Raw genomic sequence first — 141728 nt, forward strand, 5'->3', positions numbered from 1 at the left:
GACGGCTGCCATAGGGCCACCTCCGGGCTCGGGAAACCCCTTCCTGACCCCTCGGGACACGGCAGAACGGAGGTTCACGGGAGGTAGTAAGAGCCGGCACGAGGGGTGGGTGCCGGGAAAGGTCAAGGAGAGGCCGTGACCACCACTTGCCGTGACCCCGACTCAGACAATCAGAGGCTCCACACCTCTGCCCCGTCCTTGGAATGTGGGTTTCCCCTGCTGTCCCCTCTCCCAGAGGTTGCTCCCAGGACGTGGCCATGAGACAGTGACGTGGCGTTGAGACCGTCTGGACGGTCTAGGTGACTGACCCCAGGTATGACGTCGGTACAAGCCTCTAAGAGGGGGCAGGCGGGTGGGGGGGTCTTCTCCTCTTGCTGCTGCCCAGGACAAGCCATGGACGGGAGTTCCCCTGCTTCTCAAACTGCCGCCCACCAATGTGCAGTGGCCTGTCCCTTTCCTTGGTCTCTCCCTGTCCTCAGAGCAGCATCCCGGTTCACATCACATCTGGGAGGTTCACATCACATCTGGGAAGTTCACATCACCTCTGGGAGGTTCACATCACATCTGGGAAGTTCACATCACCTCTGGGAGGTTCCCAAGGAGCTTGCTGACCATCAACCCCTGATTAGATCATTAACCATCGATCACAGATGCTACGTCCAGACTTTGACAAAAAGGGGACACATTAGACGCCACCAGAAAGTGACTAGAACTGACACAGGAATTCGGAAAAGCTGCAGGATACAAAATCAATATAGAGAAACCTGTTGCTTTCCTATAGACCAATAACAAAGGAGCAGAAGATGAAATTAAGAAACATCCATTGGGGTGCCTGGGTGGCTCAGTGGGTTAAGTCTCTGCCTTTGGCTCGGGTCACGATCTCAGGGTCCTGGGATCAAGGCTGCTTCCCCTCTCTCCCTGACTGCCTCTCTGCTTACCCGTGATCTCTGTCAAATAAATAAATAAAATCTTTAAAAGAAAAGAAACACCACCAATTGCTATAACACAAAAAGCAATAAAACATCCACAAATAAGTTTAACCAAAGAGATGAAAAACCTGTACTGTGAAAACCATAAAACACTGATGAAAGAAACTCAAGACAACACAATCAAGTAGAAAAACCTTCCAGGTTCATGAGTTAGAAGAAAAAATATTGTTAAAATGTCCTTCCTAGAAGTCTGTAACCTACAATGATAAAGAAAAAAAAATAGATTGGCAGCACACCTATCACGGTCAGCTGGTGGGCCAGAAAGGTCTGGCATGACATATTCAGGGCCCTAAACAAATAAAATGAGGAGCCAAGAACTTTACCCAGCTAGGCTGTCACTGAAAATAGAAGGAATGATAAAAAGTTTCCAGGGCAAAGAGAAACAAAAAGATTTTGATTACCAAGCATCCCTACAAGAAATATTGAAAAGGGTCCTATAAGCAAAGAGAGAGCCCAAAAGTAACACAGACCAGAAAGGAGCAGGGACAATATATAGGAACAGTCACCTTCCAGGCAATACAATGGCACTAAATTCATATCTTTCAAAAGTTACCCTGAATGTATATAGGCTAAATGCCCCAATCAAAAGACACAGCGTATCAGAATGGATAAAAAAAAAAAGACCCATTGATATGCTGTCTGCAAGAGACTCATTTGAGACCCAAGGCACCCCAGATTTAAAGTGATAAGTGGAAAATGATCTACCATGTTAAAAGACAGCAAAAGAAAGCTGGGGTGGCAATCCTTATATCAGACAAATTAGATTTTAAACCAAAGACTATCATAAGAGATGAGGAAGGACACTATACAATAATGAAAGGGTCTGTCCAACAAGAAGATCTAACAATTGTAAATAATTATACTCCTAACATGGGAGCAGCCAGTTGTAAAAGCCAGTTAATAATAATAAAAAAAATAAAGAAACACATCAATAATAATATAATAATTGTAGGGGACTTTAACTCCGCCCTCACCGAAATGGACAGATCATTTAAGCAAAGGATCAGCAAGGATATAAGGACTTTAAATGTCCCACTGGACCAGATGCACATCACAAATATATATAGAACATTCTATCCCAAAGCAACAGAATACACATTCTTCTCGAGTGCATATGGAACATTCTCCAGAATAGATCACATCCTGGGTCACAGATCACGCATCAACTGGTACCAAAAGATGGGATCATTCCCTGCATATTGTCAGACCACAATGAGGAACCCAATCACAAGAGGAAATTTGGAAAGAACCCAAATACATGGAGGCTAAAGAGCATCCTACTAAAGAATGAATGGGTCAACCAGGAAATTAAAGAAAAATTAACAAATTCGTGTAAACAAATGAAAATGAAAACACAACTGCTCAAAAGCTTTGGGACACAGCAAAGGTGGTCCTGAGAGGAAAATATATAGTGATACAAGCCTTTCTCAAGAACCAAGAAAGGTCTCAAGTACATAACCTAAGCCTACACCTAAAGGAGCTGGAGAAAGAACAGCAAAGAAAGCCTAAACCCATTAGGAGAAGATAAATAATTAAGATCAGAGCAGAAATCAATGAAATAGAAACCAACAGAGCAGTAGAACAGATCAACAAAACTAGGAACTGGTTCTTCAAAAGAATTAATAAGATTGATAAACCCCTGGCCAGACTTATCAAAAAGAAAAGAGAATGGATGCATTCCCAGAAACATAGAAATGACCAAAAGTGAACCAAGAAGAAGTAGAAAACCTGAGCAGACCCAAAACCAGTAAGGAGATTAAAGCTGTCATCAAAAATCTCCCAACAAACAAGAGCCCAGGGCCAGGCGGCTTGGATTCTACCAAACATTTAAAGAATTAACACCTATTCTCCTGAAAATTTTCCAAAAAATAGAAATTGAAGGAAAACTTCCAAAGTCATTTTATGAGGCCAGTTTTTATCCCCAAACCAGACAAAGACCCCATTAAAAGAATTACAGACCAATATCTCTGATGAACATGGATGCAAAAATTCTCACCAACATATTAGCCAACAGGATCCAACAGTACATTAAAAACATTATTCACCATGACCAAGTGGGATTTATTCCTGGGCTGCAAGGTTGGTTTAGCGTCTGCAAATGAGTCAATGTGATGCAATATATTAATAAAAGAAAGAACAAGAACCCTATGATACTCTAGATGCTGAAAAAGCATTTGACAAAGTACAGCATCCTTCCCTGATCAAAACTCTTCACAGTGTAGGGACAGAGGGTACATACCTCAATATCATCAAAGCCATCTATGAAAACCCCACAGCAAATATCATTCTCAATGGGGAAAAACTGAGAGCTTTCCCCTAAGGTCAGGAACACGGCAGGGCTGTCCACTGTCACCACTGCTATTCAACATAGTACTAGAAGTCCCAGCCTCAGTAACAGACAACAAAAAGAAATTAAAGGCATCTGAATCAGCAAAGAAGTCGTCAAACTCTCACTCTTTGCAGATGATATGATACTTTATGTGGAAAACCCAAAAGACTCCACTCCAAAACTGGTAGAACTCATACAGGAATTCAGTAAAGTGTCAGGATATAAAATCAATGCACAGGAATCAGTTGCATTTCTCTACACTAACAACAAGACAGAAGAAAGACAAATTAAGGAGTCAATTCCATTTACAATTGCACCCAAAACCATAAGATACCTGTGAATAAACCCAGCCAAAGAGGCAAAGAATCTGTACTCAGAAAACTATAAAGTACACATGAAAGACAGTGAGGAAGAAACAAAGAAATGGGAAAACATTCCATGCTCATGGATTGGAAGAACAAATATTGTGAAAATGTGCTACCTAGAGCAATTTACACATTCAGTGCAATCCCTACTTAATACCAATAATCTTTTTCACAGAACTGGAACAAATAATCCCAAAATTTGTATGGAATCAGAAAAGACCCCAAATAGCCAGAGGAGTGTTGAAAAAGAAAACCAAAGTCGGCAGCATCACAAGTCCAGACTTCAAGCTCTACTACAAAGCTGTCATCATCAAGACAGCATGGTCCTGGCACAAAAACAGACACATAGATCCATGGAACAGAATAGAGAGCCCAGAAATGGACCCTCCACTCTGTGGTCAACTAATCTCCGACAAAGCAAGAAAGAATATTCAATGGAAAAAGACAGTCTCTTCCACAAATGGTGCTGGGAAAATGGTGTTTGGACAGCCATGTGCAGAAGAATAAAACTGGACCATGTCCTTAACACCACACGCGAAAATAGACTCAAGATGCATGAAGAGACCACAATGTGAGACAGGAAGCTATCAAAATCCTAGAGGAGAACACAGGCAGTTCCCTCCTCTATACTGTGACAGCAAATTCTCTCAAGACACATCTCTAAAGGGGAGAGAAACAAAAGCAAAGATGAACTATTGGGACTTCATCAAAATAAAAAGCTTCTGCACAGAGAAAGAAACAGTCAGCAAAACTAGCAGACAACATACACAATTGGTGGGAAATTTGCAAATGACATATCCGATAAAAGCTTATTATCCAAAGTATACATTAAGAACTGATACAACTTAACACCCCAAAAAAGCAAATAATCCATTTAAAAAATGGGCGGAAGACACTTTTCCAGAGAAGACCTCCAGCTGGCCAACAGACACATGTGAAATTGCTCAACGTGGCTCACCATCAGGAAATGCAAATCAGAACCACAATGAGGTACCATCTCCCACCAGTCGGAAAGACTAAAATCAACAACACAGCAAACAACAGGTGTTGGCGAGGATGTGGAGATGGTACCTCATTGTGGAGAACCACAATGAGGTACCATCTCCCACCATTTAAAATGGCTAAAATCAACAACACAGCAAACAACAGGTGTTGGCGAGGATGTGGAGAAAGGGGACCCCACACACACTGCTGGTGGGAATGGCTGCACCAGCTTGCACTCTGGAAAACAGCGTGGAGGGTCTTCACAAAGGTGAAAATAGGGCACCTGGGTGGCTCAGCCGTTAAGCATCTGCCTTCAGCTCAGGTCATGATCCCAGGGTCCTCAGATCAAGTCCCTCCGACATCAGGAGGGACAGATCCCTCCCCGATCTGCCGGAAACCCACTTTTCTCTCTCCCACTCCCCCTGCTTGTGTTCCCTCTCTCGCTGTGTCTCTGTCAAATAAATAAATACAATATATATATTTTTTAAGCTGAACTTAGAGCTACCCTACGACCCAGCAAGGGCACTGCCGGGTATTGACCCAAAGATATGAATTGGTAACTTGAAGGGACACACGCAGCCCTGCTACAGCCGCGTTATCAGCAGCAGCCAGGACAGGGACGCGGCCCGCGCGCCCACAGACGGACGAGCGGACAGAGGCGCAGTGTGCACGAGCGACGGGACGTGCCAGCCCCAGAGACGAGGGCGTCTTGGCATCGGTGACGATGTGGATGGACCTAGAGGGTGTTGCGCGGAGTGAAGTCAGAGAAAGATGAACACCACAGGCCCTCCTGCGCCTGCGGAGCTGCAGGACAAACGCGAAGGAAGAAGAGAGACAACCAATAACAGACTCGGCCAGAGGGCCAGAGCGAAGGGGTGCTCAGCAGGGGTGGGGGGTGGGGAGGGAACCAGGGGATCAGGAGAGCACCTCCCCTGAGGAGCACGGGGCCGTGTGTGGAAGGGCTGAGTCCCAGCACTGCACGCCTGAAACGCACCACATTGTGGGGCGGCCACACTGGAATCCGATCCTAAAAAAGTGGATCAGGCACACCCCGGCAGCCACAAGAGCCAGGAGGACACAGACCATGGTCAGAGCGTTCCCAGCACCGAAACCCCACAGACCTCAGGGGGACACGCGTGCGTCTGTGCAGGTTTGGGCTTGGACCTGGGCAGATGGGGGGGGCACACGGGTCTGCTCCTTGCCCCGACCTCGCCTGACCGCCCCTGTTCCAGGCCCCGGGCTCCCCTGACCTGTGGGCCTCACGCCTGCCCGGCACTCACCCCGTCACCATCCCGGGAGCCCGGGTCTGTCTCCAGCCCCTCTGCCTTGTGTCCACCGTGGAGGGAACCCAGCCCTGAAGTTCCCCTGGAGGCAGCCCCGGCCACGGGCCAGTCCAGCCCAGGTGCACTCACTGTGCGCAAGGCCCGGGCTTCCGCCGCAAACAAGGCTCCAGGGGTTCTCTCCTGCCGCCGCCGAGGTCGCCGCCGGAGTCCGTCCTCGCGAGGCCTCCAGACCCGTCCACTCTGCCTGCAGGGGCAACCCACGCATTTGTGTGCGGGAACAGGCCGATGCCACCGACCCCCCCCAGGCCACTCTCACGAGGCGGCCCCCACCCCCGCCCCCCACCCGCACCAGATGCTGGGCTCCAGGCCCCGGGCTGCCCGAGCTCGCCCAGGGAGCCCCGCGCCAGCCCGCCGAGGGCCTGGGAGCCCGTGGGGATTCGGGGTCGCCGGGCTCACCCCAGCGGCCTCCGGGATAAAACGGGCACCCCCAGCCCTTGGTTGGGGGACAGCTCGCACCGGCGCAGTCTGCGCGCCTGCAACCGGCTGCCTGCCCGGAGGGCTCCGGGGCGACCTGGCGTCCAGGCTCCCAGGTGTCGCTGCTGGGACACACCCCGCCGGCCGCCCCCCGACCCCCGCCCCCGCCCCCGCCCCGGGGACCAGGGCAGACCCGGCTCCTCCAGCCTTACCTCCGGGGGACAAGCAGGCGCAGGACTGTTCGCCCGGGGCCGGGAATCAGCGGAGGCCCGGACCGGCGGCCGCTCGCCTCCCCCAGCTGCCCTGCGAGCTCGCCCTCTGCGGAGTCCCGGGCTCCTCACACCTGCGCGGTCACGCATGCGCGCTAGGCACGCGCCCACCTGTGCGGGGAAAGGGGCGTGTCGGCGCGTGGACCTCGGCCCTTCCAGACGCAGCCGCAGAGCCTCCCGGGCCCGAGACTGTCCCGGCTGGCGGCTGGCAGGCGGCGGCGCCCATCTCGGCTGGGCCTGTCCGCCCAGCGGGTCCCGGCTTCCCCGGCCTCCACCGCCCCCGGGGTCGTTCGCGGCGGGGTCACGGGCCGGCCAGCGGCCACTCATGCTGGAAAGTCAGAGCAGCTGCGTGCAGATGGGCCTTCAGGGGGCACAGGTGCCTCGTGTCATCGGGCTTGGATGGGGCTGATTGCAGGACCGCAGACGGCCTCCACCTGTAACCTATCTCACGAATTCTTTCTTGGCCTTCAGCGTCAAACCCTAATGTCTTTCCTACATCACCTGGGAATGGCATTTCATGTCCCTGTGAACAGGGTGGCAGCAGGCAAGGATCAGGGAGTTGGGGGACAAGACACCTGCTTTCCCACTGAAGGGTGTGGGCATAGCTGGCCGGCCTGGGGCTGGCCCAGTGATGCGGTTTTCCCTCTGGGTTCCGCCTTGTCGCTCAGAGCAGGGGCCTGGGACCCACAGCATGGGGCTGCTTAGAAATGCAGACATGCGGGCTCATGGGGTTCCCCTGCCTGCTGATTCCAAGGGCGCAGACGAGGCCTTTCCCACGGCTCCCTGGGGCTTCACCCCCTCCGGTCCTGTCCTGTGCTAAGCTGGGGAACAGGGGGCGCTGCTGCCAGGAGCTGGGGGCTAGGCTGTTCCAGCAACTATGTATCTGCTGTTCCAGGCACCAGGAGTCCCAGACACCTTCACGGTGTGGCCCTCAAGCTAGGACACTGACCAGCGCATCTGGGGCAAGACCTTGGGTCTGTCTTGTGCAGGGCTGTGCTTCTGGGCCATCTCAAGGGGGTGGGAGCCATGAGGGGTGGGACGGGGCTTGTAGGGGGCACTGTGGGTGGAAGGACCGTAGGCTTCCCAAAAGCATGTTCCCACCTCCTGCCCTCCCCCAGGTCTCTCTCCAAAAGGAGAGCCAAGGCAGCGGGACCTTTGAGTCTCTGAGGCTTGGACCCCTCCGCTAGCTGGGTCGGGGGATGCGGGCAGCCCCGGGCTTGTTGGGGGCTGGGGGTTGCGGGCATCTGAGCCTCACTCTCCATCTCCCCCCACTCCCCTGCCGGATGGAGAATTTACAGACCAGCCTGGCATTTGATGAGGAGACAGCCGAAACCCCTTTCATCAGAAGCCCCTGCTCGGATTGATTTCGAGTGACATTTTATTTCTTTGGTCCCAATCCGTACCTGGGACAGAGTCTGCACTGAGGAGTGTTTCTTGGCTATCGCTCCATGGGCAGGTCTTTGGTCTGGAGATTGGACTCGGAGTTCAATTTGCTACACTTAAAGATCGAAACCCTCTCCCTGCACTGCCGAAAGTGCCCATTCATTAGCCTTTTGGATGGCTACAGAGATTCTTAATTACACATTTATTTTCCTGGGTTTCTGGGAGCTAAGTTCTCTGCCCCTCGCTGTCAGACCTCAAGCTGCACCCATGGTCAGCGGGGGGAACAATAAGAAATCGGATTTCCTTTAAAGATCTAAGAGCTCGCGAGGAAACAACAGGCAGCTGGCAGTTCAGGCAGTCGGTGGCTTGGTGGAAGGATCGTGGTTTGGCTTCCCCGACATCCGCTTCCCTCCCCGCCGCAGCCTCCTGCTCAGAGGGGAGCGTGGGGGCTGCCTCGTCCTGAGATCGGCAGACCCACTAGACACCCTAGCCGAGCATCTCCTGCGTGTGGGTGCTGGAGGAGGAGCCCCCCAGGAAGGCAGCTGCTGTTCCCCCACAGGCCGAGAATGGAACACACTGGGACGACCGGGAAATACTGGGGGTGCGGTGGGGAGGGGAAGTCGGTGCCACGAAGGCCATGTGGCCGGGAACTCTGGTGGCACATGCAGGTGGGGGCTCTTTGCTGGGGCACAGGGCGGCCTGGGGGGTGGTACCTGACAGCAAAAGGGACAATGGGGGTCTGGAGGGAAACGACCCTGTACCAGGGACCATTGGGGTCCCTCTAGGGTGAAGCCGAGACCCTGAGGGACAGGGGCTGCTGTGGCAAGCATGCTGGACGTGGCCAGGCCACTGCTGGGAAAGGCTACAAGCCCACAAGGATGGCAGCCCGCCCAGGCTCCTCCGGACATTTTTAAAGTTGTCTGTCCCCACCTCGAGAAATAGCAGCCAGGTCTGATGCTGTCCTACTGTGCGCCGGCAGCCGCATGCTCCTTTGGTGGACTCCTGGGTGCAGACCCTGCTATCCCTGCCAAGGAACAGGTGTTTGGGGCAGGGAGCCTGGGCGAGCCATGAAGGGGGCTGCCTGGGGTGTCTGGCGCCTCCAAGGGGCCTGTGCCAAACCCTCTGTTCCTGAAATGTACACCCTGTGCCCCTGGGGCCCAATCTCCACAATCCGGAAACTTCCTGGGCCTTCCGGAAAGGCAGCAGGTGGGGCAACAATGGGGTGGCAGCAAGGGTTTGCCCCCCACCCCCTGCTCAGAACCACGGGGTGACCACGCTTTAGACTGGCTTACCGGCATCCATCCAGCCCTGTTTCCTTTTCTCTAATTAAGTCAACGAGCTTATCAGATTCCCTTCAGCTGGAGGTGGCCACATGAATCTAACCCAGGAGACAAAAGCAGAAGTCTCCTGAGGCCTTCTGGGAAATCCTGGGTCCTTCTGATCTAGGCCTCCACTCTCTTCTCCTTCCCCTTCCTCATTTCCATTGCCTAGAAAGTGCACGTGATGGCTGGAGCTGCAGCAGCCATCTTGAGATCACCAGGAGAGAGTCTGATCTCCTGGAAGCGCTGTAATGCTTCCCAAGGGACTTGGCAGTGAGAAAAAAAAGTAAATTGCAAAGCACCTATTTTGACCAGCTGAGTGTGATCCTTAACTGGTGCCCTCTCCCAGAGTGGGTCTCTGCCTTCCTGGGCAAAGACACTTCCATTCTTCCACAAATAAGACCAGATTCCTGAGTCACAAACAAACGACTGAGAGATAGGGTTTTGTACAAAAGGGATTTGTTAGAAAAGGACAGTCTGGTGCAGGAACGCAGATGCCAGAGGACCTGGCTTTTCGATCTTGCGTTTTCTTCCATCTGGGGCTGATGAGAACTCCCAGGTCCATTGGTGGAAACATGCCTGGTTTAGTTTCTTCAAACGGGGATAAAATACCAAGTGCCGTGAGCACATTAAACAACAGGAAACACAAGGCGCCATCTGACGGAGTGTTGTTTGCGGCAGATGGTAGGAAAAGAGAAAATATGTTCAGAATCCATCTCCGGGAGAAACTGTGTGTTTCGGGAGGAAATGCCTTGGTGGGTCCCTGGAGCCGGGCCTCCCCAGACGGGGACAAATCGAAGATGGTGGCAAAATTGCTCTGTGAAACGGGGAGGGGACGGGGTTCCGGGTGGACCCCGAGCTCCACGGGGCCATCCCCCGGGACCCCCTCATAGATGACCACACTGCATGTACCTGATCCCAGGGATGTCACCACAAGCCACCACAGTTGATGTCTCCAAAGATCAGGCCAAAGTCCAAAGTCAGGGTGTGGCCAGCCTGCACTGCCCCTGAGGCTCTGGGAGGGGGTCCTTCCTGCCTCTCAGTCCCTGGTGTGGCCGCAGCCTTGGTGTCCTTGGCATCCAGAGGATGCTCTTCTTTCTTGGCCAGGGGCAGGGGACAGACGTGCTATTTCTAGGGTGCAGCTCCTCTACCCACCCACCCCCACCCCGCTGCTGCCTGGCCCAGTGCCTATTTCCACATCCCGATTGGTTTGGGCTTTGAAAGCTTCAAAAGTGGGATGATCCCTTTGCCAGCCACGTGGACACACAGTTTCGACACCAGGCTTCCCGCGCTGGGCGAATCCTCACACGGGCACAGAAGGGTCTGTCTTGTGAGGGGCCAGGAGCCGAGGCCACGGTGACAGGTGGAGTGCAGACCCCGCGGCGGGCACAGGCCAGGCACGGGTGACCTGGAGAGGGGGCAGGTGTTGGCTTGATGAAAAAGCTGGGTGGCAGACACAACACGGGCAGGTCCCGCACTTGGTGGGGCCGCTTCAGAGGGTGACGCCAGACACAGCAGAGGGGGCAGGCCGTGTAGACAGAGCAGGTGCCAGAGGAAGACAGACCTCCTCCCCGCTGCCAGCCCCTGCCCCGCCCACCAGTCCGCCCCTTTCCCTAGTGGACCACTGCTCTGTTCACTGCCCACTGCTGGACCAAATACCCAGCTCTCCCCTGCCCACCAGGCTGTTGCCTCCATGAGCAAATTCCTCACAATAAGTTTCCTGTTATGCCTGTCACCCACCCAACTCTCCCTCCCTCCCTCCCCTCGGTTCTGCTTCTCTGGAGAACCCTGACCAATCCAACCTGGCCCGATAACGTAACTTCAGACAAGGTACAGCCGTGCTCTATGCCTCAGTTTCTCCACCTGTAAAGTGGGGCTTAATACCAGCCCCTTCCTCAGAGCGCCGTAGTGAGGGACAAGGGGAGGTTTCCGCACCCTCCGCTCTGGGCTGGCTCATTCCGCAGCAGCGCTGTGTAGATGCGGGCTCCCAGGGGCCACGGGATAACCTGAGGGCTCCACACAGGGTGCGCTGTGGTGGTCTGTGCTCTTCTAGGAGTGGGTCTGTTTAGCCGGTGTTGTCTCATTCCCGAGCAGAGCTGCCCATAGCGTCTGCACTCCACAGGGGCTGTGGCTTTTCCCTCCGGCATGCTCGGGAGGGGCGTCATATGGGCTTCCCTGGTCCCCTCCCAGGATGGGCTCTGGCTTGCATGTGGTCTCTTTGTCCCAGGGCAATGCCCCTAGACCTCAGTTCTCTCCTCTGCTGCTCGGGGTCTGCTCTCTGGCTGTCCTGGGCGGGTGCATGCTGGAGCGTACCACCCACAGTTTCTGTCCATCAGCCACAGGAGGGGTCCCCAGTGCCCTGTGCCCAGCGTGGGTGGCCTCCGATGTGGGGTCCTGCAGCAGGCATGGGTGCGTGATGTCCAGGACATTGTCCCAGTCCACAAGCTGAGCAGCGGGCCCTCACTCATGTCAGGGGACACCTCTGGCACATCTGTGGCTGGTTTTCCTGTCCGGTGACAACCGCCGTCCTTATGCAGTGTCGTTTCCTACGGCTTGTGGAAATCTGGCAGCTCCGTTCTGTTACTTCCTTTTAGGTGTTGAGAAACAATCTGTCATCAGTGTGCCTGCGTTGAGCTTTCCTCCTCATCAGAGGCGAAATTCTGGCCTGGCCGATCCCCGGCTGCTCTGTGGGGTTGTTGAGCCATGTTTTGTTTCTTCAACTCTGAAATCTGTAGTTTTCACCTCATTCTTAAGTCCTGCCTTCTAATCTCTAAGCCCTTCTTAAACGTGTAAAATAAATAATTTAAAAAAAAAAGTTTAAAACGTTGTCTTTTTACGTTCTTCCCAGGAGGAGCACTTTTGGGGATTTTCCTCTATTCTTAGGGTTATTCTCTCCCAGTCTGTCTTTGCATGCGTGTGCTGAGGACTGCTGGGCTGTTTCTTCTTATCTTGTGCAGGTGACTCCAGGTGGCTTCTGCCGTGGGACGGGTGTGAGTGAAGGCTTGTGTCCATCCTCTGAGCGGCATGGGGGGCGGTCTCTGCGGTGAGCCCCCCACTCTCCCTGCCGAGGACACGCAAGGGCAAGTCCACCAGGGAGGACTCGGCCCCACGCGATGGACACCACCGTGAAGGCGAGTTCTGAGGGTCTGAAGGACAAGGCTTGGGGCCCAGGCGACTGTTACTCTGGGGGAGAAATGAACGCAGGTTGAAAGGGGTCACTTCAAAGCCCCCCAGCAGCGCCGGGCCCACAGCGCCCGAGAGCCACGTCAGAGGGCCGCAGGCTACCCGCTGTCAATTAGTCCGGAAGAAAGATGGCCCTTTCGACGGGAATTAGTACCGATAAGCCGCTTTAATTTAATTTTAAGATGACTATCGGGTGCTTAAAAGAGCAGAAGAAACCACAAACAAGCCTCCTCATCCTACTGTCCCCGAGCCGTCACGGTGCAATTATCAAGGTTGTCAGCGTAATTAGCGTCGGCCACCGGCGCAGGGGCCGTTCGTCTCAGCAGGAGGAAGCAACACGGGCCCATGGGTCTAGCTCAGGCCATGGAAGCCTTGGGGGGGCCCTTGGCCGCCGGGCTGCCTGCTCTATGCGGCCCCTCATCACCTCGTCCCCCACCCCTGCTCTCAGACCCCGAGCTCTGCGCCTCCCCAGGGCACACCCGGGCATCCGTGCGCCAGAAGGGACTCCGCGGCTCGAAACCCCTGAATTTCTGAGGCCCCTTCCTCTGGCGGTGGAAACAGCCTGCGATGTCGGGGGCCTCCTTGTCACTCTTCCAGGCCTGAGTTCACGGCCTTGCGGGCGTGACGGACAAGACACTCCCCATCCTGGCTGTGCCGGACGGGACAGTCCCAGCACAGCTGCGCGTGGCCGGGCCCCGAGCCAGGAGTCACACCTTGACCTTCACTGACCTCTAGAGAAGAGTGGCACTTCCTCTCGCTGTGCAGACAAACACACAGTCCTCATTGTGGTCACCACACTCCGTGCAGTCCCTGCGAGGGCCCATCAGCGGACGCTGGGCCGTGGCTCCTGGCGACACGCAATGACGTTCCTGAGGGCCTCGGGTCACACTTCTGTTCGCGGACCAAAAGATGGCTTTGTGTGGTGTGTTTCTGTGGGAAGATGCCTTATTTAATCTACGCTGTCGACTCAGCACCATCGACCTCTGCCAACAGCTATAGCTCCCCCTGAACAAAGCACGGGAGACCCCCGCATTTCCCCCGCCGGCCCACAGCAGCCTTCTTGGGCTTAGGAGTGCACACTTCCCCTCCCCGCTGGGGGCCCCTTTCAACGGTGAGCGCGCCAACACAAGCCACAGAGATGTGAAAATGGGCACTCCACAGCCTGCGAGGACACGCTCACTGGCAACCCCGGGAGAGACGGCCATACCCACCCTGCTCAGCCTTGGCGGGAGGGGACCCGGCGCCCCGTGTGCCTGCAGGACGGCGGGAGCCCCGGCGACAAAGCAGGGTGGGCGTGGGTGCCGGCGCAGCACGGGGGGCCGGAGGAGGGACGGGCTTGGGTCTCGTCGGCAGCACCTGGATGGTGGTTTTTCAGGGTGCAGACCGCAGGTGCTCCCCGTCACTGCCGTCGCGGGAGGAGGCCAGGTGGTGGGCACTCAGTGCGACTCTGGCGTCGCGGGAGGCATCGCCCCCGCTCATGGGTCTCGACACTTGACGCACGAATGCCACACGTGTGTTTCCCTTGCGGGAGGTCGCAGCGTCTGGGAGGGGAGAAGCGCCGGGGGTACAAACGAAAGGTCAGCCCCGGGCAGACGGGTCCCCCCAGCACTGCAGCGCCTGCCGTGTCCCCGCGGCGCGGGAACACATCACCTCGCGCGTGTCTAAGGTGGGAACCCGCGCCGGGGCTGCCGTGCCAAAGGACCGCCGCCGGTGGCTGAAAGCAGCCTGTCTGTCTGGGGCCCGGAGGTCTGCGGTCAGGGTGTCGGTGGGCCGGTTCGGAGGCCATAGGGAGATGCCATTCCCGGTCTCCTCCAGCTCTGGGGCCGCCGATGTCCTGGCCGTTCCCGGGCTCGCGGCTGCGTCCCTCCCGTTCCCGCTTCCGTCTTTCCTGGGCTTCCTCCCTCCGCGTGTGTCTGCGTCCTCACCTCCCCCGGCAAGGACCCCAGTCATGGGTCAGGACCCACCTGACCCGCAGCCAATCTCATCTGAACTCCTTAAACCTGCGATGACCTACTCCTAACAAGGCCACCTGCTGAGGCTCCAAGTGGACACGGTCTTGGGGGCCCCACAGATCCTGGCACAGGGGGGGCCTCCTCACGGGCCTGTCTACGTCCACGGGAGGCACTGCTGAGCGAGTCGTCGCTGGGGCTCACTAGCCCTCTGCCCCTCGCCGGGTTCCATCTCCCCCGCGCTGGGGCAGCGCCTGTCACCTGCCGGCTCTGGGCGTCCTGGCAGGGTGCACTGTGGCTCTGTGCGGCCCTTCCCGCCGCAGAGAGGAGCCGCTTTGATGGTCTTCCAGCCATTTTCACAAGTGACCCCGGTCTTGTCCTCGCTCACTGGGACAGGCCATTCTCTGTGGGTTCAGGGGAGGAGCATGGGGTGGGCACTCAGGGGCAGGGGCGAGAGTGGGGAGCTTCTGGAAGTCTGCGTCCACCAGATTCTTTGGGCTCGGGCCTTGGAGGGAGAGGGTCAACCCAGTGTGGTTCAGGAGTAAGTCCTGCTTCCCAAGGACGGTTTCTGACTTTGGAGGTGAGCCTGACTCCAGCCTGTGGGAGGCCTCCAGGAAGAAAGGGGGCCGGCACCAGAGCCATCTTCACTCGTTTTGAGGGATGTCTCAGCACGTCCCCTGCAGTCTCACTCCATGCCCCCAGAGCGCCCACCGTGGGATGTCCACGTTCCTGGTGCCCAGATGGGCCGCGGTCTCCCTGACCTCTTAAGGACCTCAATGTCTGAGGGTCCTGGGACCAGCACTAAGCCCTAGGAGCTCTAGGAGCTCAGAGCCCTGGGCCAGTGGGACCGGGAGGGAGCGCAACACCATGCCACAAGGCCTGCCCTGTGCCTGATGTGTGGTCTGGAGTCCCTTCCTCTTTGGGACACCCGAGACTTTCTGGAAGCTGCTGAAAGCACCGCCCCGGGCTCTGAGGAGAGCCCTTCCCCATGTTGACCCGGAGCCCCGGGACGAGCCACGCCCCGAGGCAACGTGGGGACTCCGCAGCCTGAGGTCCCGGGGGCCTGAGAGAGGTCCCTCCTGTTTCGGTTCTCCGTGCTGAGCCACAGCAGGAGTCCCTGACTGCTGGCTCCCGTTCTGTGTGGCCACTCGGCCAGCTGTCCTGAGGCAGCACGGCCCCTGGGGCTCGGGGCACAGAGCAGTGACTTCTGAAACAAAGTTCGGATGGTCTGGGAGATGGGGGGACGTCCCTTTTCTGAGTCTCCGGGAGGCTCCAGGACCCGACCCAGGCAAACTTCACCAGCCCCGGGGGGGACGGCCACCGGCTGCCTGGAGTCACGTGAGAAAGCCACTCAGTGGGGCTCTCTTCCTTCCTTTTAGAGAACTGACCATCCAGGAAACAACAGCCCCATGGGGTAGATGCAGGGACCAGCCAGGCTCCCCCGGGGCCAGTCATGGTCGGAGCTGACCACTAGACCCTGCTCCTGCCAGGGCCGCCCAAGAGGCTTCAGGGCACTGGCCACTGCCTGAGATCCCGGCGCAGGTCCAGAGGGGCCTCAGGCTCCATGTCACAGGTCACAGGTCACGTTCAGGGCAACGTCGGATGGGCCAGCAATCTTGGGCGTACTCTGGGCTCGCGCTGGGGCGGCGGGCGGTGGGGGAGGCCCTGCCTGCTGGGGGGCTCCTGCCCCTTTCAGGACTGGCTGCTCCAGGCCGTGTGCTCAGACGTGCTTCCAGAGTCTGTGAGCAGGCCAGGGGAGCCCGCCCCAGCGACTGGCAGACTGGGCCTGCCATGCCCTGAAGGCCTAACTCTAGGTTGTGTTTTCAGGCTTCCATCCCCAGAGAACTGGCCCTCAAGCCATCCAGATTGGGGACCCCTGAGCCGCACCCCAGGACTCCGCCTGCGACCCAGGAGGAAACTGGGCGGTTGGGAGTTGCGCAGAACCCTCAAAGGGGAGACACCTGCACGCCCCACACCACGGAGGCCTCCCCCACCTCCAGCGCCACACCGGGCCGGAACTCGGAGGCTGATGGTCAGTCGGACCCCCTCCCTTGACTCTGCCCCCGGAAAGCTCCCCTGTGCGGCGGCCCTCACGGGAGCCGCGTGTCCCGGGCCGAGTTCCTGGATGACCGCGACACGCGCCGAGCCAGAAAGCGCTGTGAGCAGCGGACGTGAGCGCAGTCTGAATCGTCGCAAAACGCAGGCCAATTCTGGAGAGCTTTCTGCCTAAACTGGTATGGATTTGGGCAGGAAGCTCGCGAGAATTGGTCGGAAAACCCCCGTAAACTCCCTACTGGCCCTGTAAGCCTTCAGGGAGCAGCCTGGGCCGGACCCTGCGAGAACCACCCGAGAGCCAGGCGCACGCGTGGCCCAGCCCCCCTGTACTCAGCCCCTGGGGGCCGAGTTTCCCACTGGGTTTGGGAAGGGCTGTGGGGCCTGTGGGCAGGACCTACCCACAGGGCTCGGTCAGGTGAGGGGGTCTCAGCGCGCATTTATGCCAGCAGGGGTCCTTCCGGGTTTTGGAGCGGGTCTCTGCCCTAGAACCGGCCTGTCCAGCCCAGTGGTGCCCAGGGCTCAGCTCCCCCGGCCCCTGCCTCCCACCGCCCTGCCCCCCGGCATCCTTCTGGGGTTCAGCCCTGTTGTTCGCCAGTGCCCAGAGCGCGCTTCGGCAGGACCCACACATCCCGGGCCCCTCCCTGCGCCTGGAACTGGGTCAGGGACCCCAGCACTGCCTGGGCACCAGGGGGCCTGCAGAGGAGGCTGCAAAGCCCAGTGTGCCCGCCCCCCCCCACGCCCCTCCATCCCATTTCTTTGTCCTGAGGCCACTGCCGCGGGGGGTGGGGGAGCATCCAGGGCTCCAATCGTCTTCTTCATCCCAGTGAATCGAGGGTCTGGGGCCAGCCCCAGCCAGGCTCTCCCCTCCCCTCCCCCTGCCCCTCCCCTTCCCCACCCCCCCTACTCCTCCCGCTCCCCAGCACCCTCCCCTCCACTCCCTTGCCCTGCTGCATGCTCCCCCCAACCTGCTCCCCCGCCCACCCACTCCCCTGCCCTTCTCTTGGGGACCCCACCCTTGGGCCAGACCCCCGCTTCCCACGGAGTCCACGCGCTCCGTGGGTCTCAAACGTAAATGGAGATTCACGGGAGCCATGAGCATTTTCACGAGACACAATTAAGTTCTGATGCGCATTATCTGCATCAAGAGCAGGGAAACAGACAATGTCTGTGCTCTCCGGCCTCTCATCAGAAGCCGCTGCCCGTCCGCAGCCCGGCCCAAGCCCGCTGGTCATCAGGTCCAGTTACCAGCGAACCGTTCTAAACGAAAACATGGATTTTTCTGAACTCGTGGCAGAGCCCATTTGTAATTGCTTTAGCAGAAGAAGAGGACCTGCTATTAAGTATCATTAAGTTCTACTTGCTTGTATCTCTGCAGCTCGAACATGACTGTCGCTCAGAAAGGGAGAAAACGATGCTGGGCGGCCAGGCAGGGTGCAGGGGCACAGGTCTGGGATGCAGCGGAGCCGAGACGCACCCCTGGACCTCCCCGGGGAGAGGGCGGGCCTGCCGCCTGGCCAGCTCGGTCCTCCGAGCCTCTGCTTCCCCGCCTGTAAAACGGACACACGAGTTCTCAGCACTACTGAGGGTCATTTCAAGGAGGAAGTGGGATTGCAGGTTTAAACCTATTTCTCCCCTCTTTCCTTCCTCCTTCCCCCTCTTCCTCCGCCTTCTTCCCAGAGTGCTCACCGGCACCTTCCCAGGCAGGTTGGGAGAGGAGACTGTCTGGCCGGAGGCCTTCTCTGAGCCGCCTGTGTCATGCGGCAGGGAAGCGTCTGTGGGGCGGGGGCTGGGACGCCAACAGAGGGGTGCTGGTGGCTGTCCGGCAGCGGCTCTCCGCAACCCCGGCCTGGTGTGTGGTGCGGACTGCTCCCACTGAAGAGTGTTTCCACCGACGACCCTTGCTGGCCACCAGCCTGCCACCTGGGGCGCGCCCTCACCTGCGCCTTGGGACAGACGCAAATCACGGCAAGAGGGAAGTCAGTGATGAGTTTCGAGGGTTGCTTATTTTTGTTTTCAATGGAGTTTATTGAATGGTAGGTTCATATCATTTACTTTTGGTAATAGCTGCATTTCACAACCGGTTCACAAAACTCCTGAAAATGTAAAAATTGACTCTGCCAGGTGGGTCTGGTCCGGCTTGCAGACACCCCTAGAGGTGACAGGGAGGTCAGAGAGTTTGAGGGGCTGCGTTCACCTCAGGACAGCCCATGGACCATGGTGGTGGGGCCCCAGCGGCGTGCGTGTCACCGTGAGTTAGGACAGTGGGGACCTGCACCGATGGGGACGCCCACCTGCCACGGCCCCGCCACGCGGTGACCACAAAACCGGGCAGGGCCGTGTCCACAGTGCGACCTGGCGGAAGCTGCTTTGGCGGGACGGGACTCTGGATTGAGTTATGCCCCTGGATTCCCGGGTTGTTCTGGAAAAGGGCTGCTCCCAAGGCAGTCAGGGCTGGAGGAGCTCCGTGACACCGACCGTGCCTCGTGAAGAAGGCGGCTTTGTCCGTTGTGGCTGACAGAGCCCTCCCCTCCCCCACCCGCCCCCCAGGGACCCACGTCCCCAGAGCTGGGTACTGGCCAGGACCCGACAGCCACCAGGCTTCCAGAACGTGCTTGTCTCCCAGAAGGACGGGAGGTTTGTGGAGAGGCCCCCGTCTTCTGTGAGGCTGCAGGGCCGCAACCGGCAGCTTGGATGGGACTGTCCGTTTGCCTAACGTGAGTTTTATACTTTGAGCGGCGACATTGTCCTATTTTAAACCACGGGCAACCTGCTTCACATGCCAATGGCTGTGACGTGTCTCACCTTCACTTGGAAACTCCTGGATTGTTGTGTCCTCGGGTCTTTGGTGAGAGATGGACTCTGGCCAGCTGTTTGCCTCCATGTGAAACAGAGCAGGGCTTTTGGAGGACTTGGGTTGGAGCTGGGAGAGTTCTCTGGGGAGAAGCTGGGTCTGGTCAGGGCTTCCCCAGCAGCAGGAAGCAGGGGACCGGACCCCAGGAAGAAGCAGGGGAGGAGGGGCTGGTGAGGAAGGGTGCCCAGGGGGCAGGACGCAGGGGGAGGGGTCTGGGATGAGGGAGAGTGAGGTGCAGACTGTCTCTGTGAGGCCAGAGAACGGCGAATGCAAGACCCACACACCTCCCGACCCCAAGAGTAGGTCAGAGCCCGCACCTTCCCCAGAGACTCTGACCCTGAGCGAGGAAGGGCAGCTGCGGTCTCAGGCCTGAGACCCCCGGCACTGCCCCAGAATGCCCTCGTCTTCGGAAAGAGCCACGGTGTGGGTGACGGTTGTGATGTTTTCCCTTGGGGGGCAGCCGGGTGCCCTGCCCCCTCCAGAAGGTGGGCTGCCTGGCCCCAGCAGGACGACAAGAGGTGAGTCCCACGTGCCCTCGGCGTGAAGCCCTCTTGTCCAGTCACCCTGGCAGCTGGCTCCAGACGACTCGACAAGAATGGGGAGTCACAGATGAGGCCACAGGTTCTGCCCCTGGGTGACCCCTGAAGGGCATCGGGGACCCACACTGGGGGGGATTGGGCGGTTTGGTCTGCGGAAGCTTGGCATCTGTCTGGGTGAGCCAGGCCAGCCTGGAGGTCCTGCTGCTGGACAGCCCAGGACTTCCACCCAGAGTTAGGGAGCAGCGAGGTGCCACTGGCCTCGGGGTGCAGCCAGTAGGGGGTGCTGGTCCTATCAGGGAGCAGCTAGTGTCGACGCACACAGAGTCTGATGGGGGACGGAGACAGGTGCAGCTGTGTCCAGCTTCCCTCCCAGGGCCCTGCAGTGTTCACTGCAATCACGGAGCACGGTCCTGTCATCTTGGAGCCCCGGGACAGCCTCTGTGCTCCTGCCCTGGAGCAAGAAGGCTGTGCCTGCCAATGCATGAACACGTGTGTGTGGCTATGTGCCAATAAAACTTTATTTAGAAAAACAGGCGCAGGGCCGTGGGTCATCATTGGCTGAGCCCTGCCTCAGAGCAACGAGGGAAGGCTCCTGGCCCCGGGCGAGACACTGCAACAGGGGCCCCGACCCCGGATGACCCAGCAGCTGGGACTCCTGCGAAGGGGACGAGCTCTGTCCCATTAGCTCTGTGCTGCGCTGGATCGAAGCAGCACAGTCTCCTTGTCTCCCCAGCCGGGGGCATCGTGGGGACCACGGTGCCACGGCTCCCGGCTCCTGCTCCCCAGCCTCGGCGAGGGCACTGCTCTGCTCTCCTGGGTCTTGCCCTAGATGACCAGAAGAGGGAAGGGGCCACAGTTCTGCCTGGAGCGGACGGGAGCTCAGCCGGCCTCTGAGTTCACGGGGGTCACTTCCGTGAGGGGGGAATGGACAGGGGGCTTCAGCACATGCACAGTTGGCCGTCCCGGCGGCCTGGACAGGAATACTGTAGAAAAGGCACGTGATTTGGAGCTGGAGTTGGCTTCAGGGTCTGTGCTCCTGGAGGGGTGGCCAGTCCCTGGCCTCTGCCTCCGGAGTGCACAGGGAGGCCCCCGCTGTCCCAGGGTCATGGCCTGCGGGCAGCCGAGGCGAGGTCCCAGTCGGGGATGGGCAGGGCACGGCCGGGGCCCTTTGGGTTCCAGTGGCGCGGTAGGCGGGAGGGGCCTGAGTCCCAGCACCCGGCCCAGCCGGGGAGCCTGCCGCCTTCCCCAGGTGCTCAGGGTCTGCATCAGGGAGGGGTGTGGGGTGGGGGGCTGGGGGTCAGTGCCGCCCCTGCTTGATCCAGTTCCTGATGGTCCACTTCTGCCCCGAACACCTCTGCACCACCAGCCGCAGCCCAAAGTTGGCGTCCTTGGACATTTCCACCTCCAGGCACCTGCCGGTGTCCCGGCTCACGATGGGGCCGCTCTGCAGGGAAGTGCCCCAAGTCAGCATGGACGCCCAGGGCTCCCGTCCTGAGAGCATCTCAGGAGCGGGGGTGATGACAAGCCTCATGCAGGTCACTGCACGATCGTCATCCGAGACTCGGGGGATGGTCCCCATCCCTCTGCCCCCTTCCGGTTCTTCTGTTCCCCCTAGTTCCTCTGCCTCCTGGCCCTCAGTGCCCTCCTGGCCCTCAGTGCCCTCCTGGCCCTCTGTCCCCTCCTGGCCCTCTGTCCTCAGGCATCTCCATCCCATCACCCATGTCACCTGCCTTGTTCCTGGGGAGTGACTAACACAAGGGAGATGGGGCCCCTCAGATGGAGGGGTCCCCCAGGTGCTTCCCACCTCCTGTCATGTCCAATTTGCCCCCTGGTCACCCCTGCAGACCCCCTGGTCCCCCAGACTCTGGCCCAAGCCTGAGAACCCCAGGACGGTACACTATACATTCTCTATTCTTTTTCAAACAGGTCCTTCTCGCTGTCTCGACCCCAGCCGGGCCTCCTGGGGACCTCTGACCCTTACAGGCTGTGCCTGCATCCATGACAGCTCATTCCACAGCCTCTCCTGCAACCAGAAACCCCCAGACCCCAACGTGGAGGGCAGGGTCGCCCAACAGTGTTTATCTGTCATGAGTCTGCTTGGTGGGACCAATGGCAGAGAGCGCGTGGGGATGAAATTGGGGGACGGAGACAGACATGTCTCCCGGAAGACACCTGCTGCCCATGGCGGGGAAGGCAGGAGCTCAGGGCGTGGGCCGGATGGTCGGGGGAGACTGGAAGTGGCTCCCTAGGTCTCAGAGTCCCAAGAGCCTTGCAACAGAGTACCATAGGCGGAGAGTTCTAGACAAGCAGGTCAGACACACCAAGTCCACACCCCCAAACCGGCAATGTGACCTTAGGGTCTGAGCAGCCGTGACTGGACAATGAGGTCACACCGGAGCAGGTGGCCCTCCCCTCCTGTGGTTGTCCTCCCAGGGGAGAGATGTGGAGACAGGGAGGGGACACAGCAGGTGGCGGGAGGAGGGACGGGGCCTGGGGAGGCTAGAGAGGCAGAAAGTCAGACACCGGGTTTCACACGGAACTCCCGCTGCGTGAAGATGGCGAGAGCGTGCGTGTCTGTGGTCATTTGCTGCAGCAGCCCCATGAGACAACGGGGATTTCGGACCCAAGTGGGTTTTAGGGAGAGGGGTCGGGTGCTCCTCAGGGCTGGAGGGAGATGAGGGTTCCAGGCGAGGTCATGCGTCCTTGGCTGAACTGGGGGGTCACACGGGAGGCCATACCACGGAGCTTGAGCCGGTGGAGGCAAAGTCCGGTCACCCAGAGAAGGGTGTGTGGTACCGGGAGAGGCACAGTGCGGTGGGGGGGGGGGCTGAGGGAGGACAGAGGGCAGGAGGGGCTTTGGAGGGGGCCACCGGCAGGAAGGCCAGACGCACAGAAGGACAAGCAGGAGGCTGCCCAGCGGCTGCCCAGAGCCAGCGGGGCTGGGAGGCACTGGAGGCTCCCTCCCTGGGCGCGGGCGGCACCCTAGGGATCAGGGTGCGGTTCCCAGATGCCTGCCACAGAGGCCACTGGAGTCTTTGCTCTGGGGCTAGATCTGCTCACCCCTCGTGCCCACAGCCCCAGGGCCCGGCAGGGGCTGGTTCCAGCGGAGCTCAACCAGTAGCCGCTACGAGGCCGTCTGGGGGTCACCCATACCCTGTGCCTTCCATCTAAACCCCGTCCCCGGGGGCCGAGGAGGCAGGAGTGTGGGGCCACCCCAGCGCTGTGACTGGACCGGCGGGCCCCTCCCCACGGCTGGCCCTGCAGCCCTGCTGACCTGGGTGAAGTCCCACAGCCGCTGCGCGGGCCGGGCCACGTCCTCGCACTTCTTCAGGGCGGGAGCGCGGGTCCTGCCGTCGTCCACCAGGCACTTGGAGTCGGGCAGGAAGGCGGTGGAGCCCAGGGGGCCCAGCTGCAGCAGCCCCTCCGCGCTGTACCGCACCAGCTGGGAGAGGACATGGGCGGCCCAGGGTCAGGGAACTGGGTGGGTGGGCACACCCCGGCCGCCAGTCCGGGCTCCGGAGCTTCCTTGGGGAGGGCCAGACCCAGGGGGAGTGGGGAGGGCGCACAGGGAGCCCACCTGTGGACGCCCCCCAGACCGCCCTGCTCCCCCGGCCCCTGCCTTCTCCCAGGGTCCCCCAGCAGCACTGCCTTAACCTCCTTTCCAGAACTTTCCTCGGACCCCAGTTGCTGGAGAGAGAATTTCACACTCCCCTTAGGGTGCTCCCTCACACAACCACGAGGTGAGCACTTATTTCCACGAGGGGAGCAGCCCCAAGTCCACGCACGCCTGGGTCCTACTTCACGTTGTTCGCAAAACACCATGGAAAGAGCAAGCAAATGCTCAGGAGGAAAACCGGTCCTAGAGGTCCTGCCACGCCAGCTGCGCGGCCTGGGGCAAGCCATGTGACCCCTCCCTGTCTGGAAGCAGGCGGTCCCGAGGGCACCTGCCCAGGGGTGACGGTGGGGATCCAGGGCACACAACCCAGAGGGGCTCAAGAGTAGTGCGGGCTTGTCCACAAGCAGGTGTTGCCTCACCCCTGCCCCTCCTGTCCCTCCTCTTCCCTCCGTCCAAGCACGTGTGCACACACACGTGTGCACACACGCCCGTGCGGCCAGTGTGTGCACGGCGGCTCCCCACTGAAGGCTGGATATTCCCACATAAGCCGCCACGCTGCCTCCCACCCTGCACGCCCCGCAGGAAGGCTGGGGGTCCGCAGTCTCCCGGGATCTCTGCGGGGAGCGTGGCAGCAGCGAAGTGCGGCCGACTCCCGAGGCTGCGTGTCTGGCTCTCCCGGGGTGCACGCCCTCAGAACCGGGCGGCCTGCGCGGAGGCCACATGGGGAGGGTCTGAGGCCCCCCGAGCTGAGGGCCAGCGCGGCTCGCCGACCGGGGGAGCGCAGGTCGGGGCTGCTGGAGCCGAGGCTGCACACGCGTGAGCCCCGTGCAGAGGGGTCTCCCAGGGCATGTGGTGTGCGGCATCTCTCCTCGCGCTGCGGGACTCTGGGGGAACCTCCGTCTGCCGGGTCACCTCCTGCGACTGCTCGCTGGTGTGTTCAGAGGACCCGGTGGGACGGGGCCTCTCGCGTGGGCTGCGGCCCCGGAATCATCCATGGCCTCTGACAAGCCCGGCGGATTTCCTCCCAGTGGCCACGTTTGACTGCGATGGGTGATGGGTGATTCTGTCTTTGTCAATGTGGAAGCCGACCGGCGGGGGTCCTGGGACAAGGCGCGGGAGGTGGGGGCACACCCTCCGCCCAGCCCCACAGGCTAAGTGCTCATGCCCGAGATGCACCGCCAGGCGGGCAGTGTGGACGGGGCAGCTCCTCGATGCCCGGGCCTGGCACAGGTCCCCGCGGCTTTCCGCTGGAGGCACGTGCGTGAGTGAGGCTCAGACCTGCAGAGTGCTTGGGGTACAGTGAAGATCACTTGGGGAAAGCCCTCTGGGGCTTAATTGAAATGACACCAGCGCTCCTTCTGGAGAAGTGCTGTCTTTACCAGCCGGGATTCGCGGGGACCAGAGTCCTAACCTGCCCCTGGGCCATCTGGTTCTCCGGGAGGCCTGACGTCTGGACGTGGGTGTGGACCTTTTTAAAGCCCCCATCCCCCGGGAGGACCTCAGCACTAAGAACCAGGGCTGACCCTTCTTCTGGGCAGCGCTTCTGGTTCCATCCACAGGGTGGCAAATGTGTTCTTCCCACAGGACCCACTGTGACCTACACGATGACCCTGACGGGTTTTCACCCCAGCTGCTGGACTGGATAGAGGCAAGCAATGTGCCGTGCCTGCCCGAGGCCTGCTGGGCCCCGGAAGCCCTGGGGTCCCCACGGCACCCCGAGAGCCCACTCACAGCCACTCTAGCCTCTGCTAGGCACCGCGCCCCTACCTGGGAGGACATCCCGTGGCAGGGGTAGAGGATAGCGCGGTCATCGTCTTCCGCTCCCTGGTCCAGGCAGTAGCCGCTGGCTTTGCTGTTTCTCACCTACAGCCAGAAACCGAGGGAGAAACCCCATGGTGGGGGTTCCCCAAGGTCAGGGCAAGGCCACCTCGTCCCCATTCTGGGGCAGAGGGCCCAGCTGGGGGGCCAGCGCCTCAGGAAGGTGTGCGCTGTAGTCCCGGCCAGCCAGGACTGTCCACCCCGGGCACCCGTTCGCCCAGCCTCCCGCTGAGCGCTAGCCCAGGGCCGGCATGCTCGCATCGGGGCTGGGCTCCCCAGACAGCTGGAGCCCCGAGGGAAGGGAAGCCGCCCCCCCAACAGCACAGACCAGGGTGACAATGTGTGTGGGGGGCACAGCACCCTCTTGCCAGCTTCAAAGAGACCTGTGTGTGTAGTCGCACACGCGAGGGGGGCATGGCATGCTCGTGTCTGTGCGGCTGCTGTCTCCGCGTCCGCGTGTGCATGCTGTTTGCACTTACACACGCACTGTGCCTTCTGAACACAACGGTTTATGTGTGTCGGTGTGTCTGGTAAAGGAGCACATGCTCACGCGGCAGCCGGTCTGGACGAGGGTGTCTGCGCGTCTCCGTGGGCCCAGGCAGGTGGGCTTGTGCACGAATGAGCTCTCTCAGAAACCGTGCACACGCAGAGTTTCACGTGAACGTGCACTTGTACACATGTGTGTACAGACTCTAATGTATGTGTATGGATCCGCGTGCGCGCGTGTGAACATGGGCACACTCATGCATGGATTTGCGCACAACTGTGTGCGAATGCGCGTATGTATCTCTGCATCTACTAGCGTGTGCTTCTGTGTGCACAGGTGGGTCTGGGCTCGTCCTCTGCTAGGCACCAGCTGTGCATGAATGTGCCGCCCGTGCCCGCTGCCATCTATGCCCAGGAGCCCTCATGTGGGTGCGGCTGAGGGTGTGGGTCGTGGGGCCCTCCCGGCGGAGGCGGTACCTCTCCGTACGTGAGGGTGTCGTTGTAGGTCCTCATCTCTGGGTACACGTTCTCCAGGTACCACTTGAAGCTGCGGCATTTCAGCCGCTGGCGCAGGGCCAGCCGCTCAGACACGTCCCCGAAGTCCACCCCTGGGTTCTGTGAAGGGAAGCGAGGCAGGAAGAGAGCTGGTGTGGAGAAGTGCCCACGACCCAGGTCTCTGCTCAAGATGGGGAGCCCCAGGCCCTGGGAGCAGCCCCACCCCTCAGGGTGTGATTGGGGTGGCCTCCTGCCTCCTCGCCCCAGGGACCCTTGGAGGTCCGGGCAAGGGTGCTCCGGGTGCTCCGGGGGGGAAGGGCCTGCTTCTCCAGCCTGCCGGCCGTGCCCCAATCCGGACGGATTGTCCCTGGCTGTGGGCTGGCTCGTCCACAGCCTGCACACTCCAAACAAAAGACTTGCCCTTGGCCCACCCCAGGGCAGGGAAGGTGGTGACCTCCAAAGTCTTGGAACATCCCGCGTGGTTAGACTGTGGTTGTCTACCTGGGGTCTGGGTTAGAGAGTCCCGGCTGCAGGGTGATGTATGGGGGGGCTTTGGGCCCTGGTGGGCTCTCAGCTTGACTTCTTCAGGGGCTAGAGACTAAGGCCAGCCCTGTGGGAGGCTGGCCATGTGTGCATGGAGAAACAGAGGCTCGGTGGGCGTCCCTGGTAGGCGACATGCTGTGCACAGTGTCACACGGCATCACCATGAGTGGTAAGTGCTGTCTGTCCAACCCCCGGGGAGTGTCTATCCCTCACTCAAGAACCCGTAACCCTGAGCACAACAGCTTTGCTGAGTTCTGGGTCCTTCTAGCCCAATACTGAAACTGAGGTGGCCTTGGGGCCCCTGAGGAGGCGGCAGGCACCAAGTCCTTTGCGGGTATGAGTGGGCTTGAGCAAGTGCCTTCCCCTGGCCAGTGGGCCTGGGGCTCCCCTATCAGCTGTGGAAGGTGTACTGCCCTGGGGGGGTCCCTCTCCCTCATCTGTGTGGTGGGCGTGGCCCCTCCCAGCCTCCCCTCAAGTACTGGGTGAGCCGTGGGTGTGGAGGGCCCCCAGAGGGCCCTGAGAATGTGATGTGGGAGCGCGTCTGCTGGGTTCTGGCTCCGAGCCGGTGGCCCCTCCCCCACATGAGGCCTGCACCCGGGTTCCCTTTTGAGTAGTAATGGGCACATTTCGGAATCAGTCCCCTTGGTGGACAATGAGGCTTTACGAGAGATGGTGAGCCCTCCTACTGCGTCTGATACACGTGTGCGTGTTTCCATCCAGTCCTCATCGGCTAGAAACTGCCGCATGAGGGGCCTGTGCGGAAGGAGGTCAGGCTTGAGCAGCCGCTGGTCCCTCCTCAGGGGGATGGTGTGAGCCGGCGGCCCAGCCTGGCGCCCTGGCAGCCTCAGCCAAATGCTGGGCACGCCCCGCCGGACGTGTGGTGAGCCGGCTTAGGAGGTGCAGAGAGAAAAGCACAGAACAGGCATGAGGGCTGTTTCTGTGACTTCTGTACGTGTCTGAGGCTCTGCATGTCAACAGGTGAGCGCACGGGCACAGACACACAGGTGTGCGCAGGGTCTGACAAGGCGAGCTCTTACTGGGGCTGACCCAGAAGTCAGTTCCAGCACGGGCGCAGCGGGGTAGCTGGAGCCTGGCACCCACCCGTCCCTGGGAAGCAGCATGTGCGTGAGGGCTGGTGGTGGCGCGGGTTGGGGGGGCCACCCCACATAAGGGGCCGCCTCTCAGCACCTGCCCTCATTACTGTCACGGGGGCGGGGAGCCCATCTTTTAGGTTCCCAAGAAAAACCAGAATACGGGCTATCTTTGGGAAATCAGTTGATCACCAAGTAAAGCAAAAGCCCAAATAGCAACCCCTAACTAGGTGTGGCTCGAAACTGCATGGACCAAAACCAAAGGCACAGGGAGCACCCCTGGCGTCTGCGGCAGGTGGGGGGGTCCACCAACGGTGGCCATGCACACCCCGGAATGCGAGTGGGTCACAGAACGAAAGAAGTGAGGATGCACAGAGACCGACCCTGAGAACCGGGGGCTCAGCGAAGACGCCGGACACAATAGGGGCGACGCTGTAGGGATCCGTCTACGGGACGCGTCCAGAACGGGCACATCCAAAGACAGAGCAGGCTGCTGGCTGCTGAGGCCTGGGAGTGGGCGAACCGGGAGCTAGCCGCTCCTTGCACACAGCAGCTCTTTCTGGGGTGGTCTTTGGAACAAGGTAATGTCCATGGCTGTCCGGCACGCGCGTGCTCAGTGTTAGGGACCATGCGCTTTGAAAAGGCCCAAGTAGCAGACTTTCTTTCACATGTATTGGCCGCAAAACCCAAGGAGACCCCGCACCACGTGCGGGCTGACCGGCAGGCAGCTGGGGCTACGCGAGGCCCCAGGACCAGCTGCGTGGTAGGCGCGCTCCCTCACCCACACATTTGTGGGTGCGTTTCTAGGTGGGTGGGGTCAGCACCAAGTGCAGTGAGCTGGGAAGAGCCAACCCTCACTTCCAGCGATCGGCAGTGCCTTGTACCAGGGAAAACATTCACCAAAAATCAACACAAAAATGTGTTGTGATGGGGCACCTAACGGCTGGGCCCACAGTCCAGGAGCCCTGTCCTAGACCAGCCCCACTCGGGGCAGGGGCAGGAGGGACCCCAGGCTGCCTGCCATGCTCCTGCTCTCTGGCGGGCTCATCTGTGCCCAGGCCCCAACCCCTCCAGCTCTCCAAGCGGGCTCCCGCGCGCCTTGGCCCCGCCCTCTCCCCCTAGCCCCGCCCCTCTGCCCTAGGCCCCATCCTCTCTCCCCAGCCCCGCCCCTCTCCCCCTCTGCCCCACCCTCTCCTGCCAAGCGTACTGTCATAGGGATGTTCCAGGCCATGTACACGTGGGACTTGAAGCTGTCCATCCACACCTCGGCTGCCCGCAGGGCGTTGCGCTTGGCATAGTAGTCAATGTCATTGTTGTAGGGCTTCTTGGTGCGCTCGATGTGGGCCACGCGGGAGCAGGGCAGCACCTCCATACTCCCGCCACACTGCCACACCTGTAGGGGGAGACCAGGGCGGCTGGGTGGCCCTTGTCCCTGCTCACAGGCCCCAGGACACGGGTTCCAGAAGGCACCAGCTTTGGCTTGTTCCAAGGAAGACGGCCCAAGAGGAGCTGTCCAGGGCCTCAGGCTAAGCGCCCCAGAGCCTGGGCACAGGGCTGCCACCCCGCTGGGTTTCCTACCCAATTCCATCCCCCACACCAGCCCCAGGCCTGCTTGGTGCAGGGGGCCTGGTCCCAGGGGGCTTCCACACCAGCAGCTGCCCCCTGCCAAACAAACCGCAGTCTAGTTTGAAAAGAGCGCGTAACCTCGCCACCCACCTCGATGCAGCACGCACCACACAGAACCCTGCCTCAAGCACCCTTACAGCTGCTTCCTCGACTACAGAACCCCCTAAAGAGCCTCACCCATGATGCCCTTGACGCGTGCCCTCAGCGTGCTGCCCGACCTTCCTGATGCCTTTCCAGGCTGCCTCTCCTCACCACAGAGCCCTGTCCTTGTTCAGGCACAATGACAGCGGATCCCCGCCTCCTCCCTCGCCTGACGTCACCTTTGGGAAGTGGAGGAAGGAGGGGGAACCCCACAGCTGAGGACTGGGGCCCCTCCTGATGTTACCCACAGCCGGACTGCGTCACGTCTGGGCAGGTCGGATGCCCCACATGTCGGGGGCAGGCTATGGGATCCTCACGGTCTGGGCTCGCAAAGGCACGAATTCCAGCACGCAGTCACCACCATCTCTCCCTGCTGGGCTCCCAGCCTGCCCGCACCACCCCTCTGCAGCCCGTGCAGAGCCCAGGGCACAGCTCCTTCACGATGCTGGTGCAGACCCTGCCCCTGGGACAAGGGCGCGGGCTCAAGTTCACTTCTTTGTGTTGAGCGACGGGATGAGAGGCCGGTCGGAGGACCGTGGAGGGGGGCACTTCCACCACTTCTGCTCACAAGCCTCCGGCTGGACTGCCAGGATGCTGGGAACACAGGTGCACATGCGGTGAGCCAGGACTCTTCCAGAAGGCCAGCATGGAGGTGCAGGGACAGTGCCGTGCTTCCTGCACACTCCTACGGCGGCCGCCGCCTCCCTCCATCTCTGAAGGGACCGCCGCGCCCCAGCTGCTGTTCCTGCCTCTGGCCCTGTGCTCCCGGGGCTCCCGGGGCTCTCCAGCCTCACCGCTCTCTCTCCCTCCCCATGGCCCCAGGGCCTGTGCCCCTGCTCTGCCCTCTGCGGACATGCCCTCCCTTGATTTCTGCGCCAGGCTGCCCACAAGGCTTTGCTCAGATGCCGCCCTTCGTGGTGCCCTCCTCACCCTCCCATCTGAAGCTGCATCCCGCAGGGCTCCTGGCTCCCCTGGTCTGTCCTTCCCACTAATGTGTGAGCTGCAGGACCACCACCCCACCTGCCACTCTCAGAACACAACTTGTACCACGGCCGGGGCTCAGGGAATGGTTGCTCAATGAGTGAATGCATTCCCTCTTAGGAATTTGCTTGTAACTGCTAGCCCTGTGCTGCCCAACAGAATCCCACAGGACCTGGGCGGTCCGGTGTGGTAGCCACAGCCATACGTGGCCACTGCACCCTTCAAATGTGGCTGGCGTGGCTGGTGTGGCCGAGGAGCCGGTGTCTTTATTTTATCAGATGTTAATCAATCTGGAATTGATTTACGCAGCCGCGTGGCTGGAGCAGCCATGGGACGGGATGGCTGGATGGGCCTTGCCGCATCTGGCTCCGTGGCTTCAAGCTTTAGTCACGTGAGGACGGCTCGTGTGGGCTCTGTGGGGAGTTCAGGGCCCTTCCGCTCCCCACGACTTTGTTGGGTGAAACTGGCCTCGGAGGGAGGGAAGGGTGCCGTGGCAGGGCGCTGTGTGGCCCCCGAGCCAGGACACCGTGTGCAGGAAGTGAGCAAGCGAGCTCTGGCCGGGGGTTCTGGGCATGACCCCGCGGGCAACTTCTGGGGGGCAAGAGGTAGGGTAGGGTCGGTGGGGGCATTTCTATGTGGAGGTGCAGGATCATGGCTCTAGACCCTGACTCAAGCTGCATGTTCCTGTCCCCCCTGTGGCTAGAGGGGACCTGCCAGACCATTCTGGCCTTTGAGATGAGGCGGGGCTTTTAGGGAGGCTATGGTTTGTGGACGAGAGGTCCAGGGGGTGGCAGCCGTCTTGTGGCCATGAGGCAGCCCACACAAGGCTCACGGTCTATACACCAAGGATGGCCAATGGAAAGCTAGAGCCTATCAGCTGTGAGCTTTGTGAGAGGCCTGGATCCCCACCCCGCCCAGCCTCCCGCAGCGGGTTTTCTGTTCCTGCGTTCCCGACACAGGAAGCTGGATGAGGACGTGCTGCTGGGAGGTGCCGTGGGGGTTAACGTCGTTCTCATTACCGAGGTACTGTGCGGTCATGAGACGAGTCCAAGGTCACACGGCAGCTTCATGGGCGGAGGGAGGACAGGGAGCCAGAACTATTGCATGACCCCCTTCACCCAGAACGGAGGGGCAGAGTCACAGGGGCTGGATGTGACCGTCACACCCATCTCACGCCCCAACCACTAATTACCTCAATCAGCTTGCTTAATTGGCGCCCAAACAGAAACTGCAAACATGAGGGGAGGACCCGGTGTCAGGGCTGCCACAGCTGCTCGGGGGCGGGGGACGCCCTCGGCACCCCCAGATCACAGCTCCTCCGACGTCGAGCCCGCGTCTGATGGAGGGTTCCAGAGCTGTTCTCCACCCTTGCCCACGAGGACTTTTACTGCTTCAAAGCCCGGAAACTGGGACGGGTCAGCACAGATGCCAGGGAACAGGGCTCAGATGGGCCCCGCCTCCACCGCCGGGTGGTGTGAGCCCGCAGGGCTGGGACTGAGCCCCACAGGGGCCTGGCCGTCCTGGTGCCCATGCATCTGGACACAGGCAACACCTGAAGCGAGGTGCCCTGTCTCCTGCTTGGTTCTCTGTTCTCTCCGCGCCTGTATGATCAAAATGACACTTTTGTGGAGGGCCCTGCTATCTGAAGGCCAGGGCTTTCTGCGCCGGCGCGGAGAGGGCGGATGGGCACCGCGGCGTGGCTCTGCCCTGGCCTGTAGGGCGCCGGGAGGAGGCTGTGCCCGCCGTGAGACGTTTTCTGGACCCTGACTTCCTTTAATTTGCACGCAGCTGCCCCACAGCCAGGAGCATGGCACCCGCCACTCAGTGATCCTGCACTTCTCAGGGAGCCCTGCCCGTCCTCACCCGCCCTGAGCTGACCCGAGAAGGGACACCTCGACCCAAGCTCACAGAGCGGGGCGTCCGGAGAGCTGCTGTCGGCCAGCTGGGGACAGGAGCCCCAGATTCTTGCTAGCCATCAGAATCTGTGGGAGGAATTCAGTATGCTGTAGTCCAAGCCTCACCCCTGACCGACCACTCAGGCACACCCACACTCACACCCACACTCACACCCACACTCACACTCTCACACATGCACACTCACCCCTCCCGGCCCTTCCTGTGTCTGTCTCAGCCCCAGCGGGAGCAGCCCTCCTGCCCTGCAGAGTGGACACCCAGAAGGCCATCGGGGCCTCTGCATTCTCTGGGCAGCATGGGAGCCCTGGGCCCAGCTCACCGGCCTCTGGGAACAGAGGCCGCCCTACATCACAGCACGGTGGTGGCGGGGAGGCTGGAGCTAGGGGGTCGGGGCCTGCTTGGAGACTTGTGACTCTCGAGGCCTTCTGAGCTGGCCCTGTGCAGCATCGCTGTGGTCTCAATAGGCGGCGGGGCAGTAGGGGTCCTAACGCCCCCTCCCCTGACTCACAGTGGCCCCCACAGGCCTCACCACCTCTCCGGGAAGACCTGATTGGAAATGCTGGTCACAGGCAACCAGCTCTGGCCAAACTGAACTCCTAGGGGTACAGTGGCAGGGGGTCCAGGGAGGGGGTCCACGGGAAGGGGTCCACGGGACGGGGTCCACGGGAGGGGGGTTCCACGGGAAGGGGGGTCCACAGGAGGGGGTTCCACGGGAGGGGGGTCCAGGGGAAGAATAGTTGGTGTTGAAGCTTGGTCGGGGTGCAGAGCAGCTCCTGGATACTCAGAGCAGCCTGGGCCCAAGAGCAGCACCGTCAGTCAGGCCCCTGTGTCTCCCCCATCAGGATCTCCCCTGTGACCTTGCAGAAAGCAGTGGGAAGGGGTCCAGCCCATGGAGATTGCACTTGGGAGGAAATGCCACCCAAAGGCACTGGGGTTTGTAGACCCAGATGGGCCCGGCACCTTCCCAGCCACTGGGACAGAACGGAAGTCATCGGGCTTCATCCGTGACCTGCCCAAGATCCTCACCTCTTTCTCAGAGGATGTGCAGGTGAACAGAAGGGGCTTTCAGGGACAAAACCCGTCTCTTGCTCTGGGCTGCACCACAGTGTATGCAGATACACTCAGCGTCCAAGCCAAGGCTGGGCGGAGTGCGTCTCCGTGCGCCCTGATGTGAGCTCAGGTAGGAAGGACTTTCTGAGCCCTCACTCCCGGTGACACTGTTTCTTTGGTAGCTGCCCTGACTGAGAGCACGCCATAAATCCTCCTAGGGACATGTCGTTCCCCACGTCCTCCCCTACCTGCCCCTCCCCAACCATTCGTCACCCAGCCAGCTACCGGCCATCCGTCCACTTCCTGTCCTCCCATGGCACCCCATCTATCCGTCTACCCATCCGTCCACCCATCCACCTGTCCGTCCATCCGTCCACCATCTACCCTCCACTTACCACCCACCCGTCCATCTGCCTTGGTCCAAACAACCAGGCCGGATATCCGGGTACGGTGCATGGCTGTGCATGAAGACAGCACACGAGCAGAGAGGTAAGCAAGCCCTGCCTCCCAGCCCAGACCTCCAGGCCAAAGGCTGGAAGCGGGCAGGAGCAAGGCATCCGGCCCTCATGTGTGGTCTGGGGCTGGGCTGGGCGCCCCGACCGTGACCAGAAGCTGTTCCCCGGCTGCAGCCAGACCCGGTGAGACAGGAGGAAGCAGAGACGCACAGCCCTGGGAACCAGGAGACTCGTGCGAGAGCCGGCCGCGGCTATTGGGGTGAGAGCCAAGCCCCTCGGCTTCGCGCCGGGGCCTGGGGGGCCGGCACCAGTAATCTGAGACGGCCACGCAAGGACAGGCAAACACGAAGGTACAATGCCCGTGAGCGCCGGGATCTCAGATGTGCCGAACGCCCAAGGAAAGCCCAAGCCCAGAGGAGTCAGCCCCCAACCCCAGATGGGGTTCACGGAGGAGAGGGAACTGGCGGAGGGGGACGTGCGCAGACCGTGAGGCCTTCCAGAGAGGACGGAAGGGGGGGAACCAGCCATGGAGAGAGGAGAGCATGAGTCAAAACACACAGTCTACGAGTGGCCGCAGGTGACCATCAGGGACACACGTGCCGCACACAGGAAACACACCCTCAGTGCGACGGAAACGGGCCTGCACAGTCATCTGGACAGGGCTGGAGAGAGCCCTCGTTCACCGGACATGGGGCTGAGGCGATCACCCAGGACGCAGGGCCCAACAGGGTAGGGACGGCCCCCCAGCTATGCGACTGGACCCCTGGGCCATGAGGTCACGTGCCAGGAACCCCGGCATTCTCCGTATTTGTGAAAAGACATCAGCCATGGTCAACGGCGTCTACCAGGACCCGAGGAGAAGACGGGGCAAGGAATGCACAGGCGCGAGGGGGTCAGGGACCCAGACGGTCCCCTGGCCACTCCTGGTGGCGTGCCGACCGCCGGCAAGCTCACGGGGTGCACAGACAGAGCAGGAGAGGATCCGTGTTTCTGACGTCCCCGTGAAAGAGAGAACACAAGATCAGAGCCACGGAAACTCTATGGCGATGGCAGGGAAGGACATACTCGCCGGTACCGCCTGACCCACGATCCAGGAGCGAGGGGACAGGTGTGCGTGCCCCGATGGCACTGGGGTTGTGCAAAGGTGGCCCTGCCGGGCGGCGGGGAAGGGTGGCATGTTTGATGAGTGCGGTGAGATGCCCGGGGGCTGCTACTTTCAAACAACAGAAGGAAAGGTCACAGCCTTGCTTGGACAGAACATCCATCCTAAGGGGATTGAAGCCTTTACTGTGCAGGAGGGACGGCAGGTGTCAGAGGTGAGGGTGCGGCCGGGCGGCTGCTCAGACAGGCCTCTCCGAGAGGGACGGCGAAGGCGCTGAGGACGGGGGACACGCGTGCCGACAAGGTCTCTGTCTGCGAGAGGCCAAGGCACAAGGGTCGGACGGACAGCCCTGCATCACCCGGCACGGGGCCAGTGTCCCTAAAATCAACTGGAAACAAGGAACGCCGTCAGAACCCAATGGCCAAGGAAGAAACATACGTACGAAAAATGTCCGTGCTCACTAGCAAGTGAAAAATACAAATTAAGCCAACAAAGACGTTTCCTTTGTGCCTGCCATCTTGGTGGAAAAAGTAACAGTATTTATTTCATTAGAGCCGTGTCCTATTCAGGCCTGGAGACTCTCTCCCTCACGCGCCGTGGCTAAGATGTGTACAGAGACGGACACACAGACACAGGGCAGCTGGGACTGGACGGGGATTTGGGAGGAGCTATCAAATGCCCTGAAAACGGGCATTCCGTCCGGCAGCGATCCTGTCTCCAGATGTCCATCCTGGGGGAGCAGCTGAGCCGTGAAGCAGACACCGGGCACTGACTTCCGTGCGGTGCAAGGTAGCAGAGCCCATGGACGGTCTGGAGCGCGCGTGGGAAGCCCAGGAGCCCTGGGCAGTGAGCCCGGCGCTGTCCCAGGCCTGTGACTATGACGGCGTCCGGGGGCAGCCTTCCCGCATGTGCGCGCACATCCGCAGGCAACGCTCCCACATACATAAACCGTCTCCGAAAGGACGCCGCCTCTGGGCGCTGGCAGGAACTACCGTGACTTTCCTTCTGTCCTGGTTTGCTTACTTCAGGGTTTTTCTAACAAGAGCTGGTTTTCTGAAGGAGGGGGAACCGGTGCTCAGAAATGCACCGTGTGTCATCATTGTTACAGTCACTGTGAGCCCTCGTTCAGGTGCTGTGAGCTTCCGTTTCACCAAATCCCTGCCAGCCCTGGAGGGCGGTCCTACCACACCTGCCCGTGACAGATGGAGAAGCTCAGAGAGAGGGCGGCTGGCTGGCCAGCAGAGGGCTCTCTGAAGGGTTTTTCCACCGAGACGTCCAAGTGGACGGAGGTGCTCCCCTCCCCGAGGTCTGACCCTCTGCTCAGCGGGACCTGGCAGGCAGCAGGGAGTGGACCGTGGACCGTGTCCCGTGGGCTGTGGGGAGCAGGGAGGCACCCTCGCTGTGCTAGGCAGACCCACCGCTTGCAACTAGAGCAAGCCCTTCCTGAAAGCCGCTAGAGCAGGACTTCACCGTCAGCTCCCCACACTCCCCTGTGCCCGCTGCCCATGGAGGAGTATCCAGGACTGGCCCCAAGCGCTCCCTGCACCTCTCCGACGTCCGGCGGCAGTGTGGTCACACATCCCCTGAGCCCTCCTGGAGTGACCGCACCGCTCCGCCGCTCTGGCGAGACAGGAGCACATGTAACTCTGCTCTGAGATGACAAGGAAAGGCCTGCCACCCAGCCCCCAGGGGTTTGACACCCACGTCCCACTGAAAAGGCCAGGTCTGAAGGTGCGGTGACTCGCCCAGCACTGTGAAGGCTTTCCCGTAACACCACGGAGAAGCAGCGAGTCCAAGAGTCTCCAAATAGGCAACGATTTCCAGCTTGCCTTCTGCCATGGCTCTCCCAGCTGGGACACACACTGCTTGGTTTTGGCTTGAACTTTATTAGCCTAACGGAGGCTATGGATTCAGTTCCCCTAATGGCCTCATGGACCCTCGCATTAGGGGAGGAACTGCTGGCATTTCTACAGTCACAGAAGGGGAGCATGGCCCTAGGACCACAGAATTACTCCTCTGAGTGGGCCGTGCTCCATGGCCACCTTGCCAAGGACTGGCCAGAAACAGCGTGGCTGCAAGGTGCATCTGCGCCAGAAGGCAGGAGGAAGACCACGGGGTCATGGGGCTGCCTGCGGTCTCTGCCATGAGGGCCACATGCCTGCCAGGCACGCTCCTGCCTCGGGGCCTTTGCACATGCCGCCCTCCGTTGGGAATGCCTTCCCCTCAGCTGCCTGGCTTGCTTGCTCTCCTCCTTCACACCTGCTCAGATGTGGCGTTCCTGCCCGGACTATCCCATGTAAACCAACAACTGGCCGTCCCTCCCTGCCCGTGTTTTTCCACAGATGCCACAGATAGCATGCCCTGCACTGGATACACAGGCCTCGGGTCAGCAGAGACCCTGCGGAATCCTTAGCACCTGGGACTGTCTGGGAGACACCCATAAGAAATTGTTCCACAAAAGGACAGCTCGCTTTCCCTCGATGTGTCCCCACCCCAGGCTTTGGCGTCCAGCAGGTCACAGAGAGGCCCTCTCCCCCGCAGGTGATTCCTGTGTTCATTCACAAGGGCATGGGACCCGGACTTACAGGGTCACCCGCAGCAGCCAATAGGCAGTGAATGACACAGGCGCAGGCCTGGCCTTCCCGGACCTAGTCCTAGTCCAGCAGGGTGGGCAGGGGGAGGTGTCAGCGAGGGGCCACAGACAGAGCTATGTCATGGGAGGAACATGCTGTGGGGCCAAGAGCTGGGTTTGGAAGCAGCAGGGCTGGAAGGGAACCCACCAGAGAGGAGCCAGCCGGGCCTGGCTGCGGGAGGGGAGGCTGGGCGGCTAACTGGCACCGAGGTGGGCGGGTGTTGGGCGGGAGGCTGTGGATCCCAGTTTGGGCTTTGTTCTCAGGGCGTGGGGAGCCCTGGGGCTCTGAGGGCTTGTGTAGGGAGCAGATAAGGGGGACGGGGTGAGGCTTTCAGAGACACCCCCCCCAGCCGTCAGCATCTCTACGGGGACAGTGGCAGGTTCCTGCTCTGGGGACACAGAGGGAGCGTGCTGGTCACTCTGCCCTCGCCCCTCTGTGCCCGTTTTGGGCCCGTGGTGGGCGGGTTTTGGGGCAGACCTTGCTCTAAACCTCGGGACAGGGCTGGGGCCCCAGGCTGGTGGGGGGTGCAGGTGAGCCACTGTCCCGACACCACCACCAGCCAATGGCGTCCACCGTGTCCTGACGGTGGAGGTGCTGGGGCGGGCGTGACTCGGGACCCCTGCTGCACCCCGGTCCTCCCCACTGGCTTGCGTCATATGTATATAATTTACTTCGTAAATTATATAATCTATATAAATTATATAATCTATATCTAATCTATATAGTCTACCTCGTCCTGCTGGGATGTTCCTGTTACCCGGGAAGCCACCTTAAACCCCGCAGCAACAGAAGTAAAAAGGAACACGTATGAATGCACCCGTCCACGCGGTTTGCACGTGTAAAACTGCGTAACACAGGGGAAGCCGTGCTGTACGAGCGCACCCACGTCCAGCCTCGACGCTGGCGTCTGCTCGTGCGTCTACACTGTACTCGCATCCGTATCCGCTCCGCGTCCATGCCACGTCACCTCCCTCTGCGAACCGGCCCGAGGCCCCCCGGCAGCGGCCGCCCCAGAGCCCTCCCCACACCCTGCAGGACCTGCACAGCCCTGAGTCCAGAGTCCATCAGGCAAAGTGGACCCCGAGGTGGGGGATGTTCCGGTCCCACCCGTGGTCACAGCACTGGGGCCCGAGCACAGCTGGGCACTGGGGTCTCCTCATGCGACACCCCTCTTCAAAGGTCCCAGCGGGCTCCTGTCCATGCTAACACCCGCCTCCCGTGCCCCGTCGGCCACCCAGGGGAGAGCCACCCTTCCCCCACCTCCCAACGCCAAAACCAGCAGCGGCTGCTGGCTGTCACCTGCGGGCCGGGGGTGCTCTGCCCTTCTCTGTCACCCGCGTGTCCTTGCGTTTGCCACGCATCAACCCCACTTCTGGATGTCACAGTGCAGACGCCCCCTCCCTGAGGTCGCCACGTGTAGCCTCTGCTGGGCGCCCCCTTCCCAGCAGGGCGTCCCCGTGCCACGGTTCCCCAACACGCCGCACTCCGCCTGTCCTCCGGGAGAGCCTCCCTCATGGGACGCAGCTCCTCCCCCGTTCCCTGACCTGCCCGATTCTCAGGGACGACGTGCTGTCACGGTGACATCCAGGGACAGCTCCTCCCCGCCCTCCTGCCGGGCTCCGCTCAGCTCCGTCGGGCTCCCAGGGGTCACTATCCGTGCAGGACCTGGTTCCTGGCATCATGGAACCCTGGTCTTGGGAGAGCCACATCACACCGGTGTGGGGAGCTCAGCCTGCCCTCCCCGCTTCCTCTGGGGATGGGTTTGTCCAACCCTCAGCCCCTGTGTGTCCTCATGCCTGGACCTCTCTGCTCTGTTTCTCCCTCCCTGTCCTGTCCCCCAGGCCAGCTTCTGCCCGAACCCGCAGGCCCCTCGGAAGCCACAGTCCCTGCCGGTCCTCCTCCCACCGCAGGCTGACATTCCCCGCCTGGCCCGCTGGGCTGGCTTGACCCCCCTCTACCCCCGGGGAGGGCCCTGGAGGGGGCTCTGCTCTGAGCAGGGGGGTCCTCAGGGTCGCGCAGACCCTCCTGCCCTCAGCCCAGCTGGGCTTGCCTTGGAAGGGAGAGGGGAGCAGAAAGTACTAGGAGCGTCCCGCTGGCCCTGCACGGACACCTTGCTGTCCCTGCAACCCTAGCTGGATGGGGCCACCCCAGCACTGTCCCCCGCCCCACAGCTCCCCAGCTCCCACTCCCCCTACCCAGCTATAGCTGCAGGGGACAGCCGCAGCCCGGCTCCCTGGCCCCCTCGGAGTCTGCCGCACGTGCCGACGGCTCCTAGGACCCCCTGTGTGTGTGCACAGACCCATGGCAGCCTCCCCGGGACTCTCAGCCCGGAGCACGGCCCACACTGAGCTCACTCCCCACGCGAGGATGGGGATCGTTAGTGAAGGATCCGTGTTCGATGACCAGCACAGTCGAGAAAAGTCAGCGTACTAAAAAACCTGCCGGCGTAGCCTCCTGCTTCCGTTTCTAACAGGCATGATTGAAGGTTGACTCTAAATTTTCTATTTAAAATTAGTCTGTGTCAGAGAATTAAAGAGAAGGGCAAACATTTCTGAAATGCTTCGGAGAATCTGAGGGTTGGTAGACGTTCCAGGGATCAGATACACTAGAACTTTCTAAGCACCTGGGGTGAGGGGATTTCTGCTGTGATATCAGACCTTCAAAGGGCTCAAGCAGGAGAGTAAACAGATTATATCTGTAAGTGTCATTTTAAAAGATCCAAGGGAATTTAATTAACTCAAGGCAGAAATGGAGCTGATTGTTGTTTAACAGCATTTAATCTGTTCAACCCGAGTTAATCAAACATTAATCAGAAGGAAAGGGGAGGTGAGTGTTCTTACCGGATTAGATTTATAAATGTAATCATCGGGGTCCGAGGTTTAACTGAAGAGCTTAGAGCAAATAGGTTTAGAAACGTGTGACTGCTACAGACTGTGTGGCAAGTTTTCAAGCCCAGCCTTCGTCTCCGTGAGTAAAGACTCCAGAAGCAAAGGCCAACGACGCCCCCCAGAAGCCCACACCAGCCGGAGTGCAGCCCACCGAGCCCCAGCCAGGACCCCCAGCCTGGCTCTGCTCCTGGGCATTTGCGGGGTGCCGGCGCCCTGCCCCCCACTGGTTGTACCCCTTCGGTGTGGAGCCCGGGGGTCGGCGTTTTAAGGAAGCCTCTGGAGGCTGGAGGTGCACCCCGGGCCCCCGCCCCTGCCCACTGACAGCCGTCTGGTCCACCCCAAGTCAGAGTCGCAGACCCTCGAGGGCCTCCTGTCCTGGCTGGGCCCCAAGTGAAGTTTAGAGAAGCGTGGCCGCCGGGCTGTGGCTTCATGGCGCCAAGCACAGCAGGCCCCGAGGCGGACACTGTGGCCCCTGAGAGGGGATCCGGTTCCCAAGCCCCACGAGCAGAGCCATCCACAGTCCAGACCCGCGACTGAGTTAACCAGCAGCGCCCAGGAAGGGGTCTGCGCCCTGCTGGGGGAGAGCAGTGGGGTGGGAAGTGGGGGGCAGAGGCAGGGGAGGGGAGGCTGGGTCACTGAGGGCCCAGCCCGTCCCCAGAAGCCGCGCTGGTTTTCAGGAGTGACGGCCTGGGCGCTGCAGGTCCCACGACTGTGGAAAGCCAGCCACCCGGCCTCACTGGGGACACAGCCTTCGAGCGCGCTGTGCACTCCAAATTAAAACCTGATTCATTACTTTTCAGACTGAAACGCAGCACTGAACCATTTTTTTCTTGAGGCAGAGGAGAGTCAGAGCCCATGCCAGGCCCCGTGGTGGGGAGGGACCCGGCCTCTGCAAGCACTGGGCTCCGGGGACAGCCGGTGTCCACCGCCACAGGGACCTCTCCACCTGCCCAGCTGCTCAGGCCAACTACTAGCAAGGCAGCTCTGACCTCCCTGAGCGCCCACCTCACCCACAAGCAAACCCGGGGGGCGCTTCCTCAAGAATGCACCAGACCATGCAGGATCTCACCTCCCCAGTCCTCACCACCTCACCTCTCTGCATCGCTCCAGAAGCCCTCATTCCCTCCACCCTGGAATCCCAGGGGCCAGAGGGGCCCCAGAAACACAGAAACCAAGCCTGTGCTCAGAGCCACCAATGCCTCCTGGCTTCCTCAGAGCAGAAGCTGACCCTCTCCTCCTCCGCCCTTCCCCTCAGCTCCAGCTGTACACGTGTGTTTGCTTCCGGAGCGCATCAGCATGCTCCTGCCCCAGGGCCTTTGCACCAGCCATTCCATCTGCCGGGAACACTCTTCCCTTCCCCTGATCATCCAAGCTCCCTCATGGCACCTGGAGGTCTCTCTATAAATGTCCCTTCTTAGGGGGAGGCTTCCCTGACTGCCACCTCTAAAATTGCCCCCTCCTCTGAGCTCCTGCCCCTCACTGCCTCCTTTCTCCATTTGGTGCTTCTCACTAAATGACACACTTTCTCTTCTCACCTCCTCGCTGGAAGGTGAGCTGCAGGGAAACAGGATCTAGGCCATCTGTTCCCTCCGTAGCCGGAGGCGGGTGCACAGCCGGTGCTCACAGAGCTGGCAAGTGAGGCTCAGCTCCCTGCAGGCAACGTGGGCTCCGGGGAGAAGGGTCTCGCCCAGCGCTGGCAGGGAGCTGGCTCTCTGAGTGCTTCAGATCTCCAAAGCCGCCTGCTCAGATCTGTCAAGTGCTGGTTCTGAGGGCTGTCCGGGCCGCTGCCCCTGAAGGGGACCTGTGTTCCCACCACCGACATTCCCAAAGGCCTGAGCGACAAAGTGCCCTCCCTGGGGGCTAGGATGGACCTCAGCTTCGGGCACCCAAGAGAGAAGAGCTCTGCCACCCCAGAGACCCTGATTTGCAACCAAGATTCTTCCAGAACTTTCTATTAGTTCTCCAAGTTGCCAGGTGAGGAAGTTTGAAACCAGGAGGGGCTCCTAGGGTGCCGGGAAGAAGGTGGGAGGGGTGGGGGCCAGGGCTCATAGATCTCGGCTGGTGGCCTCCCTCGGAGGTGCCCCTGGCCATGCAGCCCCATGCTCTCCCCCGTGGGGCCCCAGGGGCCCAGTCCTGTCTGGGGCCTCTGCACGAGCTGCCTCCACGCCCACCAGGAGCAGCCATGGGGCCTCCGGTGCCCACGACCCACACCGGCACCCCTGCCTTACACGTCCAGCTGAGATGAACCCAGACCCCGTGCACAGCAGCTGGGACAGCTCGAGGGCAGTGGTCCCACGGCAGACACTCGGTTCCCTGAGCCGAAGGAGCAGCTTGGAATGTTTCCAACCTCCCTGCAGCGCCGTGCGCGCTCCAGAGCGAGTGGCGTTTGCAGTGGAGCAAACACAGTACGGTGCCCCACGCAGTGTGGCTCCTCACGCTGACTCCACAGGCTGCCCCTAACCGGTTTGCACACCCGTTCCCTGGACAGGTCTGGGGGCCCCGTGTGGCGCCACTTACCCTCATGCCCAGCTCGATGTTCTCACCGCCGTACACCTCCATGCCCGGGTCCAGCAGCCCGATGTCCGCGAAGTACTCCCGGTCCACCACGAATGAGCAGCCGATCATGGCGGGGGTCCTGGCGGGGGCAGAGACCGCTGTGAGCAGTGACAGGCATGCGGCCCTGAGCCCTGATCTGCTCCGGTGCTGGACACGGAGCAGGCCAGCAGCTGGACAGCCCGGGACTCAGGATAGCGGCTTCTCACCTCCCAGACCCAGACGGGCCCCCTTTGGGGTCATGCTTGTCCCCTTCAGAGCCCAGGAACGCTCCCAGCACAGGCCAAGTCCGAAGGCTAAGTGAAGAGCATCAGCGGACGATGAAAACCAGCACTCGACTCGGGCAAGGTAGCGTAGGGGATTTTACAGACACTAGTTGACTGAGCGAGTTGTTTGCCCTGAACATCATTTCCCAAGCCTGAGTCACTTGCTTTCTTCCTTCATTATTTTGTCCATTCTCTATGCCAGGACTCAGGGCAGCACTGGGCCGTGGCATAGGTTGTGCACTGCTCTGTGCTAAGGAACCTCACTGACATCAGGCTCTTTCTGAATGACACACCTTGAAGTTGTAGAATGCACAACCCGTGCAGCTGTAGACCACAGACTGCCATCTGTTCTATTATTTCTATAATTATCTACACCCACACATTTAAAAACTGTCAATCTTGCCTCGTCTGCAGAAATTCTATCTGTGGAATCAAGCATCTCTCTGTGCTACTTACATCTTCTCTAGTATGCCTCACAAATCTACCAGGGTTATGGGTCCTGGGGAAGTGGTCTTACAGAGCACCATGAGTAAAGCGGGGCACGGTGAGCCAGCATCACTGGGTCTGCAATCACTAATGGAGGAAACAGTGAGCATCCCCCAGGCAGTAAGGATAAAAAGAGAGTGCACAGCCTAGATGGCGCAAGGAAGCAGGACCTCTAGGCTTTGATGAAAGGTTTTTGCCTCAAAACACAGACGAGGCCCATCAGCTTGTAGGCTGAGGGGCTGGTGTCTTCCAGGCCCTGCGAGGAGGCAGCAAAGGCCTTCTGGTGTCTGCAAAGGCCTTCTGGTGTCTACAAAGGCCCTGGGGCCGCTCCAAAACCAAGCTGCTCCCTCCTCTTGCTGCTGCTCCTGCAGAGACGTCCCTCCTCCCTAAAAACAACAGGGAAGGAGGGTCTCCAGCACAACTCACGAGAAGCATTTCTGCTCAGCGAGTGGCAAGTTGGAAGTAAACACCCGTCAGTTTAACAGAGGTCAGTTAACAGAGGTGTTAAAAAACGAGTATCCTTTTATTTGTGCTAAGAGTCGATTTGCTCTGTCACTAGATTTTGGTCACAAATCTAACAGTAACGAAATTTTAATGCTGCTTTTGACTTATTTTTTAATTTTTAATTTTTTTTAAGATTTATTTATTTATTTTACAGAGAGAGAGAGAGATCACAAGCAGGCAGAGAGGCAGGCAGAGAGAGGGGGAAGTAGGCTCCCTGCTGAGCAGAGTCTCCGATGTGGGGCTCGTCCCAGGACCCCGAGATCATGACCTGAGCCGAAGGCAGCGGCTTAACCCACTGAACCACCCAGGCGCCCCTGACTTTTATTTATTTATTTTTTTAAGATTTTTTATTTATTTGTTTGACAGACAGAGATCACAAGTAGGCAGAGAGGCAGGCAGAGAGAGAGGGGGAAGCAGGTTCCCTGTGGAGCAGAGAGCCCGATGCGGGGCTCAATCCCAGGACTCCGGGATCCTGACCAGAGCCGAAGGCAGAGGCTTTAACCCTCTGAGCCACCCAGGCGCCCCAACTGCTTTTGACTTAATAGCAAGGGTTTGCCGGGTGAAGTTACAATGCACCGACGTATCACAGACACTTCTCTGGTTTTCTTCATGGCAATGAAAATCTCCGTATGGGCTCTAGTGAATTAGAGTGCCAGATTCCCTGCCGAGTCTGTCGTAGCTGGTAATGATTTTTTTATTATTGCTCAGAATTCCAAAATAAACAGAAAATAAACGCACGAGGTGACGGGAGCGAACCAGTGGCCACGGAGTTTGCCGGCGTGAGGAGATCGTGCGGTGATCACAGAACACAGCAAGCCTCGGGCTGCTTTGGCTGAGGGGTTTCTGGGTCCCGGAGGAGATGTCGTCGGGGGGGCACCCTTACATTGGGCTGTTGTGTGACACACACGGCCCACGGCTGGGGCCCCACTGAGGCTCCTGCCTCGTAACAGACACACAGACATGCACAGACGTGCAGACACACTCCCAAGCCACGGGACTCCGGAGCCCTATGCGGGGATGCTGATGGAACGAAGACCCCCAAACGTGCCCTTTGGCCTCCGGGAGACCAACAAGGGTAGGGGTGAGCCCGCTCAGGCATCGAGAGGCCACATGCTCAGTGAGCGAGCATGGGGACGGCACCCAGGGCAACGCACGCCATGCGGGCACACGGAGCATGAGGACCCAGTCTGCTCGCGCTCCATGCGGGTGTGTGCAGGAACGGGTGTGGATGGGTGGGCCCTCTCGGGAAAGTCTGAAGCAACGGCTGGAAGGCCAGAAGCACCCCATGTGCCCCGAGAGGTGTCGAGAGCCGGGGGGGACCCGGGGGCCCCTGAGCCCATGGGCCATGTGGCCTTCCCTGTGCTTGGCTCCTTCGCCCACACCCCGCGGGCCGGACGCCGCCTCCCTCCAGCCGCCCCACCCGCCAACACCGACAGTAGAAGGTGTCTGGAGCCCGGGAGCCTCGGCGAGGACTGCTGTCGCCCACCCCACCATGGGCGTCTGTCTTGGGCACTAAGCTGGCGTGGTCTGCGGAAAGCTGCAGCACGGAGGAGGTCAGCTTGGAGGCCATCCGCATGGATGCTGGCACGAACTCGGGGGACGGGACCAGCCACCCAGCCTGCGGCAGCAGGGATACCCAGCACCCCTGCAAGCACCTCTCAGAAGACAAGTGAGAAAGTCAGAGGGTAAACGGTCACTGTTCTTCCACGGGGATGGAGAAGTGTCCTGTGTGGGCCCAGGAGTGCATCTGTGTCTGTGCACGGGTGTGTGTCTGCATACGTGTGCGTGTGGTATGTGTGCACGTGTGTCGGTGTGTGCAAGCAACTTTACGTGCGCGTGTCTGTGTGTGGTTGGTGTGTGCAGCTGTGAGTGTGTCTATCAGTGTGCAGGGTATGTGTGTGTGTGTGAGATTCGGGCCCTCGCCCCGCACACACCTGGCTGTGGGAGGGGCCCGACAGCCGGACCCGGAGGTCTCCTTCCTGCAGGCCTGTCCTGGGGCCCCCCGGGCCTGCGGGAAGCCAGTTCATGCCCACAGGGCCCTCACCATCCCCTGCATGCATAGGTGGAACTCTGCCCTGGTCCTGGGGACGGGAGCTCCAGCCCTGGCCACGGGCTCATGGCCACGGGACGCACGTGGGTTCCAGCACGCGGCCCCACACCCCGCGCCCTGGGATGTGAGGCGGCAACCGGGCTGACGCGCTTCCCCCACGTCCACTCTCCCTCTTCCTTGAGCTTCAAGTACAATGAACAGCAAGAAAATTTCCTCCAGTAAATCTTCACATGCCTGCCTCTCGGGCCTGGCTCTGACGGGCAGACGTGTCCTCAGGAAGGCCAGCGGCTCTTCCCATCAGCGACGTAGGCGGCAGGGACAGTTCTCGGACCGCTTTCCAGAAGAGACCCGCGTGGACCCGCACGCACCCTCCGCTGGGCTCGGGGAAGTGATCCGTCCAGTTGGGGTGGGTCGTACGACCTCCAAGAGCGCCTTCTGCTGGGAGCCAGGCACAGCAGGGTCCTGCCCCATGGGCAGCGGTGGGGGGGTGGGGGGCCCGAGGGGATCCTCTCGTTGAGGACAAGGATGAGGGGCAAAGGGCTTCAAAGCTGCTCCCCGTCCTGGCTCAGCCGAGGGCTCAGTACTCCAGCGCGTGTCTCTAGCCACGCGAGAACTGGGGGAACAGCCCAGGGACCCACTAGCCCCCCTACCACAGGCCTGAGCAAAGCCCCCGTTCCCCGACATCTGCCAGGAGTCCCGCGGGACATGGGGTCTCCAGGAATTAAGTGCAGCTCAAAGCTGGCATGCAGCGCCCTGAAAGCCGGTCGTGTCTCCTTCCTGCGCCCCTCGCCGGCCCACTCAGACTGTCCTGAGTCTCACACCTGCTGTTACATGGACGACGGTTGGTCCCTTCGGCTCCACGACGGGCGCTGGCAGCCGGGCCCAGGCCGCTCAGCCTCCTGTTCACATCTGCTGGACATGTGCGGCGTTTCCAAGACTGGGAACGGTGCGGCCACGGTGAGTGTCCACGGGGGTCTCTGCGTGGACACAGACTTCCCGAGCTTCCAGGCTGACAGCCATAGGGATGGCGCGCCAAGCGGGACGTGGCTGCACCTTTAGGAGAAACCGCCAAACCTGTTGCCAGTCCTGCGGTGTTGCCAGTCCTGCCTCGGGGCTCGTGGGGGAGCTCAGCAGCGCCCAGTGCAGCCCTCCCGCCCCAGCACCTCCCTACGGTCCATCTGTGCGTCCCTCCTGGCGGAGGCCGGCATCTCCGTGGCCTGCGGGTCTCTCCATCTCCTTTGGTAGCGCGTCTGTCTAAAGGCTTCGCCTGTGTTTGATTTGGAGTTTGGGCCTCGGGGTTTTCAGAAGCTCTCAGGTAGGGCCACTGACGAGGGAAGTTTGAGACAAGAACCCGTCTGGCCAGAAAATCCTGCTTCCCGGGCGGCCCGGGGCGTCCAGAGTTTGTCAAAAATTTCAGGTGCTTCCCCTCGGGCTGTCTTCACAGAGTCCTACGACGGGAAACACTGGGCCCTGGTTTTGTGGACGAGGGATCGAGTGCATCTTGAATGAAGAAAAATTCCTTTCAAACTGCTGCTCCTTGCTCCGAGCGAGCCTGGGGACCCGGTGGCCCGCTTCTGGGCACGGGTGGCTCTGCGTCCCGCATCCCCTGCAGAGGCCCCAGAGCCCCAGTTCCTGCTCCTTCGGCTCTCGGGAGCATCGTGGCCGTCTCTGAGGATGCAGCCGCTGGGACAGGGCCAGGCCCCGGGGGGGCTGCTCTCAAGGTCCTGGGAATTACTGCTCCGGGCAGCTCTCTGTGTTGACACTATTTTTCTCAAAATCCACGAGATGCTGGGCTCTAGCCGAGCTGTTCATCCCCAGGGTCCACGGAACTCACAGTGGGATGTCCTGGGTGGCTCTCAGCCGGCAGCAGCTGCTGCTTAGAAACCCCTGGCAAGGCCCTCCTGGGGGAGAGGCTTTCAAAGGCCTCGGTGGCTGCCGGGTACAGTGGGCTGTTTCGGCGGGGTTTGGGCAGGGACATGCCAGTTTGAACAGAGTGGGGGGCGGGTGACTCCCAGCCCCGTAAGTCTCGAGCCCCTGTGGGGGGGTCCACGGAGGTCAGCGGGCGACCGGCACCCTCAGGACCGAGTTAGGGAGCCTGGATTCCCAGGGCTCCGGCAATGGGGGAGGGGCTGCCGAAGGCAGAGGGCGCTGCGGATGGACATGGCTCAGCAGGAGGCAGCGGCTCTGGGCTGACGGGGCAGTGGGGGCTGCAGCCGTTGGAGGCTGGAGCCTGCTCAGATGCGGCCCTGCTCAGCTCCGGCCCGTGGAGGCCTTGTGAGAGTGCGGCCTCCCACCTCCCAAAAAGTGTGGGATCTAGGTATTCTCAACATGGAAAACTCTCTGTTTTCATGTTTAGGAATCGATTTAAATAAAGACACGCGTTTGAGGACAGCTGTGGGGTCCCTGTCTGCAGCCCTGTTGGCCTGTCGCCCACGCCCGCTGCCCGCGCTCCATGCCTGCCTCTCCTAGTATCTCTGCCCGGCTCCCTCTCCCTCCCGCTCTGGGTTCCCTCTCTCCCTCCATCCGGTCCGCTTCTCTTTCACTGGTTCCTCCTTTCTGCTCCTCGCCTCTGTCTCCCTCCTGTTCCCGCCCTCCCCCCCCCCACCCACAGCAGCCCCCTGCGCCCCCCACCACCGCGCCCCCGCGGCAGCCCCCGCACACCCCCGCATGGCAGCTCCCCTTTCGGTCCCGGCTCCGGCACCCCTGCCCCCTCCCCCAGCAGCCCCTGTGGCCCCGCCGACAAGTCCCAGCTCCTGCCCCCCACCGCCCCCGTGGCAGCCTCGCCCCCACCCCCCCCCCCCCCCCCCCCCACCCCCCAACGTGGGCTCACCTGATGGGTGCGGCCTCGTCGCCGCGGTCCAGCCAGTCCTGGGGCGGGATGATGTACATGCACCAGAGACCCCAGTTGTAGCCGTGGGCCGCGCTGGCGTACTGCTGCACCTCAAACGTGTCGTACTTGATGTTGTCGATGGCCGGCAGGACGATGCGCCGCCGGTCCTCCTGGATGCGAGCGAGCGCCGGCTCCGCCCTGCAGGGAGGCGTGTGCCTGTGCGGGGGCCACGGCGCCGGGACCCCCAGCTTGCACCTGAAGACGGGTCCGCCACCCACAGGCAGGGGGACGTGGTCAGGCCCGCCCGCCCGCAAGACGGCAGCCCGCTGCGGGGCAAGGGCGTCGGCCCTGGGAGCCCAGGGGCGTCTGGCCGCAGACCTGCCTTGCCTGGGGCCTCGACCTCACCTTCCTGCCCTGACCCCACCAACACCTGTCTGACCCCAAGGACATGAAGGCCACCTGGGCTCCGGTCCGTGACACCCCCTGAAAGGCAGCCCGCAGACTCTGCCACTGGCCTGGTTCACGGCTCCAGATCCCGCTCCCTGATCCTTCTGCTCTGCTCCTGTGAGAGGTACACACACAAGCCCTAATCTGAGGACCGATTATGTGTCACACCCTGGTCTAACAAACTGGAATACATCCATGCCTCCGAGAGCTTATGGTCTGTTGCAAGGATGAGACAGGCTACTGGCCACTGTTGTGCAGTGTGCAACCGACACAACAGTACGCAGTGGTCCTGAGAGGGTAAGGGGCAGACATCAACATATAAGGGAAGGTACAAGAAGGTGACAGGTATTGTGTAGGAAAGAGAACAAGGTAAGGCTGATTTGGAGGTTACAGTTTAAAATGGGGGGGGGCACCTGGGTGGCTCAGTAGGTTAAGCCGCTGCCCTCGGCTCAGGTCATGATCTCAGGGTCCTGGGATCGAGTCCCGCATCGGGCTCTCTGCTCAGCAGGGAGCCTGCTTCCCTTCCTCTCTCTCTCTCTGCCTGCCTCTCTGCCTACTTGTGATATCTCTCTCTCTCTCTCTCTCTGTCAAATAAATAAATTAATTAAAAATAAATAAATAAAATAGGGAGTCAGTGTAGGTTGCCCTGGGCTAGGAGCGGGAGGGGCATGATGGGTGTCGGAGGGATGGGTGAGGGCACGGGCAGCACTGAGGCCCTGGGATGTGAGCCTGGAGTGGAGAAGTGGGGCAGCATATGCAGTAAAGCCAGAGCGCAGAGGGACCCGAGGACCTGGGCTCTGGGGTGACCTCTCTGGCCAGCAGCGTGAGTTGCAGACTGTGGGGAGTCCCTGGGGAAGCACGGACTTGGACGTGCCGCTTCTCCAGCAAGGACAAGCACGAGACAGCACCAGAAGCCAGGGCTCTGAGCTGGAGTTCAGCTGTGGCCATGGGCGGTCCGCTGCCTGGGGACCGGGACGGGAGTTGCAGGGAGGGCTGGAAGGGCCAGGGTGCCAGCCCCAGGTGGGGCCGCTTGTGGGGACAGGTCCTCTGGTCCCACCTGGCGACACCGGCCACACGGCCTGTCCTCTTTCCCATCCTGCTGAGCGACAGCCTGGTACTTACCTTTCTTCCAGCTTTGCGACGAGGATTAATTAATTAATTACTGTTAGCAAAGCGCCCAGAGATGAAGAACCCTCTGCAAATGCCACATCTGCTAACAAGGCAGCGTCTTTGTGGAGGCCACTCCGGGGGGAGGGGGGACTCTATTTGCAGATGGATAACTGGGTTTTCGGTTGTGAAAATTAAAGTCACACTGATTTGAAATTGCATTTGAAGTGACTGACTTATAGCTCTCGCAGATTGCTTCCAAATGCCCAAGGGAGCTCATGATATGGTAGAGGGAGAAACAGCTACCAAGTATGGTTGTGCAGTGTGCAACCTACACAACCCCGTGGAATGACCCTGGCGGGGGGCAGGCAGTGATCCGTAATGAACGATAGAAGGTGATACACAGGGGCGCCTGGGTGGCTCAGTGGGTTAAGCCGCTGCCTTCGGCTCAGGTCATGATCTCGGGGTCCTGGGATCGAGTCCTGCATCGGGCTCTCTGCTCCGCGGGGAGCCTGCTTCCCTCTCTCTCTCTCTGCCTGCCTCTCTGTCTACTTGTGATCTCTCTCTGTCAAATAAATAAATAAAATCTTAAAAATAAAAAAAAAGGGTGATACACATTGTGGGAGAAGGGCTGTCTCATGAGGGCAGCAGAGCGGAGAGAAAAAGGGCCCTCGGAGGGGAAGTCAAGCAGAAGAAACTCGCATCTCTGCCAAACATGCAGGAACAGAACCAACCCTCGTGACAAAAGCATGGTCCTGGGGCAGCTGAGACACTACAGGAGAGGGGAAGGAGAAGCCTCCACTGGCCTAGGAGATGCCAAGCCCCTGCTGGGGCCAGCGGCAGCTGGCGGGAAACCATGACCTTGGAGACCCTGGGACGCCAGACCCTCGCAGACCAGCTGGGGACACCGAGCCACGCACAGCACCAGTCCAGCCCAGCCGTGCAGACTCAGGACTGCACCCAGACTACGGGCCCCCAGTCAGCACGGCCACCACCGACCCCTCGTTTCCTGCGGCTGGTATCCCAGGGAATGTCTTAGGTTAGGCTTTGCAGTGTTTGAAAATATGCGTGGGGAGATTTGATACATAAATCGTGAGTTTTAGTTTCTACTGAAATAGGGCAAGCCGCCGCCCTGGGCCAACTTCTCCCTGCGGCTCAGCGGGTGGGCACCACGGGCAGCCCCTGTTCGCTGCTGACCCTGCAGGACCCCCACTGAAGGTTTAACCTTGATCACATCACCCTAAATCCAACAACAAGGACCTTCTTGAGAAGCAGAAGAGGAAAGTCATGGACACACGGGGAGAAGCCGTAGGAGGACAGAGGCCATGGGGCTGCGGCCACAGCCCAAGGACACCATGGACCCTGGAGGCTGCAGGAGACGAGGAAGGACCCCTCCTCCCCAGGCGCCTTGGCTGACCCCTGTGTCCTCTCAGTGGACTTCGGGCCCCAGAATGGAGAGTTTCTGTTGTTCAAAGCCTCCTGGTTTCTGTGGCTCCGACCCCAGGACACCGAGACGCATGGTCAAACCTCCCTCTGCCCGTGGGCCACTCCTGTGGACACATCCTGTGTCCAAAGCGTCCCCTCGGCTCCCAGGCCACCTCAAACCAGGCCGGCCCCTGGGGGCTGGTCTGCCATCCCAGAGAAGTTCTGATCTGACCCCGAGGCCCGGAGCCAGGCGCCCACGGGGGGCTCCTGGACGGCACTCACACAGTCTTGGCAACAGCCCCCAGCCCGGGCACACATCCAGCATCCCACCTGAACAGGGGAGACGGGCGCATCTCCCCCGCTCGCCCCCCGCCTCCCCTGCCCGTGCTGTGCTGACACGTCGTGCTGACACGCTGGACGTCCCACCGTGACTGTCCCCTACCTAGGGTGTCCCCGCGGGATCGCTGCCCCCACCCCCTCCCCCAGCCACAATAAAGCCCTCTCTCGTCTGCCCAGGGCACCCCCCCACATGTCGTCATCAGAGAGGCTAAGGGACCAGCTCGCTGTTGTCCAGAAAACTCCGAAGCACGTCCAGCTATTTGCTCAAGACGTCCTCAGACACCTGCTCTGCGGACATCAGCACACCCCCTGCCTGGGGACAGTGGGGTCTGGACAGGGCGGCAGGAGCAGCCCTGGGTCTGACACCCCCTGGGTGCGGGCCTCCCCCTGGACTGGGGATGACATGCTAGGCTGCAGACACTGTTTTTAAGGCTGCTGCAGAGCTGCACCAGGCTTCCGGGTGACCCATGCTACAGACCCGAGGCCCCACAGACCTGCGCTTCTGGCCTCCCCTCAGGGGTTGCTGGGGCTGCTGGCCGGGAGGTCTCACAGAGCACCAGGCCGGCAGGGCAAGCACAAGCCCAGGGAGAGCGCCCCAGCCTCCCTGCCCGGGTGTGGGGTCACACCTGCTCCTGACCCACCACACAGCCCCGCCACTCCCTGGCCATGTGCCCTTGCAGGTGTCCATTAGAGGCCCGCTTCCCACCTGCATGGTGCACAAGAGGACTCCTCAGGACAAGAAACTGCTTCCAACTGGTGCTCAGGGCTTGGGCTGCTGACAGGGTGCCGGGACCCCGCGGGCAGCGCGAGCACACAGCCATGTGTGCCCGTGCTCTCTGTGCGCAGTGACCCACCAGGTGCATGGCATCCTGCCGTTGGCGCCTCACGAGCGGCTTTCGGCCTGGGAGCTGGACCTGGATGCCCCGGCCCCCAGGCTCCTGTTCTGCCGGCCCCCCAGGGAGTGCCCTCAGCCAGCCCCTGGCCCTGCCCCCACACCCCGCTCTCACCAGCCCGTGCCGAACTCCACGTGGGCATCAAAGAAGCCCACCACGGGGGCCGTGGCCGCCTTCCAGCCCTGCAGCCGCGCCCGGATCAGGCCTTCCCGCCGGCTGTTGCGCACGATCTTCACCAGGCCCGGGTACCGCCTGTTGACGTACTGGTCCAGGCTGGCCTTGAGCTCCGCTGCAGGGGACACAGAATCGCCTCAGTAACCCATGCCCTGGGAGGGCCCTGAGGTCGCCCCAGGTCAGCGTGGGCAAGCGGGGGCGCCGTGTGCCCCAGGCCCGTACTCCAAGGCCGCTGAAGGGCTCCTGAGGCGGCCGGACGTGCTTCGGGGGCCGGGGATACCATGGGGCTCGCCCTCCCGTGCAGGCACAACAGGCAAAAACCAGCAAATGGACTGATTGGACTGAGGCGCGTGTCACGGGGACAGGAGCCCCCGGGGGCTGGGTGCCTCCCCCACAAAGAGGAAGGAAGGCCTCGCACGGACCGTGGGCGAGCACACAGGTTGGCCCACACTGGGCGGTGTTCAGCCGTGACGCCCACTACTATACTCATGCACCCTGAGGACGGACGCTGTGGGGCCCCAGTTCCCCGAGGCCCCAACAGGCACCTCCTCCGGAGAGATGGCCGAACCTGGCTCCTTTCACAGGGTCGGCTTGGGGCCGCACAGTGTAGACAAGTAGCCAGCCCTGGGTTGGACGCAGCACCTCCTGCCCTTGGAGGGCTCCAAAGGTGTCCCCCAAATTTCCTCCACTTCCCTCCCTCCAGAGGTGCAGAGAAGAGCCCCGCATGATGAGCCCACGGGACCTCGGTCTCGGGGCCACCCATGGTGGGTTCAGACTCCTGGCTTAGTTGGTGCCCATGCGTCTCTAGAGCCCCGGCAGGGCCTTTGAGCCCTCTGCGCCTGGCGGGCATGGGACACTTACGGGGTCCCCGCTGTGCGTGCTGGCCCAGCTTCCCCACCAGCAGACCCTCACTGGAGCCCACACCCCCCTCACAGGCAAGAGGCAGGAGGTATGATCAGTAGATAGGGAACTTAGCCTGCCTGGGCTCTTCTGGGCAACATCTGTAGGGCATGAATAGAGTCCCCACTTTAAGATCATCCACAGCCTCAGAACGGGACGAGTTTCAACGTAGGGTGTTTGTGGATGTAACTGGTTAAGGATCTTGAGGAGTAATCCTCCTGGACTTCCGGTGGGCCTCGTCCAGTGACAGGTATTGGTACAAGAGGAGACACACAGGGGGAGGCTGCGTGAAGATGAGGCAGAGGGGGAGGGATGCAGCTCCAGCGGGGGCATGAGGGACACCAGCCGTCCCCCAGAGCCAGGAGAGGCAGGGAGGACTCAGTCCTGGAGCCCGTGGTGTGTACAGCCTGGCCCACCCTGACTCCAGGCTTCCGGCCCCCAGCTCCAAGCTGCTTACGCTGTTGGGGTCCCCCACTCACCACTGTCGCTGTTGTCGTCCACCAGGATGACCTCCTTGAGGAGCCGCGAGGGCGTGCGGTTCACCACACTGTGCACGGAGCGCAGGATGACGGAGAGGGCCTCGTTGACAAAGATGAAGACCACAGAGATCTGGGGTAGGTCAGAGGCATGGGTCATCTGTCTGCACCTGCGGGAGACACGTCTGTGGTCAGCGGTCAGCGTGGGGCGTGCCTGCTCAGCTGCTTCTCACTCTGATACCCAATGGAAGAGCAACAAGGCTGTGGGAGAAGCCCCAGACTCAGTGATCACGTCCGTCCGAAGCCACGGGCTCCAGTGCTCTGAGCCTCAACCCGCTGTGTCCATGCTGAAAGTCAGGGAATGGCGGCCATGTCAAGTCGTGGCCCAGTGGTGGGCAGGGCCCAGCCCTGAGCCCAATGCCATCGACAACAACTGCAGGGGGTGTGCAGTGGGGGGTTGTGGGAGCAGCGTCCACAGTGAACCCTGCACCTTGAGTGTGGTGCGGAAAGTGGAACCCGGGTAGCCGGCGATGGGCTGAGTGGGGCCTGGCCAATGTCAGTGGAGGGCCACGGAAGTGGGCATGAAATCTGCAGGGACGGCCTCATCATCGGGGCTGAAGGTAACAGCCTCAGCCAAACCTAAGAACTGAGGGGCACAAGGGGGGGAACGTGTGGTTTTCCCAGGGGTCTTGATACAGGGGCTGGGCGCGGGGCGAGGGACATCTGGTTCCTCGATCTGATTAAATGATACACATTTGCTAAGGGGCCTACAGAAGGCAACGGGCTGTTGGGGTAATAACGTGGTGGAATGAATTCACCAGGGGCCAAGGGAGACAGACAGGAACTAACTTAGCAAACAGTCAAAAATAACGTGATGGAAAAAAGAGGAAACAAGAGCAAAGGAAACAGAAAGATACACGTGGAGGAGCCCAGTCATGTACATTTGCTGCCACAATAAATGTAAATGCACCAAATCTCTCCTTAAGATGGCAGAGGCCACTCAGCTAGACACAGGCACTCGCACACTCATGCACATTCTCACACTGACCACATTGACACATGTTCTCATGCTGACTCACACCTTCACATACTCACACGTTCTTATACTTACTCACACTCACACATGTTCTTACACTGACACATACGCTTTCAAACGGACTCGTGCTACATTCTCACACACTCGCACACGCTCTCACACTGACTCACACACCCTCACGCTGACTCACACTCACAATGCTCTCACATTGACTCATGCTCACACATATTCTCACGCTAACTTACACACACACATTTTCACATTGACACACACACATTCTCACACGTTTTCACATTGACTCACACTCACATTTATTCTCACACTGACTCATACTCACACACAACCCTGCTCAAAAGGGCCACCTTCCCTCCTATGGAGTGGGTACAGCCGGGGTTTGAACCTGAGCCAGCAGCTGTGCCCAAGGCCAGGGGGCACCCTAGCTCTGGCAGGAGAGCACCGGTGACCCCTCCTAGCCCACAGCACACTAGCATCTCTGCTCTTACCACAGCGCACAGACAAGAACAGTGGACATGGCAGCATGACTTTGCAGAGGAAGGGGCAGAGGCAGTGACCACACAGGGTCATGGGTGGGGACCCTGGGGCTGTCTCTAGACCAGGCAGCCAGGGAGGAGCCTTGAGTAGCTGGGCAGTGAGGTGAGCCCTGGCCTGCTCAGCTTGGCTGCAGAACAAACACCACAGACACGGCGGCCTAAGCCACACACGTGTGCTCACGGTCTGGAGTCCAGATCCAGGGCAGTGCGTCTGGCTCCTCCCGAGGCTTCCCCTCAGCAGGCAGACGCGGTCTTCCCACCTTCCCACCGTGTCTCAGCGGCTGTACCCTGTGTGTGTCTGCACCCTGCTCTGCTCTCCATGGGGACTCAGCCATAGAGGACAGGCCCACCTGGGAGACCCCACTTCACCTGTCAGCTCTGTAAGGCCCTGCCTCCACATGGTACATCCAGAGGTGCTGGGGGTCAGGGCTCCCAGGTATGAACTTGAGGGACACAGTTCAGCCAGTAATGGACCCCACAGGGAGGAACCAACACGTGTGGGGGGGAACGGGGAGGAACCAGCAAGTGGGGTGCACTGGGTGTGATGAGAAACGGGCTGCGCTGGCGAGGCGGGCTGTGGAGGGCAGCGAGCCCCTGACCCAGGGGACACTCAGTGCCCCTTTCCGCCCTCCAACTGTGCACACACACACTGCCGGCCTCCCCCGCAGCTCTGGCCATGAGTCCCAGAACTGATTACGGCGTGGCATCGGAGGAGGCAGCAGCAGGACACGGGGGCCCCTGTGAGGTGGCTGTTCTCACGACCTTCCATGGGGTGTAGACGCTCCTGCCGGCCACCTGCACTTCACCCTGGGGTCATGGCAGCCGCTCACCTTAGAACACGCCACCCTCACTGGATGCAAAACGCTGTCTGTGCAGGCTCACGCCCCTGGGGGTTCCTGACACAGACACTCCAGGGAGAGCACAAGACCCCCAGGAATGCAGGCCATAGAACCTTCCAGATACACTCTCCATCCTCTGCTCCATGGGTCCATCAGGCAGGAATAAGGCAAGGGCTGTGGGGGGGTCACTGGCTGGCCTCTAGGAGAAGTCCAGGCTGAGACTTTGGGCCGCTGGCCATGGGCTCAGAGGACGTGGGCAGGACCACAGGCTCTTCTCGCTCCACAACTTCGTCGGGCTGAGAGATGCTCTGGGGAGCACAGTCCAGTTCCCAGCACAGGTGGGAAAGCCCCCTCTGACTCCTTGGCTCTGATTGGGCGGCACGCAATGCCTTGGACCATCACCGTGGCGGAGGAGACAGGACGCTCTGATTAGCTTCATTTGGATTGTCACTTCTTGAGTCCCAACCATATGGAACTCACAGGAGAGGCAGGACCCAGGCTGGGAGTCTGCAGGGAGCTCACGTCGGGGCACCCCTCCCTAGGCCCAGATGACATGCCCTGAGTGTCTAACTGACACAGCAGGGTGGTGCTCCCCGCTCAGCTCTCCACCGCCTGGACACATGTCTCACTGGGGTAGGTTGGTTCCTGGAATCACGCAAGCCCAGTCTATTCCACGAATTTAGTTCTGAGAGCCTAGATTCCATGCTGGGCCCTCTGTGCCGTGGCGGTCCCCGGGTAACCTCCCCGCCTTTCCGTCTCTGCCTTAGAAGTCACGGCCAGGAAGGAATTCTTCACACGAAGTGATGTTCCTTCTTGAGGTGTTTCTCACTTAGTTCCTCCAACAAGAATGAGTCTAGAAAATCCACAGGGTCATGTCTATTATGGGTCCTGGTGCTGTCCAGACAGCCTTTGTAAGAACAGCGTGACTGTGGTCACGATGATTGCAAAGCATGGGACAGATTCCCTTGGAGCTTGGCAAACAGACACATGTAATCTAGAAGTGACAGAGTAAGCGGACTCCAATGCCGTGCCTGGGCTGTCCCCTCCCTGAGCCCAGTAACACTCAAGTGTGTCTGCATGCGGCTGTGGGGGCACAGTCTGGAGGGAGCACAGTGGGGAGACAGCCCAGGAGGGCACGGCTGTGGGGACACACTGGGGGAAGGGCCTGGGGGTCATGACTGAAGGACAGCCTGGGGGTCACAGGTATGATAATAACAAAGCAGATGCTGGTTTCTGTGTCGCCGCACTGTGGAGCTGGGATCTGGGGCAGCCGGAGGCTGGGATGCCGGCAGCCGGGCCCTTCTGCCTCGTCACTGTGCTGAGTGTGGGGTGGTCCCCAAGCCTGCATGCACCGGCAGCCCCAGTGCCATCGCAGGAAGCAGGGAAGGAGGGAAAGGTCCTGTCGTCCCCACCCGGCACTCGCTCCCCAAGTCCACATACGTCCCACTGACCACGGCTCGGCCCCCTGCGAGGTTTGCAGACATCAGCCTTCATATGGGCTTCGCCCAGCCACGTCTGGGGTTCCGTTAAGGAGGAAGAAAGGGAGAGAAGATGGGAGGGAGCCTGGGGCCAAAGGGGTGGGGCCACTGGCCAGGACAAGGCCCCGTGGGAACGGCGGGCTCCGTGCAGGGGAGTGCCAACCTTAGCATGGCTCGGGGCTCCTTCCCATCTCCACACTGGGGGGGCCGGGGTGGTCAGGGGTGCTCCCCACATGAGCCCCGCTCACAGTACAGAGCCCTAGGGATGCTGGGGTCCGTGGCACCTCACTCATCAACGAGGGTCTGCCTGCCCTCACCAGCCCCTCCCTGTGCTTGCCTGCCCCCCACAACACCCCCTCAAGGCAGTCCAGGCTGAGCCCCCGTCACATAGCAGAGACACTGGCCCCCCAACAACCACAGGCAGGACACCGTGGGCCTGACCGCTGTCCTGTCCAAGGGCTGGAGCAGGCTGTGGGGAGCGGGCGCACAGACAGTCCTGGGCTTTGGGCACCCCGGTCCACAGCCACGCAGTTCCACGGGCTGATCTCTGCAGGCATCGTACGGATGAGTGTGGCTGTCTGCCTGCTGTGGGACGCTTACATTAGTGCTTCTGAAAGCACGGGCCTTTCCCGGGCACACCTGCTGGGCAGGGAGAGGCCGTCCTTGCCCGTGGCATTCATCTGCCGTGACCAGTCACCCCACTGGGAGCGTGTGTACTTCTAAGTTGCTGGAATTAGAAATGGCACAATGCATATGGTCCATTTTGTCCCAGTGCAATACTGCACTAAAATAGCCTCTTTGGGGAGCCTCCTACACTGTTGGTGGGAATGCAAGCTGGGAAAACCACTCTGGAAAACAGCACAGAGATTCCTCAAAAAGTTGAAAATAGAGCTGCCCTATGACCCAGCAATCGCACTACTGGGTATTTACCCTAAAGATACAAATGTAGGGATCCGAAGGGGCACGTGTACCTGAATGTTCATAGCAGCAATGTCCACAATAGCCAAACTATGGAAAGAACCCAGATGTCCATCAGCAGATGAATGGATAAAGAAGATGTGGTATATATACACAATGGAATACTATGCAGCCATCAAAAGAAATGAAATCTTGCCGTTTGCAACAATGTGGATGGAACTAGAGGGTATTATGCTGAGTGAAATACGTCAATCAGAGAAAGACAATTATCATATGATCCCCCTGATAAGAAGAATCTGAGAGGCAGGGTGGGGAGTCATGAGGGAAGGGAGGGAAAAAATGAAACAAGATGGGATCAGGAGGGAGACAAACCATAAGAGACTCTTAATCTCGGGAAACAAACTAAGAGTTGCTGGAGGGGCGCGGGGGTAGGGATGGGGTGGCTGGTGACGGACACTGGGGACAGCACGTGGTAGGGTGAGTGCTGTGCATTGTGTAAGCCTGACGACTGGCAGCCCTGGACCCCTGAAGCAAATAACACGTCATATGTTAATAAGTTAGAAAAACAAACCCTCTTCTCATAATGCGATCCCTATCCCGTTAGAGAAAGTTTGTGCTCAACCCAGGCAGACGGAAAGGGCTGTTATAAGGGAAGGCTCGTGCCTAACAAAAAGAGAAGAACCAGGCCCCACAAAAGGCAGGTTTCCTCCCAGCCTGCCTGTGTCACCTCCCTTCTGCCTCCCCAGGGGACAGGCCATGGGTGCTGGGGCTTAGTGTGGCCATGCATCACCGGAGGTGGCGGCCCTCCCATCCGGCTCCCTCTGCCACGGGCTAAGTACCCACTGCTGCCGGGCTGCGGCTGCCCTCAGGACTGCGCGGCACAGGGACCCAGCCCCTGCACGTCCACCCTCCCCACGGTGGCCATCGTGGCCCCCCGAGACCCCTGCCCTGTCTCTCACTCCACCTGAAGCCAGTTTGAGATGATCTTCTGCCACGTGCGATGAGGGGGTCCTGACCCGGCGCCGGCCCTGGAGCGCCCATCCCCAGTTCCCTGTGCGGTGGGAGGGCTCTGCCTGGACATGCGGTGAGCTTCTCCCTCAGCAGATGGGACAGCTGGGACCAGCGGGCTCAACACGGTGCTCACAGCCACGCATCTGACTGCCGCCTCGTCTCACAGAGGTTCTGTCCATGGGAGCTGGGGTTCCCTCGGCAACAGGGCTGTGTCCTGACCCTGCCCTCTGCCAGGACAGGCAGTCCCAGCTTGGGGCCTCAGCTCTGTGGGTGCAGGGAGAGGGCCACCCGCCAACTTGTCCGCTGAATTCTCAGTCAGCCCCCAGGATCTGAGAGGCCAGAGAGCGAGCGGACCAAACAGCACAAGCTCCTGAGAAAAGCAGACTAGCACCCCTGCCTCTCACAGCTCACAGGCAGACAAGCAGACTGCCCAGGGCACACGAGGCAAGGTCTGCAGAGCCTTCCAGGAGAGGGTCCTCTGTTAGGGACACACAAGATGCAGACACATATTTTTCTAGCCCCTCAGGAGGGTGTGAGGATGTGACACTGGGAGCTGCAGCAGCCACGTTGTGACCATGAGGATGGGTGTGGCAGAGCAGAGAACTGGGGAGAGCCAGGGTCCTGACGCAGTCAGCCGCTGCCAGTTGAACACCTCTGGACCCTGACTGCAGTGGCTGGTTACGGGAGGTCAGGAATCACTTCCTTGTGTAGCCACTTCTAGCTGAGGTGTGGGATTTTCATGTGACATTATTGTCACTGACAGAGAACATGCACTCTCTCTGGGGGACCCCAGTCCTCCCTGGGGTGTCATCCAGACCTCAAACACTGTGATGCGCAGTCTCAAATAGGGGCGGTGGCCACTGTGCTTCCCAGAGGCCACAGCAGCAGGCCGCACCCCTGCATGCCTCCGCCAGGACCCTCCCACTGCAGCCAGCTCCCACCCACAGAGCGTGGTGAGGTAAAGCCACGTGTCTCTGGGCAGAGTAACCGAGAGCAGGATCCTTTGTTTCCGGGGCCCTAAGGCACCACAGAGGCAACCCGACCGCCATACAGGGGTTCCCCAGTGGACAGCTGGGGTAGGCATCCACGCGTGCGACCACCGCCGGAAGACGCCAGCCCTGTCACTGCCCCGCCACGGAGCTCACAGCCATGGAGGCCCCTGACATCACAGCCCCAGCTGAGTCCAGAAGGTCCCCACGCGACCCATCTGATTCCCGTCTCTGCATCTGTGACATCCGGTGTCCATGCAGCTGCGGCGGGGGGAGGGCTCAGCAGGCAGGCGCTGGCACACCGTGGGGGCTTCCCGCAGGTGCGCCCGGGGACGCGCGTGCGGCAGGTGCCGGCTGGCCGGGCAGCTGAGCTTGGTGCACGGCGACGCCAGCTTGGGCTCCGCGTCCCCCACCCACAGCCGGAGCCGCAGGCAATCCTCAACCGCAGGGACAGCTCTGAGGATTTATAAACCCACAGAGGAGCAGGGCTGGTTACGAGGCCCTGAAGAGCCTCTTCCAAGGTCTCGGTTAGAGCGCGTGGCAGGCACGTCCCTGCTGGCCTCTCAGGAAACAGGGCCACGGCAGTGACACTAATGGAAATTTATGGGGACGCCCTTTGTGCCGCTGGAGGAATGAGCGCAGGACAGAGAGGCAGCACCCCTCCCGGGGGAGCGGCGGGCTTCGCCTGCCGACAGCGGGACACACATCTATCTCCCGTCGGGGGCGCCGGCCCCGGGGGCTGCGCCTTCCAGAGCCATGACAGATGTTTCTGGGAACGGCTGCCGGCGGGTTCTCAGAAGCATGTCACCCGGGGAGCGTTTCTGCCTCCCTGTGGACGCCTTCCTGGGGCGGCCCCTGCCTGCTCTGGGGGACACGCTCCCACCCTCACAGGAGCGTGCACACAAACACGGAGACCTTGGCAGGCAAGGCCACACCTCTGCGAGGCCATCCCGCTGGCCAGGCGGCAGAGGGGGCCGAGGCAGGCCCCCACCACGAGCCGCGTGGGGCAGACCCGTGCAGCCAGCCTCCCGCGTCCCTCTGTCCATCCGGGCAGCTGGCTGCGAGACCTCCCAGAAACACGGGGCTGCACGCCCAGCCGTGCACACACGCACTTGCTGGCTCATGCATGGCGCACACGTACACACAACCACACACACACACAGCATCTCACCTAGAGACCCGGGGACACACCGCAGACACAGACGGCCCTGGAAGGACATCAACGGCTCGTACTTTCTCTTGTGCAGAGCTAAGGGAGCACACATACTGCAAAGCCACTGGCGTGCCCCCAGACCCAGATGTGCAGGCAAAGTAGCCGCAGCTGACCTGTCCCCACCCGTCCTCAGAGAGACAAGGCCATGGCCAAGACGCAGCCTGCATCCCCAGCTGTAGGGCCCAGACTCACCACGCCACAGGCTCACCGACACACAGGCCGGTGGCGCTCCATCCTCGGACCCCAGGAAGGCCTGTGGAGCCCAGCAGACCCACACACAAACCCCCACATGTCAGAAACAGGGCATGGGACCAAGCGGGACAGTCACAGGGGCTACGGGGTCACTGCCCCATGTGCTGACGGGCTGGGCAACCATCCTGCAGCCTGGACACCTCCATGCACCCTGTGGGGGGAGCAGGCTGCGGGAGTGCCCAAGGCTGCCATGAATCCCTGGGCCATCGGTGCGGTCCGTGACCTCCAGCCCTTCCAGGTTCCCCCTCAGACATCCCTGGGGTCACAGACCCACCGTGGGCCAGGGTCCAGCTCAGTATGGAGGACTTCTGTTGGCCATCAGCCCCCGCGGCCCCATGGGGCCTCTAAAGGTGGACACATCCCTCACCCCCTGACAAGCTCCAGAGCTTGGGGTGAAGTGGGCCCTGCCACCGTCCCAACAGATCCCCAGCTGCGAGGGAGCCCAGGACAGGCGGCCTCCCCACTTCCCATCTGGCTGCAGCGGGCTCCAGCCGCCCCTGCCCAGCCTCGCTCAGGACCCCTGCCCTCCCCACAGGCACTTCCCTCCTAGGCACAGACCCCAGTCTCCAGCGGGGGCAGAAGGGAAGCCTGTCACCTGCCTTAACTGACCACCCACCCAGTCAGGACACCCTGGGGCTGCAGTTCCGTGCTCCCTGGCCAGTAAGGGAACCAGGTGCCTTCCCCTACAGACAAGACCCACCTCATCCCACATACTCCCATGACTATTCCCCATCGGAGACACCTGCCTCCTCCGACCAACCCCAAACCCAGGAGCCTCAGGAGCTGGGACCCGGCACGAGGTACTGGATCCAGCTCCCCTCGCGGCCCAGGCACTCCACCGGACTCACCAGCGCTGGCAGCCGAGCTGTGCGCGGCGCAGACAGTTAACACGCACGGAGACTCTGCAAACAGGCAGCAGGGGGCCCGATACTGCACCTGATGGAGGACGGCTCGGGCTCGGCCGCTCGCGTTTTCGGTCCTGGTTAATTTGGATCTGCCAGTCTCCCTTTTATTATCCCGTGGGCCGGTCTTAATAATCAAGATCTATGTTATGTGCTTTGTGGCATAATTAAAGCTGCTGCTTAATTGGAAATGCTACCCACGCCAGACAAAGGGAACCAATAATTACCTAACACGAGAAAGCGAGTGAGAACCCTAGTTTGAGAGCGGACAGAACTGTCGGTCGGGGCCGGCCCGCACGCAGACACATGCACACACGCGTGCATGGGTGCACACGCATTAGCATGGGGGCCTCACACAGACATTAACACACGCATGCACGTACACGCCCACACCCCATGTGTGCTTCTAGTGGCGGCGCCGGCCAGCATCCAGCACGAGGCCATTTCTCACCAGATGGGTGGGCTCTGCGGAGGCTGAGGCTGTTTAGGGAGTCGAAATCTGAAAGCTAAAGGTGGGCAAAGACGAACTGGGATTTACGTGTCTGTTCAGTTGGTCGTGCAGAGATGTTTGCTGGGGGCCTCTTGAGCTCACAAGGGCTCCCACAAACAGCCACGAGCGTCACAAACCGAGAGGTCAGCATTCTGCAGTGGCCTGTCCTGGCCTTCCTCCCGCGGGCTCCTGTCACCGACAACGGCGTGACTACCTCCAGCCCAGACCCTCCTGGCCACAGCAACCGTGACCTGATTCCCCATCGCGGCTCCTGGAAGGTCTCCGCTGCAGGTCCTGGGCCAGCGACGGTGCGTGGCCGTCAGGTGGGCTGGATGGGGCCGCGGGGGTGGCAGCGGCTGGCCCCGCCGGCCGTGCCCTCCCTGTGTGCTCTTGGGCCTGTCCTTGGACGCTCTGAATGGGCACGTCTGGGCTTCCTCCCAATACGGCGGCTTCAGGACAGGCAGGCTGCTTCTGTGGCGGCTCACAGGCCAAGGCCAGGGCTGGGTTGGGCAGGGTGGAATCCGTGGAAGCCCCACGACTTCACCTCTGCCCTCCTCTATTGGACGACCAGCCACAAAGCCCATCCCATCTAGGGGAGGGACGTAGAGTCCCCGGCCCTTGAGGCAGGAGAGAGAGCAGATTCTGGAAGACAGTTTCCCTTCCATGCTTGGCTCATATGGAGCAAATGAAATTCTGGGGGGAAATGCACATGGGGTTCATGCAAACTATGGCCCATGGACCCAGTCCGGGTACTTGACTCTTCCTGCCTCAGTTTCCCCGTCTGCAAAATGTTGAGTGAGGCAGTGCCCGGTCTGAGGCAGGGTTGAGTGAGGCAGTGCCCGGTCTGTAGGCAGTGCTCTGCAGCACACTGGTCTTAAATAAGCCCCGGGGCAACGATCAGACACCCCACTCACTGAGCTGCACAGGGTGTGGGTCTCCCCCGGGATGGCCAGGGCCGTGTTCAAAACCAGGGTCACATGCGGGCTGTCACGGCATGACTGTACGCCAGGCCCAGGAGCCTGGCAGGAGAGCAAGGGTTCGGGAGGGCTTCTCTCCGGCTTCTAGTTTGTCATCCGCACGCGCACGGGGCAGGGGTCTGTGCGTGTCACCATTATCGAAGCCTCCCCATTTCTTTTTGGGAAAGCAATGGATATAAATAAACATGTAAGAAAATGGGACCCACATTCTCTGTTACAAGGAGGCAGAGAGCTGTACCCCTTCCCATTGGGGTCTGTAAATCAAATCTCTATCAATTAAGGCATATTATACATGACGGCGCTTTCAAAGTTTGCCTTGATGTCTTCTTCTGTAACACGAGGGTGAGAGGGAACTGGTCAATCCCATCTGGTTTTATTTCGGCAGATGGAGCCTTCCTGAAGAGGGAGCCTCTGCCACGGGAGAGAAGGAGGGTGGCCTCAGTCCTCAAAGGGAAAGCCAGAGGAACACCTGCCCCTCAGGCAAATGCCAGCACATGAGGTGCCAGAGGAAAGTGCTCTGAGGACTCAGGAGTGTGCAGGGTTGTGCTAGACTGAGCAGGGAGAGCCCGTTAAGAAGCAAGAAATAGGGCGCTGGGTGACTCAGTTGGTTAAGCGACTGCCTTTCTCTCAGGTCATGATCCTGGAGTCCCAGGATCAAGTCCCTTATCAGGATCCCAGCCCCATAGGAAGTCTGCTTCTCCCTCTGACCTTCTCCTCTCTCATGCTCTCTCTCTCTCAAATAGATAAAGAAAATCTTTTTTTTAAAAATGCAAAAAGTACAATCCAAATATTTGAGCAAAAGATTTAAAAATGTGTGTGTGTATGTGTGCTAATTTACTACAGAGCCTAGAGAAGTTTTCATTTATTTATAATTTATTGTGATCTCGGCTTCAGGAACAGCTTGATCTAGGTGCTCCAACTATGTCCCTGGAACCTGATTCCTCCCTAGCTCCCAGCTTGGCCACACTCTGCACTGGGTTTTTCCTTGAGTTCCATAAGTGGGTTGCAGGAACTCCAAGCTTTCTGCTCATAATAGTAACATGGTGCAGCTCCCCATGTTCCCATTTTTGCAGTTTTACTTTGACTGAAAAGCCTGATTTTTTTCCCCAGTGACCTCAGGTAATTCTAACATGCACTCTGATTGGACTGGCCCAGACCACATGACATCACTGAGCCGTAGATGTGGCTGGCGGACATAACGCTCTAATTGCCGTAATCCTGAGTCACGTGACCTGCCCTGTGGCTAGAGCGGAAGGTTTGCACAGGTTCCCCTGTGAGAATGAGGAGCTGGAGCCTAAGGAAAGAGAACCACATTTCAGGGCAGCCAACAATGGCATCCATGACATACACTCATATCTGCTCTGTGCTCTGATGGCTCAGGATGCAGCAGGACCACCAGCAGAGCCCTGCCCCAGCCCAGGGCTGGCGATGGCCGGACAGGGGAGGGCCAGTGCTCTAAACCATGTGAGATTACGGGAGGTGACTGCCACTCACTTGCTGAGTCAATACTACTGCGTGCACAGGAAGCGGTTCACACAGCAGACTGGCTCGCCTGTAAATACCCTCCCTGCGCGGCAGAAGTCTGGGACACTGTGCGTGACCAGAGCATCACTGCTTACGGGCATCCAGGTGACCAGCAGAATGCCATTGGTTACCACGTGGGGTGGTCTGTGCTGCAGAGCCGTCCATGCAGGGGCTCGAGCCACAGGGTCAGCCTGACCTCTGGGGGCTGGGGACCAAGGTCAGTCAGCCACCGAAACCCTGGACAGCAGGGCCATTGTCATACTTCACGGGGGCGTCACTCGCCAGGGCTGGGAGGGCTCCGCGCTGTCTCTGTGGCTGCCCTGGGAGGGGCAGCTGGAAAATGCCTCCTATACCCCCCACCCCTGCCCTCTGCACTCCTCTGCGTGATGTCGTTCTGTCCTTCCACCTGCAGGAGTAAAACGGCGCTGCCCAGGGCGGAGTCACGGAGCCTGGGTGGTCCTGGAGGGACTCTGGAGGCTGCTGTGCACCCAGAAGCCCAGAACCAAGCACTCAGCTCCAGTCACTGAGTGAGACTTACTCAGGCCACGCTCCAGAGGTCAGGGTGCCCTGGGGAGTGCTCAGAAAATGCCACACACAGTCACACACGTGCACACACCACACACGCCCACGCACACGTGCATACCACGCATGCTCACGCACGCGCACACACCACACACACACGTGCACACGTGCCATTAGAGCACAGACTGGGTACATCCGGAACCCGAGCCCCTCAAGCCCACGTCGGTGCCTTTGTCACATCCATTTCCCACTTACGTCACCTACATTTCCCACTTCGCATGTTTCTTCAAATTGGCCTGTTTCATGCAGAACCGCATTTTTTACCCAGAAAAGGAACCTGTACAACATCCCACGAAAGGAAAGCCAGCATGGCTTATGCTTTGATGGTACCCGTGACATAAAACCGCGTTCTCTCGTGTGGCGCGGGGCTGAGGCCACGGGGGCACGTATGCTCGGGGTCTGCCGGGACGAAGGGAACTCCTCTGGGATGACGTCCCACAGGAACAGGAGAGGTGGACGGTGACCTCTCATGTGCAGACGGTGCTGTTTAGGGAACAGGCCGCTCCTACTGTCTGTTCCCGAAGCACAGGGTGAAGGGAACCCCAGGGCCGGGCCGCTGGAGGCCCACGCCGTGACCCCAGGCTCACTTGGACCCCTGGCCCAGGACACCTCACTCCCTGGTCTGGGGAGTCTGCAGTGAGTTCCTGCAGCCCGGCCTGGGGGAGGGGCATTGCACCTGCAACTGTGCCCCACCTGTACTGCCCCCCACGATGCACCTGCTCAGGCTTCCTCCTCCCTGGGGCGGGTTGGGGGGGGCAGCACAGCCCTTCCACTCAGCTCCCCGGACCACTTCCCGAACACAGTCTCAAACACATTCTGAAAACACCCCCCAAGCCGCTGTGCTGGGGTTTGCTCCAGGGCTGGCCCCATCCCCCCCCCCACTAGGCCCTGCCCCCCCACTGCCAGCCCCCAGGGTCCCCCCTGCCCCAGGGCTTTCCACAGACAGAGCCACAGCGAGGAGCCCGGCCAAGCTCCCCTTTCCTTCCCAGGGCCCACGTGCCAGCCTGAGGGACTTTTTTCAAGTAATCATGTCCACTTAATATGGCATTTTGTTCAAACGTCATCCCCGCCAGGGTACCTAATGAGCTTTCAAACAGGAGGCCATGTCCTGAGAGGCCACGAGGCAAGGCCACAGACAGTGGCAGACTGGGGGACAGGAGGGCCAGGGGCTCGAGGGTGGAGAGCGCAGACAGCTTTAGGTGGGGGTGCCGTGTGAGCAAGTAAGCCCCGAGATCCCTGCGCTTCACCGGTGTCCTGGCGTGGAGTGGCGGCAAGTCTCCACTAGCTCCCAGGCCCGCGCACGTCTGCGTGGGCCGGGTGCCCGCGACCCACCGACAGCAGAGACCCCAGAGCGCAGAGCGCGGGCAGGGTGGACACGCTGCGCCCGGGGTGCCTGCCTGCGCGTCCGTGCACGGCCGTGTCCGTGCTCCGGTAGACCACAGTGCGCGGGGGCTGGGCCAGGGGGCGCCTGGGACGCGGCCACATACTCACTTTTTTGGCCTGTAGTCCGGGATGGTCCTGTCCAGGGAGATGCGGTCGCTGAGCTGCGCGTTGTACCCGTACTCCTCGTACTTGCTCTCTGTCTCCTGGCTGTCCTCGTGCAGCGAGGCCGCCATGCCGCCCTGGCCCAGGCCCCCCGGCCCCTCCACCAGGCCAATGGGCTTGGCGAGGCCTGGAGGGAAATGGGAAAGGAGGGCGGTCAAGCAGGTCCCCTGACCCTCCCGCGCCCCCCAGCCCATCCCCAGCCTTGGGCTGCCACTTTTCTCCCAGGCCCAACTCCAGGAATTCAAGGAAAGTCTATTAATTCAAAAAACATTTTTCAATAAAAATAAGTTAATTTTAAGAATGCAAAGCGGTTGCCCACCCGCTCCCGGACCCTTGACGCTGTTGGTCTTTCTGACGTCACAGCACGCATACAGTGGGGCTCGACCCTGTGTGCCCACGGTCCTCCGGGAGCCCCGGAATGCCCCACGCAGAGGACTTGGCACCGTGGGGCCCTGCCTCTGAGGGCAGAGAGGGACGGAGCTGGCCTGGGAGACCAGGCAGGAGAGGAGGCATGTGTGCACATGGGCTGCCTGGGAAGGTCAGGCCTGGGGCTTGTTGTTCCGGAACGTTCCCTAGAGTGGTCACATGTGCCAGAAAGGAGCAGGGCCAGAGTGCCTGCTGTGCATGGGGACGACACCCTGGCTTTCTGGGACAGGTGACTGGCACATGCTAGTTCCGGGAGTGAGGCCCCAGGGCACTGTCCTTTAGCGGGCAGAAAGGCAGGATGGGGCCGGCCGGCTGGTTGGTCCCTCACGTGCAGGCCCCCCGGTGCACGGGCAGCGGGCTCCTCTCTGTGCCAACCGCCCCCTTAGGTTTGTGACGTGACTGAAACAAGAAGGCCGCGCCTGTACCAGGCCGAGGCTGCCCGACAAACCCCACTGACCGGCGGCCCCTCCCCCAGCCAGCTGCCCGGCCTGGCAGAGCCTGTGTCCCCGCCGGGGAGCCGCACACACCTTCCCATTGGCCTGCACCGGGACCCCGCTGAGTCTGGGAGCAGAAGGGGAGCCCCGGCACCTGGACCTCAGTTTTCTGGAAGTCTTGAACCAGCAAACCTGTGTTGGTGTTTATGTAGGACCGAAGGACACACGTTGCATATAAAATTGAAAAACTGCATGACGCAGAAATCACTTTCTCTTATTTTAATATACCAAAAATACATATCTAATCATGCTACTTTTAAACGCCTGTGCTAGATTTTCCACTTTGGAAAGTCTGTAAATAGCCACCTCCCAAAGGCAGATGTGCCCTCAGACCTGAGGGGACAGCAGTGTCTGACGATCATGGCCGCGCTCCCCCACCCAGGCTCTGGGGCCCAGGGTGGGGACCTGGGGGGTGGAGCCCGGGGGTGGGGGGGACCCAGAGTAGGGTGTGACCTGCGGTGGGGGCCTGGGTGGGGGAGTCCTGGGGGTGGGTTCTGGGGGGTTGGGGGCCTGAGGGTGGGGGGCGGGAGGTGGGGGCGGGGGCCGAGTAAGGCTAAGGGGTCGGGGCACGGGGGGGGGGGGGGGGGGGGGATGGGAGGAGCCCTAGGGTGTGAGCTCCAGGGGATGGGGCCTGAGGATGGGGGCAGAGCAGGGAAGGGGAGGCTGGGGGACCCCCGGAGTGGGGTGGGTCCGTGGCTGGGGTTGGGGCGGGGCTGGGGGCGGGGCCTGTGGTGGGTTCCAGAAACCCTGGGGCCTGAGGGTTGGGGCTCCCTCCCCTGGGCGAGGTGGGCCGCAGCAGGTCGGACAGGGTGGGGCTGGAGCAGAGGGAGGACCTGCTTGAGCGGGGTCAGGCCCTAGAACTCACGGGGCTGCTTCCCGTCACTTTTTCGCTTGTCACAGTGAGACACGCACATGTGAGAATCTCCAACAGTGCGCAGAGCTACGAGAAGGAGGAGTTGGGGCATCCTGGGCAAGCACCTGCCTGCGAAAGATGGGGCTTCCCTGGTTGTCCCCACTCGCGGGGTGCTCCGGGCGAACAGCGCCCCTGCAGGGCCGCCCAGAGCCCGAGGCCCAGTCGCCAGCCCTCCTCCTCCCTCCACTCTTCCGCGCTGCGCCTTTAGCCTCCGTTATCCCCGGGGTGACTTGGTGACCTCCGAAGGAACGCTTTCGGCTCTATTTCTGGAAGTGTCACGTCAGACAGCGTCTGTCCACTTCCTCGTGGGCTAAAGGAAACATTAGCATTCCCCCGGGCCTTCCCCTCGACGGGGGTTGCCGTCATTTATAGATTGTTTCCGGCTGCGGAGCCGTCGGAACCTCCAGGGGTGAGCTAGAGGTCTGCCATAGGCGCGCCTAGTCAGCAGCACTTAAAATTCTGTCACGGAGGTAGATGGCACGGTAAGTGTTCTTACAATAATAAAAAATTTTAAAAATAAGCCGTTGAATTACCCCCAGAGAGACAGAAATAGCTTCGCCGTGGCTTCCACATTGTCAGCCTCTGGCAAAGTCACTTAGAACAGCTCATTTTGCTGCACCACCGCAGCCCAGCTCCCCATGGCTGGAGGTTGCTTCCAAGAGAGGAGCCCACCTTCACCACCCCGTGCCGGCTGCGGGTAGGCCTCCGGCGAGCGAGCCACGGAGGCCACGCGGCCCGGCCTGACCACCCACTCGCCCTCGGTGGAATGTTCCAGGCAGCCTCACTTGCCCTCCAGACATGACTCATCCCCCCAAATTATGTGCATCTTCGTTGGCGTTAGGCTTGGATCTTGACTTTCGGGGCACTTTTCAGGGAGGAGAGGTAAGGATGATTAGTAACAATATTCACACAGCTCGGGCTTCAGACACAGGGCTGTGGCCAGCAGCCACGCGCTGCCACGCCCCGGGCCCTGGACAAGAGCCGTGTGCTCGGAGGAGGCGGGCCAAGTCCAAGGGGAAGGGAGGTGGGAAGCCCGTGGCACAGGGCAGCCCATGACGCCAGTGTTCCAGAAAATCTGTGAAGCTTGCGCATGAGTGTTTCCTCGTTTTTGGTGCTTTTACAGAAAGTGAAAGATGGATGTCCCCGTCATGAGGGAGTTCCCCAAACACGGACATGGAGGCAGACACAGATGGCAAGGCCCTGGGAGCCGCAAATGTTCCCAGGGCGCCCTGGGTTGGGGACCCTCATAGCCAGAGGCTGAGGGCTGGACTGGCATCCGGTCTGGTTGGAGGCTCACAGCTGGTCCTGAGTGCCCGAGGCGGGTGGGGGGCTGCTGGGGCTCCTCATCAGCTCTGAGAGACATCCCAGATTCTCCTTGGTGGGATTATAAAGCCCCGAGCGTGGAACCTACAGACACCGAGCCGTTGCTCCCAGGGACACACGGGGTCGGGTTCCCCTGAGGCCCTGGTTGCCACATTTCCATCGACCCGCCAACAAGCCACCTGGTTTTAAGTGTGTTTCTGTAAACGTCCCCTCCCTGAATACGTTCCGTGACCTCGTTAGCCAGCGGCCTCTGGCTCACGTGGGAACCAAGCACTCGCGAGTTCTCAGCAAAGGCACAGCGTCTGTGCTCGCGGCCCCCCTGCCTCGAAACAGCGAAACACCAGCAAGAACACAACCAGGTGGGAAAGCGGCGCGGCAGACCTTGAACGGAGGCTGGCCCAGGTGGGAGCGCTGAGGCCCAAACATGCCTCCTCACCACGTCACCACGGGGCGGCCTCAGGCTTCCTGCCACTCCGAGAGGCTGTCCCCTAGGGCAGGGGGCGCCCCTGGGTTGCCTCCGCTCTTTTACAGCTCCGCCTAAAAACCCGTGGAGTCCCGCCCATCAGGCATTCCCCATGGGGCTCTGGGGACCCTCATCTTCCCTCCTTCCTGGGATGCCCTTCGTGGACTCCTGTCTCTTTCACAAAGACTTCCTTCTGAAGAGGTAGGACTGCCTGATCCCTGAGTGACGAGGACAGACAGAACCACAAGAAACTTGTAAAGACTGAAGGAGCCCCAGCTGTTACTGGGGGTACCCAGCCCGAGCACCGCCAAGGCCCCGGGGTCGACACCGACACCTACAGAACCGGCTTTTGTCCTCAGGTCCCAAAGTCCTGGCTTCCCCAGCTGGGCCTGGTGCCGGGTGGGGGAGCGGCACAAGGTCCCCTGTCCTGCTGCCGGCCCCAGGGGCTCATCTCTCATCCCATCCGTCAGGCCACCGGATGGGGCACAGGCAGGCTCTGCAGCCTGTGGGCTGAAGTGGCGAGCTCTGGTCCTGGCCTCAGGACCTGCGGAAATGGGGTCCCTGCGGAGGTCACCAGCTAAGACAGAGTCATCCTGAATTGGGGTGGGGTCCTTCTAGGAAGAGGGGATTTGGGACACAGATGCTGGCAAAGAGAAGATGGCCGCATGACAACCCCCGACAGAGACTGGTGGGCTGAGGCCACCAGCCAGGGAATGCAGTGGGCGGCCAGGAGCGCCAGGAGCTCGAGGAAGCGGGAGCCCCTCCCCCCGGGGCCCTGAACTCCTAGAGCTTCCAGGCTGTGGAACAATGAGTGGCTATGGTTTCAGCCATCCAGAGCTCCTGCTTTGTCTGGGCAGTCCTGGAGCCCCCAGGCTGACCTGCCGCCCCCAACAGTGACAGCTGGACACACGGACGCGAGCTGTTCAGTCATGTGGGGCGGCCCTCCATCCCTCTGGGGGCGGCGCAGGGACAGGCCAGATCACAAAGGCGCCCAGGGCCTCCGGAACGGGAGGGAGAGATGGCTTTTCTGGTTTGCAATGTTCCACTCCCTCCTGTGGGGGAGTCGGAGCCCCAGACTCTCTGTCCCCGTGAATGAGAAGGGATTTCGAGAACAATGGGAAATGCATGCGTCAGCGCGGCCTCTGGAACGTCCACCCGGCTGACTTCTCCGACAGTGAAGCAGAAACCACTCCTGCTTGTTATACTCGGATTTGGTGAGGGGGTTACAGGCTGGTCGCGACAGCTGGCAGTCATCACGCTGGTCCCCGGGGCCGTGGGACCCCCTCCCAGTGCTCTTATCCCCACATTTCACAGAAGGACACCCCCCCACCCCTGGCTCACCGAGGCCGCACAGCCTCCTATGCACACGCTTTCAACTTCAGATCACCTCAGTGAAGGATTTTAGAGGGAACCGGGAAAGGTCCCCAATTTCACATTTTGACATCAAGGACGTTAATTACAAGGCTTGTCACTTTCAGCACCATTTCACGCTGCGCTGAGGCAGAGGCAGGAAGGACACCCCCTTGCGGCGGAGCATTTTAATGGGTGTCCCTGGGCTAAAACCAAGACTTTCCAAGACAGACGACTCTGAATATGAGCAACTTGTTCACGTTTTTTTAAAAAATAGCATTCAGTTAACAGAGAGGGTCTCCATCTGCCAGCTCGGGGTGGCAGGCCACAGAAAGCTACAGGACAGCTCTCAAAGACACTCCGTAATCGGGGCTTTGCAGACGGGATCACCGTATGGACCCTGAGATGCAGAGCGTCTGGGGCCGTCCAGGAGAGACCTACATGCCATCAGGAGCCCTTAAAGCACAGAGTCTGTGGGAGGTTTGACAGACACGATCGAGGGGACCGTGAGATCTGAAGGCAGAGCCCGTATGGACAGGACGCTGGGCCCCCAAAGCTGGAGGGGCAGGAAGGATCCACCCCAGAGTGTCCAGAGAGCCCAGCCCTGCCCACACCATGGTTCCAGCCCAGGGACACCCATTTTGGGCTTCGGAGCTCCAGGATGGTAAGAGAATAACTCTGGGCTGCTCTAAGCCCGTTGGCATGCGATGATGGGTCCCGGCAGCCCCGGCACAGGGCAGAGCACCCAGGCAGAGTGCAGGCCATTGGTGCGGCCTCCCACGGGCATGCCCAGGCTGGGAGCAGGCTTCTAGAGTGGTGTGTAACCACTGTACCACCTGCCTTGGCCCCGGGTCTCCTGACAGCGGCACAGCGACCTCGTGGACACCCTGCAGTCCCCCAACGGCTTCCCCAGACCTGGATGCCAGCAGGAGGCAGGGAGGCAGCAGAGCCCTGTGCTCCCAGAGGCAGAGGACCCCAGGCAGGTGCAGGGGTGGTTCACAGTGACCACATTCAGGGCCAGGAGAAGAGATCCAGATTCGTCCGTGGACCCACGGAGTGGTCACCCCAACAGCTGTTCCTACAGATGGCCCGGACGTTTCAGAGAAGAGCAGCCGGATGTGGAGGGTCTGGGAGGGCCTTGAAGCTTAGAGCAAGTCTCCAGGCACAGCCCAATGAGAGAGATTTCAGGTGCAAGCCTGGGCTCCCAGCTCCTGTGGAAGGTTCCGGCTGCCCGACGGCACGCATGTGCTTGGGCATAGGGCCCTACACCAGCACAGGTGGTCAGCTCCCTGCCCCCAGGCTGTTTCTCACGGCTGCCTGGAGGCTGAAAGGTTGTGCCCCTGGTTTAGACGGATGGGGAGGTGGTGGTTCGGATAGAGGCCCCAGAAGCTGGAACCTGTGGGGTGGCCTTCCTGGGAAGAGGGTGTTTGCCGGTGTAACTAGAGTAAGGACTTTGGGATTCCGGTGGGTCGTAAATTCAAGGACATGTGTCCTGGTGTCGGGAGCCACGCTGGCAGAATAAGAACAAAATGGCACATGCGCTTTTGAGGAACTAGATGTGATTGGCTGACAGCTTATGTAAGAGGTGCATGAACACTGCGGGACCCTTAGGTGGTGGAAGGGAATGATCATGCGCGCGCTGCATGTAAGGGCTGCTCATTGGCTGTTACAAACCGTATATATATGCGTGAACTTCCGTGTAGGGGAGGAGCGCGGGGCCGCGGGAGTGGTGGACCAGCACGGGTTCCCGGCGCTGTGGCGCCGTGCGCACGGTGGAGAGCCCCGGGGCCCCGGACGGGGCTGCTTCGAGCGGGGCGTCCCAGGGACAGGGCTGCCCCCAGATCGCGGCGCAGGAGAGCGCAATAAAGAAGCTTGCCACCCTGTGTGCCCCCGGGTCGTTCTTGATGGTGAGAGCGACATCCTGGTAACTTAGAGGGGGCTCAGAGGGCCACACGCCGAGGAGAAGCCTCGTGATGATGGAGACAGAGACGGAGTCGGGTGTCCACAAGCCAAGGATCGCCGAGGATTGCCAGGAGCCACTAGAAGCTGGAGGGACGCCTGGAACCGATTCTCCCTCCGAGCCTGGGGAAGTATTCACCCCAATTACGGGGTGTCTTTGAGAGCTGCCAGCACTGATTTCAGGCTTCTGGCCTCCAGACCGTGAGAGAACAAATCCCTGCTGTTTAAGGCCACCCTGTTTGCGGTCATTTGTTACGGCAGCCAAGAGGGCACTCAAGAGGGCACTCGTGGGGCAGGGGGAGGGGACGGAGAGGAGGGGAAGTGGGGAAGGGCAGAGGGGGAAGTGTGGGGGGAGGGGAGGGGAGGGAAGAGGAAGGGAGGAGAGGGAAGTGGAGGGGAGGGGTGAGAGGGGCAGAGGGAAGGATGAGGGGAGGGGGAACGGGAGAGGCAGAGGGGGAGAGTGTGGAAGGTAAAGGGAGGGGAGGAGAGGGAAGAGGAGGGAAGGGGGGATGGGAAGGGGAGGATGGGGGTGGGGGGCAGAGGGATGTTCTAAGGAAAGGGACAGGGCAGACACTTAATCCTCTCTGTCCCTTTCTCCCTTTCGCTGGTAGCAGCACAGTTCATCTGGGGTGGACACGAGTTCAGCGGAAACGCGCGGCCCCCTGGGCCGACCCTGCAGCCGGGGTGCCGGGCCACCAAGATCTGGTGGATAAGACTCGAGTGGAGTTTGCTGGGTGGGATTTCTGAGAAACGAGTCTAAAAGCACAGTCTCGGCTGGTGTATGTGGGTTTTGCTTCTTACCTGTAGTCCCTCCCCCTTTCTCCTGCCTGGAACTAGGACTCCGTGCCCAGGGCCGGAAAGCCGCCCTGTGACCACGAGGCCAGAGGCCACTCACTAGGGAGGGAGAAGCTGGAAGCAAACGGGGCTGGGCCCTAGCGCATGTCGGCTGAGGGAAACAGACCCCAGGGCCGTCAGGCCACGTGCTGGGGCTGCGAGCAGACCCTGAAGTCCTTCTCCCAGAGACGCAGGGGAGAGGGCCCTGCAGTGGGCTGGGGGGCTCCCTGCAGTACCCTTACCCCCATCCTGGGGCCCCTTCCAGCCACCCTCCCCAGAGGAGTCACATCACACCTGCGACCCACGCCTTCCAGACAGGGGGCCCAGCACATACCGGGGGCTGCGAGGGTTTTCAGCGCGGGAGGAAGCGCGGCTCCCGGGCTCCCGGCTTCCTTGAGTCACGGATTCCATCTGTCACAGTGACGTCAGCCAGCGTTCCGGGAGGAGACAGTCCCATTGCAGACACTGCCTCAAAGGCAGAGCGGAGGGCCTCAGGGGCGAGGCCGGTCAGCGCGCCCTCGGCAGCCAGGCCCCCCACCCTGCACCCTGCAGCCCCGGGCCAGGCCAGCTGACCGACCACCGGCCTCCCCGGAGTCTACCAAGAAGCTCAGATTTCAATGAACACCAGTACCAATTGCTAAAAAGCGATAAACATCTCTGGCAAGTGGGAAGAAATGACAAGGACAGATGCGAGGGAAGCGGGAGTCTGAGAGATGAGTGCTTTTCCGGAAGGCGGGCGCCGTCCCGAATACCGTGAACGTGGTGTCTGCAGATGCCCCTGATGTGGGGCGCACAGCCTTGGACGGGGCAGGAGGGCCCACTCCTGGCCTCAGGGGCCCAGGAGGGCAGAGGCAAAACTCCTGTCCACCACGGGTCCAAGGACTGACCTTCCCTGACGGCCACCACACCTGTCACACACGCCAGGGCCTCCACGCTGAGGCAGAGGACGGGCTGCCCACACTGACCACACCAGCAGTCTCCCGTACCTCAGGTCGCCCGGCAGGTGGGACTCCGAGGCCCGTGGAGCACAGAACGCTGGTCACCTTCCAGGGCCCCGGGCCGTGCCCTCCCGCACCCTCCACCTTGGCTGCTGCCTTCCCCAGGAGGGCGGGGCGGAAGGAGCAGGGAGCAGGGCACCTGCCGGCTGCAGCCCCTCTCTTGCTTTGCCCTGTAAAAATGTAGGCCAACCCAACACGCCTGCTATTAATTTTGACGATTGCAAAGTCAAAGCAACAGGCCCCGCATGGCTTTGCGGGCGCCGGCTCCGCCCCAGGTTCTGCGTAGCCGCTCTCCCCACGCGCTGCAGCAAATCCCGTCTCTGGGGCGTCTGTTAAGGACCTCTGGGGACCCGAACTAGCGTTGAGCTGTCAATAGCCAAAGACGGACCGGCCTTCTGGAACCGTGGAGCCATGAATATCTTGCAGGACATGGCGAAGCCTGTGAGATACATTGTCATGGAGACCCGCCGGGCCCTGGGTACATCTTCATTTGCAATGGCAATATTTATGGGGCCAAAGAAGGAGAAACAAGGAGGGGCTGCAAATATCCAGCAAAATGCGTTTCCTGGCTGCCTCCCTGTAAGCGTGCCCTGTGGCCTGCTCCATCTGGCTCCGGCTTGGGTCTCCTGATTGCTGGGGAATGGGCACAGGGACAGTTGGGTGTCCTGTCCCTCAGCGGTCACCTGGGTCCCAGTGCGGCTGCATGGTCAGGTCCCCGGCCTCTGATGATAGATGTGCTCTGGCTGCGCCAGGCTGGGCTCTCTGCTCAGGTCCCGACTGCCGAATGTCCCAGGAAATGCGGGGGATACCAAGGACAGGAGGAGACGGAGGGCCCGTGCTCTGGGGACAGATGTGGGGATGTAGGGTCGAACCCCAGGGAACTGAGGGTCTGGCTGGCTCTGGCCGGGTGCCCCTTCGGGTGGGGACAGAGGATCCGGCTCCTCATTCAGCAGGCCTCCTGACCCCGGGGGGTTGGGGGAGGACCGGCTCCTCATTCAGCAGGCCTCCTGACCCCGGGGGGTTGGGGGAGGACTGCCTGCTTCGCTGGCTGCCCCAGCCCCAGGACCCGGTCCGCAGCAGGCGCAGGAAGAGAATGCAGGCACACGTGGAGGACTGACTGGGGGCGGGCGACTGCGGGCTCCCAGTTTAAAGGACACAGAGCCAGAGCCGTGGGTGCTGCTCCCAGGGCTCCACCCAGGGCAACGGTGCGCAAGCACCATGTGTCCCCGTCTCAGCCCGCCCAGGCTGCCGTAGGAAACACGCACGCGTGTTTCCCAGCTCGGAAAGGCTGTGAGTCCACAGCAAGGCCCCGGTGCGCCTCCCAGTCAGAGCCTGTTTCCGGGCCTGCTCCCTCGCTGGAAGTTCTTGCCGTGTCCCCCACAGTCTGTCCAGAGTGAGAAATGGATATCGTCTTCCTCTTCCTGCGAGGCCACCGACGCCTGCAGGGAACGCTCCCAGGGCGCAAGGAGGGCCCATCGGAGCCCGCCCCCTCTCAGAGACCCGCCTCCTCAATGCCGTCCCACTGCATGGAGGGCTCCCGTGGCGGAGTCTGGGGCACGCACCTCCATCACTGGAGTCCACCTCTGTCCCCCGGAACTCGTGCTTCTCTCAGGCTGAGTGCACACACCCTGCACTCCCCGAGGTGTCAGTCATCCCGGCACCAGCTCTGCAGCCTCAAGTGGAAGCCTGAGCCCGCAGGGGCACGCACGCCTCCGCTGACCTGAGCCCACCGGGCTGCAGACGCCCCTCATGGCTGCTGGGCAGGCGTCTGGGCTGGCTCTACCTGGCAACCCCACCTTCACCCACGTCCTAACTGTGCTTAAAATACTTAAGCTTTGTGAGGGTCGGCTTCCCCATCTGAGTTAAGGTGACAGTGGCTCTCTCATGGGTCCCACACACCCCCAGGGGTGGCCCTCTATTCCCCAGAATCCCCATCCAGGCACAGGGCCTTCAGTGGTGGGCAGTCCTGGGCCAGAAGAGCTGTCTCTCTGGGGTGGGGACAGAGCAAACAATACCTGGTCTAAGCCAGCCACCACTGAGTGCCCTCTGACCCCAAAGGCCCCTCGTCAGGGACAGAGAGGCCGGAGCTGGGTGTCTGCCCTCCCAGTGACTGGCAGGACCCTCAGGAGAGGGGAGATGGGGAAGATCTAGAGTCTGGCCCCATGATTTCTGCAGGACTCAAACACCTAGCTGTCTCTTCCCCTCATCTGAGCTTCTGCAGCTCTGGGAAGGAGAACATTGCCCACACCCCTGTTCTCAGGGGGAGCTGTAGCCCTGGCTGGTGCCTACAGTTCCATGTCTCTGCCCCCACTGGGAACAGCCTTCGTCCAGGGCCACACTAAACATGAGGCCATCAGACCCACACTTGTGCCTGACAGGCTCTTTGCACATGGGAGCAACTACGTCTGAGTGGCCTTCCTGGCCTTCTGTCTTCCTCCTGGACAAGTATCCTCTGCCATTCAGGATATTTGTTTCCCTTCTCAATGCTTGGCTTTTCTCACTGTGCAGGATCTCCCCCAAAGCCATCCACCCTCACACTCATCCACCCATCCACCCATCCATCCAACCATCCATCCATCCATCCATCCATCCAACCATCCATCCATCCATCCACCCATCCACCCATCCATCCAACCATCCCTCCATCCATCCATCCACCCATCCATCCATCCATCCAACCATCCATCCACCCATCCTTCCATCCATTCATCCAACCATCCATCCACCCATCGATCCACCCATCCATCCAACCATCCATCCATCCATTCACCCATCCACCCAACCATCCATCCATCCATCCATCCAACCATCCACCCATCCAACCATCCATCCATCCACCCATCCATCCACCCATCCAACCATCCATCCATCCATACATCCAACCATCCATCCACCCATCCATCCATCCATCCACCCATCCATCCACCCATCCATCCACCCATCCATCCAACCATCCATCCACCCATACACCCATCTATCCATACATCCATCCACCCATCCATCCATCGATCCATCCATTCAACCATCCATCCATCCACCCATCCAACCATCCATCCATCCATCCATCCAACCATCCATCCATCCATCCATCCAACCATCCATCCATCCATCCAACCATCCATCCATCCATCCACCCATCCATCCACCCATCTATCCATCCATCCACCCAACCATCCATCCATCTATCCAACCATCCATCCACCCATCCATCCACCCATCCACCCATCCATCCATCCATCCATCCATCCATCCATCCATCCATCCACCCATCCATCCACCCATCCAACCATCCATCCATCCATCCATCCATCCAACCATCCATCCACCCATCCATCCACCCATCCACCCATCCATCCTCCCATCCACCCATCCACCCATCCATCCACCCATCCACCCACCCAACCACCCACCCATCCACCCATCCATCCACCCATCCATCCATCCATCCAACCATCCATACATCCATACATCCACCCACCCATCCACCCATCCACCCATCCATCCATCCATCCAACCATCCATCCATCCATCCATCCAACCATCCATCCACCCATCCATCCACCCATCCACCCATCCATCCTCCCATCCACCCATCCATCCACCCATCCACCCATCCACCCACCCAACCACCCACCCATCCACCCATCCATCCACCCATCCATCCATCCATCAAACCATCCATCCATCCATCCACCCACTCATCCACCCATCCACCCACCCATCCACCCATCCACCCAACCATCCACTCACCCACCCATCCATCCATCTACCCACCCACTCATCTAACCATCCAATCATCATCCATGAACCCACCCATCTGTCCATCCATCCACCCACTCAACCATCCACCCACCCATCCATCTCCCTTCCATCTACCCACCCATCCATCCACCCACAAGTCCATCCATCCAACTACCCAACTACCTACTTATCCATCCAACCATCCATCCATCCATCCATCCAACCATCCATCCATCCACCCATCCATCCACCCATCCATCCATCCACCCACCCATCCACCCATCCATACACCCATCCATCCATACATCCATCCACCCATCCATCCACCCATCCATCCATCCACCCATCCATCCATCCATCCAACCATCCATCTATCCAACCATCCATCCATCCATCCATCCAACCATCCATCCATCCATCCAACCATCCATACATCCATCCAACCATCCATCCATCCAGCCAACCATCCAGCCAGCCAGCCAACCATCCATCCATCCATCCATCCACCCATTCACCCATCCATCCATCCATCCATCCATCCAACCATCCATCCATCCAGCCAACCATCCATCCATCCATCCAACCATCCACCCATCCATCCACCCATCCACCCATCCACCCACCCATCCACCCATCCATCCACCCATCCATCCACCCATCCAACCATCCATCCATCCATCCATCCACCCATCCATCCACCCATCCAACCATCCATCCATCCATCCACCCATCCATCCATCCATCCACCCATCCACCCACCCATCACCCATCCACCCACCTATCCACCCATCCAACCATCCATCCATCCATCCATCCACCCAACCATCCACTCACCCACCCATCCATCCATCTACCCACCCACTCATCTAACCATCCAATCATCATCCATGAACCCACCCATCTGTCCATCCATCCACCCACTCAACCATCCATCCACCCATCCATCTCCCTTCCATCTACCCACCCATCCATCCACCCACACGTCCATCCATCCAACTACCCATCTACCTACTTATCCATCCAACCATCATCCATCCAACCATCCATCCATCCATCCATCCAACCACCCATCCACCCACCCATCCACCCATCCATCCACCCATCCATCCATACATCCATCCACCCATCCATCCATCCAACCATCCATCCACCCATCCATCCATCCATCCATCCATCCACCCATCCATCCACCCATCCATCCATCCATCCATCCAACCATCCATCCATCCATCCATCCATCCAACCATCCATCCACCCATCCATCCATCCATCCATCCACCCATCCATCCATCCATTCACCCATCCATCCATACACCCATCCATCCATCCATCCATCCATCCAACCAACCAACCATCCACCCATCCATCCACCCATCCATCCATCCATCCATCCACCCATCCATCCACCCATCCATCCATCCATCCAACCAACCATCCACCCATCCATCTACCCATCCACCCATCCACCCATCCATCCACCTATCCATGCACCCATCCACCCATCAATCCACCCATCCATCCATCCATCCATCCACCCATCCATCCACCCATCCATCCACCCATCCATCCATCCATCCAACCAACCATCCACCCATCCATCCACCCATCCACCCATCCATCCACCCATCCACCCATCCACCCATCCATCCATGCACCCATCCAAGCATCCATCCATCCATCCACCCATCCATCCACCCATCTATCCATCCATCCACCCATCCATCCATCTATCCAGCCATCCATCCACCCATTCATCCACCCATCCACCCATCCATCCACCCATCCACCCATCCACCCAACCATCCACCCATCCACCCACCCATCCACCCATCCATCCACCCATCCATCCACCCATCCATCCATCCATCCATCCAACCATCCATCCACCCATCCACCCATCCATCCATATATCCATCCACCCATCCAGCCAGCCAGCCAGCCATCCATCTATCCAACCATCCATCCATCCATCCATCCATCCATCCATCCAACCATCCATCCATCCATCCACCCAACCACCCATCCACCCACCCACCCACCCATCCACCCACCCTTCCACCCATCCACCCACCCATCCACCCATCTATCCAACCATCCATCCATCCATCCACCCATCCACCCACCCATCCACCCACCCTTCCACCCATCCACCCACCCACCCACCCATCTATCCAACCATCCATCCATCCATCCACCCATCCACCCACCCATCCACCCACCCATCCACCCATCTATCCAACCATCCATCCATCCATCCACCCAACCATCCACTCACCCACCCATCCATCCATCTACCCACCCACTCATCTAACCATCCAATCATCATCCATGAACCCACCCATCCATCCATCCACCCACTCAACCATCCATCCACCCATCCATCTACCTTCCATCTACCCACCCATCCATCCACCCATATGTCCATCCATCCAACTACCCATCTACCTACTTATCCATCCAACCATCATCCATCCAACCATCCATCCATCCATCCATCCAACCACCCATCCACCCACCCATCCACCCATCCATCCACCCATCCATCCATACATCCATCCATACATCCATCCATACATCCAACCATCCATCCACCCATCCATCCATCCATCCAACCATCCATCCATCCATCCACCCATCCATCCAATCATCCATCCATCCATCCATCCAACCATCCATCCATCCATCCATCCACCCATCCATCCACCCATCTATCCATCCATCCATCCACCCATCCATCTACCTTCCATCTACCCACCCATCCATCCACCCACACGTCCATCCATCCAACTACCCATCTACCTACTTATCCATCCAACCATCATCCATCCAACCATCCATCCATCCATCCATCCAACCATCCATCCATCCCCCCATCCATCCATCCACCCATCCACCCATCCATCCACCCATCCACCCACCCATCCACCCATCCACCCACCCACCTACCCATCCACCCACCCATCCACCCATCCATCCACCCATCCACCCATCCATCCACCCATCCACCCACCCATCCACCCATCCAACCATCCATCCACCCATCCATCCATCCATCCATCCATCCATCCACCCATCCACCCATCCATCCATCCACCCATCCACCCATCCATCCACCCATCCACCCATCCATCCATCCATCCACCCAACCATCCACTCACCCACCCATCCATCCATCTACCCACCCACTCATCTAACCAACCAATCATCATCCATGAACCCACCCATCTGTCCATCCATTCACCCACTCAACCATCCATCCACCCATCCATCTACCTTCCATCTACCCACCCATCCATCCACCCACACGTCCAACTACCCATCTACCTACTTATCCATCCAACCATCATCCATCCACCCACCCATCCACTCATCCACCACTCAAACATCTTTTCACCCATCCAGTGAACAAATATTTATTAAGAACCGGTTATGTGTCCGGCATCTTGCCAGCCACCTGTCCAAATACCACCCAATTTCAGCTATTTTTCTTCCTTTGTCTTTGCTCACATTTCTGAAGACCAACCATGCATCAGGCACTTTGCTAAACACTTTGTATGCATTATCTTTTTAAAAATTTATTTATTTGAGGGTGAGAGAATGCACAAGCAGGGGGAGAGGTGAAGGAGAGGGCGGTGCTGACTCCCTGCTGAGCAGGCAGGTCTCAATCCTAGGACCCCCAAGATCATGACCTGAGCTGAAGGCAGATGCTTTACCAACCCGAGCCACCCAGGGGACCCATTCATATGCATTCTCTCATCTAATCTCCTCAAGTACTAAATGTGAGAGGATAATCATTCTTCCCATTTCACTGACTTGGAAACCACGGCAGAGGGAGGAAGTGACCTGCTCAAGGCCACCCAGTTGGGTTTTTGACCCAGATCCGCCTCCTTGTACAGCTCAAACACCTACCCTTCCATAAAGCCCCCCAACCACCCCATCAATGTCCCACATTCTCCCTTCTGTGCGCCTCTGAATTTCTGCACTACTGGTAACTCACTACCTTCCACCTGACTGTAAACTCTCAGAAGGCGGCCCCATATCTGAGCCAGCTTTCTGTGAAAGAAGTGTGAGCTGGATGAAGCCCCTCCCTGAGGCCCCCCACAGCTAGCCGGGGAAGCCCAGGCACCATGCACCGTGGGCTGCAGCAGGAGAGGAACTCCCGGGTTGGTCACCGGGGTTGGCTGGGAAGATGGGTGCCCTGGAGATGAGCAGGCCGAGCCGTGGCCGCAGCAGCCTCTCATCGTTCTGAGTGGAGCCCACAAGCTGGGCGGCACTCCAAGGGTTTACCCCTCGCTCTCTTCTGCAGACATGACTGTGACCCCCTTGTGGGGGAAGGAGCTGGAAGCAAGGAAGCAACCTGACTCAGGCGGTGAGGGGCGGGGTGGCCGCAGCCCGGGTTTTAACCACAACAGCCTCCTGCTACCAATTAAGATAAGCGTGTTTGCTTCTGTGTCCACCGCTGAGTGCTCAAGCACGCAGAATATTAACAGGCATTTTCCACAATCTGCTTGAAATGGTGTGAAAATAGTCCCTGCATAAGCCAGGCCGTTTCTCTGAAATAAAGTCAAGGCTTGCTGGTTTCAGACCCTGGCTGCATGCAGAGCCGATCTGACCGAACCGTTCTGTTAAAAATAGTCCCTTTTCCTGCTGCAAGAGGCAGGAGCTGTAATACACGGCGCCGATCTAAGCTCACATCTGCTCCCGTCTCCTACGGGGTGCACAGGGCAGGGCTCCTAGAGCCAGACATGTCCGACTCAAATCCCACCTTGGCCAGCACCTGACCTGCCCGGGCCCAGGTGATGGGGAGATCGCCTTCCCCCAGGTGGCTTTGGGGGCGGCGTGGTCGGGGCCCTAGGCGCTCTGTGGCTGCTGTAAACACCAGGTGTGCCGGACAGAGTCCAACCAGACCCAATCCTGGGGTCTCCCTCAGTAACGGGGAGGCTGTGAGGGGCCAGGTGTGGGGAGGGGGGCAACCTTCCCCTGAGAAGGTTCCCCGGGAGCCCCACCCCGGCCCAGGAGCCTGCTGCATCGCTCCCCAGCCTCCCACCTGTGCCCACAGCAGACACCTGGATGGAACCGCCTGGATGGGGGTGGAGGCCGGAGACACACTCCTCCCCAGATGGGTGGGGGGGGGCAAGGCGGCCGAGCGTCCCCCCCTCCCTGCTCCCTGTGGGCCTTCTCCCAGTCTTCCTCCCACCCCAATCCCCCTCCCCCCACCCCTACCACCATCTCCATCTTGCAGACCGGGCCATGCCCCAGCCTCCCAGGGTCCCCGTCTCCTGACACGCACTTGTCACGCTGCTGCTCTGAGAGGAATCGCGCAGACTGGACACAACCTAACACACACGTGCTTTTCCAACACGCGTTTGCGGCTGCGGCCCAACCCTAGAAAGAAGGAGGAGGGAGGGGTGGTGTGGACCTCCACCCCTGGCCGATGACCTGGCTTCTTGTCTCCCTGAGAAAACAGCAGAATCAGAAGAGAACCCCAGAGTTCCCGCCCTGTCTGCCGCCCCAGAACCGGCCCCGAGAGCTGGGGTCTCGCCACCATCACACGCTCGGGACATGCTCCTTCCCTGCACCCTCGTGCCCCACCTGTCTGAGAAATGCCACCCACCCCTCACTTCAGGCTGACCTGCGTCACCCCTGTTCAAGGCGAGCGGGAGTCCCCCGTGGACACTGGACACTGTGGGGAGGGGGTGTCCTTGACATCACGGGTGGAAGCCAGGGCTGCCATTGGGCACCCTGCTCCGTGCACATGGCGGCCCGAGCTGGGAGACCACACGGGCGGAGAACCATCTACCTGCTCCTCCTCCCCATAGAGCAGCACATTTGTGGGGTCTAACTTCTCCCCGCCCGCCCCTTCCACTCAGCAGACCGTCGGGTCACCTGCACCCTGCAAGAGGGCGGCAGGACTATGCGAGGACTGACCTCACAGAGGGAGAGACCAGGACCGTGTGCACACGGAGGAAAGGCCGTGTGCAAGCCAGAAAGAGCGTTCCCTCCAAAAACCGGTCCTGCCAGCACCTTGACCCTAGACTACCAGCCTCCAGAGCCATGAGACAAGGAACTTCTGTCGTGCACGCAGCCTGGTCCGGGATGGCAGCCTGAGCGACAGCCACAGCTCCCTGATGGGTCTCCAGCACAGACTCCCCCAACCAGCTTTCTAGCCCTCTTGCCAATGCACTGAGCCCACCCTGCCCCAGGACCTTGACACCCGCTGCGCCTGGAGCATTTCCCACCATCCATGCATGCCCTGCCTACACTTTAGTTTTCGTTTACAAGCCGGTCTCTCTCCAAAGCCTCGTCGGGCACCGAGCGAAGACACCAGTGTCTTCGGGGCGCTGTCCTTCCCTACCTTAGTTTGCTCCTTAGCGTTTCTCCGGATGGTGATAGTGCGCCTCCTGTGGTCGGCCCAGAGGCAGCCTCCAGCTCCAGAGCCAGAGGACAGCTCAACCACGTGGTGAAGAGAATAGGCTGCTGGTCAGCTGACCCCGGGCTGGGGAGGTGGCCCTGGCTTATGGGGGGGTGGTGGAGCTGAGGCCCTCGCGGGGCCTTCAACGTGGGAGAGGGAGTCCGAGAAGGGAGAGGCAGGGAGGCGCACGGGCCTGGACGCTGGGACTCCTCCCCCCACGCCTCCACAAGGAGCCAGCCCCGGAGACACCCCGATTTTGGCGCAGGGAGAACCGTGGTGGATTGCGACCGCCGGAATCGAGAGAATTCGTATGTGCTGTGTTGAGCCACTACATCCGTGCTCACTGGTTACAGCAAGAGGAGAGGAAATCCGCCTGTGTTTCTGCCTCCCATGCCTCCTCACCGGACGCGAGGTCCACGTGGCGCGACGCCGCACAGTGTTGCTGCCTCTGGTTCGGCCTGGAACACCCTGGAGGGATCAGCTCAGAGATCGCCCAGGGGACCTCAGCAGGAGCCGCAGGGAAGGCCTCCGCAAGGCTGGGGCCAGAGGCGAGCCACCCTGGGGGCCCCGGCACCACCGCCTCAGGGGACCTGGGGACACGAATGTGACTGACCCTTTTGTACATCTTGGGCAAAAACCTTATGATCTTCCCAGGAACACTCTAAAGATGTGTTTAACACTGAAAAAGACATTATTTGCGTTTACACGACACACATTTGGGTTTCAGCTCATGCTGCCCAGGTGCCGGGCCTGGGCTGGGTGCCATGGACACGTGGCATCCCCGTCTGCTGACCCCCGAACGCCCAAGGGCCTGCTGCGTGTGACCGGCGCCCCACCCTCTGGAGCCGGTCAGGTCAACGCTGTCCACTCGTGTGTCATTCTCAGGCCAACGCCAGGGTGGGGGCCGCTAGGCAGAGTCCCCCCTGCCACCCCAGGGCCCTCACAGGGCTGCGGAGGACCTGGCCTGCCTTCGTCCACAGCATGGAAGCGGCCCTCACTGCCTGAAGGACTGTGCCACTCGGCGACTCTCCAGCCCCCAACTCCTGGACCGCCGTCCCACAGAAACACGTCTGCGAATGCCCCGTCTTCTCAGGAGCAGCAGGACACAGCAGGCATCGAAGATCACGGCGGTCTGGGGAGGCCTGGACCTGTCTGCCCTCTTCCCCTCCTCTGATACACCTGGCAGGTCACAAACTGGTCGTGACCACAGCCCCTCTGGACATCCCCAGCATTGTGGCCAGGCCAGGCAGCCACCCGCACGGCCAAGGCCTCGCCCCCACACTCGTCCCCTGTGCTCAGCACCCCCATGTCTCCGCCCTCTGCCACACACTCCCATGCCTGTGTCCCACGTTCCACCACTGCAGCCCCCGCCCCGTGTCCTCTGTGCTCAGCATCCCCTGTGTCCCCCAGCTCCCCAAGTCCCCACCCTCCACCATGTGCCCCTGTGTCCCCCGCATCACCCCTGCACCCCCATGTCCCCATTTTCTACCACACACCCCCCCATTCCCCACCTTCTACCATGCACTCCCTGTCCTGCTTCTACCACATCCCCCCCCACATGTCCCTGCCTTCCCCCTCGCGTCCCCCCACCCCTCACCCAGTCGGGCCCCGCAGCCAGGCCCCACTTCTAACCGGGACCTCACAGGTGCAGCCCCGTGAGGACCCATGCTGGCCTGACGCCTCGCATACCACGCGGTTTCCCTGGCACAGTGCCGGGCCCTGGGACAGCATTTTAAGGAAGGAAAGCACTTTGCTTATTCACTGAGGAATAACACGCCAACTGCTGAGGCCTCTGGGAGCCCACACCCACGGTGGCAGGAGCGAGTCAGAACAGACCTGACCCTGAGGACCAGGCAGGTGGGCCCAGGAGGCGGGGCTGCTGGGAGCCCACTGGGCCCTTTGGCAGGGAAGAGAACTCTGGTCCTAAGATGTGGATCCCAGCCTAGGACGCCTCCGCGGGATACTGGATAGGGAAACATCTAAAAACTTATTTTCGTCGTGTTTCAGGCAACAAAGGATAAACCGTCCTTTCAGAAAGTAGAGCCTTTGAAATATGCAGATTGCAGAGCTGAATTGTAAATGCAATCACTTAGTCCGCTCCTCCGAGCCTGGGGTCACCGCCGGCATGAATTATTCCTAGAAGTGTGGCTGCGGATTTGCAGGCACACGTCTCCACACAGAACCAGGGCTGAGGGGTCCGCTTCCTACCCCGAAAGCCAGGAGAGGTGTTTATCACAGGCTGGAGCATCTTGCCGCCTGCTGCTCCCAAACACAAGGGCCCTGGTCCGCCAGAGCAGAGCCCTGTGCCTGGAAAGTGGCCTGGGCCTCCCTGCCTCATCTGTGGCTGGATGGGGCCAGCAGGCTATGCACGGGGCAGCCGGAGGGGGACAGAAAGGACAGGTCCCACCAAACGGCAGGCGGCCCTGCCCTGGTGTCGGCGGGAGGCCTGGCTCCGGGCAGATGCCCTAGTTTCTCACTCGCTGTAGGAACTCAACAGTGGCAGAACAGGAGGGACGCGAGGGACACAAGGGACGCAGACCTGGGGACAAAGGGCCTGCCGAGTTCCTGCCGCCACCACGGTGAAGCCAGACCAGCCAGGACCCCTCAGGCCTCGCAGACACACCGCGCCATCTCTCCGGCCATGGCCAGCCAAGGCCAGTGTGCAGAGCAGTACAGCTCCCAGGGCTCAGGAAGATGAGGAGGTCAAGCTCGAGAGGCCCCCGGACCCAGCGGGAAGCCGTCGGTGGGATTGAAACGCAGCGAACGGGAAAGCTTTCCGGCGGAATGCACACTCCCTAACCTGGGGATTATCTTGGAGCATTTCCCATGAGGACCTGCTTCTGTGCACAGAAAAGCCCGGAACCTCCCTCCAGAAACCAGCACCTTTTCTGCATAGCGGGGCTCCCAGGGGACAGTGTGCGGGCAGGCACCCGGTGGGGGTGAGGGTGCCTGCCCGCACACTCCTGGCGGCTCCAGGAACCCTTGGGTGTCCTCAGACCCCCACGACCGTCCTCTGTAGGCTCTCAGGGCCTGATTTACTCATCACTGGAGGATGCAAACAGAACGCGCCGGGGGCGTGAGACCCCCTTGTGGTCCTCACGCAGCTTCTGTTCCTCAGTCAGGGCTGTGGCGGGTCGAGACCTCCGCGCGCGACGCACAGTTCACCGCAGCGTGGAGGGTCTCTGGACAGGCTCCCTACTTCCGCTTCCCAGCCGTGGCGTGGCCAGTCGGTGAGGCCCACAGCACAGCGGGAGACACGGGACACCTACATGTGGCTCGTCTGCGGCCCGACGCGCAAGGCAAACGCTGGGTCAGAGTCCGCATCTCAGTCCGCCGTCTCTGCCTCGCCTCCGCAGCTCAGCGAGGGTTTCATTATCAAAACTCAGCATGCTCAGAGCGTTGGTAGGATTTTGGCCTCCTGGTCAGAAATCGAGGACCCTGCAGCCGCGGACACACGCCCCTTAACACCCGGCCATCCCTGTCCTCCAGGGACAGGTGGCTGCTCAGGATGGTCCACCACAGACCAGGCTTCCCAGGGCAGAGCCACAGCCCAGGCAAGGGCCACACGCCGGACAGGATTTTTGCCAAAGAAGGACACAGGGTTGAGTGACACTGATTGTCACCATGAGACTTATTCCCCTCTAAGGTCTGTCTCGATCTCCCGATCTCTGTAAGGACAGAGTCTGGGTTTCCTGCTAATATCTCCCTACACAGGCCTTTCACCAGAGCATGGCACTGGGCTCAGAGCCCCGGGGCAACAGCACGGCCCAGCTGGGCTGGACCTGAGCCCACGTCTTGTCTTCCTCATTCTGGTCACCGCCGGCTTGTGGGTGTGGGGCTGATTTGCAGCTTTTTAAATAAATTCACTAGCACAGCAGTGAATTATTCAGATAAAGATCTGCTCACTTGCTCATCCGGCAAATATTTACAGAGCACCGAGAATACGCAGGGTCCGGCCAGGGACCCCAGGGTTAGAGCTGCACACGGAGCAGGCAAACCCTCAGATGAGTTCCAGGCAGGCGTCGCGCACAAATAGGGTGAAGACGGCGTCAGTCACACGCGGGTTTCGGAAACTCGAGGGGAAGCAGAGTCAGAATCATCTCTTTCCCAGAGGAGGACAAGTGGCTGGCGGTGAGGGCTGCCCACACCCTGGAGGCCTGAGACCCACTGGACCCTCTGTTGTTTTAACTTGACCGCGGGACAGAAGTAGAGACGCAGATCATTTTAACATAAGTGCTGCCCTCTGCCACAGCCACCGCTGACTTAGGGCAAGCCTCGCTCTCCCGCAGGCTCTAGGCTTGTCTGTCTGCACACTAGACCTGGGTCTTGCCCTCCAGCTGCACAGGCTTGGGCAGGGTTGGGTCGAGATAGTGGGGTGAACTGAATCGTAGAAAGTACCTCCATCTACAGAGGCCAGCCACCCATGACGGACAGCTCACCCTCCAGGGTCCACACGGGTCAGAACCACGCCCCCTATAGGTCAGAAGAACATGTCAGGAGGCAGGGAAGGAGGAGGGCGGCCAAGTGACGGGCACCTTCTTCCCCGCAGGGAGGAGGCCCCATCCTGGCTGGGCACGAGGCCTGTTAGCCAGTGACGCTTGCACCGTGTAATGCCCACGACCACAACGGCAGAGACACGGGGCCACACGCTTTGCTTGGTGGCAGCTCACCTGCGAAAGAGAAGTGAGCGTGGGTTCTCCCCTGCCCTCCCGGCCCCAGGACGGCTGCGCTCCTAAGGACAGAGGGCTTGCTGGCCAGGCAGCCGAATGGGGACATGCCCTCCCCGTTGCCCTCAGGGGGCTGGAGGCTCTCAAATCCACGATCACGAGACGCCCCGCACCAGCCACGCACACACGTCCGTGGAAGCTGTACTTCATGTGCGACGTAACATATCCAGAACGATGAGTTTTGGCTATAAACATTTTTTTCTTGCCTTGAGTGCTGAATTTAGAAGCGAAGGTCTCATGTACACGCAGGATGTGACTGCATCACATTTCCTAAAAGATTATTTTCTCCCCAGTCCTGGGGTGGATGGTTTCCACCCAGACTCTGGGTGGGCACACCCCAGTCGCCAGGTGTTTCTTAGGGCACTCAGACATCGCAGAGAAGAAAGGGCATGAGGAGAGCCTCCTGCTTCCAGACACCCTCGCCTTCCCCCCAGCTCCCGTAAGCCAGGAGAGACATTTCCAGGAAGCACTCAAGGCTGAGGAAATAGAAGTGACGTTCACTTGGTTTGGATGTCTTCCCTCTTTTCCACACTCGGTGGAGACTCCCAAGGGTCATTTCTAAGTGGGACAGGCGGTCACAGGAAGCGCAGCTGCCTGCAGTACCCATCACACGGGAGCCAGCGCGGGGCTGGAGGGCTAAGCCCTGCTTTCAAAGGGCCCCTTGTGGGCAAATGTCCACTCATTCCTTCACTGGCTCTCCTTAGGGACTGACTCCAGATGCAGGAGAGACTGGCTCTCCTTGTCTCCAAGAACAGATACCAAGTGACTCCTGGGGGGGACATTGTGTTGGGTACATGGCCTAGAAGTGGGGAGCAGCACCCTCATTAGAGAGGAGCGGGCAGGAGGAGGAGGGAAAGAGAAAGACAGAGACCAAGACACAGAGACAAACAGGCACATACTGAGAGAGTCAGAGAGAGGCAGACAGAGGGACGGGGCAGAGAGACGGGGACACACTTGGAGAGAGAGGTGGGTGAAGGAAAGAGAGAGGGGAGAGGCTGGGTGGGCAAGGGTCTCTTCTGAAACCCTTGGCGACATCCTGCTACTGTCAGGACCATGTGTCCGAGGTCCCTGCCTGCGCCACGCAGAGCTGGCTTCCTCTCACCTTGAAGGGCAAGACGGGGAGCCGCTCGCAGCGCTGAGCTGGGCGTCAGGATGTTACACAACCCAGTATGCTGCCAATGTTTTTATATAACCCTCCAGTTCTCCCCATAAAACAGACCATAACACCCTGGCAAATACACTTCAGTAAAGCTAGGTGCTGTCAGCGGGCCGCGCAGCTTCCAGAGATCCGTCACCCCGGCACAGCAGCCAAGTGGCAGTCGGGCTAAACTTTTCTCCCCTCGTGGCTTCGGCTGCACAGGAGAGATCAGAAAAGCCACAGAGCTCACTCACCAAAGCGGAAGTCACGTCTGGAGGAGAACCAGGAGCCAGGGGCTGGGGTTGGGAGTGGGAGGGAGCCCAGGACTCAGAGGACGCTCTGCTCCCTCCCAGACAGGCAGTCAGCTGCATGTGGACAGTGCCCTCCTCCACTGTGTCCCCAAGCCCCTGGGTCTCCAGCTGCTGCTTCCTCCCACAGGAAGCCTCAAGAAGACCCCCCATACCGGCAGGAAGCACGCAGACCCCCCACTGGTGCAGTCCAGCTCCCAGGCACCCCCGCCCAGAGCCTGTTACCCACGCTTCCGACGAGCTTTGCTGGGGCTGCCGGTGCAGAAACCAGAATAGCACAGAACAGAAGGAAAAAGCCCACTAATGAGGTAAACACACGAACTTTTCTCCTTCCTCCTTGTACCTCAGCACAGAGAGAGCCCAGGAAGTGGCAGGGACTTTATTCCGTCTGCTGCATACCAAAGTGGAAAAATACCTGTTCCTCCCAGCCTGACCTAGCCTGACCCTCAGTCACACTGATGTGGACCCTTGCAAGGGGCCCACACCTATGGGGAAGAAGTAAGGAGCCCATCCCAGGAGCTGGGCTTGCTGTGGGAGCTCCGAGGGCTGTGGGCTTCCATGCATCACAGCCCAGCGTCCCTCTAGGGAGTGAACACTGGCCAAGCCCCTGCTGGACCCCTGACTCTCTCTGTCCAGGAGTCACCAGTCCCTGGCCTCGTGCTTGCCCCACAGCAACACTTTCTGGAGGAAGCCTTGCACATCCCCAGGACAGGAGGTGGAACAGGCCCAGGGGTCTCGGGGAGGCATCTTTCCCCACCAGCATTCAAGACACCACATCAGAAATCTCCGAGGGCAGCACTGCCCTCCTCCAGTCTCCACATCCTCCAGCAGAGAGAGGAGTGACTCCAGGCGAAGACCTCCTCTCCCACAGCTTCTAGGAAAGCTGAACGTGTCCCCTCACTCTTGGACCCGGGCACTGCCTGCTCTTAAAGCAAGTCCTAGACCCTCTTGAGAAGTTCTTTCAAGTTCTCTCAGGGAATAAGTTGGAGACATTGCATGTGTGGTTGAGGGGTTGGTTCTCAAGGGTCCACTGGGGGAGTGAATGAATGAGTGGTCATCCAGGCCAATGCTCTCTGCTAAAGGGACCCCTTCTCTTCCTTATCTGCCTCCTACCCAGTCTCCACCCAAAGTAACACAGAAGGAGTTTGATCCCAGCCCCTGCTGGCCATTAGGCCCTGGGGTCAGCGAGGGTTTCAGTGGCTGGAACACACAGCTGCATCCTCCGCGCCCTGTGCCAGTCCCCCCGTCCAGCCCCTTTGTTCCCAGCGGGACGCTGCCTCGGCTCACCATTCAGCTGGTTGTAGACCACCTCCTCCAGGTGGTCCAGGCGCTGCAGGATGGCTTCGCGGTCCACCAGCGCGCCCACCTTGGCGTGCCGGCTCCGCACCCGGCGGTCGGCGCTGCGCACGATCTGCACCAGCCCCTCTGAGCGGTCCTGCAGGCGGCAGTACACGGAGAAGAGGATGATGCCCACGAACACCACGATGTTGACCGTCAGCAAAGTTTTGATCTTCCTGGCCACCGCCATGAACGCGGCTGGAAGCGGGGGGGCTGCCTCACCCTCGGGGCATCCCCGTGGGCCCAGCGGCCGCAGGAGCCTCCGCTCGGCCCGCCGCTTCGGGGACCATGAGCCAGCCCGGCTGATCGCGGGGCGGCGGGGGCTGCGGGCAGGGTGGGGGAAGGGCGCGGGCGGGGGTGGGGCCCGGGGGCTGCGGGCACGGGGCTGCGGCAGGGGGGCTGTGGGCGGGGCCCGGGGGCTGTAGTCTGGGGGGCCCGGGGCTGGGGTCTGCGGGCTGGCTGGGCGCTCCGCCCGCGCCCGGGAGCTGTCCCTTCAGCACCACCCGCGCCCGCTCTGCGCTCCCGGCCGCCGCCGCCCGGGGTCCCCGCGCGCAGGGGCTGCCCGGGGCCGCGCGCAGGGGGCAGCCGGCATCCTCCGCAGAGGGGCGCGGCCCCGTCCCGGGGGGCGGCGGGCGGGCCTGCGGGAGGGAGGGGAGAGGGAGGCGCGGACCGGGCGGGCGCTCCGGCTGCCGTGCGGCTCCTGCCCGCCCCGCAGCCACGGCGCCGGTGCGGAGTGACGCGGCCGCCCAGCTCATCAGCATGCACGCGGGGCCTCCGCGCCCGCCCCCCGCCGGGACCGCCCCTGTCGGTACCGCCCTTGCCCCCCTCGCGGGGGGCGCAGAGTCCGGGGCGGGCTCTGGCTGCCCCGAGCCCGGCCCGCCTGGCGGGAGGAGAGGGGCGGGGCGGGGCTACACGCTCTGGAGACCCGGACCAAGGGCATCAGGGCGGAAGCCGTGGGGGTGGGGGATGCTGCGCGGACCCTCCTTCCCAGGCCCCTTTCCCCCAAATAAACCCGAACCTTAACCCCAGGAAGTGAGGCCTAGGGCAGTGCCTGGTCAAGGCCGCCTTGTCTGTGTGAATGGGCCTGGGGTGGGGTTGCCTTTGTGGGGAGGAGGGCGGGCAGCAGAGTCAGAGTCATCTCCGCGGTCTCCCCATTCTCCTAGGCCAAACGGAATCAACTCCCCGCTTCCTGCCCCCCAACCTCCACCCCCCAGTCCCAACCCCCTTACCCCTTACCTGTCAAGTCCCCTCCATACCTGTCAAGGAGCTGAAAGGGTAGAAAAGCTGAGTACAAGGACGGGTGGACGGGGAGCCTGGGATTCAGGGAGACCTAGAAGCCCCATCAGGCTGTACCTGACAACCTACTGGGACAGAAAGAAGGTTCAGACCACTGGGCGTCAGGTTCTCCCGTGCTCAGACCTCAGGGGAGAGCAAACCTGGCTGTCCCCCACGCCCCACCGCCCTTCCTGGGGATCTAGCCCCTCGCAGGCTTTTACAGATGAGGCAGCTGGGTCATGAGGGGGGAAAGACCTGCACAAATCCCACAGAGCGGGCGTGGTGAGCACCCCCAGGCAGGGCTTCCTGTCTGTCTGCTTCTGGCTGCATTCCGGTGCTGGAAATAGCACCTGACACTTAGTGGGTGCTTGGCAGAGATTTGTGGACTGAATAAGTGATAGAGCATTTATTAAGAGCTAACTTGGTACTGGGTCCCCAGTGTACAGGGGTGAGTACAGCAAGGACCTTGGGCTTCAGGCAGCTCTGGCTATGTAAGTGTGTGTGCCTGTGTCTGTGTGTCCGTGTGTGCACTTGTACGGGTGTTTGTCTTGTAGCTGTGTGTCAGGGGATGTTAGGGTCTTCGGACTCTTGACCCCTCCTGTCTTCTCTGACATACATTCGTGACCTCAGGCAGGCCAGCCTGCCCAGCGTGGACATTTGTGCCTCCTGGTGGATTCTGGTGAGAGCAGCAACACCCATTTCTCCTCGTCCTCATCAACACTTTCTCTTCTTTCTCAGGACATTTGTCTCAAGAAAGTCAGAGGACCACCAGCAGGAAGGAACCAGCTGCTGGGCCTCGGGGCCAGCTGTCTCCAGAGTGTTTACCGTGTAAAGCACTTGTTCCGAGAGGAGCCTGGGAATTCTGTTTTTAATTATCAGGAGAGTCTTACCATGCAGCTAGTTTCATAAACACTGGTCTGTTTTTGAAAAAGAGCCAATCCCATGTCCCTTCTGAGGACATGCCATATTTTTTTCTGTTTATAAAATGCCAGGTGGTAAGATGCTTCCCAATTTTACAAGGATAGCTTTGAGAATAATAATACGGAAAGCTCACACTCACACAGTGGTAAGATGTACCAGGCACCGTTCTGGGCCCCTCATGGCCGTTAACAGACTGAGACTGACAGCAGTCAAATTCCCATGTAACCTGGTATCCTCTAATTCTACAAAAGTGGAAACTGAGTCACCAAGGGGGCCAATGCCATGCCCAAGGTCACGCTGATGGCACAGCATGGATCTGGGATTCCAGCCCAGACAATTTGGCTCCAGAATCCAATTTATTAGCTACTGTCGCTCAAGGAAAAAATCAAGCACTTTTCATTATATGTTTATTGAAAGTGATTTTAAAGTGGTTTTGCAGGAGAAAACATTATTTCACTCATGTAAATACACTGTATTGCATCCTGAAATTTAGCAGGAAACAATACATCCAAACTCTGCATCGATGTTTGGCTAAATATTTCATTCCAGATACAAGCACTTTGAAAATGTGGGGGACCTTGGGCACCTGGGTGGCTCAGTGGGTAAAAGTTTCTGCCTTTGGCTCAGGTCATGATCCCAGGGTCCTAGGATTGAGCCCCACATCAGGCTCTCTGCCCAGCAGGGAGCCTGCTTCTCCCTCTCTGCCTGCCTCTCTGCCTGATACTTGTGATCTGTCAAATAAATAAATAAAATCTTTAAAAAAAAAAAAAGATAATGTGGGGGACCCTGCAGAGAGGGAATGAGTCTGATAGTACAGCAAGCCGGTATTGGGTTGATTGTCAACCACACTGATGCTTGCCATGAGGTGTGCCACAATCCTGTGGGAGGAGGCAGTGTCCATGGAAGGAGAGACAGACCACTGGGGGGCACCAGTGTCTGAGCACACACACCTGCTCCCGGCACACTCACCCCTCCCACCACCGCAAAGCCCTGCCTCTCAGGGACCTCAGGCAGACAGCCAGCCCTTCAGGAGCCCCAAGCATGTCCGAGGTCCAGAGTGCTGCTTTGTGGGTGTAGGACAAGGTCTCCTGGTATTGCCAGCGTCCCATGTGAAGGCATCGACGGATCCTGGGAGAGTCGCCGTGTTGGTGCAGGGGAAGGGAAGATGGGGTAGTGGAATGTAAAGAGACACCAGTTCAGAGAAATGCCAGGGTCTCTGATGTTAAAGAGGTCATACTCCCCTGGGAGTCTGGCCTTGAGACCACACACAGGTCTGAACGGAATGTCCTCTGAGCTGGGCCGCAAATTGGGCCCCAAACTGGACCATAAGCTGAAAATTGGCGGAACCTAAAGCAGTTCCCTCCTGCCTCATGGAAAGCAAGGCATTTCTTTTTCCCAGTTCAGCCCATGCATGAGGCATGCTGTGCTCACTGTCTAGCACATCAGTGAGGATAGGTCAGGTTCTGCTGCAGTGACAAGCAATCCTCAAGTCTCAGGCCCTTGAACAACGTGAGGCCACTTCTCAACCATGCCCCATATCCCCTCTAGTTGCTCTGGGACCAACCTTCAGAGAGTAGCTCCAGCATCCCCAAGGCTCTGCCAAAGAGGGAGGAGAGCCTACACAGCTCTTGTACTGGCCATTAAGTGCCCAGCCTAGACGCAATACCTGCTATTTCCTTTCATGACTTCTAGCCCAGAATGACGTCACATGAGCCTCCTCAACACCAACAGTGGGGGTAGGAAGTGAAATTCTACCATGTGCTTTGGAGACAAGCACTCATGACCACATAGCATCCCTCCAGATGGTCAGGACTTTACTCCAAATTCACCCCAACCCCCAGATACCAGGCTACCCAGAGTAGCAATACATAATCATTGTTAAATCAAAATTTAATGCAACCATCACACAGCAGAGAACCCTAAAGCAAGCAATGACTGCAATGAATCTTGATGTAGACACAGTCATTATTTTTGGACGCTTTGTTACAAATTTATTTTTTTAATATCCTCTTTTAATTTAAATTCAATTAACATATAGTGTATTATTAGGGGCGCCTGGGTGGCTCAGTGGGTTAAGCCGCTGCCTTCAGCTCAGGTCATGATCTCAGGGTCCTGGGATCGAGTCCCGCATCGGGCTCTCTGCTCAGCAGGGAGCCTGCTTCCTTCTCTCTCTCTGCCTGCCTCTCCATCTACTTGTGATTTCTCTCTGTCAAATAAATAAATAAAATCTTTTAAAAAAAAACATATAGTGTATTATTAGTTTCAGAGGTAGAGGTCAGTGATTCATCAGTCTTATATAACACCCAGTGATCATTATATCACGTGCCCTCCTTAATGCCCAGCACCCAGTTACCCTGTCCCCACAGCCACCTCCCCTCCAGCAACCCTCAGTTTGTTTCCTAGAGTTAGGAGCGTCTTATGGTTTGTCTCCCTCTCTTATTTTTTCTTATTTTTCTCTCCCTTCCCCTATGATCCTCTGTTTTTATTCTTAAATTCCTCTTATCAGTGAGATCATATGATAATTTTCTTTCTCTGACTTATTTCACTCAGCATGATACCCTCTAGTTCCATCCACATTGTTGCAAATGGCGAGATTTCAATTTTTGATGGCTGCATAGTATTCCTGTGTGTGTGTGTATGTGTGTGTGTGTGTAAAACATCTTTATCCATTCACCTGTTGATGGACATCTGGGCCCTTTCCATAGTTTAACTGTTGCCGACATTGCTGCTCTAAATATTGGGGTACATGTGCCCTTTCGGATCACTACATTTGTATCTTTAGGGTAAATACCCAGTAGTGCGATTGCTGGGTCATAGGGAACTCTATTTTCAACTTTTTGAGGAACCTTCATGCTGTTTTCCAGAGTGGTTGCACTAGCTTGCATTCCCACCAACAGTGTAGGAGGCTCCCCTTTCTCCACATCCTCGCCAGCATCTGTCATTCCTGACTTGTTAATTTTAGCCATTCTGACTGGTGTGAGCTGGGATCTCACTGCGGTTTTGATTTGAAATACCCTGATGGCTAATGACATTGAACATTGTTTCATGTGTCTGTTGGCCATCTGTATATCTTCTTTGGAGAAATGTCTGTTTGTGTCTTCTGCCCATTTCTTGACTGGATTATTTGTTTTGGGGTGTTGAGTTTGATAAGTTACATATAGATTTTGGATACTAGCCCTTTATCTGATACGTCATATGTAAATATCTTCTCCCATTCTGTCGGTTGTCTTTTGGTTTTGTCGACTATTTCCTTTGCTGTGCAGAAGCTTTTTATATTGGTGAAACCCTAATAATTCATTTTTGCCTTTGTTTCCCTTGTCTTTGGACACGTGTCTAGCAAGAACTTCCTGAAGCTGAGGTCACAGAGGTTGCTGCCTGTGTTCTACTCTAGTATTTTGATGGATTCCTGTCTTACATGGAGGTCTTTCATCCACTTAGAGTTTATCTTTGTGTGTGGTATAAGAGAATGGTCGAGTTTCATTCTTCTGTCCATATTTTCCCAGCACCATTTATTGAAGAGACTATCTTTTTTCCATTGGACATTCTTTCCTGCTTTGTCAAAGATTAGTTGACCATAGAGCTGAGGGTCCATTTCTGGGCTCTCTATTCTGTTCCATGGATCTATGTGTCTGTTTTTGTGCTAGGACCATGCTGTCTTGATGATGACAGCTTTGTAGTAGAGCTTGAAGTCTGGAATTGTGATGCCGCCGACTTTGGTTTTCTTTTTCAACACTCCTCTGGCTATTTGGGTTCTTTTTTGCTTCCATACAAATTCTGGGATTATTTGTTCCAGTTCTGTGAAAAAGGTTGATGGGATTTTGATAGGGATTGCATTAAATGTGTAGATTGCTTTAGGGAGCATAGACATTTTCACAATTTGTTCCTCCAATCCAGGAGCATGGAATGTTTTCCCATTTCTTTGTGTCTTCTTCAGTTTCTTTCATGAGTATTCTACAGTTTTTAGGATACAAATCCTTTTCCTCTTTGGTTAGGTTTATTCCTAGGTATCTTATGGGTTTTGGTGCAATTGTAAACGGGACCGATTCCTTAATTTCTCTTTCTTCTGTCTTGCTGTTGCTGTATAGAAATGCAGATGATTTCTGTTCATTGATTTTACATCCTGACACTCTCCTGAATTCCTGGATGAGTTCTAGAAGCTTCGAGGTGGAGTCTTTGGGGTTTTCCACATAGTGTGTCCTGTCATCTATGATTGACCCAGTCAGCGATGAGGCTGTGTCTCAGGCCTCTGCTTCATGTTCCTGAGCCCGGAGCGTGAAGTCGAGCTCCCACGTGGTAACAATTTCTCCTCCTGCAGGTCCCCCTTGGAGGCCTCATGAGGTGCAGCCAGGGGCTGTGCCGGCCACATTCTCACCCCGTAACTGACCTCCAGAAACCCACTGGCAGCTTGGACCCATTCTGAAGACAAATTAGGGTGCTAATGATACCCAGAACCCCAGATTCAATCCTATCCCCCCCGCCCGGCTTGGGCCACCAATCTGACCTCTCATGGCCCCACAAAGCCAGCAGATATGTGTGTGAAATCATTCATTAGCCAAGGACACCCCTCACCGATGCCCCCCTGTGACGGCTGCTGGGCCCACAGCCCATTACCCCTGCAGGTGTTGCGGGTTCACAGTGCGCTGAAGATCGGGGGTTGGGGGGCCAGGAGAGTCCAAGTCTGCAGGCCAAGACACCAGCTGCCTTCCCCAGGAAGGTTCCAGTGGGTCAAGGAAAGGAGAGGTAGTGCCAGGATGAGAATGTGCTCGTAGGAGGGGGACAGAGCATGAGTGTGCCAGTGTGCATGTGTGAGAGGGGTGTGGAAGGGGTGCGTTGCCTGTGTGCCTGTGTGCTAAGGGATGTGTGCATGTGCACATGTATCTACGTGTGTGTGGTGCATGTGTGTGAGGGGTACACGGGTATGCGGGTGGATGTGTGCATGTGTGGGGTGTGCATATGAGAGGGGTGTGTGCACACATGCGTGTAATGGGCGCTTGTGTGTGTGCATGTGTGTGCATGTGGGGGTGGGGGTGCTTACATGTGTGAGGGTATGTGTGTGTGTATGTAAGGGGTACATGTGTGCGTGTGTATGTATGTGGGGGATGGGGGTGTGCTTCAGAGCCCCTGGGAGCAGGGCAGGTGGGCTGTGTGGCCAGGACCCAATGCCAGCAGCAAGACCTTAGGCCATGCCCCTGCATCCACGCTCTGTGGGAAGGAAGCAAACATGGGCATCCCCAGCGAGGGACCTCCATTGTGAAGGACCAGGCTGCCACCTTCACCTCTCCTGGGGGGCGTGCATCCAGGTGGCTGATGGCTGGGGTGGGTAAGGACGGTGGGGGCCCGCCCATGTTTCAGGCCCGGCGGGGTGGGGGTGGGGAACAGAAGGTCTTCGTGCAGGGTCCCCGCGGCTGGCAGCCCGGGCAGGGACATGACCTTGGGTCCGGGCATTATCAAAGAGGACCGGCACCTCTGAGGGGGAAGCAGCACATCAGGGACCTGAAACCACCGTCCTCGGCAGAGACATCTTTGATCTCCCGCTCTGCTAGAGGGAGAATTAGCTCAAAGCTCACAGAGAACATTTCGGCCGGAAAAAGGCCGCTACTGGATGCTCTTCCCTCTGTCAGAGAAAAAATAGTCATCAAAATGGCTTTCATTTCCACCGACTCTGGCCTGGCCTCCCTCATCTGTGTCCCTTGAAAGGTTTCGGGTGACCCAGCAGCCCTGAAGGTCCACCATAGTCTGGGGCCGTGGTTCCCGCAGGTTCACTGCTCAGGCTCCGTGAGGTCCTGTACAGCTCACTGAGACCCCGCGCCTTTAGGGGGCAAACAGCGCGTGGGGCAGCCCTGCCACACATGAGCTCCAGGCATTGGGCCGCCAGCCACCCACAGCTCCCGGGACAGAACAGGCCCAGGGGAGCGCACGGATGGTGTCCCCACACCGCAGACCGCCCGGCCTGTACCTTCACCAGCAGACAGACGACACCTGAGCACAGGGTGGGTTCCTTCTCCCGGGGACCAGCCCACAGCTCTGGCCCAGTGCTGGTGCCGTGGTTACCACCAAAGCAACCGGCCATGGGATGTCTGCACAAGAAGACCTGTGTTCTTCAGCTTTATGGGGCATAACTGACAAATAAAAATTGTAGATACTTAGGATGCATGATGTGACGATTTGATACTTCTTGAGCCTGTCACTGAAGTTACGGTGCTTCTCCCTGGTTACGGTTTTGTGCGTGTGGTGAGAATAATTCAAGTCCCCAGAACGTCTCTGGGGAAACATGCCCCCCCAAGCCCCCACTCCCCCCAGCCCCTAACCCCTGGCCCCACTTCTTTGCTTCTGGGAGCTCAGCCTTTCAGACGGCACATGCGAGGTCCTGCAGGGCTGGTCTGTCTGGGTCTGGCTTATTCCACTGAGCATCCGTCTTCCGGTGGACCCATGTGGTGGCAGAGGACAGCATTTCTTCCTTTGTTAAAGTTGAACAATGCTGTACCATGTCCGCCCCACACATGTTCTCTGTGATACGTTTTTTTTTTTTTCCCACTCCATAGGAACACACAGAAACTCATCGGGAAAGACATGTGTCTGATGGCTCACGCAGGGGTGTGGGCAGTGGGACAGCAGGTGTCTGTTTATGGGAACCACCCTTCACTCAGCCTCACTCCAGGGTCCAGGCTCCGGCTGGCACCGAGCAGCCCATCAGATTAGCATTATCCTGGTAGCTACAATTCACTTACACATGACCCTGGCCGAGCTATGAGGTCTGGTCAGAGCTAACCCATCATTTTTGTTTGAATGACAGGACAGAGGGATTCAGGGGCTGAGCTGTGACCGTGGAGCTGTTGGTCATGAGGTCAGTGTTATTGAACCAACAGTGTAGATTAAAAACGTGTCTTGAAACAAACACACATTAAACAAAATTATGTATCCATTAAATTGATGGAAATTGATGTGACCAAAAGCTAATAGGAATCTAATCCTGCTTTTCCCCTAGGAGCAACAATTTAGTATCCACTAAATAAGTACTTGCAGTGACTTTACAGAGTATCGCTACTAAAGATAAAGAAATTACCCCCCCCCAACACACACACAGTGGCAGACTATGAGGACATCACATAAGCCCCTGGATCCAGCTATGCCTGAGGCTGCATCCATCACACAAACTCCACTACAGAAATCAACATGCTTCCTGTTTGGGTTAAGCTTGTGTGGGCTGGGTCTCTGCTGCTTGCTAACATAATCTCCTTTAATGGCCCAAAACCCCACTGGCCCTGCTGCCAGCAAGTGCCTTTTTGTTCTAAGCTGTGGTCCCCGTGGATGTCACAAAAGGATGTTAACTTCCCAAGGATTCTTTCCCAGCTGGCGGCAGGAAAGCTCAGCACTGTTGGGGAGGCTGGGGAGCAGTGAGCAGCAGGAGTGGGGCTCGGATGCAGGCAACCCCCACACCTACAACGGACATTTCTCTCCCCCACCCCGGCTTTCTCATTGAACTCGCCAAAGACAGGCCACAAAGCAAGGCCACCGCGCGGACAGATTTATGAGAGCCATCGGTATACACAAGTGTACCTGCAGGCAAGGCGCCCCACCACCGCCTTCCCATTTTATTTAGTACGAAGGAGCAAGCTGTTCCCAAACCACATTTACACATCCCTCATAAATCAGACCTTGTGGAGTGCCTCCCGGGAAGGGCGGCTCCGGGAACCAGGGTGGGGAGACCCTGTGCAGGGCGCGGGGCTCCACGCCGGCTCAGTGGTGCATCCCGGAACCCACCATGGGTCCCAGGGGTGCGCGGACGGAGGAAAGGAAAGGTGCAGCCTCTGGGCTCCTCGGGACTGAGCTTCCACTGACCATCTCTGCCTGATGCGGGAAGCGTTCACACCTGAATGTCTGGAAAAAAACCCAGCAGGCGGCCCCATCTGCACCCCTGCCTGCTGGGGTGTCTCTGACCCGAGGGACCGCTGCCGGGTTCTTACACAACTCGCTCCCCACTGTGCAGGTCCCAGCCCTGATGTCATCGCCCCCCAGAGCGTACACGCTCGGACTGAGGCCCCCCACGCCCAGCCCGTGACAGTCCTCGTCACCCAAGAGCAGGTGCCGTGGGGCTCCTGGGTTTCGGCGCTGGTGCCCTGTCTCGGTTCCGACACGGCTCCCGGGCGGGGACGGCACCTACACTTGGGGAAAGCAAAACAAACGCTTGCCTCCGGTTCCCAGGGCCCAGAGGGCAGGGGGGGCCGCGCATGTCTTCCACGGAGGAGCCGGTGCACGAGGCTGCACACTGCCCAGCACCGAGTGAGGCGGCAGAGACCGGACCCCAGCAAGGTCCCCGCAGCCGCTGCGGACTTCGAGGGCGGACGCTTACCTCTGGGAAGTTGCTCCTTCCCGGCTGGAGTTCCGGGGTGTCTGCACACGCAGATCTGGAAAGCAGGGGCTGGTGCTGGCCGGGCGCGCTCCGGAGAGAGGCGGCGAGCTCAGCTGCCTCTAATAAGACCTCAGATGGGGCTGGGGTGGCGGAGAAGGGCATACTGGGAAGGACGGCAGGGGTGGGTGGGGGCAGCAGCCAGGCTCCGGGGAACACCTGGCCTCCTGCACTGTCCCAACTCCACGAATTCATTTCTCGGGGAACTCATTGCTTTTCTGTGCTGGCAAAGAAGACATTTCTGCAGCTCTTCCCTTCCCTCACCTGATGGGATGTTTTTTGGCCAAAGCGGCCCCACCTGGTCCCCGCCCCACAGCCTGCACACCTGCACGTACACGTGCACACTCCCAGGGTGCCAGGAATGCCTCAGGCGACCATTCCGGGACCTGTCAACGCGGGTCCCGTGTCCCAGGCTCTGCCGAAGGGGACTGGTGTCACGGTGCCTCTTGCACAGAGCCGGGTGCCTCCAGGCCAACCGCAAACAGGCTCCCGGCGGTAAATAAAGATGGAAGTCAGAGGCTTTGGGCTGCCCCGAGCCGCTCCGCGTCTCTAGGCTCGTCTGCAGGCAGGGGGTCCCGAGGAGGTGGGGAATTGGGGGCAAATGGGGGCCGGGGCCCAGGAGAGCCTTCGCCACTGGCACACACCACGCGCCGTGTACCCCCCAGGCGGCAGCGAGGCCTTGGGGTGTAGGGACACCACCTGCACGCTGTTTTAAACAGACCAACTGGAATAACCTGTAACAACCTCATTTTCAAAAATAAATCCGTGCCGGCGTCAAGGCCTTCAGGGGCCGGGAGCGTGGGCTATTCAAATCCTGCGAGCTCTGGCCTGGGCCTTTGCCAGCCCTCACGACTGTATAATTTAATCTAATTGATCAATTAAATCCGAATAATTTTTAAACAAGCTGCGCTAACAGTTATATAATTTCAGCACGACATATAATTTTCTTAACGACTTTACCAAAGGAAATTGCTCGCTGGGGTTTGCCGGGTGCCTGTGGAAATCGCCGTCTCCCCGGAGGCCCACGGGTTTCTGGAGCAGGCTGTCCTCAACGCTCACGGCCCGGGGCGGAGGTCGTGACCCGCCCAGGGCAGAGGCAGCCTCCGGTCGGTCTGACTCTGTGGTCCCTCTGGGTCATTCTCGGTGTCACGTGCTGGAATGGATTGGTCCCCCGACTGCGTGGAGAGCTGGCGGTTTCTCCATCTAGTTGGTGGAATTACGGATCTGCTGGCTATCTCCCGGGCCAGGCGGAACCCCAGGCCCCCAGGAATTATTTCCATGTGCTCACCGGTGGCAGTTGGTTCTGGCCTCGGCTGAGCTCCCGGCGCGGCTGCGGTCAGCTGTGGTCCGTCATCAGTGCGGCTCCCTCACGTCTGCGGCCTCGGCCCCCCGTAGCAGGCGCGTGTTCTGCGGGTGCTCGCGGACAGCGAGGGAGGTGCGGAGACGCACATGGGGCTCCCAGCTGTTGGCACCGAGGGGGCTCCTGCCCCAGCCGCCAGGGTCCTGCATCCGAGGGGGAATCGCAACATGCCAGGCCACGGCCTGGAGTGCAGGGACCATGCCTCCCTCCCCGGGGCCACCAATCTACACGAGGTTCCCTGGTGGCAGGCAGCAGACTGATCCAGAAGGACGTGAGCAGGGACGGGAGTTACTGGGAAGACCTGAGCAAGATAGACGGGGCGCATGGAACCGAGCTTGGACAAAGGCCAGGAGCATCTGCGCTACGAGTTGGGGAGACGACCGGGACGGAGCGACAGTGGCTTCAGGCTGCCTCTCCGGTTGCAGAAACATCACCTTTTTCAGGCTCCAAGTACTCTGCACAGGAGCCAGATCCTAAGAAGAGAGAGGCTGATCGGCTTCTCTGTGGAGGGCAGGAAACAGTGTGGACCGCCCCCTCCAAGACCTCACACCCTGGGAAGCAATGACCCCAGAAGAGAAGAGGGTGTAGCATTGCACATCAGTGATACATCATTGAAAAGAGACACACACAGAGACAGAGAGAGAGAAAGAGAGAGACAGAGTCAGAGAGAAAGAGACTGAGAGGGACACAAATGAGACAGAGACAGAGAGACAGGGCTAGAGACAGACAGAGGCACAGAGACAGGGAAGACGGGTTCAGTCCCCAGGAGCAGAGGAATGGGTATCATCGCACAAACGACAAAGCCCCGTGTGAAGCCGTGGGCACCAGCCGCCCAGACCCCCTCACTGTCTGTGTCTCCTGCACGTGTGTTCGCAGGTAAGCACACCGTCGGGGGCCCTCCAGCACGCAGAGAAGGCAGTCGTGTGTGTGGAGGGGAGAGAAGCCCCATCGGGTGCCTCCTGCCCAGCCCCCAGCTGTGTCTGGAGGTGCCTGCCTGGGAGACCCCACGCCCCATTCTGGGGGGTGGGAACAGCTGGGGCCACCACGGCACAGTCTGCCTGGCTGCCCTCGCCAGCCAGCACCGTGCACGGACAGCGGGTACACAGATGCGCGCTGAACACTGGACGTCTGAGGCCCGGGCTCCTCCTGAGGTCGGGGGCAGAGTCCACGCCCTCCTCTCTCCAGCTGCTGCTGCTGGCAATCCCCTGGGTTTCCTGGTGTTTAGCGGCAAAGGAGAGGCCACCCCAATTTCTGCCCTGTCTTTATGCAGCCTTCTCCCTACATGCGCGTCTGTGATCAAATCTTCCCTTTTCATAAGGACACAGTCCTGTGAATTGGGGCCCACTCCCATTTTAATTTGACTGATTACATCAGCAAGGACTCACAGTGGGTCACATTCTGAGGTCGTGGGGGGATGGGATGTCAGCATACGGTTCAACGGGACCCGTAACAGCCACCTAAGAGAGCATTGGGCAGATCACGTAAGCTCTCCGGGGCCCCCTTCTTCTCTGAGGAACATCACCGCTGTTCCTGCAGAGGCTGCTGGGGGGTTTCGGGAGTAAACCCCCCTAAAGAAGAATAGTAGAGCCCAGCGGAGGAGCTCAGGGCCTGCTGGCCATCACGGTCTCTAGTCGGTTCAAGGACCAGCTTTGCAGCTCCCAGATAAACCCCAGCACCTCTGGGCTCTACCTCCCGCCCCTTACCCCCCGGTCACCTGGTGGCCAAGGCCAGGGGAGGTGGCATCACTCCCGGCCAGGCCCAAGGGGAAGAGCTCCTGCTTTTCCGGGACTTGGCCTCCTCATTATCTTTTCAAGGGCCCGGGGGCTCTCAGAACACCTCGTGGTGGAATTTCCAAGATTTCTCCTTAAAGTCTTCCGTTCCTTCTCCGTAAGTGTGAATGTCTCCACAGCTGCAATCACAGGGTCCCGTGGAGCTGAGCTTTCCCAAACAAACCCCATTTTCCTCCAAATATCAAACACTTTGCACAGCAGTTCTCTGAGCCGCCTGTCCCCCAGACAGGAAAAGCCAGGTGCCCTCGGACCCCTGAGCCCCGGAAACCCAGGCCTTGGAGATGGAAGACAGACAGACTGGGAGAGAGGAGGAGCCCGGGTGGGGACCTTGACCGACCTTCCTGGACGGGCGCAGAGGCCATGCATCTTACTCCCCAGGCCCCTTGGATTTTGTTCTATCCCTTCTCCACTGCAACTTCGCTTCAAAGGAGCTTGAAGTATTTCCAGCAGATCTGTTTTCTTTAGCCCACCAACACTCTCTTCCAAAATCTGAGTTATTTTTCTGTTTTATTTGTCTGAGTTATTTGTCTATTTGTCGGGTTTTTTTTTTTTAAGGAGGATCCCTGCCCAGCACAGAGCTCAATGTGGGGCCCAAGCTTACCACCCTGAGACCAAGAGTTGGATGCACCACCCACAGAGTCACCCGGGTGCCCCAGATTATTTCACATCGAAAGGGATCTGTGACGGCTCTAGCACGGCTCCTGTTTCCTCACGGGAAGGGGAGGGTCCTGGGCAAGTACGGCTCCCTTCGGAAGGACGTGCGCAACGCGGTCTGCCACATTTGCTGTCTGGCCCACGTCAGGCATTTATTTTACCTCCCTGGCCTCTGTGTGTTTAAATTTAGAATCACGTTTTTAGACCCCTGACTCCCCTTCAAGTATTCTGTGCCAGGAACAAAGTGCAACCACCATCACCACAATCACCACCATCACCATCACCATCATCATATCACAATGTCACCATCACTGTCACCACATAATCAACATCCCCATCACGATCACATCACCATCATCATTACCATCACCATCATCACCATCATCATCATTACCATCATCACCATCACCATCATCACCATCATCATCACCATCATCACCATCATCATCATCATCACCATCATCATCACCATCATCACCATCACCATCATCACCATCATCATCATCATCATCACCATCATCATCATCATCACCATCATCGTCATCACCATCATCATCATCACAATCATCATCATCATCACCATCATCACCATCATCATCATCATCACCATCATCACCATCATCATCATCATCACCATCATCATCATCATCACCATCATCATCATCATCACCATCATCACCATCATCATCATCACCATATCACCATCACCATCATCACCATCATCACCATCACCATCATCACCATCATCATCATCATCATCACCATCATCACCATCACCATCATCACCATCATCATCATCATCATCATCACCATCATCATCATCATCACCATCATCGTCATCACCATCATCATCATCACAATCATCATCATCATCACCATCATCATCATCATCACCATCATCATCATCATCATCACCATCATCACCATCATCATCATCATCACCATCATCATCATCATCATCATCATCACCATCATCACCAACATCATCATCACCATCATCACCATCACCATCATCACCATCATCACCATCACCATCATCACCATCATCATCATCATCATCACCATCATCATCATCACCATCATCACCATCATCACCATCATCATAATCACCATCATAACCATCATCATCATCACCATCATCACCATCATCATCATCATCACCATCACCACCTCCGTCAGTTCACCCAACACGTATGTAAAATACACACATAGAGATTTTCTCTCTCTCTTTCTTCGGATTCATTTCTTTAACTCAATTCAGTTAACTCAGTTCAATTCTTTTTTTTTTTTTTCAGTTCAATTCTTTAATTCAATTCATTTAACTTAATTCATTTCTTTAACAACCTCTCCAGGTACAAGTGCATGCAGCTGGGCCAGAGCTGCTAAACGTGGCATGGCTGGCGGTGAGGCTGGAGCCTGCGTTAGGAACGTCCACCTTGGGGCACCTGGGGTGGCTCAGTGAGTTGGGCCACTGCCTTCGGCTCAGGTCATGGTCTCGGGGTCCTGGGATCGAGTCCCGCATCGGGCTCTCTGCTCAGCAGGGAGCCTGCTTCCTCCCTCTCTCTCTGCCTGCCTCTCTACCTACTTGTGATCTCTGTCTGTCAAATAAATAAATAAATAAAATCTTTAAAAAAAAAAAAAAGAACGTCCACCTTGCACGGAGCTGAAGATGCACTGGAGAGAGGGGCTCACATGGTGCGACCCGGGCTCACAGCTAGCCGTGCAAGGATGCGCGCGCCGTTTGTTTCTGTGACAGCTGTATGTCACGTGGCTGGGCCCGCATCCGTGTCTTCTCCTCGCACCACTGTTCTCCAAGCTTCCTTGAGGAGTCGCCTATTCTAAATCTATTGATTGTTGTGGGGGAGCCCCCACTCCCAGATACAGAAATAGCCCGTAACTCATCTGGCCAGTTAGCACGTTCCCATGCCTCCCGTCCAAGGCCTGGTTTGGGGCCGGACACATCACCCGACACACAACAATGAAACTCAGTTCTTTGAATTTTGTTTTGTGGAAGACTGGCAAATGGTGTTTTTCCCCACGACGCTTGCACCCCTGTGGGACACGGGTAGGAAGCCCATGGGGTCCACCTTCCCTGGCCGCCGAGGCCCAGCGGAGAATGAAGAACTTAGCAGAGAGAGGGGCCCTAGGAAGCGTGTGAACCCCTGAACCCAGCTGTGCCTTCACCCAGCTTCAAGACCAATGAACCTGCTCTGTCTGCCGCTCTCATCCGGGTTTCTGTCGCTTATAACCAGAGCAGTCTTGGTGCATTCATATTCATTTCCTTTCCTGGAATATGTTTTGGGAAATGCCCCAGCCCTGCCTGGCCTCTGCAGGGCTCACAGGTCACTAGATCCTCTTAGCTTCAATTTCCTTCTCCAAGAAACGTTAGGTAAGTGCACCTACATCTGTGAGGAAACACTGTCATCCAGCGGCCTCCTCGGCGCCTGTGGGCAGCGGGTGCTCAGGGTGCGGTTCTGCCGTCCGCCCAGCTCTATGCCGGGTCCTCTGCTTGGGGTTCCCAGGCACCATGACGAGCATGTTCTCCCGACCCCCATGTCCAGTTCACCCATCCAGGCACAATCATGCCCTCTGGGGACAAACTGCAAAGGGTACATGTTCCTTGAGAGTTAAGGCCAAACCTCCTGACACAGCCCTAGAGGCAGGCACGACAGGAGTGCCCAAAGAACCATCCCGGTCCCTCTGCCCCCGGAGTCATGCAAAGGCCACCACAGCCGTGGATGAGTGAGTCCCCAGGCTCCCGCCGACTCCCGAGGGCGTGGGTTTGGCGAGACATCTATTCCCCATTCCACCTCCTGCCCCTTCTGCCGGGGAGCCTGACCACTCCCTTCCCTCAGCTCAAGTGACTAAGATACCTTCTCCAGATGGCTTTAGCTTTTCCTGTTGCTTCAGAAGTGCTGCTCCCAGGTCCTCACTCCCTAGCTGGGTGATCTTGGACAAGCATCGGATTTTCACATCTGCAACAGGGGCCTGAAAATCTAAGAGTGAAAATTTGAGAGAGGGAGAGAGAATTTGTCCTGCTTCGCACAGTCCACACACACTGGCCACAATGAGTGCGCTGACACACACGTGTGCAGGACAAGGGTCCCCACACGGATCTCTTTCAGGTCTTAGATCCCCACCGTGGCGAACAAGGCAGAGAGGGCAGTGATTTCGTACATAAAACTGATTCCCGAAGACCGACCCAACTGCAGACTCTGCAAATAATTAGAAACAGGAGGGAAAAGAGCCCGGATATTCTGCCTCTGTGCGTGGCTTCTCTTGCCACACGGTGACCCAGACCCCCAGACCCTGAGCTGCCTGCCATGTCTGAGTCCCCAAGCCAAGAACCGCGGGCCGCATCCTTCCAGAGACCCCACAGGGACCCCTGCACGACCGCGCCCTCTTCCCTTCCTCCCTTGTCCGTGCTTCTCCCCAGGGCCCTGGCACTACGCTCAGTCTCCCGGCAGGAGAGACGCTGGAGGGGACGAGGGGCATTGATTGAACAAGTGCCGCACGTTCCTTCCCAAACCGCTTGTCAAGTGGGTGAAGGCAAACGTCCTCTCTCCCTGACAGTATTCGGGGCGCAGCATTTCCCATGCCGGGGATCCAAACGCTTCCTTCCTGGCCTCCCCCTCCCCACCCCACCCCCAGAGCAGGAGGGAAGAAGGAGGTGCGGCAGGAAGAGGGGGAAAAAAAAAAAACCTGGAGAAGAATGTGAGTCTAAAGAAGGTTTGGGCTTCCGAGCCTGCATTCTCCTTCCACACCATCACCCCCCACGAGAAGGAGGAGGGATTTCTGGCTTCCCCAGAGAGAGACGGTCTTCCTCTGGGTCTGTGGCCCTGCTGACAGGCGGTGATTAGACGGTGATCCTGAATGGGGCCAGGGAGCAGCCCAGGCTCAGTTTCTAAGCTCGCTTCCCCTCTCCAGACAGCTGCAAAGGTCCCAGACAGCGCCCGGACGGCACCCACACGCTGCTCCAACACCGCACTTGGAAATAGGGGACCTATCAATCAGCTCACCAGTGGGACGGCTTCCTTTGCCATGTCTTATGTGTCTCCTTGAAAGCCTGCCCAGATGTTCCCAGAACCTGCTGCCTGCTCCTATCAAACCGATAAGCCCCCAGGTGTGCAATGCTGCATGACCAGGGCTGTGTGGAGACAAGCTTGGGGCCTAGCCAGCTCACGTCCAGGGTGGAGAAGGGGCCAGGGCTTGTGGTCCAGCTCTGAGCGGCAGCCCAGCCTCTGGTAAGAAGCAAACCCACGATGTGTGCAGGTGAGCTGCAGAGCTAGGCAGAGCCCACCTTCCCCTCTCTTCCACCTGGACGCACAGCTGGACTACGTTTCCCAGACTCCCCAGCGGCAGGGTGTCGCCATGTGACCGAGTTCTGACCAAAAATGATGGGTTTCCCTTCCAGAACCAGACCTGATTCCCGCTCTGTCCCAGCTCCGTCCCCAGGCCCTGCTGAGTGGAGAGGTTCTCGGGGCTGAGAAGAGAGACAAAGCCACAGGACTCAGACGGGCCTGCATCGACCCTGCTCCTGTCAACCAACCAGCCCCTGATGACCTACACTGGACAGCAGCACAAGATTTTAATGCTGAAAGTAAACACTTTCTGTATTAAGCCCCAGAGATTTCATAGTTGTGGCTCTCTGCACAGTGGGCCTCTTTTGCATTTGTTAATATAATGCCCTAAGTCCATATCTGCTGGTTGGTCAGGACTTTATCTATGGCAAATAATAGAAAACCCAGCATGAAGGGGCTTGAGTAGAATAAACAGGGTTTGTTAGCTCCTGTAACTGGGAATGGGGGGCATGCTGGGTCCAGGCACAGCTTGATCAGGGCTCCAAAGCAGCCCAGGGAGCGAGTGTCTGCCCCACTGTAGCCCTCCAGGCTGGCTCCAACTCAGTGAAGCTCCTGTCCACGGGGGCCAAGGGGGCACCTGGCCACGTCCAGCAGGGGCCATCCCCAGGGTTCCCCTTGTGTCTGGAGGGGTCGCACATCCTGGGGGACACGTGCTCCCACTGTCCTAGTTGAGGCGCACTGACCCCTCAATGCAGGGTCAAGGGGCGGGGAAGCACAGAGGAGCAGCTAAAGGCCAGTCCCTGGACAGTAATGGGGATTCTACTGCTGGTTCCCAGGGACCAGGGGGCACAAACACAGTGGGAGGGACTGTGCCAGAATGGCATGTGGGGTGTGGGCACAGAACATGACCCTCCTCCCCTGGGCCCCTACGCTTTCAGGAAACGCTGGTGGCCTCCACGTCCACAATCATCCCCACCAGCCGACCCCGTGTGGCCTGCATCTGCCCTGAGATTTCTGTTCTGTACAGGGGATGGGGGATGAGAGCAAGGCGGGCCAGTGACAGGTGCTGGGAGCATGTCCGTGGAGGGCTGCTGCAGGAGGGAGCTAAGTGCTGAGACACCAGACCCCGGGGCTGGAGGACCCTCCGGTCCCGGACACTTCCAGCACAGCCACCCTCTGCCTGCCGGTTCGCGGCTTTTCCAACACTAGAGGCCAACGGACCATGAACGCTACAGGCTAGTTCCACAGACAGCATTTGTCCTTCTCTGCTGTGATCAGATTTCAGATTTATCTCATTAAGTGTGACCCTAGGTGACACAGACCCGTTCTGGGGAACAGACCCCCACCAAGGGCGCATGGGACCAGGCCTGTCCCGAAGGAGTCCCTGAAGTTTGGCCTCGAGATCCTGCCCAGGAGCCCCTCTTCCTCCCCAATGCGTCCCAAACCTACCCCCAATCAGAAATATCGCAGCAACTCACCCGCCGCAGACAGCAGACGCACTGTCAGGCTCACGTGAATTTCCTCCATTGCATAGAAACGTGGCTTTGGAAATGGTGGCTGTTTTCGGGGTCTCTGACACACAGTCACTATGTGAAAATAGAGCTGCATGCTGTGATCTGTTCTCTCCTCTTACCCAAACGCAGATGGAGCCCCCGCCCTCCCCGCTGGGCCACCCAGAGCCAGCACTGTCCAACGCTCAGGGACCTGCGTGGCCCGCTCACACCTTCACCCCTTCAAGCAGGGGTGAGGACACCTGGCACAAGCAGCAGCCCGCACCACTACGTCATGCCCACAAGGAGACAGAAATGCCGGCGACTTGTGTTTCCGGCCCTTCACGCAGCCTCTGTTCAGCACGGCAGTTTCCAGCTTCCGAGGGAGCCGGTGCAGCCCAGCCATCTGGAACGTTCTGACTCCGATCCGTTGCTGTTTACTTTCTAAAACTTTGCATTCCTGGGGCCTGAGATGGGGAGCAACTGTGTGTGGAAAATATGTGCTTCCTTTCATATGTTGCTGTGACACATGACAGCTTGCCTTCAGTCTTTTAAAAAACACACACCAAAAAAAGAAGGAAAGAAGGAAAGAGGCGCCTTGCCAAGTGCTTTCCTCCTAGAGGAGAGACCCTGGGGATTCTGGAAGAATAGAAATTGTTCTGAAAGGTGGAGATGGCTGCCGGCAGGCAAGCTTTCCAGGGGCCTGGGTGGTGCGGAGGAGGGTCACATGCGAGCGCCATCGAGAGGGGACAACATCACATTCATTCGAGGTCAGCAGGCCCTGGCCAGCAGGAAGCCCACACGGATCCGGCTGGGCTGCTCTGAGATTTGGGGCTGGGGGAAGGGCGACTGAGGGCGAGTCCCTGGGAGTCATGAGAGGGGTCATTGGCGTCTCAGCACCACACTGACCCCCTTGGCCCACATCTGTCCAGGCTCTTGGTGGTAAGTGGTGGTAACCCAGTTAGAATTCAGTTCTCAGGAGCCATAATATTAACCCATGAAATCTGACTTTGTGGAATGGCAGGTGAGCCTCTGTTTGGGTCTCGCCAAGCCCCTCTCTCCAACTCACGCCTTGACTTCCTTATCTCCCTGGCTTTCTCCATGCCAAGCTTCCAGACCCACACTCTATAAGGCTTGGTCTCTGTGGCTGTACTGCTCTAGACTGGCCCTCTCAGTCCCCTACCTGGCGACAGAACCCAAGGGTCCATGGCTGCCAGATGAAGACTACATTCCCCAGACTGCCTTGCAGCAAGGTGTAACCATGTGACACATCCTGGCCAATCAGCTGTGATGAGGTTGATTCCAGATGGCCAGTCCGATGTCCTCCCTTCCCAGGTGGGAAGCCATCCTTAGGACCACACAGGTGCAGAGGGAGAAAACAGCCAAGAAAGGAAGCTGGATGTTGTGGGGCAGACCTCTCCCCATGAGAGATCTCGCTCAGGCCACAGCTGACCTGAGAAATGTCCCAGCCGGACACCGATGAGCCAGTAAAGAATCCCCTCAGAGTCCATCTCCCTAGGTCTGTGATGCTTACAAAGTCTGCAGAAATGTAACCCTGTGACCACTTAATGAGTGTCTTTCCTTCCTGCTGGACTGGAAGGTCCCCAAAACCCCAACTGTACACCCCGCCCACCATCACATCTCCAGATACCGGTGTTTGTTGAATGAATGAAGGAGGGGTATGCAGGGAGACAGCCCACTCAGATGCCGGCGAAGCGGACTGGCTCTCTGTGGGTCCCTCCGCAGGGAGTGGTCCCAAAGCAAGGGATTCGCCCCCAGGTCGGAGCCACCGTCAGAGCTGAGCGAAGTTTCTGTCGGGGGTCTTGACACTATACCAGGTACACAGTCATTTTTAATTCAACCCAAGTTGCCCATATGGAGGAGCCAGGAAGCTCGGCTTCAAGGAAGGATTCATCAGACCGGACATCTCTCGTGTCACCTAGGACAAAGCGGTTTAATTGTTTCCATTATCTGTGGGCTTTTATTATCCTGGCTATTGATCTTCCCTTTTAATGAAGCCCATAATTAAGCGACCAAGAGGCTTGCCTGGTCTTAATGAATATGCTCTCGGGCCTGGCTCAGCCAGGGAGCCCCGGCGGCCAGGGCGGCCGGGGTGGCCGGGAAGGAGAATCACCATCTCCTTGCCGCTCCTGACCTCTGCTGGTCCTTGGCTGGCAGAGGGATGAGGGCAGAGGGAGCCCCTGGGGCTGCCCCAGGGACACTGTCATCAGGGGGCATCCTGAAGGAGTAGAACCATCCGGAAGGAGTAGAACAGAGAGGCGGGACAGGCTCCCCCCTGGCCCTGGTGTCCAGCGAGTGGAGACTGGCTGCAGCTTCCAGACCCAGGTCACAGCAGTGACTGTCTCTCAGCTCGGGAATCTCATCTTCCCTTGTTTCCGGCGACCCCTCACTCATGCGCCTGGCCTTGTCCCTTGTGCTCCTCTTGCCGGTAAGAACCCAGGGAATGTCCCCGTCGTGACCGCAGACGGCTTTCCTCTGTGAGGTGGCTCCCGTCCCCAGCGTCCCCTTCTCTGCTCCCAGGGTGGAGTGACGACCAGGTCAGGGGACGGGACCCAGCCAGGCGAGGTCAGGTGTGATCATTGTCTCTGTAGCCTCTATGGAGAGAGACGCTTGGAGGCTTCCAGGCCTGCGGAGGGAGCCAGCCTAGGAGAGGGCCTGGCTGAGAGCGGCGGAAAGAAGCCCCCCGACAGCACGGCTCCACGCCTGGAGAAAGCGGAGCCTGAAGCTTGGGCTGTCAGAAGTGTCAGGGTGAGCCCTTTTGGGCCGGACCCAGTATGAGCTTCAGGGTAGAAACAGGGTTCATGGTGCCCGAGGCTTTTCCCGCCCACCAAAAGCGCAGCGGACAGAGAGGTCCGTTCACAGGGCAGACCCAGCTCCAGAAGCGGGCAGAGGGCGGAGGTGGTGTCGCTGCACGTGGGCCCTGCACGGCCCTCTGACACCTGTGCCCAGCCAGTGGTCCCAGACTGTCCTTCGAGAGGGCGACTAAGAGATGTCCTCCAGCCTCCCAGTGTGCCAGGCCCGGTGACAGGGCCAAGGCAGGGGCTCCCCAACTGTGCCCGGAGCCTGCCTCTTGCACGGGATGCCTCCCCTTCCCTGCTCTCTCCGCATCTTCTCATTTTAGGCTCTTAAAGCGGGTTGTCTGTGCAAATTGCTAAAAAGTTTCCATGACTGATAAACGGGCCCAGAGGTGACTGTTCTCCCAGAACAGCCCCCACTCGTCCCCTGACCCAGGCCTCCATCCTGGAGGGCCTAGGTTCCACACACGTGCGGCCACATCCTCCCAATGAGGCACCTTGGGCACATGCTGCCTGAAGGCCATCCTCCCCTACCACCCCCACCCCCCGCCAGGCCTTGGGAGCCCACAAGCTTACTCCCTTCACAATCAGAGGCCAGGAGCAAGTCCTCCTGTGAGAGGTGGCCTACCCCAAGCTGGCTTGTGCTGTCCAACTACACAGAAACCTGCTCTTATCGCAAGTGGGACAGTCCCCTCAGACAGACGTCCTGTCGCACAACATGTGGGTGGAGGCAGCCGCTGTGACAGGGAGGGCAGGACATTAGGCCAGATCACCCTGGGGACGGCTCCAGCAGAACCCCCAAGTCTAGACCGCGGACACCCCCTGAGAGCGCCCCACAGGATGCAGCCGGGAAACGCTGCCCCCCACACACACCCCACGTTCTGCGCTCGCTCCCCCACGCTCCCTGCAGAGGCTCCCTGCGGTAAGAGCTGGTGCATCAGTTTAGGATGCTTCTGCAAATTGCAAGGCAAATACAGGATTCCTCCCCCCCGAATTATGGGTAATTACACCTGGACTAAGCGTAATAATTACAGACGAAGCACTGTTGATGCAACTGTCAGGGACAATGTTTACTCAGCAAAGCCTGCCCTGCCTCTGAGGAGGAGGAGGCCGGCTGGAGCCGCAGAAGAGAACAATAAGATTGCACCCGAAATATTTCTGTGCCCCGCCTCTGCAGGAGAGAGATCGGGCTGTGACACCTTCTCTCTATCAGGAAGGGCTGGGCTGCTTCCTGGAGGGGTGCTGCAGGACGGGTGCCTGGGGGTGGAGGGACACTGTGCAGGAGGGAGGGGACCCCCGCTGTGACTCCAGGCAGCGCAGGGCAGAGGCTCTCCCCCTCAGCCGGCGACACAGACTCGATGCTGTCTCTGCTCCCTGGGGTGACCTGGTTCACACCTCCTTGTGCCAGTTTCCTCTTTAGTGAAATGGGTTCAGTAACACCACCTTCCTCGTGGGGCTTTGTAAACACGGAGTTGGTACGTGCATGGGACATGTGTAGGGCAGCGGAGCTCCTCCGCCATCCTGGCAGAGTCCTCCCTTTGTCCAGACCCACGGACTGCGTACTGCGCACAGCAGAGCAGAGCTGATCGTTGGTAACAATGTGTTAATGCGGTTCCATCCGTTGCAACAAAGATGCCACGCTAATGGGAGATGTTAACTATAGGAGAACCTTTTGGGCGGGTGCATAGGGGAACTCTGTACCTTCTGCTCCATTTTCTGTAATCCTAAAACTGCTCTAAAAAAAAAAAACCCAAATCTATTAATTTTTAAAATAAATCCAAAAATGTGAATTTCATTTACTCAGTGCAGTTCCTCCCACACTGGTCTCCCGACTTTGTCTCACGGCCCCTGCCCATCTGGCCCCTTTCAGTAGGTAGCTTGGTTTCATGCTCTGTCCCATCCTGTTGTATATGGGCCAGTGAAGCCAAAGGAGATGTCTCCGGGGGATATCTGGGAAGGCTGTTTTGTTTGTTTTGTTTTTTGTTTTTCTCTGACCTAAGTGTTGCCTCTTCTTCCTGTTTGGAATATTCTATGTAATGCATGGAGATACAGCAGCCATTTTGTGCCCATGAAGTCAAAAAGACATACATTAAAGATGATGGGGCAGGAAGTGAGTCTGAGGTCTCAGGGACATCCTCAAGCAGTTGTTTGAACCTTGTGCTACCAATATGCCCTCCTTGGCTTAACTTGCTATAGTCAGCTTTTTGTTAGATGCAGTTGACATAACCCCAAATAATGTGTACTGCCTTTGGGGCTGGCCCGCTCAGGTCTACATGGCCTGGTACATAGCCAGATACCCTTGTGCCCATGCCTTGGCCTCAGTGCCCCAGCCCCTGATCAGCAGCCAGGTCAGTGCCAAGGAACCCCCATGACTTGGGGTTTCAACCAAGTAGTGGGATTGCTGAGTAATCAAGACTCAACAAAAGAAAAAGATTTTCTGCAGCAGGAGTTCTCCACAGAGCTGGGGCATGAGGGAGTACCAGAGCAGGTCCTCCGGATGGGTGTTAGTCCGTACAGGAAGGGAGGGAACCACTCGTTCCAACTGGACCTAGAAAGCCCCCTGCTCAGCCTGGAGATGCTTGGCCACGCACCTCTAGGTCATCCAGGAAGGCCCAAGACAGAGCTGGTGAGTGGGTCTGTGCCCGAGAGACATGTAGATGCACCAGGACGGGACGCAGAGGTGAGAGAGAGCCTTCTGTGGGCACCGGGTCTGTGCGGCTAGGCCAGCAGATAGACACACAGACCCACTTCTTAATTTGCTTAATATCAACAAAAAGTAAGTTTTGCATTTTCTGGGAACATTTGTGCCTCCAAGACCCCCTGCTGGGCCCAGAAGTCCAGCAACATCATGGGCTCAGCCCCTCTCTCTTTCGCAGAAGAAATGTCTTCTTTCAAGGCAGCTCGTGGAGGGCCTGACCTTGAAGCTTTGAGCCCTGCAGAAATGACTTCAAGAAGCCATCCTTGAACTAGACTGGGAAGGTGCTGCCAGCAGGAAGGGTGTAGATGTCCCATGTCCCTTGTGTAGCAGGGATGGCAGGAGAGGCCTCCCGAGGTCCCGAGCGAGTGGCAGCTGAATGCTCCTGGTCCACCCCCGGCTGTGTGGAGAGGCCGACAGGAAGGGAATTCCCACACTACATGAGCCTTTCCCGGAAAACGAGGAGGGAGATCTCCCCAGCCCACCTGACCAGGCCAGCGCCATCTCAATGGTGACATGGACAAGATGACAAAACCACGTAGCTTCCCAGGTGATAAGCCCTAATTGGAGGAAACACTCTCCACTCCTGGACCCATCTGAACGCAGCTGGAAACCCAGAAACAGAAACCCAGCAGAAAAGCAGCTAGAAGGATGAGGGATTAAAGGTCTCTCATCCATAACTGTGAAAGCAGCTGGCTGGGGGCAGGCCGAAGGGAGGCTGGGGAGCATTTCTCCAGCGACCTGCAGCCATCCGTGGGGTGGGCGTCACCATCAGAAAGCCTCGGGGAGCCCCTCCCTTCCTCCTGCCCCTGCTCAAGAGCGCAGCCTCCCAGCAGCCCCTGGCAGTCTCTGCCTGAGCCCCATCAGCCAGGCTGGGTGACGACTGACAGCTGACCCCCCGACGGCTGACCCCCGGGGTGAGGGGTCCCCGGTCATCGGCACAGCCTAAAGCGTTGCAGGATCGGCTGCCGGGGACTGAGAATCAGCTGGGGGCTGGGGAGGGCTTCCTCCTTGAGCGCAGTGCCGCTGCCTGAACAGAATTGGGGTTTGGATCGCCCTGGAGAATGTTGCCTGGCAACCAAGAGTGCCAGCCACCTTCTCGTTCACTGCCGTCCTCCCAGCTGGATGTGGCCTCAGAGGTGCGATGGCAGGAGGGCAGGGCCCCGGGCAAGTCCAGGACAGCAGGGGGGCTGCGTTGGGAGAGCCGGTGGCCACTCCTGAGATTGCCCTCCTGAGTGCCCAGGGCCAAGCCCATGCAGCCTGGGGCCATCACTCGTCACTGTCCCAAACAGCAGAATCTGCTCAAGCTCCCCAAGCGGACCCCTGGGGAGGGCTCCTATCTCCCCTGCACGGGGGTCGTCCCGAGTCCACCCTCTGCCGCCGAGAAGAATGAGGCTGGGCCCCGGCCCCGTCCAACGAGGGAGCGAGTCGTGCTTGTTTACTCTGATCTGCCTAGGTTACGTCAGGGTGCGGTGAGAGAAGTTTCCCTCAGTATACCTGCTGGGCGGATGCACGCACACGCACACCAAACATGCACACACGCTCATATGTGCATCACACGTGCACACACACACACCAAACATGCACGCCCGTGCCCATGTGCACACACACACACGCATCACACGTACACACACACCAAACATGCTCGCCTGTGCACATGTGCACATGTACATCAATGTGCCAAATGTGCACTCACATGCACATGCACACGTACACATGTGTGTACCTGCATGTGTCCATCACACTCACACATACACGTGTGTGCACAGACATGCACATGTACACACACCAAACTCACACTTGTACACACACATGCACCTACATCACACACATGAGCCCATACACACATGCACATGTGCATTACACACGCCAAACACACACACTCGTGCACACGCACACTCGTACACACGTGCACTCACACACACATGTGCATGGGTACACCACACGCACGTGTATACACACATGCACATATACATCACACACACGTGCACGTGCACACATGCCACTAACATTTAGATCCAGACTCACAGAAGAAGCTAATTTATGTTCCTAATTATCAATATAATTACATTTCTGAATCCATTAGCATGACTATTCTTGAACGCGTGACTCGCCGTGTGGCAAACAGAGATGAGATTCATGACTGCAGATGAGCCAGCGCTGAGAATTTTAATTCTTATTTTACTTGAAATTCAACCCCAAACACCCCAAACAGGAATGGTGCCGCTGGATGGACCTCGTTTCCACGTTCAATTAAAAGAGAAGTGATCATCCTTGGCGGGACCCCTGAGGCGGTCGGCCTAGAGGCTGTACGAGGGAGCCCAGGGAAGGGCGAGGTCCTCGGGGGCCAGACCCTCGGGGAGAAATCTCAGAGGACGGGAAGTCGTGGCTGTCAGGCACAGCACGTGGGCACGTGGCCCCAGGGGCTGGACTCGTGGCAGGCCCAAAGTACAGCAGAGGTCAGGACGCATTTCTGGGCTCAGGTGAGGTTGGGGGAGATTGGGGGAGGAGTCGACTGGTAGCCCCTGGGCTTTCAACACCATCCCATCGGCCACAGGAACACAGAGCTGGCCTTGAGGACGCCCGTAGAACATCACCCCTAGTAGAAAGTCAGGACCACGTTCTGTGGTTTGCAGACTCGTGGCCACTGGCCATGAGGACACACCTCTGTGGCGCTTGAGGGCTGGGTGGCTGGCTGGCAAGCCCGTGTGCTTTGTTCACATGCCCACTGCCCCCTTTCACTGGCCCCCAGGCTCCCCTAGGGCTTTGTGGGGGTGCAGGGACAGGAGGGCACCCCCGGCCAGAGTGAGCCTCCGGGCACGCAGACGGAGCGGTACACACATGCACATGTGTGCATGCACACAGGACAAGCGCCGTCCGGGAGGCTGGGGCCACATGCACACGGGCATCTCCCTGCGGCCTCTGCAGATGCAGCCCCCCCATCCCCCCGGGACCCCAGCCTCCTCCAGCCTCTATCTCTGTGCTGTGCATCTTGCGTCTCGACCTGGCGACCCCATGGTGCCCAGCGTTGCCTCAAAACCAGCGTAAATGTTACTGCAGGGTACTTTCCGGGTGCGAGGAACCCTTTTAAATCATGGTAAAGTGAGCATAACTTGAAAACTGGCATCTTAGCTTACAATTTAAGTGGACCGTTCGGGGGTACGAAGCACATTCACACCATTGTGAGCCGCCACCAGCGTCCACCCCCAGAACTTTCTCGTCTTCCCAAACTGACGCTCTGTCCCCACTAAACACGGACCCCGCCCAGCCCCTGGCCCCCACCATCCGCTCCGTCTCTAGGAACCCGAGGGCTCTGGGGCCCCCTGGGAGGTGGGATCACACAGCGTCTGATGATGACCGGCTCATTGCCCTCAGCATTGAGTCCCAGAGCTTCGTCCACGCTGAGGCCGGGGTCCGAAGTCGCTTCCTTCTGAGGCTGAGCGGTAGCCCGCTGCGTGTGCACCCCACATTCTGTTCATCCTCCGTCTGTGACGGGGGTGCAAATAGAAGCCACTGAGCATCTTCTCAAGTCCTTACCACCCACTGTATGTCTTCTTCGGAGAAATGTCTAGTCAAGTCCTGTGTCCATTTCTGAATCAAAATTGTTGGGGGTTTATGTTACTGTTGTTGGGTTTTAGGAATTCTTTCTATATTCCGATGTCAATCCCTTACCAGATGAGTGATGGGCAAATATTTTCTCCCACCCTGGGGGCTCCCATTCACTCTCTCGAAGGTGTCCTCTGACGCCCAGAAGGGTTTTGTCTTCCAGAAGTGCAGTTGTGTCCTCTTTTCTGCTGTTTGGTGTCCTGGCAAATCCAATGTCACAAAGCTTTCCCCTGTGTTTTCTTCTCAGGATTTTATAGTTTTAAGTCTTACATTTAAGTCTTTGATCTATTCAGGGCTAAGTTTTGTACATGATGCCTGGCACGGCCCCCACTTCTCTCCTTTGCATGGAGAGACCCAGCGGCCTGGCACACCTTGTGGAAAAGGCCATCCGTCCCCAGTGGGATGGGACCGGCACTCCCGGGATGGGACCGGCACCCCCGGGGATGGGACCGGCACCCCCGGGATGGGACCGGCACCCCTGGGATGGGACCGGCACCCCCGTGATGGGACCGGCACCCCCGGGATGGGATCGGCACCCCCGGGATGGGACCGGCACCCCCGGCAGACACATTCTGACCACGAGGTGAGGATTTGTTTCTGGGCTCTCTATTCTATTCCACCAGCCTCTGTGTGGGTCTTTAGGTACCATTTGGATTACTGTAGCTTTGCAGAAAGTTCTGAAATCAGTGTGAGACACCCCAGCTTTGTTCTTCTTTTTCGAGAGTTTTGTTGCCCATTCAGGGTCCACGGGGGTTCCATGGGAATTGTAGAAGAGAGTTTTCTATTTTTGGAGGGAAAAGACCAACATTTCAGTCAGTAGACTGCAAGTAAAGCAGATTAGCCTCCAGAGTGTGGGTGGGCCTCGCCTGATCCATTGAAGGCTGACGGGTTGCGGGAGGGACTAAGGTCCCTGGCGGGGAGGGAATTGTGCCTACAGACTCAAGACACAGCATCGGCTCTCCCCCAGGTCTCTGTCCTGCCTCCTTCCCTGCAGATCTAGGATTGGCACCTCCACAGCTACACACAAATGTCCTCTGGTCCTATTCCTCCGGTGGACCCCGACGAACACACCCATGGACCCAACCACGGGTGGGGCGGGCGGTGTGTGCTGGGAGCACCAGGAGGCTATTGGCGGGTTTGCTGTGGGGAGACTCTGATTTCCCCAGTGCCTGGTCTGGCTGCTGCCTGGAGGAGGGAAGGGGAAGAGGGAGAGGGAGAGAGTGAGAGTAAGGAGGGAAAAAAGAGTGGGAAAGAGGGAGGGTGTGAGGGAGGGGGAGGAGGGAGAGAGATGGAGGAGGGGGAGAGGAGGGAGGGGGAGGGGGAGGGGGAGAGGCAGGAGGCTGTGCAGGGTGGGAGGGAGGCGGGAGGGCAGGACCAGAAGGAAGGTCGGCCCCAGCAGAGCAGGCCCTCTCAGCAGGAAAAGAGAACAGGCAGTGCTGTGGGGAAACAGGGCGTCACTGAGGGAGGCTGGCACCCAGGGTGTCCGCCGGCATCCCCAGCACCGACCTCGCTCCGGAACCGACAGCCTGCGGCAGGGGTGGGACCCGCGAGCCCACAGCTGCCCGCTTCTCCGACAGTTTTCCGTGTCACGGCTGGGGCCCTGGTTCTCTGTAGGGGTGAAGCCCAACTGGCCGTGGGGCCCTACACCCTGGGGGTGGCTGACCTGTGGGACCAGCAGAGTGTGGTGTCCTCCCCCATCTCCCACGGCCTGGGGTGGGTGGTGACAGCTCAGGTGTGCGGGGCCTGAGGAATCTCCCATCCCCCTGACCACCCCGGGGAGCGGTGGGTCCAGCCCCATCCAGCTTTCCAGGCCCACCGGCAGCCAAGTGGCAACCCCATGAGACCCCAGGCCGGGGCCCCTGCCAGGTCTCTCCTGAAGTTCCAGTGCCAAAACCGTGTGACGGCATAACCGCCCACGGAGCCGGCTGCTGGTCGGGGTGCCCGTTACCCTCGTGTTCCCCACCCTCGGTGAAAAGAGCTCCTTGGTCAGAGGGGTCCAGAGCACAGTGGCTTGTGGCCCCCACATCATAGTTTGGGGGACAAGACTTTCCTTTTCCATCTGTGGTCATCATGGGCTGGACTGTGTCCCCTCAAAACTCACCAGTTGCTGTCCTAGCCCCGGCCCCTTAGAGGGTCCCTGCAGGGGCGGTTAGTTCTGATGAGGTCATGCTGGAGAGGGGGGACCCAATCTGACTGTGTCCTTATCAAGGGGGACTTCGGGACACAGAGACACAGGGAGAAGGCTGGGTGACTGTGAGGGGTGCCGCAGGCGGCTGGCTACCAGCAGGTACCAGGGGAGCAGGAAGGACCTTCCCCTGGAGCACAGCCATGAGGGGACACCCAGACTTCAGGCTTCTGGGCTCTAGAACTGTAGGGCAGTGTGTGCCTGTGGGTGCGGGAGACGGTATCACCACCACAGGGATTTGCTGGCGCTGCAGGTGAGGCCCTGTGCTGGCGGCCACAGCCAGAGTCCCACTTGGGACAAAGGTGTGAGTGGAAGCTTCTGGAGCATGGGAGTGGCAGAGCCCATTCCCGTCCCTGCGCGGACCCCGGTGGCCTGGTCAGGACTCACTGCTCAGCCTGTGTCCAGGAAGGACAGCCAGAAGGGACCCGTGTTGGAACAACCTGACCTTGTTGGAAGCCACTGACTTGGGGCGCAGCTCTGTGTGGGGGCGTCTGGCCTCAGTGACCCATGCACCAAAACCTCTGGGACAGGGAAACGTGTGACAGTGAGACAATGGGGCACCCGTTTCCACGAGGGAACACTCTCAGGTCACTACCATGAGGGAGAGAAATACAACGTTTGGACACGTTGCACGCGGCAGACTCGAGGAGCAAGTTGTTCCAGAGCCCAACAGCGGGACGTCTGCTGGGCAGCAGCCTGGGGGCCACGCTCGTGCATGCCTCTGCCTCCCAGCATTTCTCCCATAAACGCAATCTCCCGACACGATCAGGACAAAGGATGCTCGACTGGTACACACCCCCAAACACAGAGAATAATAGGCATGTCAGGAGGGGTGCACCTCCCCTTCCACGCCTGCCCCCAACAGCCCCCGGTGCGCACGCTCATTCCAGCCCAGCTCAGCGAGGGCAGCGGTCAGGTCAGATAAAGCCCATCTCTCTTTTCAGGCAATGCATTTAAGAGCCTCCTAAAATCCACTAACGTCCAGGCTGAAAATCACTGAAATCAAATGAGTTTTTGCAATGATAAAACCCGAGATCATCTCTCTATCTGGGAGAGAGCAGACCCGAGTGGCGGTCCCCGTCCTACGGGAGGCCGAGCGATGGAGCGGCCAGAGCCACGCCTTTTCTCCGGAGCCCGTGCTGTGTCCACAGTCATGCAGGACAAGCCCAGAGGCACCTCCCGCTGGCTGGTGGCGTGACCCGAGCCCCTGAGTTCCCTCCCGCAGATCCTGGCCTCCCTGAGCTCCCCATGCGTGCACACGCCGACCACTCCCCGTGGAGCTGGGTCCCCGGAGCCCTCCCGTGTGGCGGGGGAGGAGGTTCTCCATGGCTATCCTCAGAAGGCAAAGTGCACGGACCACATCTGCAGCCGGGCGCCTCTGTGTTCCCAATCCTCTCCGTGCCCCTGCCACGGGCCTCGCGGGGTAGCCTCCAGGCTTTGCATCTGCCTCAAGGACTCAGCCATCATCTGCCAAACACGCTTTGTTACAAGCTATCCTGAGCTCTTTGTTACGGAGCTCAGGCCCCGTGCCTCGCTCGGGTCAGAGTGACAAACTGGGGGTCTGCTGTTGGCTTTAATCCTCAGCAAAGGGCTACAGGGCCACCGGTGCCCCTTCCTTCCCCCTTCCGGGGAGGGGCACTTAGGGATGACCCGTAGTCTTCCCCCAGCCTCCTCCCTGTCCCAGCCCCTCTCCTAGTTCTCGGCCTCTACCCCCTACCCCAGCTCTGGTTGTGAATTTGTGTGAAGCAGAGGCAGGCGTCCTGGTCCCGTCTGAGAGCGGCCGCTGCTTCTTCCAGACGCTGCGGGCTATGTCCGAGACCCCTGTGCCCGGGGGCTGGGTGCCAAATGATGCGGACAAATTATATGTGCTCCAAAAGACAAGTGGACAGCAGCTCTTGGCTGTAATAGGTCGGGAGCAACACCCTCCGGGTGATTATTGCCATTTTGATACTAAAATAAATGATTTTAGCTGCTCCTGGGTGGCTCAGTGGGTTAAAGCCTCTGCCTTCAGCTCAGGTCATGATCTCAGGGTCCTGGGATGGAGTCCCGCATTGGGCTCTCTCTGCTCCGCAGGGAGCCTGCTTCCCCCTCTCTCTGCCTGCCTCTCTGCCTGCTTGTGATCTATCAAATAAATAAATAAAATCTTTAAAAATAATAATAATAAATAAATAAATAAATGATTTTACCGAGAAAGACTGGTGAGTTAGTGAAGTCCTACACGTGCTCTTAAACATCTCATCTCCAGAGGAGCAAACCCTAGGGGTCTTTGTATTTTTCCCTCCGTCCAGCGGAGGCCTCGGGACGAGGCTGGCGGCCCCACGGAGAGGCAGGAGGGTGGGAGGGAAGGAAGGAGGCTCCAGGCCTCCCAGGGAAACTCTCAGGAGACCCTGAGAGGCTGCAAGCCTGACTGAGGGATGCCGGGCCCGGGTGGGACTCAGACTGGGCCCCCCAGGCCAGCAGCACGGGCGACCCTGTGAATCACAGCCATTGCCTTTAGCTGCGCTCACCGCTGCGCAGAATGGAGCCCAGGTTTTGCAAGAAGCGGCAGCATCTGAAATACGCACCCGTCATCCTCGAGCACAGCCGCCCTCAAAAGTGCGAGTCCCGGGGCGCCTGGGTGGCTCAGTGGGTTAAGCCACTGCCTTTGGCTCGGGTCATGATCTCAGGGTCCTGGGATCGAGTCCCGCATCGGGCTCTCTGCTTAGCAGGGAGCCTGTTTCCCTCTTTCTCTCTGCCTGCCTCTTCGTCTACTTGTGATTTCTCTCTGTCAAATAAATAAAATCTTTAAAAAAAAAAAAAAAAGAAAGAAAGAAACATTAGTTTGTTATTAAAAAAAAAAAAGTGCGAGTCCCAGGGTGACCCCAGGGGGAGGGGGCAGCAAGTCTGTCCCTGGTCCCAGGGGCAGAATAAGAAATCCCTCACGTCACAACAGAGACAAGCAAGTGACCACAAACACGCCCAATCCGTCCCAGCCAGGGTCCCCCCCACACCCACCCAGGGAGACCCCAAGAGACGGCGCGACCGTGCAGCGGACAGGGCCCGGGGAGAACCAACTTCCAGGACTGAAGGAAGCTCTAGTGACTTTTCACGGTAAAACGGTCGTGGTATGAATTCAACAAGAGACGCGTAAGGCAAGACGATGAAATTGCCAAGTGATCCGAGAGGCAGGAGAGCAGATTGGAGAGACTCACACGGGGACTGTCTAAGAAACCACCCAGCGCAGACGGAAGGCAGGGACGTCCCCGAAGAGGGACGTTTTCTGACTCCGTGCCCCCCTCTATTCTTAACCAGCCCCGCCGTCCCTACAGGACTGACGGGGGTGCCCTGCAGAGTGTTGGGAGACACACAGAATTAAAAAACACAACTTCGAGTTCCCACCCCTAGGGGTCTTGGCCACCTATGCAGGCGGCACATCTTTCCAGATCCTTCCTCGCACAGATTGGTGTGCGTGCATATATATACATATGTTTTTGCACAAACTGAGACCATACTGTACATTTTTGTCCACTACCTGCCTACATCAGTCGGTGGTTTTCATCTTCCCGTTTCACTGCGTTTTGCCTCATTTCATCCCCAGACCATGTCCACGTTTCCTGAGCCGCCCTGGAGTCGCCCCGTGCTGCCGTCCACTGAAACCATATCTGGGGCCTGGGTGCATCGGGGGTCAAGACCCTCGAGGGTCCTCGGACGAGTCGGGGTCTCCGTCTGACCAGCATGACCACAAGGGACCCGGCTGGTTGTGTGTGGTCACCTGCCTCCCCTGCATGTGTGGGAGCCACGCCAGAGGCCTCACGTGCTCAGGGAGGAGTCTGAGGGGTTCACGTGACGGACACTGTATGTGCGGGGGTCCCAGGGAGCGCCCTGGATTCAGGCAGTGACCATCTGATCTCTCCGCTGGCCTTGTGTCTTCAGGGTCACACCCACAAAGGTATCTTCATGGCCTCAGCAGGGGACGAGACGAACCCATGGCTCCTCGTCCACCATTCTCTGAACTGTCTCAACAGCACTTCCTAGTCCTGGCCTGGAACGGTAACTTCGTGAGCGTGCGCTAAATTGTATTTGTCTAATTCTCTCGTTTCCGTATGTATGCCACTGAACATCAAGTTTTTGCCACCGAAGGAAGAAACAAAGCAGAGCACAGATGAACAAGACAAGAGAGAAGCTGATCAACGTGGGAGACGCGTGGGACAGTCCAGCTCGAGGAACCCCCATCTCCCCGAGGACCCCGGCTCCGAGACCAAGACACGTAATCCTTCAATGGTAGAACTCGAGAAATTTCTCTGAAATAGTGACAATCCACCGCTTCGGGCTGGCAGAGCTAACGATGGGGTTGTTTCCCAGGAAATTCTGATAAGAAATACCCAACTCTGTGATCCATCTTAGTTAACCCTTTAACACCAAGAGTGTCTAGAGAGGGCGGCTTTAGGGAGCACAGAAGAAATCATCTGCAAGACTGGCCTCAGCAGAAGCCATCAAAGGTTAGCACGTGGGTGCAGGGAGGTAAGGGGGAGGCTGGGCGGAGGGGTGGGACCCCCAGCAGCTCCCCGCTGGGACACGTGCTCCCCCACGCCCAGGATGGAGGTGGAGGCAGGCGGTCCCCCGCTGAAGAACTCGGGACCCATGAGTCCTTCCTGAGCTCTGCCAGCAACCAACCCAGAACGGACTCCAATTCCAGGGACAAAGGAGCTCTGGAGAGCGTGGCGAGCCCTGGGTCCACGGGAAAACGTGTTCACTTCCGTGCAATCCCGGAACAGCCCCCAGAACTGACCACCGATGTTGTGAAGTGGGACCACATTAAACAAGGGTGCAGCCAACCGAAGCCAGAGGGGGGGAGAAGAAGATGGGCAGAGCAGACTGATGAAAGGGAGGACTGGGTTTCTCCTTTTTTACGCCCTCTCGGGGCCCCTCCTCCCGCTCGGCAGCCCGGAAGCTCTCCTCGCCCAGGGATGGCTCCGTGGGCATCACATGTGGGCATCGTTGACTAACCAGTGGCCGCTGGGCAGGAATTCCGTCGGCAGCCCCAAACCCGGGGTCCGTTCCCTCCCGCCAGCCCATCCCGAGGCCCCACCCCCGGAGCCGTGTGGTAGGACAGGGGCAGAGACTGAATATATGTATTTCTCATTATGTCACAACCAAGTGCTCGTATTTTATAGCCACATCTGAAATTAAGCCAGGCATTCTAAAACCTTTTACTGTTCTTCATAAACTTTTTAAAATGACATTTAGAGAGCTCTTTCAAGAAATGAGAGTTGACAGAAAGATATTTGTGTTTCAAAAATGTCTCATCCTTTGTCGTCTGAAGTTCAGGCAGATGGGACGGGGCTCTCCTGCTGAAGAGCTTCTCAGTGCGGCCACGGCTGCACTCTGGGCATCCACCTGCACACACCTGCGCACCTGCCCACCTGCACACCTGTGCACCTGCGGCATCTGCCCACCTATCCACCTGTACACCTGCACACCTGCCCACCTGCAGGGTGTCACCAAGCGCGAACAGCAGACATTCTAGGAAAGGCACCTGCAGTATGTTTCTATCTGTGGACTTCCCAGTTACGTTGTTTGTGATGAGAATGCCTTCTTTCACAGAAACCGGAGTACTTTCCTCCCAACGTAGACTTTGGCGGGCGGGGAGTGGATGTGCCGGAGCTGGGCAGTTAATGCCGGGTCAGAAACCACATCAGGATAGTCCTGCTCTTCTGCATCCCCCTCCCTAACCCTGCCCTAACCATAATCCTGACCCCAACCCCAACCACAACAGCTGTTCTTTTCATCTGCCTCTGGACGGATCCACCCCAACCCAGGAATCACCCTCCGCAGACAGGGCATCGGAGGCCAGCTGCCCTTGGGGTGCAGGGCAAGGGAACTGGGGGCTCCACTGACCTCTGCCTGGCTAGCGGGCAAGAGGGGAGGCCCATCAGCACGGCTGCAAACGCCCTGCAGGGGGACTGGGCGTAGGAGAGGGGGCAAAGGGAAGGAGAAATTAAGGTTTCAGCCACCGCAGGCACAGGCCCCAATCTGGGAGGAGGTCAGGGTGATAAGAGCCCTCCTGCCGTCCCCAGACATGGAGCTCGACACCCCCAGGTGAGTGGGGTCTCCTCACACTCAGCCCCAAAGGCGACTCGGACCTTCTACTCCCAAGGAGGCTATGTGTCCGTGTGTCCTCTCTCCCTCCTCCTTCTTTCCTCCCCCGCCATGCCCGCGGCTGCCACTGGGCTCAAACAGGAGGGGTCATGCACCCCTCAGTAGGGAAGGACCCCTGGACCCCCAGCGGGGAGGGGTCACACCCCCCACCCCCTGCAGGAGAAGGTGGCAGCGGCCCGCGGGTCAGAGCATCATTTATAAACAAACCTGCGGAGACGGGCTTCCTAAAACCACGGGAGGAGCAGGCACAGGAGCCGACCACCTCCAGGCGTCCTTCCCGAAATCCGAGGACGCGCTGGGAAGGGCAGCCAGGAGCGCCGACCCCCTCCCCCAGGGCCCCCGCCGGGAAGCAGACCTGCTCGGGTTCGGTGAGAAGGAGGTGCACCTGGCTGGGTGGCCCCGGCTGGAGCGCTTCCACGGCCCCCGCCCTGTGCCCCGGAGCCAGGCGCCACCCCAGCCCTGGCTTCGTAACACACGTGCGAGAACAATCGGCAATCGGGCAATGGCTCTCTGTCCACAAGTCGAGATTTGATTACTTTTTTATCACTAAATTAAATTCCTTCTCTTTCCTGTCTCCTGACATTAAATCTCTTTAAATCTTAATAGACTGCAGCTTCTCCCCACCACTCAGGCCACTGATAATGCGTGAGGGGCTCTAGGAGCCCGTGGCCAGGAGACCGGGAGGGAGGCGGGTGAGCCAGGGAGAGAGGAGGTGCCCGGGCTCTGGGAGGCTGGGGGGCTCTGAGGGGCTTCAAGCTCCTCACACCCATATGAGTCTTGGTGTCTCAGAACAGAAGCTAGGACAAGCTAGGACACCACAGAAACGGCCGGGGGTGGGGGGCACACCTGTCCCCGCCTGCCCTCACTGGCCTCACTGGTTTCATCTGTCCCCACCTGTCCCCATCTGCCCTCACTGGCCTCACCTGGCCTCACCTGGCTTCACCCACCCTGCCCTGCCCTTGCCCGCCCTCACCTGCCCTCACCTGGCCGCTCTGATGCGTGGGGCATCGGGAGCTCCCTGCAGGCATCAGAGACTCTGCAGAAACCCACCCGGAGGTTTGACGTGTTTACTCCGACAAGCGACAGGGGTCGGGTTCATTCTCAGCGCTTGGCTGCCTCAACTTGCTGCAAACCGAGGGCAGGCCTTGCCCGAGGTGCCTCGGCGCTCACGCCCGCCCTGACCCAGCATGTGCGCAGCTGCCTGGGAACCGCGTTCTTGCGCTGGGACTGGGCGCATCGGAGAGCATGTCGGGGGCAAAGCTGCCGCAGCCTCGGGACATCGGCTCACAGGGGCCGAGCTGCTCTGCGGAAGGGGGGGCCCATCTCAGCATCTTCCTGCAGGGGCAGCACGCACACCCCTCGCTGCTGAGCCTCCGCTTCCCGGGGGGCATCCGCCGGAGCACCCCAGCACCATCCACATTGGCTGCACTGGCCCCACAGGGCGGGAAGAGCCCAGAGGCCGGACCCAGACGGGACTCGGAGAAGCCGGGAAAGGCATGACGGCCAGACGTCAGAGGGCAGCACGCAGCCTGTGCTGCGATGGCCGGAATCAGAACGGGCCGCCAAATTCCCACGTTGGTCCCTCACTGCCTAGGGGCTGGGGCCTGGGGGAGGGGAGGGGTCGTGAAGGTGGAGCGTCAGGACAGAGCGCTCCAGAGAAGACACCATCCGTGTCCGCGAGCCAGGAGGCAAACCCCGCCAGATGCCCCGCCTGCAGGCAGCGAGCTCTGGCCTCCAGGACGCTCAGAAACACCTGTTTTTCCAGCCCTGGGCTGTGGGGTTTGTGGCTGCAGACTGAGCCGACATGGACAGAGACCACCTGAAGGTCTCAGGGGACAGAGGGGACCTCAGGACAGGGCTGGGCTCTGTGCGCTCGTGGCCCAGCGGGAGCAGAAGAAGGGAATCCGTGCATCGGGATCCATGCGGAGGGCACTGGGCTGTCCGCGTGGGTACCTGCCTGCTGATCTCCATGAGGAGCCCCGAGGCCGTGACCGGAGCCTCTTCAGGGGGACCTTGGCCGTGAGCCACAAAGGGTGTGACTGCCAAGGACCCGGGGATCTGATCATCGTTGGCACCTGTCTTGGGTCCCAGGAACGCTGTCCTCCCTTGGTGACCTCCCTGAGGCCCAACGCACCTGAGAAGACGGGGCTCAGTGTGCTCAAAATGCAGACGGTGGGTTAATACATTACGCCATGTTTCGTCCATAGCTCGGGACCTGACGGACGCCCACGCGCCCCCGGTACAACCACGTGTTTGTGCGCCCCTTCTGTGTCCCACGGCGTCCTTAGGGCAGGACAGGGTGTCATTCACCCCTGTGGCTCCCAAGTTGATTACAGCCGGGTCAGACGCAGCAGGGACTTCCTGAGCTGCCAGGGGTCTGGCCACGAGCCGAGCTCCAAGCCCGAGACACGAAGGTACGGCCGGCACAGTTCATTCCCCCGGAGATTCTGCAAGTAATGACTGTGGAACAGAAAGAGGCTGTTTTCTCAATTCTGGGGCCACGAGTCAGAGATCCAGCCTGGGCCACGGTCCCTCCAGAGCCTCCAGGGGAGGGGGTCCTCGCTGCCTCTCCCCGACACTGGGGGCTCCAGGCGTCCTGGACTTGTGGCCGCGTCCCTCCTACCTCTGCCTCTGTCCCCACATGGCTTCTCCCCAGCACGTCTGCGTCTCTCCCAGGAATACCGGTTGTTAGAGCGAGGGAGGGTCCTCATCTCGCCACCCTTAACAGGGTCATATCTGCAAAGACCTTATCTCCATATAAGGCCACGTCCCCAGGTACTCAGGGCTAGGGCTCGGATGTATCTTTTTGGGGTTCACAGTTCAACCCACTGCATCGACCCTCGGTTTAGTGTGACCATACTTGACCTGTCAAACCCAGGGAACTCCTGGCCACCCCCACATCGTGGACAGGGACAGGAGGACCTGGACTCTGTATGGAGGAGGCGCCCGGCCCAACCCCACACACAGGGCGATGGTGCCTAGCCGTCCGGAAGACGCACGACGGTAGCACCCCCCACCCTATCCCGTGTGGCCAGGCTTAGTTGGAGATGCCCTACTGCGTGCAGACACTCCCCAGCAAGGCTGGTACCCTCAGCACCCATCTTCCGGGGAAGGCGGAGCACGGTGACCGTCTCTCTCCATGGGACACTGATGGTCACCACAACCTGCTGCTCCAGGTTCAAGACCAGAACACTCTCCGCCCAGGATGGTGCAAACCGCCACACCTCCCCTTCCAGCCGCACGGGACTGCCTGGGACGGACATGCCCACCGGCATCAACAACCGGAAAACCGGACAAGACTGCTGTCTGCAGACCTCAGGCTGCAGGCGCCGAGCCCGCTCCCTCCACGCACAGCTGTGTCCCTGCGCTGAGAGGACCGAGAGCCAAGGTCACGGAGGCGGAATGTGCAAGGTGAGTGTCACAGAGGAGGACTGTGTGCTCCGGAAAGCTTCACAGGGTCCCCTTGAGTCAGCCTGGGGCCAGGGATGTGAGTGTCCACAGGGACCGGGCTGGGCCAGGGAGAGCGGCCGGCGAGTCACAGACGCCCAGCGCAGCCACGTGACGCCAGAAGGCCACCACGTCCAGCATCCCGTCCCGTGGGAGTCGACGCACGAAGAAGCAGGAGCCGCGGAGAAAGACCAGCGGATAGAAGCTTGTCCCTGGGCAGCGAGGCTGCTGCCGGTGTCGTGGGCCCTGGGCCGAGGCCCGAGGCCCGAGGCGGCGGTGGGTGTGGGGCTGAGCAGATGCAGTGGACAGCAGCGCTGCGGTTTCAGATGGCCCGGAGATGGTGCACGCGGTCTCCGGGCGACTCTGAATCCCCCCGCCGGGCCACCTCCTGTGGTAGCGGCAGCTCCGGCCCCGGGCCCCCAGGCCTGGGAACAGCTGAACCATTGGAAAGGGACCGGCATGGCTCTCAGGAACAAATGAGGGCCAGCTTCTTTCCGAGCTCAGGTCCGAGCTCTCCCCCCCAACCCTGGGCCCCGCGGGCAGGCTTGCACACTTGACATCGCGCGAGGCGCGAAGACGCAGCTGGTCGTGGCTTGTGCCTTTGGGGCCCTGTCCCCGCGGGTGGGTAGGAAGCAGTCCACACTAAGACAAGCCGGGACTTGTTTTGTTCTCGGAGCAGGCTGGCTGCCGAGGCCCCAGAGCCTGGCATGTTTGCTTCGGTTTGAGGCAGTAAGAGTGTGCCTCTCACTCGGGCAGAGCCCGGCCTGGACGCTCCCGTTAGGCGGCCTCTTGGGTGTTGACCCTCTCACAGCCCAGAGGCCCAAGGCCCCAGATGCTCCCGAGGCTGCAGGGGACACCGTCCCGGCCCCACAGGGCTCCCACTGTCGCTCCCTGGCCTGCCCCCGCGTCCCTCCCCCTCCACGTGCCCTTCTCCCTGAGCACCCTCCAGGCCCTCGACCTCCTCTTCTTCTACACCACGGGTCGTCGGATCAGTGCCCTCCACTCCCAGTCCACTAAGACCTCACCTGACCTGCTCACGCCTGCCAAGATCTTTTCCCACCTGAAGTCAGCTTCATGGAAGGTCAGGACTTGAACGCGTCTCTACGGTGGATTTAATTCTACCCAGCTGTTACGGCCTGAACGTTTGTGCTTCCCCAAAACTCGGGTGTTCACACTGACCCCCCCCCAGGATGTTGGGAGCCAGGGCCTCGGGGGCGATGAGGCTGTGGGCATGGAGCCCCGAGAGGGGACCGGTGTCCCTATAACAGAGGCTCTGTGGAGTTCCGGCCCCTTCCACACCGCGTGGATGTAGCGAGGATGCCGGCGATATCCTGGAAGACACCTCCCAGCAGACCGCCACCATGCCAGGTCCGATCCCGATCTCCCGCTCCAAGCTGCGAGAAAGACGTATGCTGTTCCTCAGCCAGTCTGCGGCCTCTGTTACCACAATCCGACCACACTCAGACCCGGTGCAGGAGGCTTTCTTGGGAAGGGAGGCTCGGGGGACCCGACTGTGCCCCACCAAGGTCACCCCAGAAGGTGGCTGTGCTCAGAGAGGGTGCCCTTCCAGAGGTGAGCAAGGGGGTCAGCCGTCACGCACCCTGACCGCGGTCCTTGACACATATTTTCTTCCTTCTCCCCGGTGTTTCCACTCAGAGCCGACGGTTTAGCGTCTTCCAACAAAGTAGGTCAGGAGCAAAGCGGCTCTTCCTGAAGACGGCAAAAGCCTCGGAGTTCGCGAGCTTCCGTGACAGCCCCAGGGGGGCAGCCCCGTGGTGACCGGAGAAGACCCTGGGGGCTGGGTGCCCCCAACCCTGCTGCTCAGGGCCCCACGTGACTCCACGAGCAAGGACGCCGGGCGCACGAATCCCTGTCCGGAGGCAAGGGATAGCAGGTCAGCGTCACTGCATGCATAGTGGGTGGAAATCGGAGTCTGCGGGGGGTTGGGGGGCAAAGCTTCCAGGAGGAGGTGGTGATTGAGCTGTGACTAGGGAGCAGAGCAAGGTCAGCTCCATGATGTGAGTTGGGGGCCAGGGAGGATGGAACGTCCCCGAACACACGTACCAGGCCGTGTGTGCTGAGAGGAGCCAGGCAGAGAGGCTGGCAGAGCCCTGGGGATGCCCCACACTTAGAAGTCAGGGAGACGAGGACCGGCCGGGAAGAGCAGAGGTCAGAAGGGGAATCGCAGGCGTTGAGGCCCCCTTGTCTGAAGGAAGCCGCGCCCTCTGCCGCCGGTGCGGGAAGATGGGGTCACAGCATCACACCGGGCGCCACAGGGGACAGAGGGGCAGGATGCGAGGTGTCACACGTGGGACAGCCAGCACTCGGTGTGTCCTCCGGACCCTGACAGGGCAGGAGGAAGGAAGGAGACACAGCCGGGCCCCCCCGGACAGGGCAATGGAGGGAGTGCCCGGGATCCGTGAATTGTGCTGACCACGGGAGAGAACTTGGCATTTCCCGTGGTGCCCGCGGCCCTCCTGGCAAATAGAACCCCGACTTTGTCCAGGACAGGGAGGGCAGTGGGCAGCCCCGCAGCACAAAGTGGGAACTCTGCCTGGCCATTGTCAGGGGCCCTGAGAGGAGCCTCAGCCAGACATCTCCCAAGGGACCCACGTGGGACATGGCAGGGGCTCCGCTGACCCTGACAGTGAGGTAGGTACAGAGCTAGCCTGGGGTGGGGGATGGGGTGCAGCTAGCCTGGGATGGGGGATGGGGTGGGTGCAGAGCTAGCCTGGGGTGGGGGATGGGGTGGGTGCAGAGCTAGCCTGGGATGGAGGATGGGGTGGGTGCAGAGCTAGCCCTCTTGCCTGGTGAACCCCTCGGCCTACAGACCCCAGAACCTCCTCCCGCGTCCAAGGGAAGCCTGTACACCGTACTAGGCCAGTGGCAAAGCACCTTTTCTCCAAAGGCAGCCTGGGTGTGTCATGCGTGCCGTACTGATTGCAAGAAACGCTCCTTCCTCTTGTGGATTTGCTGGGTTACTTGGGCTGAGGAACTGGTGATTCTGTAACTCCCATTAAATGCTTTTCACTTCCATGGTCTCCTGGGACTTGTCTCTATTCAGACAGTTTTCTTGGTGACCCCACATAGACGCCATCTTCCTGAGGTCAGCTCGAGAGCTGGACCCAACGCCCACAGCAGAACTTGTCTGTGGTGTGTCCTCTGCCCTGCCGTGGGGACCCAGGTCCACCCTGCCCAGTCACTGTCCGTTTCCCTGTGGGGCTCCCTCTCTTGGGCCACGTGGTCCCGGTCCTGAGCTATCCCTGCGCCAGGTGACTGGGGGGCTGGCCACGCGCCCCCATGGGAAGCCAGCCCTGCTGGACTGGGTCCCAGAAGCTGACTTCCTGGGCTGACCCAGTGGGATTTTTCAGGAAATGTCAGACAGAGCATGGCGGCCTGATGGCCTCACAGGTGCACAGCAGGGAGGGGTCCTCAAAATGCAGATGGTCTCCTCCAACTTATGATGGTTTCACTCGTGACTTTTCGGCTTTACGATGGTGCGAAAGTGAGCCGCATCCAGTAGGAGCCACACCGGAATTCTGAGTTTGGATCTAGTCCCAGGCGTGCTGTCTACGGCCCATCATCTCCCAGCAGGCTGGGCCCGGCCGTCACAGCCGGTCGGCCAGACCCACAGCCCGCAGGGTCCACAGCTGATACCCCGACAGCCGTTCTGCTGGTCACTTTCAGCACAGTGCTGGGTAAGTGAGGGAGCTGGTCACTTTATTACACACGAGGCTCGCGTCATGATTCTGCCCAACCGCAGGCTGACGTCCCTGCTCCTGCCCTGTGCGTCTCCGGCAGGCCAGCCCAGCGGCGGTGTCCTGTAGGTTATGTGTGTCACGTGCATTTCCAGCTCATGGTGGGTTTATCAGGACAGGACCCCTGTCCTGGGTCAAGGGAGGCTGTGTGTCCGGAAGTTCTGGGACGCATCTCCCCTCGAGAGGCAGGGCTGACGGCATGGCACCAGCAGACAGGGTGCAGCGAGGCTGGCGGTCCCTCCGGCACCGCGGCTTCGGGAATCGCTCGCCATCTGGGATGCTAATCTCCGCCCACTGACGTGTGGTGACAGCCTCGGCCCCCAGCCTGGAAGAAGCAGGGGTGGGGCAGGAGGGCCCAGGAGCCTCCCAGCTGTAGGCTCCAGGCACCCTGCCAGGGAGGCAAGTCCTGACCCGTGGTATCTGCCAACTCCTCCAGTGCCCAGGAGGAGCGAGAAAGGGGCACGCCGCAGGCTACTGCTCCTCTCAGGGAGGCCGGGCCCCCTTGTTGAGGCAGAAATGATTGAGAATTATGTGACTGGAGAAGGAAGGGGTCCCGGGTCCCCTGCTCAGCCCTGCCCCTCCCCGTGAGCCCCCCGCAACCCTGCCCCGGGCACAATGTCACATACAGGACTGGTGGCTCCCGGACATAGGGGAAAAAACGGGACAAATTTCTTTCCCAAAAGCTCGGGAGAGACCATCGGGGCAGCCAAGGGACATGGTCAGAGGCTCCCAGCCCCAGCGTTCTGCTTCTAAGAAATCCTCCTTCTTGGGGTGCCTGGGTGGCTCAGTGGGTTAAGCCTCTCTGCCTTTAGCTCAGGTCATGATCTCAGGGTCCTGGGATCGAGCCCTGCCTTGGGCTCTCTGCTTGGCGGGGAACCTGCTTCCCCCTCTCT

At 59.3% G+C, this 141728-nt stretch overlaps 1 protein-coding gene across 2 annotated transcripts; it reads right to left on the bottom strand.

Moving 5' to 3' along the window:
* Positions 1–21260: 21260 nt before the first annotated feature.
* Positions 21261–96182, bottom strand: GALNT9 (polypeptide N-acetylgalactosaminyltransferase 9). Of its 2 annotated transcripts, XM_044241028.1 has the most exons (11): positions 95942–96182; positions 69515–69695; positions 55265–55431; positions 53826–54000; positions 49501–49698; positions 43329–43446; positions 29229–29414; positions 26370–26507; positions 25356–25451; positions 23247–23414; positions 21261–21416 (listed from the first exon to the last, which is right to left on the bottom strand). In XM_044241028.1, the coding sequence occupies exons 1-11, from the start codon at positions 96180–96182 to the stop codon at positions 21270–21272; spliced, it is 1815 nt and encodes a 604-aa protein (XP_044096963.1). In that variant the 3' UTR covers positions 21261–21269. The 2 variants fall into 2 exon arrangements, with proteins under 2 accessions (XP_044096963.1, XP_044096964.1); XM_044241029.1 differs by lacking the exons at positions 49501–49698; positions 53826–54000; positions 55265–55431; positions 69515–69695; positions 95942–96182 and adding an exon at positions 43574–43622.
* Positions 96183–141728: the final 45546 nt, after the last annotated feature.

Source organism: Neovison vison, chromosome 3, assembly GCF_020171115.1.
Source record: "Neovison vison isolate M4711 chromosome 3, ASM_NN_V1, whole genome shotgun sequence".
Lineage (NCBI taxonomy): Eukaryota > Metazoa > Chordata > Mammalia > Carnivora > Mustelidae > Neogale > Neogale vison.

What these genes read in the sequence shown, in the direction of transcription:
- GALNT9 (XM_044241028.1), bottom strand. Translation starts at nt 96,182, where the DNA reads ATGGCGGTGGCCAGGAAGATCAAAACTTTGCTGACGGTCAACATCGTG. An exon ending in CCGGACTACAGGCCAAAAAA is followed by an intron (nt 55,432 to 69,514) that starts GTGAGTATGTGG and finishes TGTCTCCCGCAG; the next exon opens with GTGCAGACAGATGACCCATG. An exon ending in GCCACGGGATGTCCTCCCAG is followed by an intron (nt 23,415 to 25,355) that starts GTAGGGGCGCGG and finishes GTCCTCTCCCAG; the next exon opens with CTGGTGCGGTACAGCGCGGA.